Genomic DNA, 121,896 nt, shown 5'->3' with positions numbered 1-121,896 from the left:
TTTTACCTAGATATTATTACTCTCAGAAACCAGTACCCAAGAAACCTACAACACTTAGCTATTTCAGTCTTGTCTTCCTTACTAGACTATAACTTCTCAGAAGCCAGGGAATATTTTTTCTTTCCTTTTTTACTTTTGTATATCCTCATGCTACTTAGTGTGTACTACATTTTATATGTTGGCTGAGCATGGTGGCTCACACCTGTAATCCCAGCACTTTGGGAGTCTGAGGTGGGTGGATCACGAGGTCAGAAGCTCGACACCAGCCTGGCCAATGTGGTGAAACCTTGTCTCTACTAAAAATACAAAAATTAGCCGGGCATGGTGGCAGGCACCTGTAACCCCAGATACTTGGGAGGCTGAGGCAGGAGAATCGCTTGAACCCGGGACACAGAGGTTGCAGTGAGCTGAGATCACACCATTGCACTCTAGCCCGGGTGACAGAGTAAGACTCCGTCTCAAAAAACAAACAAACAAACAAAACCAACTAACTACATGTCAGGAACTGTTTCAAAAGCTTTGTCTACATGATCTAACTTCATCCTCACAATATCTCTGAGATATCAGTATTCTCATTATTCCCATAGGACAGAGGAAGAAACAGAGGAATACAGAGGTTAAGGAAGAGCTGTAAATAGTACAGTTGACATTCAAACATGGGTAATCTGACTCTAACACCTCATACTCCTATAAAAAGTGGTAATAATTAAGAAAATAAGGCCGGAAGTGGTGACTCACGCCTGTAATTCCAACACTTTGGGAGGTCGAGGTGGGTGGATCACCTGAGGTCAGGAGTTCAATATCAGCCTGGCCAACATGGTAAAACCCTGTCTCTACTAAAAATACAAAAATTAGCCAGGCGTGGTGGTGGGCACCTGTAATCCCAGCTACTCAGGAGGCTGAGGCAGGAGAATCGCTTGAACCTGGGAGGCAGAGGTTGCGGTGAGCCAAGATTGTGCCACTGCACCCCAGCCTGGGCAGTAGAGTGAGGCTCTGTCTCAAAAAAATAAAATAACTTAAAGACCGAGATTAGTTTTTCTTCTACTTTGATCTTCTTCGACTCAAAAAATATTATCTCTTCTTTCCTAACCCTTTACAGTCATAATATGAGGAAGTAGGTTTCCCATTTTTCTGAACAAGAGTTTGAGATACCTGCATCACTCTCACAAAATCATATACTACTGGAAATCTCTCTCTCTCTCTCTCTCTCTCTCTGAGACAAGGCCTGGATGAGTCTGTCACCCAGGCTGGAGTGCAATGGCACTATCTCCTCACTGCAACCTCGGCCTCCTGGGCTCAAGCGATCCTCCCACCTCAGCCTCCCAAGTAGCTGGCATGCGTCATCACATTCGGTTAATTTTTGTATTTTTTGTAGAAATGGGGTTTCATCATGTTGCCTAGACTGGTCTCTAACTCCTGGCCTCAAGCAATCCTCTCACCTTGGCCCCACGAAGTGCTGGGATTACAGGCGTGAGCCACCACACCCAGTAGAAAATGCCATCTCTTTAGCATTCTAAAAATCTCTTGGCTGGGGCGTTGTGGCTCACGCCTGTAATCCCAGCACTTTGGGAGGCAGAGGCGGGCAGATCACACGGTCAGGAGATCGGGACCATCCTGGCTAACACGGTGAAACCCCGTCTTTACTAAAAAATACAAAAAACTAGCCGGGCCCGGTGGTGGGCACCTGTAGTCCCAGCTACTCCGAAGGCTGAGGCAGGAGAGTGGCGTGAATCTGGGAGGCAGAGTTTGCAGTGAGCCAAGATAGCGCACTGCACTCCAGCCTGGGCCACGGGCGAGACTCCATCTCAAAAAAAAAAAAAAAAAGTCTCCTAGGCCGGGTGCGCTGACTCACGCCTATAATCCCAGTACTTTGGGAGGCCGAGGTGGGCGGATCACTTGAAGTCAGGAGTTCAAGACCAGCCTGGCCAACATGGTAAAACCCCACCTCTATAAAAATACAAAAATTGGCCAGGCGTGGTAGCACGTGCCTGTAATCCCAGTTACTCGGGAGGCTGAGGCAGGAGAGTTGCTGGAACCTGGGAGGCGGACTTGCCGTGAGCAGACATCGTGCCACTGCACTCCAGCCTGGGCAACACAAGACTCCGTCTCAAAAAATAAAAAAGTCTTCATTCATCTGAAATGTGTCGGTGTTACCAGAGCGGGAACCTGCATTGAGAAAAATCAGGTTTTCTGGGAAAGACTTGGAGGTGGGAACTCAAGAAGGTATTCTCAAAACTGTGAGCTGGGAACCAAGACAGCGTGACTCAATTCAGCACCGTGGACAGAGCTGCCGAAGCCCTCAGGACCCTGGACAGAGAAGCAGGCCGCTCAATCCCGGGTAACCGAATTCGCATCACTTGAGAACCCACCAAGCGAAACTAGAGAGTTCAACTCCCCTTTCCCTCCCTTTTCTTCTCCCAGACCTCAGCCACCTGCTCCTGAGTCTTAGGAACAGAGGTACAGGGAGCGAATATATTTTAAGGGCGTCACTAACAGCGGGAGATAAGACTTTTGGGAGGGGAGGATTATGTAAATAAAAATGGCTCTGGCTGATGTACTAGAAGAACTCTTGAAAATTCTAATTAGAGTCCTCAGTTGGGAGTGGGGCACTGCTAACAATATTTGTTAACAATATGTATTTTTTTAGGCGGAGTAGCAAAGGGCCACACTTGTCCTTTTTATCCCACGAAGTCCCACCTCCCATTCCTCATGCTCAAGTTTTCGTTTCTTGGAGAGCACCTCGTAGGAGATAATTTCCGCAGTCTCTTGCTTTCCTTCCCATCTTCCCCTTCCCTACCCCCACTCATCCGGTCTCTCTGAAATACACATGTGCCCACATCCGCACGTGCACACACACACACACAAACACACACACAGAGCCACAGCGTGAGAAGCCCAAAAGGTTCTGCACACTCGGTGGAGAAGATTGAATTCAGAGCAAGCGGATGCCCCCGAAAGCAGGCTCTGTCCCTTTAAATGGGTTGTAGTGGTGGGGGAAGGGAACTGGCCGGAGCTGGCATTGTCCAGTTTGAACTGAGCACCGGAAGTGAAGGGGCAGGGCCAGGGCCGTGCACGGAGCCCCGGGCCATTGTCCATCTCCGACCAGGGCAGTAGCCACCCCCACTAGCCAGCCCTCTTTATCTCCTAGAAGGGGAGGCTACCTCTTCAAATGAGGAGGCCCCCCAGTCCAGTTCCTCCACTAACCCCACTATGGGGATGGGAGCGCATAAGGAGGGCCTGGGAATCTAAGAGTGTGAGGAGTACAGAGGAAGTACCTCTACCCACCAGCCCACCCAGTCCCTCTCTCAGCAGTGGATGGGGATGGGGTGGGGGTGGGACGAGAAGGCAGCTGGCGGAGAAACAGCTTCAAGACTCTTTGGGTTCCTCCTGCTCTTCAGGGAGCTTACCTGGGGCTAACTTTAGACACACAGGTTTGGAGGGAGGAAAGAGGGAAGAATTATTTACAACGAATCAGTTAAGAGCACTTTCTCTTTTCTAACTGGGGGAGGCCCAGAAAAACTCTGTGTCAGAAACTCTGGGAGGCAGACATTCTGATGTAGTCAGAGGCAGACAGACTTTGGAAGGCAGCGCTTTGGTCAGGACAGACCAGCCCTGTGTGTCCCCAGCCTCTCCCCCCTGCTCCCCCATCCCGGGCTTCCTAGTGTCCAGAACTCCAGGTCTATCTAAGCACACGGGGGTGGGGGGTGAGAGCGGGTCAGCGCCAAGCAGCCGGGTCAGCTCAGAGGCCTGAGGGGGAAGAGAGGGGGAGGGGCGCTCAAGAGCTGGGGGAGGGGGAGGGCCCATTCATTTCTCCCTTGACAGGTGGTTTGTGTTTCTGATTGGCCAGCGCTGCCAGGCTCACACCTCCCTCCCCCAACTCTCTGGAATGTATAATTATCTGCGCGGGGGGTGGGGGTGGTGTGTGTGTTTGTGTGTGTGTGTGTGTGTGTGTGTGTGTGTGTGTGTGTGTGTGGGAGCAGTCACGTGGTTTTAAAACTACCCCCCCCCACCAGGTCCCCCACCTGTATCTGCTTTGGGGACCCCTATTGAGTCCAAAATGCAGGATCCCAAATTCCGGGGTACTCAAGCCTTCTAGAGCAGACAGCCCCATCTCCAGATGTGTGTGTGGGGAGGGGGTGTCAAACCTCAAGGTTCTGAGAAGGGACACCCCAGAGGTGTCAGAGACCAGAGCAGTGGGGGAGGGCCGGAGCTGGAGCTGGAGGGAAAGGGAGGGGAAAGGAGAGGGAGGGGAGGGGAGGGGGCTGCCCGCGGGGGGTTGGGTCATTGTCTTTTAGAATTTGGGAGCCTTTGAAAAGCCGTGGGCCCTCCCACCGCTATTGTGCGGGGGAAGATGTAGCAGCCTCTTCTCCGAACCACCCCTTTGCCTTCGGACTTCTCCGGGGCCAGCAGCCGCCCGACCAGGGGCCCGGGGCCACGGGCTCAGCCGACGACCATGGGCTCCGTGTCCAACCAGCAGTTTGCAGGTTCGAGCTCGGGACTTAGCTGGGACACCTTAGGAGGCAGGGGCGGCCAGGAGCCACGTAGAAGGAAGGTGGAGAACTGACTCCAAGGCTGCCCAAAGGACCCCAAGACGGTGCGGCCTCCTTCTTCATAGGGCCGTCTCTGGAGCAAGGAACCTTGGTGTTCCAGTGGCGTGCGCGCCAGACTACGTGGGTGGATGGAGGGGGAGAGGTTTGTCTCGCCATGAGTCTCCGGGAAACGCATTGTGGGAAGAGGAGCAAACTTTCGGGGCACCACTGTCCCGGTGTACGCTAGGGGAGCGCGGGAGGCGACCGGGATAGGTTTCGTCTGTTCCTTGGTAGCTGCCCCCTCCTGACTGTCCACTTATGGGGTTGGACACTCGGGTCTCCCTGCCTGGAGCCCGAGACCGCCTTCCGATTCCGTGCCCCCCAGCTGAGTGCCTGGCCCTCCCTCTCTCTAGGTGGCTGCGCCAAGGCGGCAGAAGAGGCACCCGAGGAGGCGCCGGAGGACGCGGCCCGGGCGGCGGACGAGCCTCAGCTGCTGCACGGTGCGGGCATCTGTAAGTGGTTCAACGTGCGCATGGGGTTCGGCTTCCTGTCCATGACCGCCCGCGCCGGGGTCGCGCTCGACCCCCCAGTGGACGTCTTTGTGCACCAGGTGAGACTGATTGCGGTAACTTTGTCCAGGGAAGGGCGTCTAGGTGCACGTATCCACGGGTGGGCTCCGGGTTCGCTGTTGAATTGAGGGCCTTCGGGAGCCCTCATTATGCGTCCCTGTCTTTGCTTCGGCACCCCAATTCTGAGTCCCTGTTAACTATCTCGGGGGGAGTAGTTGGAGGCAGCACCAATTATCAGCACCCCCGCCCCCTTCCGGGAACCCCTCCGGCTCACCACGTGTCTATTACCTCTTTCCCCTGGGAAGGGATAGGGGGCAGGGAGGTGACCCCATGTGGCAGAAACTAAGGTTGTATTGTGCTTGCCGGTGGGGGGAGGGCGAGCAGGCCGGCCAGGGAAGCACATGCCGGGCCTGAGCCGGGCGCCCAGCGCCTCCAACGTCTGAATGGAGCTCAGAAGGCGGGAGAGAGTGAGGGCAACTGGCTACTGGACCCAAGGGGCATAAAGCCGAGAAGTCAGCCACATCCCCTTTTTAATGCAGACCTCACCTGGCTGGTCACTAAAAACTGGGTTTGGCCGATCCCTGAAGGATCCACATGGGAGCTTGTAAGCTCAGGACTGGGGTCTTTTCTGTCCACTTCCCGTGAAGAAGGAAAACCCAAGGAGCCCTGGCCTTCCTTACATTCCTGGGCCAGGCTGGGAGGGAAGTGGATAGGTCGCAACCCCAAGTTCTCAGTTAAAGCAGGGCAGCACAGTAGGGGGTGAAATTCAGTGTCGCAGGGCAGGGGGTGGAGGGAGGCTGGCCTCTGGACCTATTCTCCGCTTGGCATTTATGGCCCCAGACAGCCATTGATTGCTGTCTCAACATTCCTGGCCTCAAACAAGAAGCCAGAGACTTCAGGTCTCCCTCCTCCCAGGCTTCCCCTTCCTGAATATCCTAGAGGCATTCTGGTGGTCCTGGGTCACCAGCTACCCATAAAGACCATGGAAAGGAAGTTGCTTGCTGCCTGTGGCCCTTCCATCTTTGGAGGTTTGCGGCTGGATCTGGAAAGAAGAAATTGCTAATCCCAGATCGTGTAGGTTGACACCCAGGCCGGGCAGGGAGGGGTTACTTAAGGGAGGTTGGCTTTAGGAGGTGTGGGGGAGGGGAAAGGAGGATGTGGGGATTAAGGGTTGGAGCCTGAGGGATGGCATTCTTGGGGGGAGGGGTGGGGAAGGGAGATGCTGGATGGACTAGTTGGAGGCAGCAGGGACATCTTTGAGCACAGCCTTCAGTGAGGAACAAACCAGGGGAATAGATGCAGAGAGATGGGGAGCCACTACTTAGTGCTGGGGCCATGGGGTCAGTGGGCTACTTGAACATCTGCCAAGAGGACCTGTAGCAGGATACTGAGCTGACCCCTTGCAGCATCCTGATCCCCCCCAACCCCCCATTAGACAGCTAGTTTCCCACTGGTGGCTTTTCTCCCTTCTCTGTCTCATTTACATATGTGAATGATAACCCACAGGAAGTAATTGTGGGAGAAAGAAGGGAATTGGCCTCTTTAGATCTATTAAATCACTTTATTACAGGAACCAGTTTTGAATGGCCCTCCTCAGCAGGGTAGCAAGCCTCCCCCACTCTGCCATTTATCTGATCACAAAGAGATTAAAATCTTTCCTGGTCTGGGGACTGGACAGCTCCCCCAACTTTGGGAGGCTGGAATAAAAGAGTCAGACCCAACGTTTCCTCATCTCCCATCCAAAGGCTGCCTGATAGGGAAGGGCTGAGGGGAACGTATCCCCTCATCTTTCGGGTTCCTTGGTGATATACATACCCCAAGGAAGGTGGTTTTTTGTTTGGTTTTGTTTTTTGAGCAAATGGGGACTTGGGCCTAGCAGGCTTCACCTCAGGATCTAGAGCAATTGGAAAACTATTGGATGGCATAGAGCATGCATTGAGTCTACACTACTGGGTCAGATGTACTGGCTTGGAAATACTGTGGATTTTAGGCTCTTGGAACATCCAGGAACCCACAGTTGAGTAAGTTGTCAAGAGGGAGCTGAGCTGGAAGAGAACTAAGAATTTGTCTCTCTAATCCCCAGCTCTTCCCATTCTACTCAGAAAGCACAAAGATGGGTGGAGATTCCCTGAACTTTTACCTGGTAGCTCTGATAATGGTAGCATGCCGGCAGGGCTTGGGTCAGGGGTCCTCCAACTCCACCTTAGCGGTAAGTTAGATTAGTGATTCCGGTCTTTGCACTTGTTTTTTGTTTTTTGGTTTTTGGCTTTTTTGAGATGGAGTTTGGCTCTTGTTGCCCAGGCTGGAGTGCAATGGCATGCTCTCTGCTCACAGCAACCTCCACCTCCCAGGTCAAGCGATTCTCCTGCCTCAGCCTCCCGAGTAGCTGGGATTACAGGCATGTGCCACTATGCCCGGCTAATTTTTTGTATTTTTAGTAGAGTCGGGGTTTCTGCATGTTGGTCAGGCTGGTCTTGAACTCCCGACCTCAGGTGATCTGCCCGCCTCGGCCTCCAAAAATGCTGGGATTACAGGCGTGAGCCACCGCGCCTGGCCCTTCTGCACTTGTGGTTAGAAATGACTCTCTGGAAATGTAATGGTAAAGGAATTTAGTAAACACAGGATAAATTGTTTACTGGGGGAGGAAAGTGTTCCCGAAGCAGAGAGTAAGAAATCTTTAACAAAACTTCCCATTCTTTGGCTGCTGGGGTTGGGCACCCTGGGGTTAGGGTGGGCTGGTGGGAAGGTAATTGTCCTAAGATAGCATCTACCAGAGGGAGGGGGTCAGGAAGCCCTTTTGCAAGTAAAGAGGAAGGGGGAAAGGCAATTTAAAAACATTTTCTTTTCCCTTCCAAAGTTGGAGTTATTAGGATCCCAACGCCCTATTAACTAATGTTCTTATGCTCTCTCCCAAATGCTGTAATATCCTCTTCAAGAGTAGATAAGTAGGGGAAAAATCCCACCCCCTAGCCAAAAACTAAACAAAACAACAACAAAACACAAAGCAAAGAGATTTCTATAACAACTCTTCAGGTACACATCTTTAGATTTAGAAATCTGCCTGTCTCTAGAGTTAGGGAAATAGATAGCAAGCCCTTAAATGAGTTTCTCGATCTCAGCACTATTGACATGTTTTGGGCAGGATAATTTGTTCTGGGGAGTCTGTCCTATGCATTACAGGATGTACCGCAGTGTTGCTGGTCTCTACCCGCTAGAGGCCAGTTGCATCTCAGGTGTGACAATCAAAAACATCTCCATACATTTTCAAATGTCCCCTTGGAGTCAAAGTCTCATCCCTGCTTGAGAAACATAGTTATACAGGAAAGCTGGAGCAAGAAGCTAAACTGTCAACTATTTCCCTGGGATTCATCAAGAATTCAAAAATCCTCATTTTGGGCCATTTTAAGAGTTTTGGTGTAACTCATGTTTCCTGTGGTTCAATTTGCAAACTCTCAAGATTTATAAAAATTTGGAAATAAGGAAAACTCCCTGCTTTCCCATAGTTCCTCAGGACCCAGATATGTTTAAATCTCAAATATGTTTAAATTGACTTTCTGGCTAAAATGCTGTATTAGAAGACTAGGAGTCAAAAGAAAAGCCCAGATTTGACCAAGGGACCAAGTTGGTTTAGGAGAAAAAGTTTTTAATACCTAGACGAACTGCTGAAATTGCCCTGAAGCCACGTGGCCTGCTTTTTCTGGAAGCCATGAGTGAGGAGGTGGTAAGAGCAATCTTATTCAGGGTCTAGGTTAGGACTGCTGGGTTTGGTGGCAGGGTTGTGGGGGTGGGTTTGTAACACTGCACCTCTGATTGCTCACCTCGTGTCTAGTTATTGATGTACTGCTCTTATACCCTTCTCTATGTAACCCATAGGCTCTTTGAAGGGAGAAACTTAGCTGCCTGGTTAATTTTCTAGTATGCACTCGGTGGGCTGAGGAATGAATAAGAAAAGGGGCATCTTGAGGACCTTGGTGAATCAGAAGTACACTTAGCAGTCTGGGGTCCATGTCGGCAGAGATCTTTCGCTTTCTGGGCTGGCTACATGGCCTGGGCACAACATAGAATATGGCCTGGGCACAACATAGCACTATGAAAGTTTGTGGGATGAATGTCAGTAGATCACAACTCTGAGCCCAGAGATGTTCCTCTCTTTTTTGTTGATAGAGTGGAAGCCACAGATTTAGTGGCCATCCATGAGTTATTTCTGTCCCAATAGGAAAAGGCAGCTTAAAAATAAATTAACTTGATTTTTCAGAAAGTTGGTAGAGAGGCAGGAAGGTTCCTGAACACATGGTGGAATCTTCTGGGGTCCTCTTCTTTCTGAGACATGCTTCTAGACAATGTCTTTTATTTTTATTTTTATTTTTTGAGATTGAGTCTTGCTCTGTCACCCAGGCTGGAGTGCAGTGGCACGAACTCGGCTCATTGCAACTTCCGACTTTTGGGTTCAAGCAGTTCTCCTGCCTCAGCCTCCCAAGTAGCTGGGATTACAGACGTACACCACCATGCCCAGCTAATTTTAGTATTTTTAGTAGAGATGGGGTTTCACCATGTTGTCCAGGCTGGTCTCAAACTGGAGTGGTCCACCTGCCTGGGACTTGCAAAGTGCTGGGTGGCATGAGCCACCGTGCCCGGTGACAGTGTAAAGTAAAGGCTGTGACACCATCCTGAACAAAGCTTCAAATATGGGAAGTTTCTACCCTGTGGTTGTTGACACTGCTGCCTGCCTTACAAGTGGTTTTCAGTAACATTCACCATGGCCATTTAGTGTCTTTAACATTGCTAATCACATTCTACTGGAATTATTGTTTTTTGGAGTAACTGCCCTAGGTAAAACTACATCTCCTCTCTTCCTGCAGGCATGAGTATCAACCACTGGCCACAGAGTCAGAGGGGGAGGTCAAAGGAGTTGGGGGAGAATACACAGTTGATAGAGACTTACTTAACATGATCTCAGCATGGAGGTTTTTTTGTTGTTGTTTTGTTTTGTTTTGGAGACGGAATCTCTCTGTTACCCAGGGTGGAGTGCAGTGGTGTGGCCCCGGCTCACTGCAACCTCCACCTCCCGGGTTCAAGCGATTCTCCTGCCTCAGCCTCCCAAGTAGCTAGGATTACAAGCACCTGCCACCATGCCCGGCTAATTTTTTGTATTTTTAGTAGAGACGAAGTTTCACCATGTTAGCCAGGTCTCGAACTCCTGACCTCGTGACGATCCGCCCGTCTAGGCCTCCCAAAGTGCTGGGTTTACAGGCATGAGCCACCGCGACTGGCCCAGCGTGGAGTTATTTAATTTAGACGAGACTTGACTTTTCTAAGCAGTATTTTTTTCTAAGCAGTAGACTGTAAGAACTGAGTTTCTGGCCTAAAAGTCTAGGAACCTTTCATTCTTATCCCCGATAGAGCAGGTGGTTGGGTGGGGCCAGGGTGGGACGTGGAGGACGAGATGACTGCCCTAAGGAGCTGTGGAGGATAAATCTACCTGGACACTTGTTCACAGCCCAGACCAGGTAGCTAGCTACTCAGTACCTCCTGGTATAGGCGCCCTCGGGCTTACCTTTGGCCAGACAGGCTGAGCAGCGCCATCTGGTGGAGAACTCCAGGCAGGAACTACACGGCCTGGCTGTGGCTGAGCAGAGGGGATCAGAGGGATTGGTTGCCTGAAGCCTTCGGTTCCAGACACCCCTTTCACCACCCTCCTTGACACACACACACCATCAAATAACTGCTTCTGGGAGAACCGGTTGGTTTCCTAACCCTTACCATATCTTACCTCCAGGAATGAAGCAAGATAGGGATGTTACACCACAGGACTGAGTCACTATAATTACTTTCATCAGATGCTTTTTTAAACGTAGCTGCTAGAAAGTTTTCAATTATATATGTGACTTGCATCATATTGAATTGCATTGGTGAGAGTTAGGCCAGCTGCATTCAGCTCAGCTCTTGCCTCGTACTGCAGCTTTAACGAAGGTGCTTATTAACCCCTCTGACTCCATGTCCTCATGTTGTAACATGAGGGTCTTCATAACACCCCACTGCACCAGTTTAATACAAGGGTTAAGTGAGTTGCAACATGTAAAGTGGTTAGAATGCCACTTAGCCTACAGTAAGCATCAATTAGTAACAGTTATTTTGCATAGTACATAGACATTCGACAAATGATTGTGCAAGCTAGGAACCTAGAACTGAGGTAGAGACTTGCACTATGGAATCTTCGGCTGGAATGGCCTGGAAGAAGAGCTGGAATAGCCTCTTGCAGAAGAGCCAAGAACCCCAGCTTTAATCTGCACAACTGTAGCAAGTACCCTGAAATTCTGTTGCCACTTATGTAGAAAGAGGGACACTTAGGTTCCTGCGTGGTTTTTTTTTCTTTTCTTTTTTTTTTTGTTCATACTTTTTTTTCTTCTATAATGTTTTGTTTTGTTTTTAACTCCACATTTCCTAAGTGACCCCTAAGGCTCATTCTATCTCTAAACTTGTAAAGGCATAAATTGATGCTGAGATGAGGTACTTGGTGTGGGCTGTATAGGGTAAGGCAGGCAATTACTGAGGTATTAAGAAGGGATCAGAAGGCCTAAGTACTTTAACTGGAGAGCTTCCTTCCCTGCCATCAAAAAAAGAAAAAAATGCTTTCTGTTGTCTGATGCCACATTCCCCAACACAGTAGGCCCAGGCAGGCTCCCCACTGTCCTAACTTGAAGAAATTGGGAAAGGATGATGTGAGTCATGCCTCCTCTCCTCCTCCCCTTTAAAACAATTTATCTGAATCAATAATTGAGGATTGGACTGAAGAGACCCAAGGGGAGGTGGTTCTGTTTGGTTCTATCCATGAAGTGGGCAGTGGGCAAGCCAGAGAAGGGAAGATGGCTGCTGATGGTGACTTTGGCAAGACTGCCTGGGGAAGGAAGGATTTTCTACATCTAGTTCTCTTACCGTGACCATAACCCCAACATGGAGAGGAAGGAAGAAACTGTTGAATGTGGGGAGGAGGGAGAGGGGGATACAAGAGGGATCTGTGCCTTGGAACTCCAGGAATCTGACCACCAGAACCAGCCAGTGTCAACTCTTTGTTTCCTGGGGCTGGGCTCTATTGGGGGAGCTCAGGCCATGCCCCTCCCCCCAAGGTCTTTTCTTTTTGGAGGGGGTGGGGAAAGGGGCGGGGCCCTGCTTTGTGTGTGGTTGGGGGTGGAATGGGGGTGGTACAAGAATTTCAGGCGCTTTTCAGATGCAGGCCCTGGGAGGCTGGCTCTGTGGGGCTGCACGCTGATTACCTATCTGATAAGAGAGGAATTCAAACTATGTGTTTTAGAAAGGGGCGGGGGAGGAGGGCAGGGAGCCACCCCTGGAGACCACCGGTTTAAATCTTGGCCAGCCGATTACACTGAGATGCCTGCAGGGGTGGGGGTTCACTCTGTAAAAGGCTTAGACCTCAGATCCTCCAGTGATGCAGTGAGTGACCTGAGAGGACTAGTCAATTTCTTGTTGCATGTCCCCACTTAAAGATCCTCTTAAAATAAGCCTATGAGGTGTCCATAGAGGAAGGTGTTACTCTCCAGTAAACTGGGGCTCAGAGAGGGGATAGTCTTCTGAGTTTCTATAGCTAGTTAGGATAAAACCAGATGCTTGGCACTTAGTTCTCTCTGTTAACCCGCCCCATCCAGTCTGAAGAGGTTGATAATTGCCACTCCCTGAGGATTTATGTGTGGCAGGCGAAGTGCTAACTACTTCTCATGCATAAAACCTCACAGCACTACCATAAAATTAGTATTTACTCCATTTTATAGATGATTAAAGAAAGGAGGGAACAGGCCCTCAGACTCAATCAACCCTTGTTCCTAACCATTTACCTCCTGAATCACAGCTAGAACTAAGAGTGTCCCAGCCTAACACAGGCTGGGCAAGCGAGTGAAGCTAGAATTGCCTGGGTCCAGAAGGCTCTTGGTCTGGCTCCTCTAAGACCTCCCGACTCACCCACTAATTGCATCTCTTGTCCCACCCAGCTCAATAAAAAATAAGTCAAATCTAATTATAATTTTTATTTTTTGAGATGGATTCTTGCTGTTACCCAGGCAGGAGTGCAGTGGTGCGATCTCAGCTCACTGCAACCTCTGCCTCCCGGATTCAAGCGATCCTTCTACCTCAGCCTCCCAAGTAGCTGGTACCATAGGCACATGTCACCATGCTCAGCTAATTTTTGTATTATTTTGTAGAGAACAGGGTTTTGCCATGTTGCCCAGGCTGGTCTCCAATTCCTGAGCCTCAAGCTCAGGATCCACCGGCCTCAGCCATCCAAATTGCTGGGATTACAGTTGTGAGCCACCATGCTCAACCTTACAAATTTAAGTTTAAACTCAGGGTGGTTACTGTGCAACAGCAAGAGAGATATTGCACCCGGCCCGCAATATCATCTTAAAACAAAAATTTGGCCAGGCACAGTGGCTACGCCTGTAATCCCAGCACTTTGGGAAGCAGAGGTGGGCGGATCATGCGGTCAGGAGTTTGAGACCAGCCTCGCCAATAAGGTGAAAGCCCGTCTATACTAGAAATACAAAAATTAGCAGGGTGTGGTGGCGTGTGCCTGTAGTTGTAGCTGCTCCGGAGGCTGAGGCAGAAGAATCGCTTAAACCCAGGAGGTGGAGGTTGCAGTGAGCTGAGATCGCGTCACTGCACTTCAGCCTGGGCTATAGAGCGAGACTGTGTCTCCAAAAAATAAAAAGAAGTGATGAGGAATCTGTGGTTCCCATCTTGATGAAGAGCATGCTTCATCTAAGTTCCAGTTTGGAATACTCCCCCCCAGTCACCAGCATAAAATACTAATGCTACTTACTCATGTTTCCTTGAGCGAGGACTAGGTAGGTGCACAGTGATCCCTTTTGCTTTTTTTCTATGACGACTACTCCTTGTTGACATATTTGACACTGTTGTTTTACTAAAATAAATGAAGCTGTAATGAAGTCTATTCCGGGTAGGGTCTGAGATGCTGTCACCTCCACTAAATGTCAAGTTGGTGGTGCAGTAAGTGGCATGATAGAATGAGCTCTGAGCTTTAAATCAGGAACTCTGGGTCATCTGACTCTGGCTTTGCTACAGAACTAGCTGTATGAATAACTTTTTTTTTTTTCTTGATGGCTGCTGGCTGTTTGCTAACTGCTTTATAAATATCAGTGTCCTTAAATTTTGGTACAAATATGCAGTGTTCTAATGGGATTATTCCATGTATATTGTTCTAAATCTTGCTTTTTGTTTTTTCTTTAACAATACTGTGGTTATCTTTCTCAGCTGAATGATTAAAAATTTGCCTCCTGGTTCATTAATTCATTAAAAAATGTGCTAGGCATTATTTCAGGTACCAAAATGTGGCTGTGAACAAACCAAAGACTTTACGTTGTTTTTAATGGCTGCATGGTATTCATTATTATAGATGTACCATATTTATTCAACCGGTACATTTAACAAGGTAAAAAGCCTATGTGAGGAAAAAACTCAAATTATATTAAAGGAAAAAATGAAAAAACATACCACGATCTTGGATTGGAAGATTCAGTGATTCTAAAGGCTATGGGGAAATATAAATTGCCAAGAATACCAGGTATTACCATTTAAATTGGATATCATCAGCAGCATAGCAACTACAAATAAACCGGTAGGTTATTTCCAATTTTTTTAAACCAACAATGAGATACTGAATATATGTGTCATGCTAAGACTTCCTACTGATATCTACTTATATTATGTTGTGCAATTCTTTTTTCTTAGTGATTCATGGTATATTTTTGTAGTTTTACCAGTCTGATTATCTGTCTTAACTTTTCAGTATTTTTCTTAACAATGAGGTGTTTAAATCCTCTGAAATGTATTTTGCATGTGTATCAAACAATGTGTAGGAATATGGCTTCCTTTCCAAATGGATTATTAATTTTTATAGCAGGATTTATTGGATTATTTTCCTTGCTTATTGATTTCTCCATGTATTCTCAGATCTCTCTGTGATTTTCCATTTTAATCCTCTGATCCATCTGCTTGGGTTATACTGTCTTTTGGTAACATTATTTTGATATAATTTCAAACTTTAAAAAGGCTGCAAGAACAATACCCAACGCTCCCACATAACCTTTACTCAGATTCATCAACTCTTAACATTTTCCCCCTTTGCTTTATCATTCTTTATCTTGATACAGATAGTTTTATTTCATTTTTTAAAACTGTAAATTGGAGACAGTAAGCACCTTTATCTCTAAATATTTCAGTGCGTATTTCCCAAGAATGGGAACAGTGATCTTTTTTTTTTTTTTTTTTTTTGAGACAGGGTCTCACTCTGTCACCCAGCCTGGAGCATCTCTTTTCACTGCAACCTCTGCTTCCCGGGCTCAAGGGATCCTCCCACCTCAGCCTCCCCAGTAGCTGGGACTACAGGCATGCACCACTATGCCTGGCCCATTTTTGTATTATTTTGTAGAGACGGGTTTTTGCCATATTGCCCAAGCTGGTCTCGAATTCCTGGGCTCAAGCAATCCGCCCATCTTGGCCTCCCAATGTGCTGGGGATTACAGGCATCAGCCACTGTGCCTGACTGGGAATATCAGTCTTACATCATTTCAGTACACTAATCATAATCAGGAAATTAAACACTGATACATTTATCTATATACCATATGCAAATTTTGTCGATTGTCCTATTTTTTTTTTCTGTTTCAAGATTCAATCTGGAATCTTGGATTGCATTGAACTGTTCAGTTCTTCAGGCTTTGTCTTTTTATAGCCTTGACATTTTTGAAGTCCTGTTTTATAGGAATGTCCCTCAGTTTGAGTTTGTCTGATGTTCCCTCAAGGTTAGATTCAAAGTCATTAGATTTAAAGTCATAAGTCCTTAGTGCATCATATCAGGAGATATGTGTGTCCTATTGTAGGCAAAGCAAAATGCAAAGAACTTGACTAGGGTATTATTTGCCAGTTTTCTCCACTGTAAACTTGCTGTTTTTCGCTTTGTAGTTGCTACGCTGCTGATGATATCCAATTTATTTATTTATTTATTTATTTATTTATTTTATTTTATTTTTTTTTTTTTGAGACGGAGTCTCGCTCTGTCGCCCAGGCTGGAGTGCAGTGGCCGGATCTCAGCTCACTGCAAGCTCCGCCTCCCGGGTTCACGCCATTCTCCTGCCTCAGCCTCCCGAGTAGCTGGGACTACAGGCACCCGCCACCTCGCCCGGCTAGTTTTTTTTTTTGTATTTTTTATTAGAGACAGGGTTTCACCGTGTTAGCCAGGATGGTCTCGATCTCCTGACCTCGTGATCCGCCCGTCTCGGCCTCCCAAAGTGCTGGGATTACAGGCTTGAGCCACCGCGCCCGGCCTGATATCCAATTTAAATTGTAATAACTGGTATTCTTGGCAATTTATATTTTCCCATAGCCTTTAGAATCACTGAATCTTCCAATCCAAGATCGTGGTATGTTTTTTCATTTTTTTCCTTTAATATAATTTGAGTTTTTTCCTCATATAGGCTTTTTAACCTTGTTAAATGTATTCTGAGGGTTTTGGTGTTTTTGTTTGTTTCTGAGACTCTGTTGCCCAGGCTGGAATGCAGTAGCATAATCTCGGCTCACTACAACCTCCATCCCATGGGCTCAAGCAATGCTCCCACCTCTGCTGGGATTACAGGAGTGAGCCAGACAGTGTCTGGCTCCGTCACCCAGGCTGGAGTGCAGTGGTGCCATCTCTGCAACTTCTGCCTCCCGGGTTCAAATGATTGCCTCAGCTTCTTGAGTAGCTGAGATTACAGGTCTGTGTACCATGCCCAGCTAATTTTTGTATTTTTTGTAGAGATGGCATTTCGCCACTTAGGCCAGGCTGGTGTTGAATTCCTGGATTCATGTGATCTGCTCACCTCTGCCTCCCCCAAGTGCTGGGATTACAGATAGGCATGAGTCACGGTGCCTGGCCTATTCCATTTATTTGTTTGTTTAACATGTTTTGCAGCCATTATTGTGATTTTTTTTTTTTTTTTTTTGAGACGGAGTTTCATTCTTGTTTCCCAGGCTAAAGTGCAATGGCGCAATCTCGGCTCACCACAACCCCCTCCTCCCAGGTTCAAGTGATTCTCCTACCTCAGCCTCCCAAGTAGCTGGGATTACAGGTGCCCACCACCACACCTGGCTAATTTTGTATTTTTAGTAGTAGAGACAGGGTTTCTCCATGTTGGTTAGGCTGGTCTCAAACTCTTGATCTTAGGTGATCCACCTGCCTTGGCCTCCCAAAATGCTGGGATTACCAGGCATGAGCCATCGCGCCCGGCCCATTATTATTATTTCTTAAATCAGTGAGCATCTTGAGGTTTTTTTTCTTTCCTAAATAAGGCATATAATATTGCTTTGAAATAAAAATACCACTTGATTTTGTATTTTTTCCAGTATTCTATTTATTTGGTCTTTTGATGATGGTATAAATACTAAGTGAGGCATTATGTGAAAAATGAATGTTTCAGTACTTTATAGTGTGACACTTTATATTTTATTTATTTATTTTTTTGAGATGGAGTCTTGCTCTGCCAACCAGACTACAGTGGTGTGATCTTGGCTAACTGCAACCTCCACCTCCAGGGTTCAAGCAATTATCCTGCCTCAGCCTCCCGAGTAGCTGGGATTACAGGCGACTGCCACCACACCCGACTAATTTTTGTATTTTTAATAGAGACACAGTTTCACATGTTGGCCAGGCTGGTCTTGAACTCCTGACCTCGTGATCCACCTGCTTCAGCCTCCCAAAGTGCTGGGATTACAGGCGTAAGCCACTGCACGCAGCTGAGCTACCATGCCCAGCTATTTTTATTGTATTTTATTTATTTATCTATTTATTTATTTTTGAGACAAAGTCTTGCTGTGTTGCCCAGGCTGGAGTACAAAGGTGCCATCTCGGCTCACTGCAACCTCTATAGCTTGACACTTTAAATTTTGTAATTTTATATTTGTTGATTTCTTCCAAATGCTTATATTTAGAAATTTTTCTCTTTGTTTGTTTTGTTTTTTGAGACAAAGTCTCACTCTGTTGCCCAGGCTGGAATGCAGTAGCATGATCTTGGCTCACTGCAACCTCCGCTTTCTGGGTTCAAGCAATTCTCCTGCCTCAGCCTCCCAAGTAGCTGGGATTACAGGTGTCTACCACCATGCCTGGCTAATTTTTTTTATTTTTAGTAGAGATGGTGTTTCACCATGTTGGCCAAGCTGGTCTCAAACTCCTGACCTCAGGTGATCCACCCGTCTCGGCCTCGCAAAGTGCTGGGATTATAGGTGTGAGCCACCGTGCCCGGCCCTCTGTTCTATTTTATTAAGAACTTTAAATTCTTAATTTAATAGCTATAAAATATCATGGCATCTGCTTATATAATTATGATTTTTGTTAATGTACTGGTAGACTTTTGTTGTTCGTAATTGTAGTGACTCTAAGTCAGTTTCCTTACCAGTAAAATAGGAGTACCATCACATTTGATTCCTGCCCTACAGGAATAAGTGCTCCTGGTCTTTCGGTGTAATAATGGAAGCTAATGTTATTTCCCTTCACCAGAGTAAACTGCACATGGAGGGGTTCCGGAGCTTGAAGGAGGGTGAGGCAGTGGAGTTCACCTTTAAGAAGTCAGCCAAGGGTCTGGAATCCATCCGTGTCACCGGACCTGGTGGGGTGTTCTGTATTGGGAGTGAGAGGCGGCCAAAAGGGAAGAACATGCAGAAGCGCAGATCAAAAGGAGACAGGTATGGACTGGAAGGCAGCTTTTAGGTTGCTGGAGCATCCCCAGTCTCCCAATCCTGTCAGTTTTGGGTCACACAGCAAAACACGAAGGGAAGCCTGTGGTCCCTGGCAGCATCTGGAAGGCTGAGTGCCTGCAATAGGTGTGGGCAAGGGCAGTAGGTGAGGAGGGCACTGGGGGTGACTTAGTGCTTCTACTTGGGACAAGTAAGTTTGCTCTGTGGGCTCTAGCCTCAATTGTTAAGTGAGGCCAGTGATACTAACATCCTAGGATGGTTTTAGAATTAAAGGAAATCATGGATTTGCAAATGATGGGACAAGATAGTATTATCTGTATCTGTTGTTGCTTTACCAGGTCTGCAAATGGCGGGTTTCCTTAATCTTGTTTGGTCTTTTTTTTTTTTTTTTGAGACGGAGTCTCGCTCTGTCGCCCGGGCTGAAGTGCAGTGGCCGGATCTCAGCTCACTGCAAGCTCCGCCTCCCAGGTTTACGCCATTCTCCTGCCTCAGCCTCCCAAGTAGCTGGGACTACAGGCGCCCGCCACCTCGCCCCGCTAGTTTTTTGTATTTTTTAGTAGAGACGGGGTTTCACCGTGTTAGCCAGCACGGTCTCGATCTCCTGACCTCGTGATCCGCCCGTCTTGGCCTCCCAAAGTGCTGGGATTACAGGCTTGAGCCACCGCGCCCGGCCATCTTGTTTGGTCTTAAAGCCCCTTAGCTCTGAATAGATACTATAATTTGGCTTCTTTAATTTCTCTTATATTAAGGGTATGGAAGAATCTCTCCTATCCTCCAAGTTGCAGTTCCCAGTTGGGGTCAGTAACTTCTATTTCTGGTGTCTTGGTATTTTCAAGTTGACATGAATCTGAAGAGATCACCTAGACAATTAGATGTGGAAAGGACTTAAGAGATCATTTAGTAATAGTCCTCCTTTTGTAAGTGGGAAGTTTGGTCTCTGGGAAGTAAGTGACAAACCTGTACCACAGCCAAGGTGTCCTCATTCATGGGAATCATCTGGCCTCTTCTTGCTCCTTTCTCTTACTTTTACCATCTTGCTTTGTACTAGGTGCTACAACTGTGGAGGTCTAGACCATCATGCCAAGGAATGCAAGCTGCCACCCCAGCCCAAGAAGTGCCACTTCTGCCAGAGCATCAGCCATATGGTAGCCTCATGTCCGCTGAAGGCCCAGCAGGGCCCTAGTGCACAGGGAAAGCCAACCTACTTTCGGGAGGAAGAAGAAGAAATCCACAGCCCTGCCCTGCTCCCAGAGGCGCAGAATTGAGCCACAATGGGTGGGGGCTATTCTTTTGCTATCAGGAAGTTTTGAGGAGCAGGCAGAGTGGAGAAAGTGGGAATAGGGTGCATTGGGGCTAGTTGGCACTGCCATGTATCTCAGGCTGGGATTCACACCATCACCCTTTCTTTCCTCTAGGTGGGGGGAAAGGGTGAGTCAAAGGAACTCCAATCACGCTCTGTCCAAATGCAAGTGAGGGTTCTGGGGGCAACCAGGATGGGGGAATCACCCTGCAACCTGCATACTTTATCTGAGGCTCCATTCCCAGAATTTCCAGCTTTTGAAAGTGGCCTGGATAGGGAAGTTGTTTTCCTTTTAAAGAAGGATATATAATAATTCCCATGCCAGAGTGAAATGATTAAGTATAAGACCAGATTCATGGAGACAAGCCACTACATTCTGTGGAAGGGAATCTCTCAGGAGTAAGCAGTGTTTTTTTTTTTTTTTTCACATCTTGTATCCTCATACCCACTTTTGGGATAGGGTGCTGGCAACTGTCCCAAGCAATGGGTAATGATGATGGCAAAAAGGGTGTTTGGGGGAACAGCTGCAGACCTGCTGCTCCTGTGCTCACTCCTGCCCCATTCTGAGCCAATGTGATTTTATTTATTTGCTCCCTTGGATACTGCACCTTGGATCCCACTTTCTCCAGGATGCCAACTGCACTAGCTGTGTGCGAATGACGTATCTTGTGCATTTTAACCTTTTTTTCCCTTAATATAAATATTCTGGTTTTGTATTTTTGTATATTTTAATCTAAGGCCCTCATTTCCTGCACTGTGTTCTCAGGTACATGAGCAATCTCAGGGATAAGCCGGCAGCAGCTCCAGGTCTGCGCAGCAGGAATACTTTTTGTTGTTTTTGCCACCATGGAGAGCAACTATTTGGAGTGCACAGCCTATTGAACTACCTCATTTTTGCCAATAAGAGCTGGCTTTTCTGCCATAGTGTCCTCTTGAAACCCCCTCTGCCTTGAAAATGTTTTATGGGAGACTAGGTTTTAACTGGGTTGCCCCATGACTTGATTGCCTCCTACTGGAAGATTGGGAATTAGTCTAAACAGGAAATGGTGGTACAGAGGCTAGCAGAGGCTGGGCCAAGTGAAAGGCCCAGAGAGCAAGCCAAGATTAGGTGAGGGTTGTCTAATCCTAGGGCACAGGATGTGTTTTACATCTCCAGATCCATTCTTCACCAGATAAGGCTAGTCCTACCATGCACCACAGGGTGTGTGTGTGTTTGTAAAACTGCAGTTGCCAAGGATAAGTTTTAAGACCAATACCCCTGTACTTAATCCTGTGCTGTCCAAGGATGGATATATGAAGTAAGGTCTAAGATTCTTAACCTGTCAAAATTCTCGGGTTCCAGGGAGACACACAAGTGAGGGCTTTGTGGTGCCTGGGGCCTGTGTCCTGCCCTGCTGCAGTAGTGATTAATAGTGTCATGGTAGCTAAAGGAGAAAAAGGGGGTTTCGTTTACATGCTGTGAGATCACTGCAAACCTACCTCACTGTGTTGAAACGGGACAAATGCAATAGAACGCATTGGGTGGTGTGTGTCTCTTCCTGGGTTCTTGTCTCCCCTAAATGCTGCCCCCTCTCTAGTTATTGTATTTGTCTGGGCTTTATAGGACTTCACTAAGTTGATTGCTAGGTGGCCTAGTTTGTGTAAATATAATGTATTGGTCTTTCTCCGTGTTCTTTGGGGGTTTTGTTTACAAACTTCTTTTTGTATTGAGAGAAAAATAGCCAAAGCATCTTTGACAGAAGGTTCTGCACCAGGCAAAAAGATATGAAACATTAGTTTGGGGGGCCCTCTTCTTAAAGTGGGGATCTTGAACCATCCTTTCTTTTGTATTCCCCTTCCCCTATTACCTATTAGACCAGATCTTCTGTCCTAAAAACTTGTCTTCTACCCTGTCCTCTTTTCTGTTCACTCCCAAAAGAAAACTTACACACCCACACTCATACACATTTAACACTTGGAGTGTCTCCACAACTCTTAAACGATGTATGCAAAAATCCTGAAGCTAGGAAAACCCTCTATCCCTTGTTCCCAACCACCTAAGTCAAGACAATTACCAATTCTTTTTTTTTTTTTAAGATGGAGTCTCACTCTATCGCCCAGGCTGGAGTGGAGTGGCATGATTGGCTCACTGCAGCCTCTGCCTTTTGGGTTCAAGCAATTCTGCCTCAGCCTCCTGAGTAGCTGGGATTACAGGTGCCCACCACACCCAGCTAATTTTCATATTTTTAGTAGAGATAGGGTTTCACTGTGTTGTCCAGGCTGGTCTGGAACTCCTGACCTCAGGTGATCTGCCCACCTCGGCCTTCCAAAGTGATGGGATTACAGGCATGAGCCACCACGCTGGGCCGACTATTTCTTGATATATTCATGCCAAACACTGTAGCCCGGGCACAGTGGCTCACGCCTGTAATCCCAGCATGTTGGGAGGCTGAGGTGGGCGGATCACGAGGTCAGGAGTTCAAAACCATCCTGGCCAACACGGTGAAACGCTGTCTCTACTAAAATACAAAAAAAAAACAGCTGGGTGTGGTGGTGCATACCTGTAGTCCCAGCTGCTCGCAAGGTAGAGGCTGCAGTGAGCCGAGATCGCATCACTGCACTCCAGCCTGGCAAGACTCCATCTCAAAAAAAAAAAAAAAAAGACACTGCTGTATTTTGGATGGATCAAACCTACTTAATTTTTAATCCTAAAGTAGAGAGATGCAACTGGGGCCTTCCATGTAGAAAGTGGGGTCAGGAGGCCAAGAAAGGGAATATGAATGTAAATCCAAGTCACTCAGGAACTTTTATGCAGGTGCTAGAAACTTATGTCAAAGTGGCCACAAGATTGTTTAATAGGAGACGAACGAATGTAACTCCATGTTTACTGCTAGAAACCAAAGCTTTGTGTAAAATCTTGAATTTATGGGAAGGGAGGGTAGGAAAGCCTGTACCTGTCTGTTTTTTTCCTGATCCCTTTCCCTCATTCCTGAACTGCAGGAGACTGAGCCCCTTTGGGCTTTGGTGACCCCATCACTGGGGTGTGTTTATTTGATGGTTGATTTTGCTGTACTGGGTACTTCCTTTCCCATTTTTTAATCACTTTTTAACACATGCTGACTCTTCTCTTCCCTTCTCCTTTCCCTGGGAAAATACAATGAATAAATAAAGACTTATTGGTACTCAAACTGTCATCCCCTTGTCAGATGTTTTTGCCCTTCCCATAACTCCCACTTTCTTGGATTGGGACTCAGAAGTCACAGAAGAACCATTACATTTTTCTGTTCAGCCACTTTGTTAGGAATGAATCTTGAAAGTTCAGTCCTCTTAGCACCTCATTACAGTGGATTTTTGTTTCTAGTTAAGGCCTCTTGTCCTTTCCTTGGAAGCTTCCACATTCAAGAGGGGATTAGGGGCTTGGCATGCATAAGAATGGGGTTGCCTGTGCCACTGGCTGGGATGAAAGGATGGGGCCATGGCTTGGGGCATGAGACCCTAATAATACTTTGTCCCCTACTCCTCAAAGTCCTTTACAAATCTTAATTAATTAACCCCTTGCAGCATCCCAAGGACAGAAATGTGTTGTGGAACTGGGGAAATTGAGGCCAGAGGAGATTCACTGACTAACTATAAATGCAACATTTTCTTTGAGCCAAAGTTTGCTTTTTATGAGCATCGAATTTTTTTTGTATATATCACAAGTCATCAAGCAAGAACACTGATTTTTAAACATCTATTCCCACTAAGGGAAGGATTTTAAAAAGGAAAAAAAAACTTGATTGGAGGCAAACCAAGTATATTAACACAACGTGCAAGGAAACAGGGAAACCAGTTTAAATCCTCAAGCCTGACATTATCAGAGCAAGGGAAAGAAGTTTCATACATCTACTCCAGGGACTTTGTGGCTCCTTAATTGTACCAAAAGTCAAAGCTGACAGTAGAACCTCATAAAGCAGCAAACTACTAGTGGACTTAGTTAAATTGTCTTGCTGCAAAATGAAGTAAGTTGGACTGAAATTTACTCCCCAGGTTGCAAAGCAGGAAGGATAGAAAAGCTCAATACTATTCATTTCTACTCATCTCTAGGGCTTTCTCTGATTATGTTGCTGTGTTAAAATAACCCCTTTCATTAGAAAGAGTGGAAGACATAATCAATTAGAAATTGCCAATAAAAAATCTCTTCCTTGCCTCATTTCTTTAATAATATTGAAAAGTGAAATGCGACAAAAAGGTTCTTTGACAATTGTGAATTTTTATTCCACTCAAGACATAATGCATGATAAAGTTGTATTATGCTTTGCAAGAAATACTGGTTGTGGCCGGGCCAGGTGGCTCAAGCCTGTAATTCCAGCACTTTGAGAGGCCTAGGCAGGCAGATCACCAGGTCAAGAGACCCAAACCATCCTGGCCAAAATGGTGAAACCCTGTCTCTACTAAAAGTACAAAAATTAGCCAGCCGGTGGTGCGCGCCTGTAGTCCCAGCTACTCGGGAGGATGAGGCAGGAGAATCGATTGAACCCGGAAGGCGGAGGTTGCAGTGAGCCGAGATCGCGCCACTGCACTCCAGACTCGGTGACAGAGCCAGACTCCGTCTCGAAATAAATACATAAATAAATAAAAATAATACTGGTTGTATAAGAATCTGTAAAAAATTTTTTCCTCCTTTTTCAATTTTGAGAAGATTGAACTACGTTTTTTTTTTTTTTTTGAGACGGAGTCTCGCTCTGTCGCTCAGGCTGGAGTGCAGTGGCCCAGTCTCGGCTCACTGCAAGCTCCGCCTCCTGGGTTCACGCCATCCTCCTGCCTCAGCCTCCCGAATAGCTGGGACTACATATGCCCGCCACTACGCCCGGCTAATTTTTTGTATTTTTAGTAGAGACGGGGTTTCACTGCGTTAGCCAGGATGGTCTTGATCTCCCGACCTCGTGATCCACCCGCCTCGGCCTCCCAAAGTGCTGGGATTACAGGCGTGAGCCACCGCGCCCGGCCTTAACTACGAATTTCTTTTGTGAGCCTAGAATCCTTGCAACCCTTTTTTTCGTAAAGGTTCAGTACAGAGCTAATGCCCTTAGCTTTTCTACCAGGGTTAATTTGTTATTTTCGTTTATGTGCTGCCAAAGCGAGCACCTGTTATTTTAGAAGTCATTCTTTTTTTTTTTTTTTTTTTGAGACGGAGTTTCGCTCCTGTTGCCCAGGCTGGAGTGCAGTGGCGTGATCTTGGCTCACCGCAACCGCCGCCTCCAGGGTTCAAGCGATTCTCCTGCCTCAGCCTCCCGAGTAACTGGGACTACAGGCGCCCACCACCACGCCCGGCTCATTTTTTGTATTTTTAGTAGAGACGGGGGGGTTTCACGATGTTGGCCAGGCTGGTCTCGAACTCCTAACCTCAGGTGATCCGTTCGCCTCCGCCTCCCAAAGTGCTGGGATTACAGGCGTGGTTCACCGCGTCTGGCCTAGAAGTCATTCTTATGGCAGAGATCCTTCTGGCCTTACCGCTTCTCCTGAGTTCGTTGAGACAGGTCTTGGTAATCCACAAATCCTAAAATATGCGTGCCTTAAATCGGCACAAAATAGATTAATATTCTGCGCGTCTGTAAGATTGGCTGCGGCTAGAAACTTCTTCCCAGACGATTAAATCCACTAAATAAAACACGAAACGTAACGAGATAATTTTTAAGAGTATGTACCAGTGCTCTAATGAAGCCCGGTTCTGCGGCATTCCCAGGTTAGGACGCTGCCTTACCCCATTTCTCAGCAGTCCTAAGCTGCCTTCAAAGGCCGAGAAGCGCCTCGATTCTTCCCCCTGGCTCATTTCACTGGCGCGTTTTCCAGAGGCCTCCCAATCTGTGAGTCTACCGACCCTTCCGCTCCCCACACTGGGCTCAACCCCGTCTTCCCCAGCTGGTCCCCCTGCACGTGGCCTGGAGCCCAGCCTCCCGCCCCGCTGGGTCACGTGAGCCTGGCTCTCACCCTAGCCGGCGTCCACACCCAACAGGACTGAGAACTGCCCTCCCTCTAGCCCGCAGGCGCAGGCGCAGGGCAGGGCCCCCCCAACTTGGGTGACGGAGGGGGCGTGTCGCAGCGCCCAAAGATGACGTGTTCTTCTAGCGCCACGTCGTGAGGAAGTGCCGGCCCACTGAAGCGGTGGGGACGCGCCCAGCGGAGCGAATCAGGTGCCACTGAACTGAAGGGGTGAACTAGAGGAGAAGAGGGTGACTGGGCGGGGAGCAGCTGCGGGAGAAGCAAAGGGACGACTGAGGGGATAATCAGGAGACCACTGAGGCGTGAAGTACCGGCGGTGCGATAACTGAAGGGGTTAGTAACTGGGAGCGCAGAGTGGGAAACAGCTTGAGGGAAGATGGAGAAGGAAGAAACAGGGAATGATCAAGATGTGGGCACCATGATGTGGCAGGAAGCTGACTTAGATGTTCAGAAGAAGTCAGTGCAGATACTGAGGAAATGGGAATGGGAACAAGTCTGCAAAGGCACGAGAACCGAGGAAAGGCTTTTGCCCCCCAGAGGTCTCATTGCCTTATAAAACTGTGGGTGGTAAAAGATTATAGGCTTAGACCAGTGTCTTTGGATTGTAATGCTGGCTGCTCTCCACAGTTCATCTGATTCCCCAGAAGTCAGTTATAGCTCTTTGCAAACCTTGGTGGCTTCTTATTTTCTTTCTTGTTTATCCAAGATTACCTGGCTGGTGTTTGGTTGTTCTGGGGTGATCTTCTGACTGGAAAAGAACTATGTCATGGATCAAGGAAGGAGAGCTGTCACTTTGGGAGCGGTTCTGTGCCAACATCATAAAGGTGAGCAATGGCCCAGAGCACCAGTTGGCCTTCTGGTCAGTTGGATAATCTTGTATCAAAATCTGTTAATAAAGTTGAGCAATTCATGATTTAAATTCGTGGAATTTAGCAAGGAAACCAAAGAGTTTTAGAATGGTAACTTCCAGGTCTACATTTCTGGTAGACTTTTGTCCTAACTCTGACATTTTCAGGAAGCCGAGGCCTCTCAATATCAGTGGGCCGCCTAGACTGCTAAGTATTCCTTATAGAGAACTGAAATTTGTTTCCTTGGAATGTTGATCACTGTTCCTTGTACTGTCCTCTGGATTTAAATAGGTTAATCTTTGATATATTCTTTGATCTGGCAGTAGAGCTTGGGGGCTGGGCCTGGTCCCTCAGGCCTGTAATCCCAGCAATTTGGGAGGCCGAGGTGGGCAGACTGTTTGAGCTCAGGAGTTGAGACCAGCCTGGGCAACATGGCAAAACCCTGATTCTACAAAAAAATGCAAAAATTAGCCGGGCTTGGTGGTGTTCACCTGTAGTCCCAGCTACTCGGAAGGCTGAACTGGGAGAATTTCTTGAGCCCAGGTCAAAGCTGCAGTGAGTCATGATTGTGCCACCGCACTCCAGCCTGGGTGACAGAACGAGACTGTCTCAAAAAAAAAAAAAAAGTTCAGAATGAGACTCTGTCTCAAAAAAAAACAAAAGGGGCCGGGCGCGGTGGCTCAAGCCTGTAATCCCAGCACTTTGGGAGGCCGAGACGGGCAGAACACGAGGTCAGGAGATCGAGACCATCCTGGCTAACACAGTGAAACCCCGTCTCTACTAAAAAATACAAAAAAAATAGCCGGGCGAGGTGGCGGGCGCCTGTAGTCCCAGCTACTTGGGAGGCTGAGGCAGGAGAATGGCGCAAACCCGGGAGGCGGAGCTTGTAGTGAGCTGAGATCCAGCCACTGCACTCCAGCCTGGGCGACAGAGCCAGACTCCGTCTCAAAAAACAAACAAACAAACAAACAAACAAAAAAAAAGGAGTTTGGGCTCTAGAGGCAGACAAACGTGGCTGAAATTCCTGTTCTTTTTTTTGAGACGGAGTCTTGCTCTGTCACCCAGGCTGGAGTGCAATGGCACAGTCTTGGCTCACTGCAGCCTTCGTCTCCCAAGTTCAAGCAATTCTCTTGCCTTAGCCTCCCAAGTAGCTGGGGTTACAGGCATGTACTACCACACATGGCTAATTTTTATATTTTTAATAGAGATGGGATTTTACCATACTGGCCAGGCTGGTCTCAAACTCTTGACCTCAGGTGATCCACCTATCTCAGCCTCTCAAAGTGCTGGGATTATAGGCCTGAGCGACTGCACCTGGTCTGAAAGTCCTGTTCTGTCATTTAGTAATCATGTGACTTTAACAACTATAGAATTGTTATGAGAATTAAATGAGACATTAATATAAAGCAGTTAGCATAATGTCTAGCAGTTCTTAATTATTATTAGGGTTGTCTTTCAGCCATTTGAAGACTATTATCTCCCATCTTCCCCAAATCTTCCCTCAGCTTTTTCTCTAGGAATCACAGCAATATTGTATCTGCCTAAGACAGGTTTGAGATTGGGGCCAGTCAGCTTGGTTTTGTTTTTCAGCCACAGGCTGTCAAGCAGCAGGCAGTAATGAATTCATGAGTCAGTAACCTTTATACAAGCCCCACACATGCTCACAAACAAATGCCAAGGGATCTCAAGCAGTCCAGGGAATGGGAAGTATCTCCTTGGGGAACCACTGCAGTGGTATGTTTGGAAGAACAAGCTGCATAACTTGAATGGATTTTGGGGGATGGAAAGGCTGTATGTGGGAGACAGAAGTAGAAAAAGAAGAAGTGTTGATGAGGAAGCAGTCAGGGAAGAGCCCTCCCAGGTGAGGAAAAGTAGGCTAAGGAGTCCATTTGTGTTATGGGAGATAACTCAAAGCTGCTCCAAGCCAGATAAGGGTTTTGTTTTTTATGGTTTCTTTTTTGAGATAGAGTCTTATTCTGTTGCCCAGACTGGAGTGCACTGGTGCAATCTTGGCTCACTGCAACCTCCGCCTCCTGGGTTCAAGCGATTCTCCCACCTCAGCCTCCCAAAGTAGCTGGGATTATAGGCACCCGCCACCACACCTGGTTATTTTATTTTATTTTTTTGTATTTTTAGTAGAGTTGGGGTTTCACCATGTTGGCCAGGCTGGTCTCGAACTCCTGGCCTCAAGTGATCTGCCCACCTCAGCGTCCTAAAGTGCTGGGATTACAGGCTTGAGCCACCGTGTCTGGCTCCAAGTAAGTTTTGTTTGGCTCAAAAAAAGTCGTTTTGGTTTGCTTTGAAAAACAATTTTTTTTTTTTTTTTTTTGAGACAGAGTCTCACTCTGTCACCCAGGCTGGAGTGCGGTGGCATGATCTCGGCTCACTGCACCCTCTGCCTCCTGGGTTCAAGCAATTCTCCTGCCTCAGCCTCCCAAGTAGCTGGGATTACAGGCACCCGCCACCACACCTGGCTAATTTTTCTTTATTTTTAGTAGAGACTGAGTTTCACCATGTTGGCCAGGCTGGTCTTAAAACTCCTGACCTTGTGATCCACCCGCCTCGGCTGCCCAAAGTTCTGGGATCATAGGCATGAGCCACTGCGCCCGGCCGAAAAGCAAAATTTTTATAAAAATCCTGATGTTTGGTTTTCTTGCAAGATCAACAGATCCAACAATATTGCGCCCCAGTTCCTGTGTGTCAGCAGTTGGCTAGAGGTCAGGAATTAGTGCCCTTTTTTTTTTTTTTTGAGACAGAGTCTCACTCTGTCACCCAGGCTGGAGTGCAGTGGCGCCATCTTGGCTCATTGCAACCTCTGCCTCCCGGGTTCAAGCCATTCTCCAGCTTCAGCCTCCTGAGTAGCGGGGATTACAGGCTCCCACCATACCTGGCTAATTTTTTGTATTTTTTGGTTTTTTTTCCCAAGATGGAGTCTTGTTCTGTTGCCCAGGCTGGAGTGCAGTGGCATGATCTTGGCTCACTGCAACCTCCGCCTCCCAGGTTCAAGCAGTTCTCCTGCCTCAGCCTCCCAAGTAGCTAGGATTACAGGCATCTGCCACCACGCCTGGCTAATTTTTGTATTTTTAGTAGAGACGGGGTTTCACCATATTGGCCAGCCTGGTCTTGAACTCCTGACCTCGTGATCTGCCCTCCTTTGCCTCCCAAAGTGCTGAGATTACAGGCGTGAGCCACTGCACCCAGCCCTAATTTTCGCATTTTTAGTAGAGATGGGGTTTCAACATGTTGGCCAAACTGGTCTTTAACTCCTGACCTCAAGTCATCCACCCATTTTGGCCTCCCAAAGTGCTGGAATTACAGGCGTGAGCCACTGCACCTGGCCATATGAGTTCCTTTTTTCTGTAGAAGGTAACATCTTCGTTTCACTATACCCATCAAAATTTTTCGGCCGGGCGCGGTGGCTCAAGCCTGTAATCCCAGCACTTTGGGAGGCCAAGACGGGCGGATCACGAGGTCAGGAGATGGAGACCATCCTGGCTAACACGGTGAAACCCCATCTCTACTGCAAAAAAACTAGCCAGGTGAGGTGGCGGGCACCTGTAGTCCCCCTACTCGGGAGGCTGAGGCAGGAGAATGGCGTGAACCCGGGAGGCGGAGCTTGCAGTGAGCTGAGATCCGGCCACTGCACTCCAGCCTGGGTGACAGAGCAAGACTCCATCTCAAAAAAAAAAAAAAAATTTTTCCTGGCCAGGCACAATGGCTCAAACCTGTAATCCCAGCACTTTGGGAGGCCAAGTCGAGTGGATCTCTTGATCCCAGGAGTTCGATAGCAGCCTGGCCATTATGGTGAGACCCCCATCTCTACAAAAAATAAAAAAATTAGCTGGGTGTGGTAGTGTACTCCTGTAGTCCCAGCTACTTGGGAAATTGAAGTGGGAGAACCTTTCTCCTCCCAAAAAGTGGAGATTGCAAATGAGCTGAGATAACACCACCACACTCCATCCAGCTTGGGTAACAGAGTAAGACCCTGTTTCTTTTTTTTTTTTTTTTTGAGACGGAGTCTCACTCTGTTGCCCAGGCTGGAGTGCAGTGGTGCCATCTCAGCTCGTTGCAAGCTCCACCTCCCAGGTTCACGCCATTCTCCTGCCTCAGCCTCCCGAGTAGCTGGGACTACAGGCGCCTGCCACCATGCCCGGCTAACTTTTTGTATGTTTAGTAGAGACAGGGTTTCACCATGTTAGCCAGGATGGTCTCGATCTCCTGACCTCGTGATCCGCCCACCTCGGCCTCCCAAAGTGCTGGTGGGATTACAGGTGTGAGCTACCGCGCCTGGCCTGAGTAAGACCTTTTTCAAGGAAAAAAAAATTTTTTTTTTTCCTTTGCTCTCTAGTTGCTCTAAACCAAGCCTGTACTTAAGAGCATATGGTTGAAAGATTAACTTTGGAGGCAGAGGGACATCAGTTTGAATCCCCATTTGTCTCTTCTTAACTGTGTGACTTATGCAAGTCACTAGAAGTCTCTGAGCTTGTTTTTCCATCTGTAAAATGAAGATAATACTATTTACTTTATAGACTTGTATGATAAGATGAAGTATAAGAAGCTTAGCAGGCCGGGCGTGGTGGCTCAAGCCTGTAATCCCAGCACTTTGGGAGGCCAAGATGGGCGGATCACGAGGTCAGGAGATCAAGACCGTCCTGGCTAACCTAGTGAAACCCCGTCTCTACTAAAAAATACAAAAAACTAGCCGGGCAAGGTGGTGGGCGCCTGTAGTCCCAGCTACTCGGGAGGCTGAGGCAGGAGAATGGCGTGAACCTGGGAGGCGGAGTTTGCAGTGAGCTGAGATCTGGCCACTGCGCTCCAGCCTGGGCGACAGAGCGAGACTCCGTCTCAAAAAAAAAAGAAGCTTAGCATAGTATTTGCCATGGAGTAAGTGCTCAGTAAATATGTAAATAAAAATAAGTAGGCCGGGCGCAGTGGCTCAGCCTGTAATCCCAGCACTTTGGGAGTCCAAGGCGGGTGGATCACGAGGTCAGGAGATCGAGACCATCCTGGCTAACACAGTGAAACCCCGTCTCTACTAAAAATACAAAAAAAAATTAGCCAGGCGTGGTGGCAGGCGCCTGTAGTCCCAGCTACTCGGGAGGCTGAGGCAGGAGAATGGCGTGAACCCGGGAGGCGGAGCTTGCAGTGAGCCGAAATCGCACCAGTGCACTCCAGCCCGGGCAACAGAGCGAGACTCCATCTCAAAAAAATAATAAGTAGGCCAGCTATGGTGGCTCATACCTTTTTTAATCCCAGCAGTTTGGGAGGCTGATGAAGGAGGATTGCTTGAGCCCAGGAGTTCGAGACCTGGGCAACATGCGAAAATACCCCACCCATCTCTTTTTTTTGAGACGGTCTCACTGTGTCGCCCAGGCTGGAGTGCAGTGGCATGATCTCGACTCACTGCAACCTCCACCTCCTTGGGTTCAAGCGATTCTCCTGCCTCAGCCTCCAGAGTAGAGTAGCTGGGACTACAGGCACATGCCACCATGCCTGGCTAATTTTTGTATTTTTAGTAGAGACCAAGTTTCACCATGTTGGCCAGGCTGGTCTCGAACGCCTGACCTCAAGTGATCCACCCACCTCAGCCTCCCAAAGTGCTGGGATTATAGGCGTAAGCCACCATGCCTGGCCGACTCCATCTCTTAAAAAAAAAAAAAGAAAAAAAAAAAGGCTAGGTAGGTGTGATGGCATGTGCTGGTAGCCCTGGCTAGTCAGTGAGAGGCAGAGGTGGGAGCATCACTTGAGCCCAGGAGGCCAAAGCTGCAGTCAGCTGTGATCACACCATTGCATTCCAGTCTGGGTGACTGAGTGAGATCCTGCCTCAAAATTAAGTAACTAAGTAAGTAAACTTTAATGTCTTTTTACTGAGTTAAAAGCACAAAGTACCCAATTCCCTTCATTGAGGTTTTCATCACATAACCCAAACTTATCACCTTGGGGTGTAGTGTCTTCCTTTATCCCTGAAGAATATGAAACCTGTTCATGATTTGTCTTCCTATTCCACAGGCAGGCCCAATGCCGAAACACATTGCATTCATAATGGACGGGAACCGTCGCTATGCCAAGAAGTGCCAGGTGGAGCGGCAGGAAGGCCACTCACAGGGCTTCAACAAGCTAGCTGAGGTGGGTTTGTATGGCAGAGCCCAAAGTGAATAGTCTGTGGAGAGGTGGATTATAGCTAGAAAACCAGGCTCTGAGTTTGCTGTGGTTGAAGAGTGTTTTGTGTATCTGTCTCTGTGTTTTACTGTTTGCTTGCTAGCTATAGGTCTCATCTTGACATTGGCCAGATGTGGTTGCTTATGCCTGTAATCCCACACTTTGGGAGGCCGAGGCAGGAGGATTGCTTGAGCCCAGGGGTTCAGGACCAACCTGGGCAACATAGTCAAACCCTGTCTCTACAAAAAAATTTAAAAATTAGCCAGACTTGGTGGTGCACACCTGTGCCTCCAGCTACTCAGGAGGCTGAGGTGGGAGGACTATCTGAGCCCAGGAAGCTTGAGGCGGCAGTGAACAGAGATTGTGCCACTGTACTCTAGCCTGGGTGACAGAGTGACACCATCTCAAGAAAAAAAAAAATGACATTAACAAAGAAGTAATCATCCAGTGAATGACCATAAAATATTGGAAATAGGAACAAAATTGCCTCTTCTTATTTTAATAAATCAACAGTTTATATTCTATGCCTCATCCAATCCTTATTGTATGCTCTACATGACTTAACATTAATAAAATTGCATCTGTAGCTTCGGTAACCTTATTTTTTAACATTTTGGTTTTGTTTGTTTGAGACAGCGTCTCGCTCTGTTGCCCAGGCTGGAGTGCAGTGGCATGATCTCTGCTCACTGCAACCTCCACCTCCCGGGTTCAAGTGATTTTCTTCCTCAGCCTCCTGAGTAGTTGAGATTGAACACCTGTCACCACATCCAACTAATTCTTTTGTATTTTGAGAGAGATGAGGTGTCACCATGTTGGCCAGGCTGTTCTCGAACTTCTGACCTCAAGTGATCCACCCCCATCAGCCTCCCAAAGTGCTGGGGTTACAGTCATGAGCCACTGTGCCCGGCCAACATTTGGGGAAGCATTTTTTAAGGTGTATATATAAGCTTTCTAACTGTATATTTCAATGACTATAGAACATTTTATCAAGAGGATCTGATACAATTTAACTGCTCCACTATTACTTGACATTACAATAAACATTATAAATAGTACTGTTTCACCCTGGGCAACATGGTGAGATCCTGTCTCTACAAAAAAAAAAAAAAAAAAAAAAATTAGCCAAGCATGGTGGTGCATGCCTGTGGTCCCAGCTACTTATGGGACTGAGGTGGAAGGATCACTTGAACCCTGGAGGTTGAGGCTGCAGTGAGCTATGTTCATGTCACCACACTCCAGCCTGGTGACAGAGCAAGACCTTGTCTGAAAAAAAAAAGTACTCTTTTTGGATAAATTCTTAGAAGTGACATTTCTGGATGAACATTGGGTGACTATTCATTCTGCTTTGGCAAGGCTGACAGGTTTCTCAGGACGCAGATCTTTCAGTGCTAAAACTGGTGAAAGTCCCCAGCAAACCAGGACATCACTCTACACAGAGGTCATGAACATTTTGTGGTATAATGCATGTTATAAATTGGAAAACATTAAGTTTAACAAAAGAATGGAATATGACAATCTTGGTGAAACTTTTAAGAAGAATGGAGGGCCGGGAGCAGTGGCTCACGCCTGTAATCCCAGCACTTTGGGAGGCCGAGGCACACGGATCATGAGGTCAGAAGATCAAGACTATCCTGGCTAACACAGTGAAACCCCGTCTCTACTAAAAATACAAAAAACTAGCCAGGCGTGGTGGCAGGCACCTGTAATCCCAGCTACTCAGGAGGCCGAGGCAGGAGAATGGCGTGAACCCGAGAGGCGGAGCTTGCAGTGAGCTGAGATTACATCACTGCACTCCAGCCTAGGCAACAGAGTGAGACTCCGTCTCAAAAAAAAAAAAAAGAATGGAAATATGGTCTGTAGTTCACAGGTCCCAGTATCCTGGCACAAGGGCACAGCGTGATGCCAGGGCTGTGATTTTTTTTCTTGAATGAGTGGCAGTGGGGTTCTCACTAACACTTTGTAGAAGTCTTTACTTTATGGAGTTTGTTGACTCTGGCTTCTGTTTTGTAACTGAGAGGCAGTTTTGCCTAATGCTTAAGAGCTTAAGCTCTGGAGTCCCTCAGAACTCATTGGCACCCCTGCTCTGTCACTGTCTGGCTTTGCGACCTGCAGTGAGTTATGTAGCTTCCTTTTGCCTCAGTTTCTTCATCTATAAAACAGGGTTAGCAATCTCTCTCAGTAGATTATTTGAAGATAAATAAGATGGCACAATGGAAAGCATGTAGCACAGGCCCTGACATAAAGGAAGTGCTCAAAAATCAAACTTGTTATTAGCAATTATATTGACTGATGTCAGTGGTGGGTTCCAACCCAGATGTGCCATCCACAGTGGCTGCCTTGCAAGGTCTTTAGAGCCTGAGGCTGTTCAAGTGTCAGGTTCTCACTGGTAATTTTCCTAAGATAACAATAGATTTGTTTGCTTGTATGTTTGTTAAGGGGTTAGAGAGGTAGCTCTTTAGCTTTGTTTCTTCTGTTCTCCATCTCTTAACATTTCTCCAGCTCTCCATCTCTCAACATTGTTCTTCACCTCTCAGCATTGTTCTCCACCTTTAGTGGTACAGGATTAGAGCAGCCCCAAAGGACTAAGTTTTTTTCTTTTTTTTTTTTTTTTTTGAGATGGAGTCTTGCTCTGTCACCCAGGCTAGGGTGCAGTGGCATGATCTCAGCTCACTACAACCTCCGCCTCCCGGGTTCAAGCGATTCTCCTGCCTCAGCCTGCCGAGTAGCTGGGATTACAGGTGCGTGCCACCACTCCCGGCTAATTTTTGTGTTTTTAATAGAGACGGAGTTTCACCATGTTAGCCAGGCTGGTCACAAACTCCTGACCTCGTGATCTGCCCCCCGTGGCCTAAGTGCTGGGATTACAGGTGTGAGCCACCGCGCCCAGCCAGGACTAAGTTTAAGTGTGAGTTTCATTTTTTCTTTTTTTTGAGACAGAGTCGCTCTCTCTGTCACCTAGGTTGGAGTACAGTGGCGCGATCTTGGCTCACTGCAACCTCTGCCTCCCAGGTTCGAGGGATTTTCCTGCCTCAGCCTCCTGACTAGCTGGGATTTCAGGCCTGCGTCACCACGCCCAGCTAATTTTTGCATTTTTAGTAGAGATGGGGTTTCACCATGTTGGTCAGGCTGGTCTCGAACTCCTGACCTCGTGATCCTCCCACCTCGGCCTCCCAAAGTGCTGGGATTATAGGCATGAGCCACCATGCCTCGCCTGTTTTTTTTGAGTCAAAGTCTCGCTCTGTAGCCCAGGCTGGAGTACAGTGGTAAGATCTCCGCTCACCACAGCCTGTGCCTCCCGGGTTCAAGCAATTCTCCTGCCTCAACCTCCCAAGTAGCTGGGATTACAGGCATGCGCCATTGCACCCAGCTAAGTTTTTGTATTTTTAGTAGAGATGGGGTTTTACCATGTTGGCCAGGCTGGTCTTGAACTCCCGACCTCAGGTAATCCGCTCACCTCGGCCTCCCAAAGTGCTAGGGTTACAGGTGTGACCCACCACACCCAGCCAGTTTCATTTCTTTTTGAATTATAATTTCATATGGTGAAATGCACAGATTTTAGGTTTTGACAATGCATTCATTTAACCCATACCCCTGTTGAGATATGAGACATTTCCTGCTGGGCGCAGTGGCTCATGCCTGTAATCCTACCACTTTGGGAGGCCGAGGCAGGCAGATCACCTGAGGTCAGGAGTTCGAGACCAGCCTGGCCAGCATGGCGAAATCTGTCTCTACTAAAAATACAAAAAGTTAGCCGGGTGTGGTGGCACATGCCTGTAGGCCACCTACTCGGGAGGCTGAGGCAGGAGAATCACTTGAACGTAGGAGGTGGAGGTTGTAGTGAGCCAAGATTGTAGCACTGCACTCCAGCCTGGGTGACAGAGCGAGATTCCACCAAAAAACAAACAAAAAAAAATCAAAAAGATGTAGGACATTTCTATCTCTCCAAAAAGTTCCCTGGTGCCCTTTCTCAATCAACTTCTGTTCCACCTCCTCCTTTTCTTCTCTAGGCAACTACTGTTCTGATTTCTGTAACTATAAATTTGTTTTTCCTGTTCTAGAACTCCATATAATGGAATCAGACAGTTGAGTTAAGGATTTTTGACATATTCTTCAACTCTGAGCCTGTTTTATCATCTGTAAAGTAGGCATGAAAACAGCAGTGTCATTTTAAAGTGGGTGTTCAAAGAATCGAATGAAATTATGTGAAACCCCTTTGCAGGCTATTAAATGTTACACAGCTGTCCAGTTATTGCTTTTTTTCTTTTGACTCATCAGCCTCCCAACCTACCAGAATAATGAAGTTACGCTGTGAGTAATAACACCTTGTGTTTTTATATTGTTCGTTAACCACCTTGTAAGGGATGGATTGTGATTCCTATTACAGGTAAGGAGACTTAAACCTAGAGAGATTAAGTGATTTGATTCTAGTCACATAAGTGCATGATGGAGTCAGGGACTAGAACCTAGGTCTTTACACTCTAAGTGCAGAGTTCTTTCTTGTAATGCACAATGCCATCAGCATTCACTAAGATCACATTTTTCATTTTCTTCAATGGTGGTTTTCTCCTTGTTTGATTCATTAATTCTAACATAAACACTGATGTTATCCTAGCTTCACCCAGCTTTGGGAGGAGAAAAGTCTGCCTCCCATCTCCAGCTCTGAGTCAGGACCAAAAAGTACCTCTTATTTCCCTTCCCACTCTTCCTTGTATCCTAGCTCCTTGCCTTCTCCCCTCTCAGACTCTGCGGTGGTGTTTGAACCTGGGCATCCTAGAGGTGACGGTCTACGCATTCAGCATTGAGAACTTCAAACGCTCCAAGAGTGAGGTAGACGGGCTTATGGATCTGGCTCGGCAGAAGTTCAGCCGCTTGATGGAAGAACAGTAAGATGCTATCAGAGGGGAGAGTATGTTCTTCCACCACCCCCAGCCTTATCCTAACCCTTGAAATTCTGTTATCTGAGGCTTACTTAAGGGACTCCCAACTCTTTTTAATGTTGGTTAGACATCTTGGGTGGCAAATATCAGAAATACAAGATAGTCTTTCATTCTTTATTTCTTCCATTTTTTTTAAATTAAAAAAGGGGCATTTATTTGAGGATATTGAGGTGTGTCACATGATTTAAGAACAAGTACAGCCAACCTCAAGCAAAACTGAAACCAGGAATTAAACCCACTAGGTAGAACCTCTATATTCATTTATTTCCATCTCTCTCTGCAGACCAGTTTTCTCTGCCTCAAAAGAGCAACCCAGAATCAATAAAATCCCTTAATTGGGATCCCTAAATTCTATCAGATTTCTACCCCAGAGCCAATAAACTATGGCCAAGGAAGTGGAGTTAAAGAAAACATTAAGGGGCCGGGCGCGGTGGCTCAAGCCTGTAATCCCAGCACTTTGGGAGGCTGAGACGGGTGGATTATGAGGTCAGGAGATCGAGACTATCCTGGCTAACATGGTGAAACCCCGTCTCTACTAAAAAATACAAAAAACTAGCCGGGCGAGGTGGCGGGCGCCTGTAGTCCCAGCTACTCGGGAGGCTGAGGCAGGAGAATGGCGTGAACCCGGGAGGCGGAGCTTGCAGTGAGCTGAGATCCGGCCACTGCACTCCAGCCTGGGCAACAGAGCGAGACTCCGTCTCAAAAAAAAAAAAAAAAGAAAACATTAAGGAAGTCATTTTCTGCTGCACAGTGAACCCTAAAAAGTTACTGTACTCCCCCTGCATAGTCCTTTGGGAGGGATGGGATGATGCATAAGAGACAATTATGGGGAAGCGTCAGTACCATTCTTAGCTGTCAGTAAGTTTAGGCTTAACTTAGGGAATAAAGCCAGAGAGGGGCAAAGACGAAGTTCAGTGGAGACTGCTTGCTTCAAAGTATGGAGCCCTTACCAGCCAGAATTGCCCAAAAGCCTTAGTTACAACTGTTGTGTGCCCAGCTCCTACCTATACCAGGAAGATGAGAGAACAGTGAGCCTAGAACTCCAGTGAAGGTAAGCCTAGAACAATGGGTGGTAGGGAGGGTAGCCAGGCTTCCTTCTGTCTATATTAGGATAGTGAGATTCTGGGCTACAGACATTGCTCCCTGGTCCCCAGCAGAGCCTGTGTGGCTCAGAGTTTACACCTAAGGAGCCGGGGATGGAGGCATGGGGGGCACATCCCACTAATCTTACCTTTTTAAAGTGCTTACTATATGCCAGGCTTTGAGCCTAAAATATATTCTTACTCATCCTGTAATCACATTATACCATGACAAAGATATTATTGGCCCATTTTTAGAGAGAAGGAAAGTAGAAATCAAAGAAGTTAAGGCATATATCCTGGGTCACACAGCTATCAGGCAGAGCCAAGGTGCACACCTGGGTCTTTCTGACTCCAGAGCTGAGCTATCATCTACACTGTGCTCTGAGAGACAGGCCATCTTACAATTCCTGCAAGATCAAAATGCACGGCAGAAGAGATGCTAATGACATTGCTCTGATCAGTTAATAGTAGAGAAAATGGACTTCGTTTATCATGAAGTCCTGGCGAAAGCAAGAAGAAACCTCAGAGGTGCTTTACCATTAATGTGCCACAGAACCCCAAGGTCTGAGGAGGTGTAGAAAGAACCCAGTGGGAGTAGGGTAGAGGGTGCTGAGTTGCATTTACCTATTTTATGTATTAGGCTTCTGTGTAGAATTTGATTTGAAGAAAGGGTTCTTTGGCTGAAAGAAAGTGGGAAAACCACTGGCCTTATTCTATTTCATCAGTTGGGAAACAAAACCCTGGTAAAGAGAAGAGGTTGAGCAGGGTGGCTCGCACCTGTAATCCCAGCGCTTTGGGAGGCCAAGGAGGGTGGATTGCTTGAGTCCAGGAATTTGCTTGAGTCCAGCCTAGGCAACATGGCAAAACCCCATCTCTACAAGAAAATACAAAAAAAATTAACTGAGGATGGTGGCACATGCCTGTAATCCCAGCTACACGGGAGGCTGAAGAGGGAGGCTCACTTGAGTCTGGGGAGGTTGAGGCTTCAATGAGCTGTCATTGAACCACTATCTTCCATCCTGGGCAACAGAGTGAGATGCTGTCTCAAAAAATTAATTCATTAAAATAAAAATAAGTAAATTAAAAATTTAAAAAACAGAAGACGAGGGCTCACGCCTGGTCACACATCAAGCTAGTGGCAGAACTATACCACAAGCTAGTAGGAAGAGCTGAATCAAGGTCTTCTAGTATACTTCCTTCTATTAAGCTCCCATTTTCCAAACGTGAAGCATTTGGTTTCTTCATAGCATTTCCGGATGAGAGAAACTGGTTGAATTCATTGTCACCATATGCAGAGTTTGGGAGTTATTGTATGGAAGCAATATAATGTCATAATTAAGAAGACAAGCTCTAGAGGCTGACTTCCTATGTACAAATCCTGGTTCTCCATTAATCAACTGTCTGAACAAATTACCTAACGTCCCTGTGCCTCAGTTTCCTCATCTGTAAAAGGGGAATAATAATGGTATATAACTCAGAGGTTGGTGTAAGAATGGAATGTGTTGGTACATGTAAAGCACTTAGACCAATATCTGGAATTTAGTAAACATAGAATGTTAGCTGTCACCATTATCATCATATTTCACTAGAACGTAACAAAAGTAACCAATAATACAGCTCCTTCCCTTGAGGAGTTTACTCACTTCTCAAATGGGACTTCACAGATACATAAAATGCAACTTCCCAAAAAGGACACATGAGGTTGTGTAATGTATAGTAAAGAGTTTGGGTTCTTGCTGGACATGGTGGCTCACACCTGTAATCCTAGCACTGTGGGAGGCTCAGGCAGGAGGATCACTTGAGGCCAGGAGTTTGAGACCACCTTGGGCAACATAGTGAGACCTCATCTTTACAAGAAATACAAAAATTAGCCGGGCATGGTGGTGTACACCTTTAGTCCCAGCTACTTGGGAAGCTGCGGCAGGAGGATCGCTTGAGCTCAGGATTTGGAAGTTATATTGAACCATGAGTATACCGCTGCACTCCAGTCTGGGTGAGGGTAAGACCCTGTCTCCAAAAAAGGAAACAAACAAACAACAACAAAAAAAGAGTTTGGGACTGAGCGCTGTGGCTCATGCCTGTAATCTCAGCTCTTTGGGAGACCGAGGCAGGCAGCTCACTTGAGGTCAAGAGTTCGAGACCAGCCTGGCCAACATAGTGAAACCCCGTCTCTACTAAAAATACAAAAATTAGCCAGGCATGGTGGCGGGTGCCTGTAATCCCAGCTACTTGGGAGGCTGAAGTGGGAAGATCGCTTGAACCTGGGAGGCGGAGGTTGCAGTGAGCTGAGATCACACCACTGCACTCCAGCCTGGGTGACAGAGCAAGAGTCCGTCTCAAGAAAAATAATTTGGGTTCTCAAGTCAGACAGACAGCGTTTCAATCCTAACAGAGCACTTGATGGCTGTATGACCTTGGGCAGTCCCCATCTGACTGTCCTGTCTGAGCCTCGGCACTGAAGTAAGCTTTCAGAGTTGTTGAGGGGATGCAAGCATGTAGAACAGTGTCTGACACACAGGAAAGCCCTCAAAAAACTGGTTGTCAGTTATTACCTGAGCACCTTGCTCTCTCCAGCTCAGCAGGGGCCCTATCCCAATGCTGCCTCTTTTCCCTGATCAGGGAGAAACTGCAGAAGCATGGGGTGTGTATCCGGGTCCTGGGCGATCTGCATTTGTTACCCTTGGATCTCCAGGAGCTGATTGCACAAGCTGTACAGGCCACAAAGAACTACAACAAGTAAGTTCTCAGATTTCCCTGTAGGGAGCTGTTTCAATATTTGATTCCCTGCTGGCTTTAGGGAGATGACCTGGGCTTTTCTTGGTCTAGATTGGTGCAATGGGCAATGAGAGAATAGGTTGAGCAGCTTAGAGACTTTCTCCTGACTGCAGGGCACACCAGACATGATTCTGCAATAACATGTTATATGTGTGTATACTGACACATATGCATAGTTTCCTCCTTTCTGTGCCTACCCCCCACCAAGTAAATGTGTATGTGTGTATATGTATATATGTTTTTACTTGACAGGGGATGGGATCAGAATACAACAGTTCTTATCCCTGTCTTTGAAGACAGATCCTTCAAGAAATTCTTTTTCTGTTCCACTCCTTTAACCTATGGATAGGATGACCTTGGGAGGTCATACAGACCTACGGGGAATAGAATTCAATAATCCAAACTCCGTGATGTTTGAAACATAACATGTATTTTGGCAGTGGACTTGTATTTTTTTTTTTTTTTTTTTTTTTTGAGACGGAGTCTAGTTCTGTCGCCCAGGCTGGAGTGCAGTGGCGCGATCTCGGCTCACTGCAAGCTCCACCTCCCGGGTTCACGCCATTCTCCTGGCTCAGCCTCCCGAGTAGCTGGGACTACAGGCGCCCACCACCGCGCTCAGCTAATTTTGTGTATTTTTGGTAGAGACGGGGTTTCACTGTGATCTCTATCTCCTGACCTCGTGATCTGCCCGCCTCGGCCTCCCAAAGTGCGGGCATGAGCCACCGCGCCCGGCCAGTGGACTTGTTTTACACCAAACCTCCTTCCTATTTTCCTTTGTTTGTGCCAATGTCACAGTGGAATCTTTCTCTGAAAGCCGGTGTACAGTAGAAGAGGAGAGGGTTAGGAGGGCAATAGGAGCTATTTAGTGGCTGGGCACAGTGTCTCACGCCTGTAATCCTAGGCAGGTGAATCACCTGAGGTCAGGAGTTCAAGACCAGCCTGGCCAACATGGTGAAACCCTGTCTCTACTAAAAATACAAAAATTAGCTGGGCGTGATGGTGTGCGCCTGTAATCCCAGCTACTCGGGAGGCTGAGGCAGAAGAATCACTTGAACCCAGGAGGCAGAGGTTGCAGTGAGTCAAGATCACGCCACTGCACTCCAGCCTGGACAACAAGAGCAAAACTCTGTCTCAAAAAAAAAAGGAGCCATTTAGTACTTGTCTTATTATAAAACTAGTTACATGTTTATTCCAAGAAAACTTGGAAACCACAAAAAATTCATAATTTCACCTTTCAGAGGTATCCACGGTTAACATTTGGTGTGTATTTGTTTTTCTAGGGAAAGGCTGGAAGGGCTGCTCTGTAATCAGTGACTTCAGTCATCATTCCCTGTCCCCCTTTGGTAAATTATTCTCTTCTTCCCTCCTCAGGTGTTTCCTGAATGTCTGTTTTGCATACACATCCCGTCATGAGATCAGCAATGCTGTGAGAGAGATGGCGTGGGGGGTGGAGCAAGGCCTGTTGGATCCCAGGTATCCTGAGTTGTTTTGCATGGTAATTACTAAGGAAAACAAGCCTGGGTCAGCATGGCAGCTCATGCCTGTAATCCCAGCACATTAGGAGGCCTAGGTGGGCAGTCCATTTGAGGCAGGCCAGGAATTCAATACCAGCCTGGCCAACATGGCAAAACTCCATCTCTTAAACAACAACAACAAAAAAACTAGGCCTGTACCAAACCATAAAACCCCTCTGTGCCATGTACTTGGCCAGAGGTCTAATTAGGGGAGCATGTGGAAAGATTTTTTTTGTTTTTGAGATGGAGTCTTGCTCGGTCGCCCAGGCTGGAGTGCAGTGGCCGGATCTCAGCTCACTGCAAGCTCCGCCTCCCGGGTTCACGCCATTCTCCTGCCTCAGCCTCCCGAGTAGCTGGGACTACATGCACCTGCCACCTCGCCCGGCTAGTTTTTTGTATTTTTTAGTAGAGATGGGGTTTCACCGTGTTAGCCAGGATGGTCTCGATCTCCTGACCTCGTGATCCACCCATCTCGGCCTCCCAAAGTGCTGGGATTACAGGCTTGAGCCACCGTGCCCGGCCATGTGGAAAGATTTAAGGGGATCTCCCAAATTTAGAGATTAGGATTGGCTTATTACAACCTGCTTCAGAACTAGAGTTCACCACACACCAAGAAACCCCAGAGAAAAAGCAAAGCAGATGACAAAGCCATGTTATTATTCCTTTACAAATTACACCCTCCTGGCCCTTTGGTAGTGTTTTTCCAAGAATGACTTTTCATGAATGCAGTTTGTTGGGGCTAGAGTTCTTTAGGTCTCTCATGTTCTAGTTTCACACAAGATTCAGGTGATTTTCTTTTCTTTTCTTTTCTTCTTTTTTTTTTTTTGGTGAGACAAAGTCTCATTTTGTCGCCCAGGCTGGAGTCCAGTGATGTGATCTTGTGTCACTGCAACCTTCACCTCCCAGGTTCAAGCAATTCTTCTGCCTCAGCTTCCCAAGTAGCTGGGGCTACAGGCGTGCGCCACCATGCACGGCTGATTTTTGTATTTTTAGTCGAGACAGTTTTCACCATATTGGTCAGGCTGGTCTCGAACTCCTGACCTCATGATCCGCCCACCCCCTCCCAAAGTGTTGAGCTTACAGGCGTGAGCCACCACGCCCGGCGAATTCAGGTATTTTTCAAAAAGAAAATTATTAATTGTTGTCAACATAGTGGAATCCTAATTATTAGAGCTGGAGGGACTTTTTAAGCCATTTAAATATTTGGTCCCTCTCACATTATTGTAAATATAACTTTCAATATTTGTAAACTAATAGCAATAATATAATAATAGTAACAAAAAATAACCCAGGAGATATGTTGTGTTCTGTATTTCATTAAGTCATTAACTTTATGTGTGACAGATTCAAGGCTGTTACCCATGTTGTAGATGAGAAAACTGAGTTCAGCATTGAAGTGAATTGCCCAGTTTTACTATACTAGTAAGTGCCAGAGCTGGGACTCATATCTAAAGCTGTTTGATTTTAGGATTCTTATCCTTTACCTCTATTATGTGGGATCTTGGGAACCAGGACTTTTTCTGGTTCCCTTCCCAATTTGATTGACCTAGGAAACTAGATTAAAAATCAAAAAGTTTACTTGGTGAGAATAGAATTAGATAAAAAGGAAAGGAGACAGTTTTTGAGGCTATTTTATGAATGCCTCTCCTTCCTAACAGCTGGGCAACATTTCTCTGTCACATAGTTCATTCATTCAACAAATATTTTATTTTTATTTTTTATTTTTTTGTAGATGGAGTCTCGCTCTGTCTCCAGGCTGGAGTACAATGGCATGATCTTGGCTCACTGCAGCCTCGGCCTCCTGGGTTCCAGCAATTCTTCCACCTCAGCTTCCCAAGTAGCTGGGATTATAGGCGCACACCACCACGCCCAGCTAATTTTTTGTACTTTTTAGTAGAGATGGGGTTTCACCATTTTGGCCAGGCTGGTCTCAAACTCCCGACCTCAAGTGATCTGTCTGCCTCAGCCTCCCAAAGTGCTGGGATTCCAGGCATGAGCCATCACTCCTGGCCTATTTTTATTTTTATTTTGAGACAGGGACTCGCTCTATCACCCAGGTTGGAGTGCAGTGATGTGATCTCAGCCCACTGTAGTCTGTGCCTCCCAGGCTCAAGCAACCCTCCCACTTCAACCTTCCAAGTAGCTGGGACTACAGGTGTGTGCCACCATGCTCAGCTAATTCTTTTTTGGAGACAGAGTCTCTTGCCCAGGCTGGAGTACAATGGTGCAATCTCGGCTCACTGCAACCTTCGCATCCTGGGCTCAAGCGATTCTCCTGCTTCAGCCTTCCGAGTAGCTGGGATTACAGTGGCATGTCACCATGTCCGGCTAATTTTTGTATTTTAGTAGGGACAGGGTTTCACTATGTTGACCAGGCTGGTCTCGAACTCCCGACCTCAGGTAATCCACCCACCTCAGCCTCCCAAAGTACTGGGATTACAGGCACGAACTACCACACCTGGCCAGTCGGCTAATTTTTTTTTTTTTTTTTTTTCTTTGAGACAGAGTCTTGCTCTGTCGCCCAGGCTGGGGTGCAGATCTTGGCTCACTGCAAGCTCCACCTCCCAGGTTCACGCCATTCTCCTGCCTCAGCCTCCTGAGTAGCTGGGACTACAGGCGCCCACCACCACGCCTGGCTAATTTTTTGTATTTTTAGTAGAGATGGGGTTTTACGTGTTAGCCAGGATGGTCTCGATCTCCTGACCTCGTGATCTGCCTGCCTTGGCCTCCCAAAGTGCTGGGATGACAGGCGTGAGCCACCGCACCCGGACCCTACTCGGCTAATTTTTTAATTCAATATTTATTTATTTATTTTTTGAGACTCGCTTTGTTACCCAGGCTGGAATGCAATGGGGTGATCTAAGCACACTGCAACACCCGCCTCCCAGATTCAAGTGATTCTTGTGCCTCAGCCTCCTGAATAGCTAGGATTACAGGCATGCGCCACCTCGCCAAGTTAATTTTTGTATGTTTAGTAGAGATGAGGTTTCACCATGTTGGCCAGGCTAGTCTTGAGCTCCTGACTTCAAGTGATCCACCTGCCTCAGCCTCCCAAAATTCTGAGATTACAGGCATGAGCCACCGTGCCTGGCCTCTTAATTCAAATATTTTTTAAGTGTGCACTATAGGTAGGCACATTGCTGTACATAGGGGATAAAAATACATATTTCCTGCCTCATGGAGCTCTGGTAAAGGAAAAAAACATTAATGAAGATTATGCAAGTTAGCATAAAATTATAATGGTGACAACTGGTATAAAGGCAGTGGTGCATGGTACAACAAGAATTTTTCTTTCTGAATTTTCTTTTTTTGTTTCGTTTTGTTTTGTTTTTGTTTTTTTGTTTTGAGACAATGCCTCTCTCTGTTGCCCAGACTAGAGTGCAGTGGCGTGATCTTGGCTCACTGTAACCTCCATCTCCCAGGTTCAAGTGATTCTCCTACTTCAGCCTCCCAAATAGCTGGGATTACAGGCAGCCACCCCCATGCCCAGCTAATTTTTGTATTTTTTAGTTGAGATGAGGTTTCACCATCTTGGCCAGGCTGGTCTCAAACTCCTGACCTCAAATGATCCACCGACCTAGGCTTCCCATAATGCTAGGATTACAGGCGTGAACCATCTCGCCTGACCCTTTTTTTTTTTTTTAGCTTTTTTACCCGACTTGCAAACTAAACAAGAATTTATAATAAGAAGAATGGACCCAGTAGGGAAGGCTCCCTGAGAAAATGATAAGTGATCTAAGGAGGAGGAATAAGCAATAACCAGGGTAAGAGGCAGGAGAGTGAGGAGTTCCTTGGTTGCTAAAAAGTTATTGGAACAATTTAAGTAGAGAATACCTGGAAGGCAGCTTGGATTATGGTGGTGGTGGTAGAGTGGTGCTGGTAGTGGTGCTGACGTAATAGACTATGCAAAGAGTTATGAAGTAGCAGCCAGGCGTGGTGGTAATCCCAGCACTTCGGGAGGCCAAGGTGGGTCGGTCACCTGAGGTCAGGAGTTCAAGACCAACCTGGCCAACATGGTGAACCCCTGTCTCTACTAAAAATACAAAAAACAGTGTGGTGGCATGCACCTGTAATCTCAGCTACTCAGGAGGCTGAGGCAGGAGAATTGCTTGAACCCAGGAGGCGGAGGTTGCAGAGAGCCAAGATCGCACCATTGCATTCCAGCCTGGATGACAAAGCGAGACTTTGTCTCAAAAAAAAAAAAAAAAAGTTATGAAGTAGCTAAAATCAATAGGATTTAATTGACTGACTCTGGGGAAAGAAGTGTTAAGGGTGTCTCCAGGGTTTTAGACTTATATTACAATGAATAGTGGTGCCCTTCACCGTGCTAGGTAACCCTGAAAGAAAATCCAGGAGTTTGGTTTTGGATATCCCGTACATGTTGAACAGAGATGTCAGTTCAACAGTTCAGAGAGGGGTTGGTATAGTCAGGTCAACAGTTCAGACAGGGTTTATCTCTGTCACCAGTATGGAAGCCATCTGTGTGTAAGGCAACCTGAGCAAAGAGGGGATGACAAAGCTAAGGAGAGTCTGTCTATCTGTCTATTTATCTATTTAGAGATGGTCTCACCCTGTCTCCTAGGCTGGAGTGCAGTGGGGCAATCAAAGCTCACTGCAGCCTGGAACTCCTGGTCTCAAAGGAACCTCTCAAGTACCTACTACTACAGGCGTGCACCACCGTGCCCAGCTAACTTTTTATATTTAGTTTTTGTAAAAACAGGGTCTGATTTTGTTGCCCAGGATGGTCTTGAACTCCTGGCCTCAAGTGGTCTTCCTGCCCTGGCCTCCCAAAATGCTGAGATTACAGGCGTGAGCCACTCTGCCCTGCCTGCAAAGGAGTGAGTGAGAAGAAGAGAGAGCCTAGGATGGTGTTTTTGAGGAACTCTGCCCTTTACTGGCTGGGTAGAGGAGAATAAACTTTATAAGCAAAAAAAAAATAAAACAAAACAAAACAAAATACACACACACAAAAGCAGGAAGAAAACCAGGGCAGCCAGCATTACATAAGCCAAGAAAAGAGGGAGTGTATTGGTGTAGGTTGGGAAGGGGTAGGGCACCCATGGAAACAATGGTGTGAAATGCTGTAGAGAGGTCAATTAAGATGTAGAGTGAAAATTAGCTGTTGGTAAAACAATTAAGAGACTGGTGGAGTTGACGGGTAGCAGGCAAGAGGATGAGACAGAAAAGGGGTATAGGAATAGAAGCATGTTTTTGATAATTTTAAAATTCTTAGTTTGGAGGTAGTTTCATAGTTCATTATATTTTTGTGCTTTATAATGAATATGTTTCAAATGTTCTTGTGTGTATGAAATAAATATTAAGGGATAAGTGTTGACTCTAGAGTGAAAGAAAGCCATTTGACAAGCAGATCTAATATGCATTATGCCTAGGACTCTGATCTTGACTCCTAGTCCAGCATGCTCTACCCTCATACCACATTGCAGTAACCACTGACCTTATCTCCTGCTTCTTGTCCAGCAAGTTTTTCCATATCCTTCTCTGTCCTGCATGGTTTAGTAACTTGCCTCTATGGGGTTAGTTATGCAGACAGGGTATGGGCTGGGCAGTATCACCAGGGTCAGGAGGCCAATATCTCAACCCACCAACTCCTGAAACTTAGTGTGCTCAGACTGGGCTAATCAGGGCCTGAGGCAGTATACTTTATATTATTCAAATTTAGACAAACCTACATTTATAACAAAGTCAGTGCATTAATTACAATTAGGTTCTATGCTTCAAATAGCTGGAATTTTCCTGCTTTCTCACATCACCATCCAACTCCTCATTCTTATTTCTTCCAGGGTGTGTGTGTGTGTGTATGTATATATTTTTGTGTTTTTGTTTCTTTGAGATGGAGTCTTGCTCTGTTGCCCAGGGTGAAATGCAGTGGCGTGCTCTCGGCTCACTGCAACCTCCACCTTATAGGTTCAAGTGATTCTCGTGCCTCAGCCTCCTGAGTAGCTAGGATTACAGGCGCACACCACCACACTTGGATTTTTTTTTTTTTTTTTTTTTTTTGAGACGGAGTTTCGCTCTGTCACTCAGGCTGGAGTGCAGTGGCGCGATCTTGGCTCACTGCAACCTCTGCCTCCTGGGTTCACGCCATTTTCCTGCCTCAGCCTCCTGAGTAGCTGGGAATACAGGGGTCCGCCACCATGCCCGGCTAATTTTTTTGTGTTTTTAGTAGAAATGGGGTTTCACCATGTTAGCCAGGATGGTCTCGATCTCCTGACCTCACGATCTGCCCACCTTGGTCTCCCAAAGTGCTGGGATCACACCCAGCTATTTTTTTAATATTTAGTAGAGATGGGGTTTCACCATGTTGACCAGGCTGATCTCAAACTCCTGACCTCAAGTGATCTGCCCACCTTGGCCTCCAAAAGTCCTGGGATTACAGGTGTGAGCCATAGCACCTGGCCTGTTTTGTTTTGTTTTTGAGACAGGGTTTCACTCTGTTGCTGAGGCTGAAGTGCAGTGGTATGAACATGGCTCACTGCAGCCTAGACCTCCTGGGCTCAAGAGATCCCTTCACCTCAGTTTCCTATTTGGGACCACAGGTGCCTCCTACCACATCTGGCTAATTTTTTGACTTCTTTGTAGAGACAGGGTCTTGCCATGTTGTCCAGGCTGGTCTCAAACTCCTGGGCTCAAGTGATCCTCCTGCCTTGGCCTCCCAAAGTGCTGGGATTACAGGTTTGAACCACTGCACCTGACCCAGGTATATATGTATATTTTTAGCAGTTAAATTTTTTTTTTTTTTTTGAGACGGAGTCTCACTCTATCTCCCAGGCTGGAGTGCAGTGGCGCAGTCTCAGCTCACTGCAAGCTCCGCCTCCCGGGTTCAAGCAATTCTCCCACCCCAGCCTCCTGAGTAGCTGGGACTACAGGCGCCCACCACTGCGCCCGGCTAATTTTTTTGTATTTTTAGTAGAGACGGGGTTTCACCGTGTTAGCCAGGATGGTCTCGATCTCCTGACCTCATGATGTGCCCGCCTCAGCCTCCCAAAGTGCTAGGATTACAGGTGTGAGCCACCATGCCCGGCCAGCAGTTAAATTAATAGATTGTTTTGTAAGTCTGGAAATTATAGAAGAAGGAACTAGATTGAGACCAAAGGATAGTTAATAAATTCTATTCCACCATTACCTTGAATGGGCTACTTGACTCCCTGTAGGCCTCTTTCTTATAAAACAATAGTGTTAATAGTAATTGCTAACACTTACTGAGCATTTACTCTGTTCCAAGCATTAAGTATTCCACATACGTTTATCCTTAGACCCTATAAGGTATATACTGTTTTTATGCCCATTTTAAAGTGAGAATACTGAGACATGGATAACTTGTGCAAGTTCACATAGTTGGCAAACCTTGGGGCCAAGATTTCAACCTAGCTTCAGAGCCTGTGTTCTCATTCACTGGTATATTGACTTCCTCATAGGAAAGTTGAAATGAACAATAAGGCAGTAAAAAAGAAAAAATTAGATGTGCATGGTGGCTTATGCCTATAATCCCAGGACTTTGGAAGGCTGAGGCAGGAAGATCGCTTGAGCCCTGGAGTTTAAGAGCAGCCCTGGCAACACAGCAAGACCCTGTCTCTACAAAAATAAAACAGTTAGCTGGGTGTGCTGGCACACACCTGTAGCTACTTGGGAGGCCGAGTGAGGAGGATTACTTGAGCCCAGCAGGTCGAGGTTGCAATGAGCTGTGGTTGCACCATTGCTCTCTAGCCTGAACAACAGAGTGAAACCCTGTCTCAAACACACACACACACACACACACACACACACACACATTCACTTTTGACATAAGTATTTACAACACATGAAGTCACATAATGAAAAAGTTTACACTTTGACTCATGCTTTTTTCATTCAGTGTTATGAGTACTTTTCCATGACCCATGTTTTTAATAATTCTTCATACCATTATTTATAATGGCTGTAAAATATATCTTGCATTAATTTATTTAACCAGTCTTCTATTTGTTGGGCATATAGGCAGTTTCTAATATTTCATTATTACAAATAATGCCACAATTAAATATTTGACTGAACTTGTCTGCATTTTTTATTGTTTCCTCAGGATCTGAGTTTGAAAGTGCTCATTTCACCTTATTCTTGCCAAGATTTTTAAAATGTAAACTGTTTTGATCAGGTGCAGTGGCTCACACCTGTTATCCAGCACTTTGGGTGGCTGAGGCGGGTTGGATCACTTGGCTCATGACTTCGAGACCAGCCTGGGCAAAATGGTGAACCCCCCGTCTCTAAAAGTACAAAAATTAGCTGGGTGTGGTGGTATGCACCTGTAGTCACAGCTACTTGGGAGGCTGAGATGGAAGGATGACTTGAGCCCAGGAAGCTGAGGTTGCAGTAAGCCAAGATCATATCACTGCACTCCAGCCTGGCTAACAGCCAGATCCTGTCTCAAAAAACAAAACAAACAAAAAAACCTATTCTCATAGATAAAAATGGATATTTTACTGTTATTTAATGTAAATCATTTCTGAAAAGTCTTCACATAGACAACTTTAACTCACCATTCCATTTAGTGATGGATTTTTGTTGGCCAAAGTCTACAGATGTTCCATTTTGATTTTGTCAGTTTCATCTTTCCATCCACCTTAGAGTTACCCCCCCTTTTTTTTTTTTTTTTTTTTTTGGAGTCAGAGTCTGCTGTATCACCCAGGCGGGAATGCACTGGCACAATCTCAGCTTTTTCCATGAGAATTCTGCCCACTGCCTAAAGTAGGTAGAAGAAACTCTTTGCAGATAAATTGTAAACTCAGAGATACTGAGTCTCTGAAGTCACACTGCAAGTTGGTGGGACTGAAAATAATTTATTATTATTATTATTTGTATAGCACTTTATAGTTCCCAAAGTGTGCTCAAATCTATTATTTCATTTGATTTGACCCTCATGATAACCTATAAGGTGGATAGGACAAATGGGCCCTTTTTTTTTTCCTTTTAATTACATTTATTTTAATGCTGAATTTACTCCCCTGCCATAATTTTTGTTTCTTCAGTTTCTTCTGGGATATCTTTTTCTTCTGGGCAACCTCTTCTGGTTTAGGAACAATCTGTTCCTTTTCAGTAAGGATCATCTCAATGTGGCAAGGAGAGCTCATGTATGGGTTAATCCAACCATGAGCTCTGTAGGTCCAGCGGCGCATCTTAGGTGCTTTGTTCACTTGGATATGCTCAGTGACCAGAGAATCTACATCTAAACCCTTAAGTTCAGCATTACTCTGCATTTTTAAGCATGTGCAACAAAAATTCAGCACTCTTTTTGGGCCACCGACCTTGTGTGCAGCCCCACTGCTTGGCCTGGGCACACCTGCCAACTCCACCATTGTAACGTCGGACTGGTACGCACTGTTTTTGTAAAGTGACATCTTTCACATACTTCGTGGCTTTTCGTATATGCATACCCTTGATGGCCTGCAGTTTCACAAGTGTTCTTAATGTGAACACGAAGATTGGAACCTCTTGATTTGCATGATATCATAGGTTTCTCCGGGTTAAGTGAATAGCGAACCATTTTCACAGATTACCTCCGGACGCTTAGGGAAAGAGCAAATGGGTCCATTTTAAAGATAAGAGAATGAGAAATTATATGGATTGTACAGGGTCTTACATAACTTGGAGAATTAAGACCATGCTGCCAAGACAAGACTATCAGATTACCAGAGAAATCTGAACCAGAGCCCTTCTTATTGTTCAATTATAAGTGAATACTGTTTCTTCTGTGATGATGATAAGGAAAATAAAGCTGTCTCTGTGGTTTGCCTTAAGAGGACTGAGAGACCGAGTAACTTGGTCGGGTGCAGTGGCTCACACCTGTAATCCCAGCACTTTGGGAGGCCGAGGCAGGCAGATCACTTGAGGTCAGGAGTTCAAGACCAGCCTGGCCAACATGGTGAAACCCTGTCTTTACTAAAAGTACAAAAATTAGCTGGGCATGGTGGTGGCTGCCTGTAGTCCCAGCCACTTGGGAGGCTGAGGCAAGAGAATCACTTGAACCCAAGAGGTGGAGGTTGCAGTGAGCCGAGATTGTGCCACTGCACTCCAGCCTGGGTGACAGAGCAAGACTCTATCTCCAAAAAAAAAAAAAAGATGAATAACTTGCCTAAAGACATACAACTAGTAAGCGTAGAGTCTGGTTTTGAACACTCAGCCCAGATCTTTCTGCTTTCCTGACCATGCATCCAGAAGCATGTTCCCACCAAGAAATTTTGTCTTCTGGACCCTTTCCAAGATGCAACTCTTAACTACCTGGACATTCTGAATTCTGCTTCTGGGTAGTTGGTAGGACAGGTAAACAGCATTCGTGGAGCCAACAGACACCAGCCATGCCCTCTTTCTGTGGACAGGATACTTTTACTTCAGATAAATGCTTTCAGTCACCAGTTTTCTTCAATTCTGTCTCCTTTCTGACCATCTGTGTGCTTGGGAAAGTAGCTCTTATCAAACACAGGAGAACTGATCATATTGCTGTTTATTTAAAATCCTGAGTAATGTGGAATTTTTGCAATGTTTCGGGGTCCATATGACTTAACTAAGGTTTTAAAAATAAATTAGCTGAGCATGGTGTTGCACACCTGTGGTCCCAGCTACCTGGGAAGCTGAGGTGGGAGGATTGCTTGAGCATGGAAGGTGGAGGTAGCAGTGAGCTGAGATCACACCACTGCACTCCAGTCTGGGCAACAGAGGGAGACCCTGTCTGGAAAAAAAAATGTTTTGTGTTTTTGTGTTTTGAGACAGAGCCTTGCTCTGTCACTCAGACTGGAGTTCAGTGGCATAATCTGGGCTTACTGCAACCTCCACCTCCCGGGTTCCAGTGATTCTCCTGCTTCAGCCTCCCAAGTAGCTGGGACTACAGGCATACGCCACCACACCTGGCTAATTTTTGTACTTTTGGTAGAGATGGGGTTTCACCTTGTTGTCCAGGCTGGTCTTGAACTCCTGATTACAGGTGATCTGCCTGCCTCAGCCTCCCAAAGTACCGGGATTACAGGCATAAGTCACCACGCCTGGCCAAAAAAGGTATTTACACAAATTCAAACAATAACAGAAGTGCATAAAGTAAAAAGAGAGTCTTTTCTTCCTTATCCAATCCACTGTTAATAGTATGATGTGTCTTTTTAGACTTTGTTCTTTGTTTATGTGTACTTATATGCATGTGTGAATGTTTGAATGTGTGTGTATGTGTGGTTTTTTTTTTGTTTTTTTTTTTCTGAGACGGAGTCTCGCTCTGCTGCCCAGGCTGGAGTGCAGTGGCCGGATCTCAGCTCACTGCAAGCTCCGCCTCCTGGGTTCACGCCATTCTCCTGCCTCAGCCTCCCGAGTAGCTGGGACTACAGGCGCCCGCCACCTCGCCCGGCTAGTTTTCTGTATTTTTTAGTAGAGACGGGGTTTCACCGTGTCGGCCAGGATGGTCTCAATCTCCTGACCTCGTGATCCTCCCGTCTCGGCCTCCCAAAGTGCTGGGATTACAGGCTTGAGCCACCGCGCCCGGCCTGTGTGTTTTATACTATATATTTTCTGAAACTTGCCTTTTACATTTAACATTAGATTTTGGACATCTTTCCAAATCAGTGCATTTCGATTATCTTTATTTTTAGAATGCAGTTGCATAGTATTTCATCAAATACTGGGTCACAGGATATATGTATCTTAAAAAACAAGATGTTTTAAGCAAAAGACAACAGATATTCTTGTGGGTGCATCTGGTTTTGGGCCTGAGGCTAAATGACTTTCAGCAAATTATTCATCTTTGAGCCTCAGTTTCCTTATCTATAAAATGAGGATAGAAATACCTTATGTATCTGCTGAGCGTGGTGGCTCACGCCTGTAATCCCAGCACTTTTGGAGGCCGAGGCAGGCAGATCACTAGGTCAGGAGATTGAGACCATCTTGGCTAACACGGTGAAACCTTGTCTCTACTAAAAATACAAAAAAAAAAAAAAAAATTAGCTGGGTGCCTATAGTCCCAGCTACTCGGGAGGCTGAGGCAGGAGAATGGCGTGAACCCAGGAGGCGGTGCTTGCAGTGAGCCAAGATCGTGCGACTGCACTTCAGTCTGGGGAACACTGTGAGACTCTGTCTCAAAAAAAAAAAAAGAAATACCTTATGTATCAGAACAGGTGGAAAAAGGCAGAAAATTAAAAAAGAGAGAGAAAAGAAAGAATTTTACATTGTGTTTTCTTAAAAAAGAAATGAAATACCTTATGTAGTTGTGAAGATTTAAATTCATTCATTAATTTAGCAAACATTTGTTGAGGGCCTTCTGTGTATCACGTAGTATTGGCTAGTGTATTTGATGGTATTGTATAAACTGGGAAGCCTATATATGGAAGTTCACCATGAGAATACTACAGAAAGAGACTACTACAGGATGTGTGCCTCTCTGTGTCTCCTCTTGCTCACCTTAGTGATATCTCTGAGTCTCTGCTTGATAAGTGCCTCTATACCAACCGCTCTCCTCACCCTGACATCTTGATACGGACTTCTGGAGAAGTGCGGCTGAGTGACTTCTTGCTATGGCAGGTTGGTCATTTCCAAGTACTATTATGTTTGTGTCATGGGGAAAACCAACTGTATCCACAGAATGGATTAGAGTGGTCCATCCCCACTCCCAGACAGGCTGGGGCCAGAGTACTTCAGGGGAAAGCTAAAATCTGGAGAAGCATCTCTAGGCTGTGTCTGATAATATTTGATGTCCATTCCTCATCTGTCGCTGGCTTTGCAAATCCAACTGTAGTGAAAACTTCATTGTGCCCCTATTCAAGGAATGGGACTTCTGTCTTGCATCCCTGAGATTAAGCTCTTGCCTTGGTAACCTGCCAGGGACCCTAGCCCCTCTGGGTTAGAAGCTTGCCTTGCAGTTGCTAGTCCCTCCTCTTCAGGATAAAGGGCCATACCTATGCAAACATGGTCCATGAGGGATATAAACAATATGCAAACACTCAAGTTTCCATCCCCTGTTAACTTGGTCCCTGGATAGCACATAACTAGGGGAAGTCCTTGTTCTAGGATAGGTTGGAGGGAGAGACTCTATTTGGAAACAGCTCACATGATAAAGCTCCAGAAATTTTAATGGACCACAATCTTAAAAACGAGCTAACGCGGGGCGTGGTGGCTCACGCCTGTAATCCCAGCACTTTGGGAGGCTGAGGCAGGCGGATCACTTGAGGTCAGGAGTTTGACACCAGTCCAGCCAACATGGTGAACACCGCTGTCTCTACTAAAAATACAAAAATTAGCCCAGCATGGTGGCAGGTGCCTGTAGTCCCAGCTACTTAGGTGGCTGAGGTGGGAGAATCACTTGAATCCAGGAGGCGGAGGTTGCAGTGAGGCGAGATCGTGCCACTGCACTCCAGCCTGGGCAACAGAGTGAGACTCCGTCTGAAAAAAAAAGTACAATGTGCACCTATTGGTTCTGTGGCCCACTGTGCTGCTCAGATCACGTTTGGGAAGTTTACAGATGGGCTGAATTTTAAGAGACTACAGAGTCAGTTACTCAGTGTACAGATTAGTTACATTGAAAAACTTGAGGACTTACTGGAAGAGGCCAAACTGGAAAGCAAGGAATCTCATGTCTTATAAAAAATGAGGAAAGGATAGTGGTCTGGAAAAGGGAAGTAAGTGACAAATGTATTCCCTTGGAAAAAAATGTTGAGTTCCTTCTATATGCTGGAAATATAGCAGTGACCGAGTCAGAAATGATCCCTACTGTCTTGAAACTTATAGTTTGCTAGCAAAGACAAACTCTGAACAAGTCATTACAACTTTGGGAACTGATAACAGGCAGCTCTAATCTAGCCTTGAAACATTTGAAAGAATGTCACTTTGAAGAAGAAACAAACCTTTTCCAGAAAAAATACCTGGGACCTTGGTAGAAGTTGTAGGGAAGGTGACATTGGTTTAGCATAAAAAGCCAAACAGGCTATCTGACAACTAGTAATCCCCCATGATGTACTGAACTCCTCACCACTAGAGATATCAGGCAGTGGCTGTCAAGAGTGTTCCAAAAGGGATTCTTCATCAGTGATTATTATTAAAGTACACCTGGCTCTTTGCTATACATATGTTATCTCATTTAATCTAAACAGTACCCAAAAATTAGGTATTTCTATTATCCAGTTTTACATTTGAGGAATCTCAGGCCCAGGTGAAATTACCCCTGCTCGAATAAATGGTAAATGGTTGGAGCCAAAATTCAAAGCCAGGCAGTCTAGCTCCAGAGCCTATGCTCTCAACCACTGTGCCCTGCTGCTGCTACTTAAAAATAACAGTGGCAGCTACCATTTGTTCCTTGCTGACCTTTATCAGACAGTATGTCTTCCAGATGCCCTCTAAGGGCCAAGAGCCAATAACATAATCCAGATGTTATTTCATAGTCCTAAAATTGGCTCTTAGAAAAATCCTGGTGGAAATGTTGATCTAGTCTCGTTTTAGTTCTGCTTTGCCACAGGCAGGTGATCTGGCTGCCTCAAATGGCTCCTCCCCCTACTAGTGAGTGAATCAGGGCCAGCAGCAGCTGCAGCTACAGCTCAGGATGCCTGTACCATTCTCATCTCAGGGCTTCTCGGTCCTGCTTAGCCTGCTTTTTCCTTGGAGGAATGACCAGGGGTGCAGCCCAGCAATATGTTACTAAATCATACTCTCCTCCCTTCCTTTCCCAGACCTCTCACTCCTGCCTGGTGTTCCAACCTGTTCTGTGGCCAGAGTATACATTTTGGAACCTCTTCGAGGCCATCCTGCAGTTCCAGATGAACCATAGCGTGCTTCAGGTAAGAAAGAGTTCAGGGCTGGCCAGATGGGATGGGATGGAAGAAAAGATTAGTTCGCACTGATTGACAACCACCTTACTATATACCAGGCACTTCCTAATAAGATGATGATAATGATGATAGTAGCTACCACCTACTTAGTATCTACTACTTGTCAGGCACTGCGAACATTTTACATGCTGCGTCTCATTTAATGTTCCCAAGAACCCAATGAGAGAAGTCTTATTAGCCCTATCCCTTATGTAAGTAAGCAAATAGAAATGATTTAGTTAAGGACACATAATCAGTAAGAGGTTGGAATAGGATTTAAGCTACAGGTCTTTTATCTTTTAAAGACTCAGGAGGAAAAGGCTTCTCAGAGAAATTGGCCATTATTCCTTTAAAGTATTACCCTAATAAAAGATTGTAGCAGTAGGGATTAAGAACTAAATAGCATTGTCTTTCCATTGTGTAAAACTATGTTGTGTCAAGACTTGAAGTTTGACTTTCAGTTTTCATCACCAAATCTTGAAACAGGTTTTATTAGCAGGTAGAGTCACCTGTATATGCTTAGGTCTCTTTATAATAATGGTAGTGGTAGCTAACATATTGAGGATCTACAAGGGCACTTAGGTGTAAGTTTTCTTATTTAACCTAACAACCCAGCAAGTTTGGTGTCCTCATTTTTCATATATGGAACCAGAGGGACAGAGAGACTTAAGTAACTGTCCCAAGGAATCTGAATTTTATTTTATCTTATTTATTTATTTTGAGATGGAGTTTTGCTCTTGTTGCCCAGGCTGGAGTATAGTGGCGTGATCTGGGCTCACTGCAACCTCCCCCTCCCAGGTTCAAACGATTCTTCTGTCTCAGCCTCCCAACTAGCTGGGATTACAGGCACGCGCTACCATGCCTGGCTAATTTTTGTATTTTCAGTAGAGACAGTGTTTCACCATGTTGGCCAGGCTGGTCTCAAACTCCTGACTTCAAGGTGATCCGCCCACCTCGGCCTCCCAAAGTGCTGGGATTACAGGCGTGAGCCACCGCGTCCATCCTAAGGAACCTGAATTTTAAAATCAAAGCTGGTGCTGCTTCTTGAGTCTGGAGAGATAATGCCGGAAGGAAATAATGATGTGAGTCAGGGATTCTTAATCTCCTTAGGATTGGGGTCCCTTTGGAGAGTCTAATGAAAGCCACAGACCATCTCCTTAGAAAAATTGCAGATCACTCAAATGTGGAATTTTGTATAGAATTGTAAACTTATCATGGAAACACATAGAATACTTTTTCTTTTTTTTTTTTTTTTTTTTTGAGATGGAGTTTCACTCTTGTGGCCAAGGCTAGAGTGCAGTGGTGCGATCTTGGCTCAACACAACCTCCACCTCCCAGGTTCAAGTGATTCTCCTGCCTCAGCCTCCCGAGTAGCTGGGATTACAGGCATGTGCCACCACTCCCGTATTTTTAGTAGAGATGTATTTTTAGTAGAGATGGGGTTTCTCCATGTTAGTCAGGCTGGTCTCAAACTCCTTACCTCAGGTGCTCCGCCCACCTTGGCTTCCCAAAGTGATGGGATTACAGGCAGGAGCCGCCATGCCTGGCCACACATAGAATACTTTAAAGGGGTTCACATAACTGCTGAAATCTGCCCCTGAATCCCAAGTCCATAACTCCTGGTATAAGTCAATCAAATCACAAAGACTTGATCATGTATTTAATTACTTAGTCTCAGAATATGAGGAAATTGAAAGAAGTTTAGAATTAGTGAAAAGAAAAACAGCAAAAGCACAATTATCTACTGCCAGTGGGGAATGAATATCAGATATTTCCATATGACCAAAGATCCCTCTAAAAACTAAAACTTTCTCCTTTTTTGATGGAAAAATTTCTAAAATGTATCTTGTACATAATTCATTGACATCTACATACCAGGCACTTGCTAATAATGATGATGATTAGGATAATCACATTCTATTTTTTATTTTTTTTTACAAACAGGGTCTCACTCTGTTGCCCAGGCTGGAGTGCAGTTGTGCAACTTTTGCTTACTGCAGCCTGCTGAGTAGCTAGGACTGTGGGCACACACCATCATGCCTGGCTAATTTTTGTATTTTTTGTAGAGATAAGTTCTCACTATGTTGCCCAGGCTGGTCTTGAACACTTAAGCTCAAGTGATCCTCCTGCTTCGGCCTCCCCAAGTGCTAGGATTATAGACATGAGCCACCATGCCTGGCTGTCATATTCTGATTATTATGATAATAATAATTATCTTTAAATACTTCACTGTACAACAATATCCTTGAGGGGTAAGGCTGTTTGCTCTAAGTTAGATGGTCCCAGAATACCTGGGTTTGAGATTTCATGTATATTTTTCTGTGTCCTCCCTCTTTAATTTCCTACTGCTGTCAACAGTTAATTTTGACAGTATCTCTCCTCTTCCATAGTATTTACTGTTTTAAATCGGCTATAGACAAGGAAACCAGTTAGTCAAGCTTGTTGGAATTATGTATATAAAATGAGAGTGAATTGGCTCTGCATGAAGCCCAGAGGAGCTTGGTACATGAGTTTTTGTGTTTTTATCTCTACTTGGGCTGCTCAGATGTCTTTTATAGTAATTTCACATTTCTCAGATACTTTGCACATGGTTGTCAGAGGAGTTGACTCAAGTTTCATTTATTCCGTAAGTATTTATTGAGTAGTATGAATCAGGCACTGTGTTAGGCACAGGAGAGTCAATAGTTAGCCAGACGGACAAGATCTCTACCTTTGTGGAACTTGTATTCTTGAGGAGACAGAAATAAACAAGTAAACAAATATATAAGTTCCAATTGTAATAAGGCAGTGAAGAATACAGAGAGATGTGCTAGAAAGTAATGAAGAGAATGCAAAGAGACTGAGGTTAAAGTTCGGGTCTTAGAAGAACAAAAAGGAGGTCAGTGTGCCAAGGGAGAAGGGCATGAAATGAGAGTAGAGTCAGACCTTGGCTAATACAGAGCCTTGTAGGTCATGGTAACAAAGCTGAAGGACTTTAATCAGGGGATGACAGGATCTGAGTTGCATTTTGTAAAAATCATTCAGAATTTTCAAGGGGCTGGAGTTAAAGCCAAGAGACAGAACTCCTGCAGTAGTCCAGGTGAGAGAGGATGTGCCTCGAGGTAGGGTGGTGGCAGTAAGGACGGGGAGGAGTGAAGATGGGATAAAAACAAACGTTGAAATAGAAACAAGTGAAACTAACTATATCAAGGTGATAACATAACTCTCCAGAGAAAGGAATTAATTCAGCTTACCTAAACACAGTTCTCTGCTATTCATCTTTAGTGGAATTTCTTCTCAGGATAATACAAACTGCAACACAAACTTAAACATTACTTAAGAGGTTTATTGTTAGTGGCAATGTTGATAATGTAATTATGAAACTCTTGTTTCTTTCTTTATTTTAGAAACGGAGTTTCGCTCTTGTTGCCCAGGCTGGAATGCAATGGCGCGATCTCGGCTCACTGCAACCTCCGCCTCCCGGGTTCAAGCGATTCTCCTGCCTCAGCCTCCCGAGTGGCTGGCATTACAGGCATGCGCCACCACACCTGGCTAGTTTTATATTTTTAGTAGAGATGGGGTTTCTCCATGTTGGTCAGGCTGGTCTCAAACCCCCGACCTCAGATGATCTGCCAGCCTCGACCTCCCAAAGTGCTGGGATTACAGGCGTGAACCACCGCACCAAGCCTGAAACTCTTGTTTCTTGTAGGCTAAAACAAATAAGTACAAATAATAATATTTTTAGGAACCAAGACACATAGGTTGTGGCCATAGCAATTGTTCTGCTGTTTCCTGGGATGGGGTGGGAGGTGTTTGAGGTCAACTATTAAGTGTTCCATTTTTACCTATGGATCATATTTGCAAACCTTATTTTTTTTTTTTTTTTTTTGAGACGGAATCTCGCTTTGTTGCTGGAGCACAGTGGCACAATCTTGGCTCACTGCAACCTCTGCCTCCTATGTAGCTGGGACTACAGGCACATGCTGCCACACTCAGACTTAGTAGAAACAGGGTTTCACCATGTTGGCCAGGCTGGTCTCAAAATCCTGACCTCAGGTGATCCACCTGCCTTGGCCTCCAAAAGTACTAGGATTACAGGCATGAGCCACTGCGCCTGTCCTATATTTGCAAACTTTTATTGAGCTCTTACCACATGTCAGGCATCCTTTCAGTAAATTCTATGAACTGCTTTAAGGCAGATACTATGATTATTGCCTCTGTTTTTAGAACAAGGAAACCAGTTATAATAGAGATATTGATTATCTTGAAGCCTTCTCCAGCAGGAGCCCTTGGAGGTCCTGGCTGGCTTTCTCTACCCCAGAGGCTTCAAAGCTCTGTTTCTAGAGATTGTTATCACCTTGGCAGACATACTAAGGGGAGAATCCAGACTAATGGCATCCTCACCAGTTTGTTTTCAGACCAGAAAGGTCTTTCCAGGCTTTTCTCATGTCTCCCTTTTACAGACTCTGTAGTGTGACCAAACTGGACTCTTCCCAGTTACTTGTTCCATGCCCTCCAGTTTCCTACCTGTATGTCTGTGCTCTTGCCCTATCACCCAAATTCCCATTGTCAAAATCTGAGCTGCTCTGTCTCTAGGCCCTGCCCAATGTGTCCCTATTCTCTGCAGGAAGCCAGGGCAAGGGGCTAGGCTCTGGACCTGGAGTAGCTTAATAGGAGGAAGGCAGCTGGTGGATCCTAAGGGAAGCAGGGACTTGGCTACAAGTTGTTGGGAGCCAGACCTTGGTATCTGAATGGACCATGACAGTCTCCAGGTGGTCACCTAGCCAGTCTTTTTTTTTTTTCTTTCTTTCTTTTTTCTTTTTCTTTTTTGAAATGGGGCTGGAGTGCAGTGGCATGATCTCAGCTCACTGCAACCTCCACCTCCCAGGTTCAAGCAATTCTCCTGCCTCAGCCTCCCCAGTAGCTGGGATTACAGGCACATGCCACCACTCCCGGCTAATTTTTATATTTTTAGTAGAGACGGGGTTTTGCCATGTTGGCCAGTCTGGTCTCAAACTCCTGACCTCAGGTGATCTGCCCGCCTCAGCCTCCCAAAGTGCTGGGATTACAGGTGTGAGCCACCACACCCGGCCACCTAACCAGTCTTAAAGGCTGGCAAAGGGAAATCTTGACTATGATGCAGTAGGACTTGTCAGCAAGGAGGCAGGGACAAATAGGGAATCAGGCCAGGGAGGGGGTGTGTGGAGTGCAGAGCAGCTGATCCTCAATCACAAGTTGCATGGATGGTAGGTCCTTGAGAGGTCATTGATGGAGATGAGTAAAAAGTGTTTGTTCACCTCATCTCCAAGGACGATATTAGAAAGGGAAAAGACACATGTTCCCACGAAGCTTCCTGTAGTACATTTGTCATAATTTAAACAGGCTGGACTGAACATTATAGTTCTTGTGCTCTTCAGGTTGTCACTGTCTTAGGATAAAAGCTTGAGTTATGTATGTATGTATGTATGTATATATGCATGTATGTGGAAATGGGGTCTCGCCATGTTGCCCAGCACTTGGGCTCAAGCGAGCCTCCTGCCTTGGCCTAAAAGCTTGAGTTAATGTCTCAGACGTTCATGACTTTGAATATTGGCACTGCCTACATAGCTATGTGACTGTACAGTTACTTAACCCCCTCAGTGCATCATTTTCCTCACCTGTAAAATGAGAGAAGTGGTGTTTACAGTAATACATACCTTGGAGGTTTGTGATAGGGATTCAGTAAGCTAACACATATCAAGTGCTGAGTGCAGTGCCTGGAACAGAGTTCATTTTTCAAGAATAGTGGCCAATATTGTTCCCCACATGTGTGTCTCTGGGCCTTTCCTCAGACTCCTATCTCTGAAAAAGCACCCTGCGCATCCTGTCCCCAGTACAACTCCCCAGGCAAGGAGACTCTGAGGGTGCTTCAGAATATCATGTTTCTGGTAGGAGGTGTCCTTCTCTGCCTGAGGGCAGCCCTCAGAAATGCATTCCTCATGCTGCTAACCTGGGCTAGCTGGTTGCAGCTTGGGGAAGGACTTTTCACTGGCTAATGTTTTGAAGCCAAGGACCTCCAGCCTCTCTCCAGGTGCCCGCAGAGTGGTGGAGGACTTTTAGATTTAAGTACTGGAGGAACTATTACGTCTTGTTCTCTGATTCTACCAAGGAGAGAATAAGAGCACAGAGGGATAATGCCCAGGAGGATTTAGATTCACAGGTTAGAATCATATTTCTCAAAGTGAGCTTCTTGGAGCCCTTGCACCAAGATTGGATAAAGTCTGTACAAAAAGTCTCTAAGGAAAGAATTAATGCCCTCACTTACCCCGATTGGTCATTATACAGAGAGAGTAGACAAATGGTCAGGGAGAGAAAAGTTGACCTCTAGGACTTCTGTTAGCTTGGATTTCCCAAGGGTAAGTACTTGAGAAGAACCGGAAACATCTCTGAGATTGAAAGGGTAGATCCAGACCTTGTGGAAGCTGGATAGACAGGTATCCAGATACAGGTCACCAGCTTTTCCACCCCTAGAAAGTAAAGCTTATACACAGGCACAAGATAGACTTCACACTGTACTCTAAAGAAATTACCTTAGTGGAGAAGCCAAGGGAACTTCAGCCATCTCAGCCTTGCTGTCATTTTCTGTCAAATGACGAGTAGGCACCCTCCCAACTCTGCTATCTGAACAATGAACTGCTGATTCCTCTCAGACAGGAATTAGCTACAGCCCCCTGGGCTACAGCCCCCATTGCTGGCACACACTCTGACGCCATCTGGAAGAAGCTTGCGCCTCATGAAGTGGCTTTAGCTGGCTCTGTATTTCCTCCCTCTGTTGTTGAGTGCCCCCCATCCTTGCTTGCACCTCATGAAGTGGCTTTAGCTAGCTCCGTATTTCCTCCCTCTGTTGCTGAGTGCGCCCCATCCTTTCTGTTCTGCCAGAACTTAGACTACTTAACCCAGTGCACAAATGGTGGTGATAGAACAGCTAACAGTTAATAACCAAGCAGTAGGCTGGAAATTCATTATCTCATTTTTCCTCAGACAACCCAGTGAGGTGGGTACTCTTATCCCAGTTTTACAGAATAAGAAATAGCCTTAGAGAGGTAAGGGAGGCCTTAGACAGGAAATTCTCAAACCCCACTGCTCCAGGTGGACTTACTCTGGCCTGAACAGACTCTTCAGTTCCATGCATCTTTGCTCATTACTCCCACTGCTGGAATATTCTCCCTGCCCCCCATACACCTCACCTCTGTTTGAATCCTCCTCATTGGTTAAAGGGCCAGCTCAAATTCTGTCCATGAAGGTCACTGCTCCGTGATGTTCATCAGCCACACTTGCTTTCTCCTCTGAACTTGCATGAACCTTACCACATCCTATTTTGTATTATGGCACTCTGTGTGCATGGCTGTATAATCAGCCTGTAAGCACCTGGATTGCTGGGATTGTGTCCTGCACATCTCCATATCCTCAAAAATATCCTGTATGTAGCACCCAGGGAGCCTCCTGACCAAGGCCTGCAAGAAGCCCTTCCAGCAAGATGGAGAGCTCTAGCGGCAGCTGTTCAAGCCCGAAGTCTTCATAGCTCCACATGTAATTCATTATAATAGCAGAAGAGAAGTACCCTTGAATGCCTGGAATTATTCAGGAGCCAGGGGGGATAGTCCAGAATTCTCATTTGTCATCCTTATCCATGCAGTAAACCTTTATTGCTGAGAGACAGCAAATCAGTTCCCTGCTCCATGTCTGTCTCCAGCAGAAAGTACCTCCCTCACAGCTCCATTGTGAGGGTCAAGTGAGGCAACAGATGAAGTGGTTGTGCACATGTAAGATATTCTTTGTGAAGACAGAGCAGTCAAGGTGCTTACAGGCTGATTAGGACAAAAACATGTATACAAGTTTACCATAATACAAGGTAGAATGTGGGAAGGGTCATCAGGGTATAGGATACCATAGGAAAATAGAGTTTCTCACACATGGAATATATTTGGCAGGAGGAGCTCTGGTGCAAAGGCTTTGCAGGTCAGTTAGACTGGCAGGAACAGAGAAGATCAGTGAGGCACAGGAAAGCCTTGGTTCTGCTCCAAAGGGATTTTCCACTCTCTTGTATCAGGAGCATCCTCACTGCTCTCCTGGGATCACGTGGTCAGTCAGTTGAGTGTTTCACATGTACAGGGCACCCCAAGTGCTAGAGAGGAAGAAGCCCAGTCTCTGCCCTCTAGTACTTGGGATGATAACTACTGCCAGGGATTATGATCATCACCTGGTGTCAGAGCTGGTTCCAAGAGGCCTGGAGGCTCTCAAACCTCCAAAGGCTTATTTTCTAAGAGAAAGAGTAGACTATGAACACTAACACTTATTCTACTATGCAGAATGCAATAAGTGGCTTAAGAGAGTTGAACCTACTTCTCAGAATGTTCATAGGAGGGTCATTTGCTGGAAGGATCAGGCTGGTCTTCATACAGAAGGCAAGTGTGGAGCTCTGAAAAATAGCCTAGGGAGTTGGGAGGATGGTGCCCTCAGAGGAAAACCTGGGGAGATCAAAGAAAGTGACCCAATGGACATGTCCCCAACAAGAATAGGACCTTTCTTGCAGCAGAGAATAGGCAATAACAACTTGTAAAAATGCTGTTTCTGTCTAACAGCCTGCTAATATCCTAGAGAGGATTTTGCATATATTATCTCTAATCCTTAAAACCACTCTTCAAGGTAGGCACAACCCCCACTTTACAGATGAAGAAATGAGGTTAGGACAGGATTTGCCCAAAGCCACAAAGCCAGTTGATGGGGAAATCAGAAGTCAGACCCACATTTGCTTGGTTCCCTTCCAAGTGCATGAGAAAAACTTAAAGAGGTACAGATGCTTCCACACAAAACAAACCAAGATGGACCCAGAACTACCACTGCCCTGCCTGTACAACATGAGCACCACCCACTGCATACCTACTCCCAAGCCTTTTCAAATCTGGTACCTACTTTCCACTGTTCCACTTCACTTGGCCCACCCTGTGCCCCACCCCTACCTCCTCCATCCCAGTTTCACCCACTCCTAAAAATGATCTCCCCACCCCAATCCCCACTTTTCTCTAGCAGAAGGCCCGAGACATGTATGCAGAGGAGCGGAAGAGGCAGCAGCTGGAGAGGGACCAGGCTACAGTGACAGAGCAGCTGCTGCGAGAGGGGCTCCAAGCCAGTGGGGACGCCCAGCTCCGAAGGACACGCTTGCACAAGCTCTCGGCCAGACGGGAAGAGCGAGTCCAAGGCTTCCTGCAGGCCTTGGAACTCAAGCGAGCTGACTGGCTGGCCCGTCTGGGCACTGCATCAGCCTGAGTGGGGCTGGTCACCTGCCACTTTGCCCTGCCCTCTGCCTCCAGGGCCCCACTCCCCTTCCTTTTCTTGGTGAAAGGCATCTCCTTTCCTGATAATGAATTGTGTTCCCTTTGCTTGGCTGGGGAGCGCCCCCCCCCAGGCCAGGTCTGCTGGCCATAGATACCTTTGGGATGCCTGGGACAGGCTCCTGGGGAGGATTGAGGGTGAAAGTCTCCCACGAGTACACTAAACCCAGGTCTGGTCACCAATAGGGTTTGGAGACAAAGGGCCCCAACTTATCAGCTGCCTGTCTCTTAGATGCACTTTGTTTTTCCACCAGCACATCCTTCAACACAGAATTTCAGGGAAGAGTTCTCCCCAAAACCCTAGCTCTTTACCCATCCATTTTAGCCTTCCACCCAGCTTCCACAAAAGATTTGGCTCTACCTTGGATCTGCTAGTAAATAACTAATAGGCAGCCAGTTATTTGGGTAAGGAAAAAAAGGGGCGGGAGAGACAGAAAATTTGCCCATCTGCTGCTCCTCCCCCTTGGCTCTCCACCTGGGATTTGCTATTGAATCTCTACCCCTCTCCCACCACGCAGTACTGATTGCTCACTGAAAGACTCAGCACCCCCAATGGTGTGCGGAAGCCAGGCGGGCGATTACAATCCAATTACCTATTGTCGACTCAGCCCACACAAGCTTTTCTCCTCCTCTTGCAGGGCATGGGGCCAGGCTCCACTCCCAAGTGAGACTGGCCCCTTCCATGGTATAGGGTAAGAGAAGGGCCTGTAGGCCCTGGTGAATCGAATCCAGCACAGGCCTTCTCCCCTGTAAGACAACAGGACTGAGCAGAACCAAACACTTCTCTCAACTGACTCTGCTCCCTGCCCTCACCATCTCAAACTCTGATTCCCACTCCACTCTTCGAGGTTTCTCTCAGCTTTTTGATCTGGCTCCCGATTTATTCTTGGCATGGCAAAGCTTGTTCTAGGTCCTCTGCTTGTGAGGGTCAAAGCTGTGTCCTTTTCCTTACCTCCCTCTGCCGGGACTTGCTGCAGAGCTGCTGAGAGGATTAGTGCCTTTGAAGAGCTGTCTGCCTGAGCAACTCCATTTCAGGTGCCCCACACCGGCAAGTACCAGCCAGTAACACCAACCAAATGCTACTCTCTTTAGTAAAGTCCATTTTACTTTTACTTTTTGAGACAGAGCCTCACCCTATCCGGGCTGGTCTCAAACTCATGACCTCAGGTGATCCGCTGGCCTCACCCTCCCAAAGTGCTGGAATTACAGGCATGAGCCACTGTGCCAGACTTCCCATTTTACTTTCTGCAAGCTGTGTTTCCCTAGCAGCTCCCTCTAGGGGAGAGGTGAGATCTTGCAAGCAGTAGCAAGAGCACACAGGAAACTCCTAACTTTCCTATACCCCAACCCTCTCTTCCCCTTTCTGTCCCCGAATACCTGGCGGCAAGAGACCTCTTGGCTATTGTCCTTGCTCCCAGAATCAAGCATAAATGCCAGACAAGGCGATTGAGAAGCCAATCAATGCACCCTTTGGCAAGCCCCCATCCACACCTGGCACTCCCCTCTACCAATCCCTGGCACAGGGTTCCTGGAGAGCAGGTGCTGTACATTTTCCAGCTTTACAATGGGGCTGTTGACAGCCATAATTAGGAAGGCATGAATTATGCGGCTGTAGTGCAGAGCCCTACAATTAAGGCGGGAATGAGGGGCTGGAGGCAGCAAATGGAATCTGCCCTATGAGTGTGGCTGTTGAATCCTGTCTCCTGGGTCTGACTTTCCGTAATATGATTGGGGTACAGTAGAGGTGATTAATGGGGCTGGCATCGCTCTTTGGCCTGAGGTTCTCTATTCTGGGAAAGGTACACAGGGTGGAGTAGGGAGAAGCCGCCCCAGTAGGCGGTGTAGGGGTGGAAAGAAGAGGCAGAGAGGTCGTCGTCGTCGCCCAGCAGCAAGGGCTGCAAAACAGTTGAACTCCTGGTTGCTTTGGACATGTATGATTTGTACAAGCCAGGTTCAACCGTTGCCTCAAGAAATCAGATGGGACCAATTTAGTGTCCTTCCACCTGTAAGCGAAGCCCCCATTTGAGGACATATATCGTATTGTGTTCTGGGTTTCAAATAGAATTTTTAAAGATTCTTAGATGTAAAACTTGTTTGCTAACTGCAACGGAAGAACACCTTGTTTTGCTGCTGCAATTGCCTACCCTCCCTCAGGTGCACTTGGCTAGCTCCAAGACCCTGGCTTTGGACTAGGAGGCACGGGAAGAGCCCTTTTGCCATGACACCACCTGTTCCTCTACTTGTTTCCTAATTCCCAGGCGCTTTCCTCCACCCTCCTTTTCCTCGCGCAAGTGAAAGGCAGCCAGCTTGACAGTGTGGAAGGAGGGATTTCGCCAGCTGCGGCTGCAGTGCCCAGGCTTGGTGGCCGCGTCGGGTGGGGGCAGCTGGGCTAGATGTCTCCGAGGGGGGTAGAGTTGTAGGGGGAGGGGAGTGCTGGTAGACCTCGGCGGCAGCTCTCCACCATACTGTGACAGGGTCTGGAGGTTTGGGAATATAGGGACCTTAAGGGAGCCACCCGACAGGCGTTGGGGGTGGGGGCTTCGATAGTATTTGGGGAGGCGGCTGCGCAACGGGTGCTGAAAGGACAGCTCCTACCTGCCCCACGGCACCCAAAAGGCACCTCTGCATGGAAAGTCTCCCCCTGAAACCCCTAGCCCACCTCGAGTGGGACCGTCTTTCAGGTGAGGTGCACGAAAGGCTTTCCCGAAGTGGCAGCTCGGAAGGATGCACGTCCGGCTGCGCCAAGCTGGCTTCCCCGCCTTTTTCCCACTTCGGCGTCAGCCTGGGCCCTGGGAACTGCAGCCTGTGCCTCCAGCCGCGCGCTTCCTTCTGCCTCCAGTGGAGCAGGGCAGTGCAGCCAGGCCTCGCAAACCCCTCTTCTGGGGCCCCCAGCGGGAGCAGGAAGGAAAGCCGCTGAGATGAGCCCTGAGTGTCGCATGGCTTGGAGAAGTGGGTTGCTGGGTTGCATAAGGTGGAAGGAACTTGCTAGTTTGCAAAAGACAGCTCTTGGCGGGAGCCGGAACCCCGAGCCTGCCGACTCGCGCACCCCTCCTCATTTACTGCCTTAGACGCGCGCCTCCCCGACTGCGCCCCCACCCCCTCGGCGCGCCGCCGTCTCGCGCGCACTACCCCCCCCCACACCCCCCTCCTCACTCCCTCCAGAGGAGGTGAGTTTAAACCCCGCCCACGTGACCCCAGCTGGGCCAATGAACGGCGGCGGGAGGTGAAATCCGGTTCTAACCGGTCCGGGGCTCCCAGCGCTATAAAAACTTTATAAACCCCCCGGAGCCCGAGCAGTGTGAAGAGGAAGAGGCGAGAACGACCCCCGGACCGACCAAAGCCCGCGCGCGCTGCATCCCGCGTCCAGCACCTACGTCCCGCCGCCGTCGCCACCATGCCCAAGAGAAAGGTACGTGGCGCGAGGGCCGCAGGCGCTGGGCCGCCACTGCCGCCGCCGCCGCCGCCGCCTCCCTGGTGCAGGGCGCGAGAATCGGCGCCGGGCAGGAGCTAGCGCGGCCTCCCCGCGCGGGGGCTCGAGGCGGTTTCGGGCGTCTCGGGGCTAACCCTGAGTGGCTTGGCTGCCCGCGGGCGCCAGAGGCCATATTGGAGGAGCGGCGGCCGCGGCGGGAGGAGCCATGTTGGCGGCTGTTTATCCCGCTCTCCTCGGGCTCGCCGCCCCCGCCTCGTGCCCCCTCCCCCATCGCCAGGGCCCCTTCCCTCCCCTCCCTGCGGGCGGGCAATTCAAACCCGAAAGGGCGGGAAGGCGGCGCTCGGGGTTGGCGGGCGGGGGAACGCGCTGCCGCCAAAAAACCGCCGCCGTGAGGGGGCGGGGCTTGTGTGGTATGGCCCCGCCCCCTCGCCCACGTTCCCCGCGCACGAGACGCGCGCTGCCGCCGCCCACGAGTTCCCCGGGCTGCGCGCGCCTCCCTCTCCCGCCCTCGACGGCTGCCATGGCAACGGCGCTGGGCTCCGCCTCCGGAGGGGGTTTGTTTGCGCCATCTGCAGCTGTTGCTCCTGCCTGGCGCGGTGGTGCGGGCTCGGCTGCCCTCCCCGGCTGCGCTCCGGCTTCAGCCCTGGCTTCTCGGGGTCGGCGAGCTGGGGCTCCTGCGCGCGCTTCGTTCTTATACGAACGTCGGGCTCACTCATTTGTTTATGTCCTAAAAAAGTTGTGTGGACGACTGCTTTAGTTTTCTTTGTTAGCACTCTAAAGTTTAGGAAAGAACTAAGAACCACGTCAGAAGCTGCAGTGTTTTGTTCTTGTTTCTTATAGGCTGAAGGGGATGCTAAAGGAGATAAAGCCAAGGTGAAGGACGAAGTAAGTCATTCTCTCTTCAAGGGTCAAAGCCTTGGACTAGCAGAGGCCACTGGACTCGGTGATTAACCTGTGTCCTGAATTTACACTCCTATAATCTAGAGCCAGTTGATACCAAACTTTTCAAAGCGACTTACCTGTTCTAACTTTCTCGTTGTCTTTAATAGCCACAGAGAAGATCCGCGAGGTTGTCTGCTGTAAGTGTATGCTTTTGAATTTTCGTATTTGTCCCTGAACCAAAAAACATCAAAAAACAATTCCCTTTGCTTCCCATGAGTTATGGTTAGTGCCTGGTTTTGAATGATTGCCTCTACTTCGGACTCTTGCCCCTTTGGGTTTTGCTGGTTCTGAAATTTTGATGCCTGTAGCCAAAGTGGGACATTTGAGTGGGCTTCTGGAGATCCAACATTCTAGAAGAAAGCCAGCCACAAAAACTTTGAGGAGGAGAAACTTCTCTGCCTTTGGTACTTTTGGTTGGTTGGTTGGTTGGTCGGTCGTGGGTGGTTTTCTTCAGTCCATTGTACTGATGTTCAATTTTTCCTCTCTTCCTGCCAAAAAAAAGAAACCTGCTCCTCCAAAGCCAGAGCCCAAGCCTAAAAAGGCCCCTGCAAAGGTAAGTGCTAACATTGGAACTGATCATTTTCACAGAATGAGGACTGTCCTTAGTGCCTTAACTTAATTAGCATAATGGTGCCTCCATTAATGGAGGTTATAAACTGGATAGTTTGCCTCATCCCTGTCATTCATACCGTTGGTTTCATGATCAAGAATTGTTTCGTTAGTTTGTAGGAAAATATGTATTTAAATATTAAATACCCCAGGGTTTAAACTGATTTATTTTTCTGTTACTTAGATAGGAAATTTTAAGTAGTAAAGATTATAGCAAATTACATATAATTTAGCCTAGTTTTGATCAGTTGTTCTTGTCAACTGATCAAGGGTTTGTGTTTTATCTTCAGTAAACAATCCTACCTTGTGCAGAACTTTGCAGACCATACCTTGGGAATATGAAATGGGGAGAAATAGTTCTATTTTTTCCCCTTTTTCAGAAGGGAGAGAAGGTACCCAAAGGGAAAAAGGGAAAAGCTGATGCTGGCAAGGAGGGGAATAACCCTGCAGAAAACGGAGATGCCAAAACAGACCAGGTATAACTGCTGTTTCACCCTTCGTTAGATTTGCTCATTCGGTTAGTTGCTGATCTCAAAAACTTAATTGCCTTTTTTTAATATCACTCCAAATGTACCATTTGGTCCAGAATCTGCTTGTGGCTTTCCTGTTAACTTTTAAGTCCTAGATTCTTGAAATCTCTACTGTCAGCTGAAGGGCATTGTGTTTTATACTACATAAAGTTTTCAAGCTAGAAGTAACTTCAGGTCTCTAATTCTGGTGTTCCTCCTACCTCAGTTTTACAATAAGGCCCAGAGGAGAGGTGACTTAGCATAGTTACCTAGTAAGTCATTCTCAGAAGAAATACTGAGTCTCAGAACCTGAAACCTGAACTTTGGCCTGGGAGCAAAATGATGCTGTAGGTGGAATGTGAACAAAGATAGTTTTGAAATCTACACATTCATTAATTTGTCTGTTTTCTTTTAGGCACAGAAAGCTGAAGGTGCTGGAGATGCCAAGTGAAGTGTGTGCATTTTTGATAACTGTGTACTTCTGGTGACTGTACAGTTTGAAATACTATTTTTTATCAAGTTTTATAAAAATGCAGAATTTTGTTTTACTTTTTTTTTTTTTTTTTAAAGCTATGTTGTTAGCACACAGAACACTTCATTGTTGTTTTTGGGGGAAGGGGCATATGTCACTAATAGAATGTCTCCAAAGCTGGATTAATGTGGGGAAAACACCTTTCCCTTCTAGTTTTGAGAGACTTCCTCTTGGTTCCCAGGAGGAGGGAGTCCCTGACTTTGACACACATGGCCACCTTGGCACAAAAGCCTTGTGGTATGGAAAAACAAATTTGTTTTTATGTCCTCTTCTCCCTTTCCATCTTTCAGCATAGACTTAACTCCCTTAAGCCCAGACATCTGTTGGGACCTGACCCGTAGTCATTGGTTACCAGTGTGTCAGGCAATCTGGACTTTCCAGTGATGCCACTGAGATGGCACCTGTCAAAACAGCATTGGTTCCATTTCTAGATTGTGGATCTTCAGATAAATTCTGCCATTTTCATTTCACTTCCTGAAAGTCAGGGTCGGCTTGTGAAAAGTTGTTAAACAACATGCTAAATGTGAAATGTCAACCCTCACTCTAAACTTTCCCTGTTCAGAGCATCAGATGAAGACTTCATTGGGTTTTATAGTGGCTTTCTGATTTTTGGTAGTCCATTGAAGAAGGGAGTTTGAAAGTTGTTGTATACTGTTAACGATTGTCTGCCCATGTCCTGCCTGAAATACCATGATTGTTTATGGAAAGTATCTTTAATAAAGCTGGATACAGTTTGGCTTGGAATGCTGCCTCTGATCTTTTCCCACAAGTGGGGTAACCTGGTTTATCCAAGTCTCTTGGAACAGGGTGCATTCTGCTTTGAGGTATTCTGTGTACAGTCTAATGATGATCTTTCACTGATTAATAGTCAGTTTCCAAAACACACAGTGCTAGGTGGAGTTAGGAAGGATTCCAGGAGTAGATTTAGCTAGTGGTGAAAGGCTGGGAGTATGGAGTGATTTCTGTACTTGGTTATGCAGCATTCCCTGCAGTGTTTGTTTTTTGCATGACTCCGAATACATGAAGTGTATTAAATGCAGATTTTTGGTAGATCTGAGGTTTTGCCTTGGTAGCTGACAGGAGCCTCTCTACTTCCATCTGCATTTGCAACCTCTATAAAATTAGTAAATTAATAGACTCATGTCAGAGAGGGCCTGTGCCCCTGTGAATGTGTGCACAATTGTCTATTTGTAAGGTAGATGACACTTTGCTCTAAGTAGACCTGCAGGCAAAGACAGAATGGGGTCTTTCCTGATTCTTTAGTTTGGAGATGCAGAGAACCCCACGTTTCTCTAAGTGAAATGGCAAAAAGTTACTTGTTAGAATATGGAACTTGTAACAAATTGATGTTTGCACCTTAAATTTGCTTTCACAGACCTCCTGGCTGTATTGGACAGGAATAAAGAAAGTTGGAGACTACAATTGCCTTGTCCATTCCCTTGGTCAAAAAAGTATCAGTTAAGCTCATGAGGTTTTTTGTGTATTATCTCTCAAGTGTTGAGACGTTTGTGTAATGTAAGTACCACACTCATGGATGAGGAAGCAGGCACAGATGAAGAAACTTGTTGAAGGTTATGTGTACATCTCATGAGCAGCAGAGTCAGGATTCAGACCCTCAACTAGAAAAAAGTCATCTCTGACAGACATTCAGGATAAAATACCATCTGTCCATGTAGCCAATTACTAGCCATTTTCATTATTGCTGAAGTCATTCTAGGTTGTAGATGGGTAATTTTCTTTCTAAAAGTGGTGTCCTCTTCCATAGGAAACAGAGATGTCAGAGTGGTCAGGGGTAGTAGGCTGCTATTTGAGCAGAGGTTGCAGAATTTGAGAAAGCTATAGCTGGGGTTCTTTGTCGGTGGCAAGTCTGCTGAGCCCTGAGCTATGCTAGCATCTCTGCCTCATGCGCTTTAATCTTTGAGTCAGTCCTGTGAGATACAGGTGTAGCCCCATTTTGTAGTTGAGAGTGAGGCTCAGATGTGAAGCAACTGGCTGAGGTTAAACTTGATAGTCTGTTTTTACTTATTTTCTGGCCCTCTTCTTGTTGCCAAATAATTACGATGAGTAGGGTGAGCTTGAACTTTTTGGAGTTTTTTTTTCCCTTCCTGGAAAATACTGATTTGACTGGCTCTGGACCATGAAAGTAGCTGGGCCTAAAACCAAACCAGACATCAAAACGTGGTAAGGACCATTCACTAAGACAGCCATAGTAGCATGCTCAGTGCCAGCACTGTCTCCAGGCCCATTCTTACGATCTCAGGAAAAGTCACCAGATGCTTGGGCTCTAAGTAAAAAAAAAAAAAAAAAAAAAAAAAAAGTAAAATAAATGGCACTAACTAGAGGATTCATCTGATACAGGTCCCGAGGTTGGGCAGTTGTGAGGACCCAGGTGGGCTTCCCATCTTTCTGCTCTGCTGCCCTCAACATGTTCTCCAGCCACCTCACCTTCAAGGCAGTTGTTCCAGGCATTGTAACTTGCCATACCAATGGCAAGAGGCTGGAGGACTGCTGCTTTTTTCCCTGTATTTAAGAATAATGAAATATGGCCGGGCGCGGTGGCTCAAGCCTGTAATCCCAGCACTTTGGGAGGCCGAGACCATCCTGGCTAACACGGTGAAACCCTGTCTCTACTAAAAAAAATACAAAAAACTAGCTGGGCAAGGTGGCAGGTGCCTGTAGTCCCAGCTACTCGGGAGGCTGAGGCAGGAGAATGGCGTAAACCCGGGAGGCGGAGCTTGCAGTGAGCTGAGATCCGGCCACTGCACTCCAGCCTGGGCGACAGAGCGAGACTCCGTCTCAAAAAAAAAAAAAAAAAAAAAGAATAATGAAATATTTCGTTCAAGTACCATAGCAGCCTGTGTTTCATTGGGCAGATCTGGATTACCTCTCCATTCCTAAACCAATCGTAGCAAGAGGAGTGAAACCACAGAATCTGCTTAGACCAGTCAGGATTGTTGGAATTCAATAGAGGAGGGATCATGATAGAGGAAAATGGCTGTTGTGTGGATAGCCTGCTGCATGGTCTCTTCAGGCCTGGCCTGATTGATTGCAGCAGTTAACACTGCTGAGAATTACTCTTCCCCTTCTTTAAATTGAGAAATAATCATATGCCATTAAACGTCACCACTTTATTATTATTTTAAGAGATGGAGTCTTGATGTGTTGCCCAGGCTGGTATTCAACTCCTGGGCACAAAGCAGTCTTCCCACCCTGGCCTCCCAAAGTGCTGGCCACCACACCCAGCCAAAATTCACCATTTTAAAGCATATACTACAGTGGTATTAGTACATTCACAACATTGTGCAACTATTGCCACTATCTAATTCTGGAATATATATGTGTATGTATGTGTGTATAACTATTGCCACTAATTCTGGAATATATACGTGTGTGTGTGTATATATATACGTGTGTATATACACATTTTATATACATATATTTTATATGTATATACATATATTTTATATATATATATTTCTTTATGAGATGGAGTGGTCTCACTGTGTCACCCAGGCTGGATTGCAGTGGTATGATCTCAGCTCATTGCTCACTGTAGCATCTGTCTCCCAGGCTCAAGCTCCCACCTCAGCCTCCCAAATAGCTAGGACCACAGGCACAAACCACGGCTGGCTACTTTTTTCTGGTTTTGGTAGAGACAGGGTTTCACCATGTTGCCCAGACAAGTCTTGAACTCCTGACCTCAAGTGATCTGCCTGCCTTCGCCTCCGAAAGTGCTGGGATTATAGGCATGAGCCACCCTGCCCAGCCTCTGAATGTTTTCATCACCCTAAAACTCCATGCCCATTAGCAGTTAACTCCCCATTTCTTCCTCCCCCCATCCCTAGACAATCACTAATTTCTGTCTCTAGACTTTTTCTGGATATTTCATCTAAATGGAATCAGTCTGTGGTTTTTCTCGACTGATTTCTTTCACTTAGCATGTTTTCAAGGTTCTTCCATGTCGTATGTATTTAATAACTTGTACTTCCAAATAACATTCCATTGTGGGAGACTCCGTCTCAAAAAAATAAATAAAAATAAAAATTTCATAGAGACAAGGTCCCACTATGTTGCCCAGGCTGGTCTAAAACTCCTGAGCTCAAGTGATCCTCCTGCCTCCGCCTCCCAAAGAGCTGGGATTATAGGCATGAGCCACCATGCCCAGCCACATAAACAGTTTTTGTTTGTTTTTTGTTTTTCTGAGACGGAGTCTCTGTCGCCCAGGCTGGAGTACAGTAGTGCGATCTCGGCTCACTGCAACCTCTGCTGCCGGGTTCAAGCAATTCTCCTGCCTCACCCTCCCAAGTAGCCAAGATTACAGATGTGTGCCGTCATGCCCAGCTAATTTTTTTTTTTTTTTTTTTGAGACGGAGTCTAGCTCTGTTGCCCAGGCTGGAGTGCAATGGCCAGATCTCAGCTCACTGCAAGCCCCGCCTCCCGGGTTCACGCCATTCTCCTGCCTCAGCCTCCCGAGTAGCTGGGAGTACAGGCGTCCGCCACCTCGCCCGGCTAATTTTTTTTTTTTTTTTTTTGTATTTTAGTAGAGACGGGGTTTCACCGTGTTAGCCAGGATGGTCTCGATCTCCTGAACTCGTGATCCGCCGGTCTCGGCCTCCCAAAGTGCTGGGATTACAGGCTTGAGCCACCGCGCCCGGCCACCCAGCTAATTTTTGTATTTTTAGTAGAGATGGGGTTTCACCATGTTGGCCAGGCTGGTCTCGAACTGGTTGGGCTCAAACTCCTGACCTCGTGATCCACCTGCCTCAGCCTCCAAAGTGCTAGGATTACAGGCGTGAGCCACCGTGCCTGGCCCTAAACAGTTTTTAAAGCCATGGTCCTAGGCCGCATCTCCAAGGATTCTGACTCTGTGGGTCTGAAGCAGGGCCCAAAAACTGCGTTGCTAAGTTCACAGGTGTGCTGATGCACTAGTCCCCAAGAGAATGGTGGCGTGGACTAGGTTGTGTCTCATCCTGGTGTTAACCTTGGCCGTTGGGAAAGAGGTGACTGAGGAAAGGATTAAAATGCCAATACTAGACTTGGAAACGTGGGAGGGTGGTGAGGGATGAGAAATTACCTGATGGAGGCTGGGCGTGGTGGCTCATGCCTGTAATCCCAGCACTTTGGGAGGCCAAGGTGGGCGGATCACCTGAAGTCAGCAGTTTGAGACCAGCCTGACCAACATGGAGAAATCCCATCTCCACTAAAATTAAAAAATTAGCCAGGCGTGGTGGTGCATGCCTCTAATCCCAGCTACTCGGGAGGCTGAGGCAGGAGAATTGCTTGAACCTGCGAGGCAGAGGTTGCAGGGAGCCGAGATTACGCCTGGGCACTCTAGCCTGGGCAACAGGAGTGAAACTCCATCTCGGGGGGGAGAAAAAAAAAAGAGAAATTACCTGATGGATACAGTGCATACATGCACACTTTTCAGGTGATGGTTGCACTAAAAGCCCAGACTTCAACACTAACCAAAGTATCCACATAATGCAACTTCATGTATGCCCCCTAAAAATATATTTAAACAATTTAAAAGCTGACACTTTATTTGGGAGGTGCAAGAATGATCCAATAGAAGTAATGGATAAGGCAAGTGAGGAGGTACCTGTGGGCTTAGTCTTAGAGGAGCAGAGGGATAGGTCCTGATCACAAGTTGAAAGTTTGGCTTTAGAGATTTCCCGCATCATAGGAAGGGACCCAAAGGGCGTGTGCACTGTGCTGCAGGTAGGTAGTAGAGGAGATGGTGGGAAGACAAGGTAGCTCTCTTCTCACCACATCTTCTATCACCATGAAGTATGAAGGGAAATTGCTGATGAGGGTGAAGAAAGCAGGAGGTTGGAGATGGGAATGAGGTGAAGGTGTGAAATAGTCTATCCAAGACAGGAAAGGTGCCTATATTAGGGAAGTGTAATTAGAGAGTTTTGCAGTATTGAGGGCCCATTTGAAATCTGCGGTTGTAACTATGAGGTGCGTCTAGTTAGCACGATGGTGTAGTACTCTTATGCAATGTCCAGCTGTTTGGGTACAGGTGCCAGCTAAGTACTGGGTTAAGTGTGATAGAGAAGGGCGTTCAGTGTCTAACTCCCTTCGTGCTGGACCATAGAATCTAAGCTGACAAAGAAGGTATGTGAAGACAGGAGGTGACTGGTGGAGAAAAGGTGAGAGTTAGGTTAATCGGCTGGGTGTGGTGGCTCATGCCTGTAATCCTTGGACTTCAGGAGGCCAAGGCAAGAGGATGACTGAGGCCAGGAGTTCAAGACCAGCCTGGCCAACATAGGCAAGAGGATCAACAAAGGCCAGGGGGTCACCGAGGCCAGAAGTTCGAGACCAGTTTGGCCAACATAGTGAGACCCTGTCTCTATTAAAAAAAAAAAAAATGTGTCAATGGATTAGAAGTCTCAGGCTGGAAAAGACTAAGATTATTACATATTTATATTAATAATCCTATTATTAAACTTTCCTAAATAACAAAAACTTTCCTAAAAACATAAACATTCCTAAATAACAAAAAAACATAATTTTAAAAAGTAAGAAAAAGACTGCATATGAAGAACTATAGGCCAGGCGTGGTGGCTCACACTTATAATTCCAGCACTTTGGAAGCTGAGGCAGAATTGATTGTTTAAGCACAGAAGTGAGAGACCAGGCTGGGCAAGATAGTGAGACCCCGTCTCTACTTACTTATTTATTTGAGACAGAGTGTCACTCTGTCACCCAGGCTGGAGTGCAGTGGCACGATCTCAGCTCACTGCAACCTCTGCCTCCTGGGTTCAAGTGATTCTCCTGCCTCAGACTCCCGAGTAGCTGGGACTACAGGCACACAGCACCACTCCTGGCGAATTTTTGTATTTTCAGTAGAGATGAGGTTTTGCCATGTTGGCCAGGCTGGTCTTGAACTCCTGACCTCATGTGATCTGCCCTGCAAGCCACCACACCCAGCCCTGTCTCTATTTTTTTTTTTAAAAAGAAAAGAACTATATTTTAAGTGGGCTGAACACGAAGGCTCATGCTTGTAATCCAAGCACTTTGGGAGGCCGAGGCCAGTGGATCGTATGAGCCCAGAAGTTCAACACCAGCTTGGACAACATGGCGAAAACCCATCTCTACCAAAAATTGTTTTAAAAATTAACAGGGCATGGCTGGGCGCGGTGGCTCACGCCTGTAATCCCAGCACTTTAGGAGGCCAAGGCAGGTGGATCACGAGGTCAGGAGATCGAGACCATCCTGGCTAACATGGTGAAACCCCGTCTCTACTAAAAATATAAAAAATTAGCCGGGCGTGGTGGCGTGCGCCTGTAGTCCCAGCTACTTGGGAGACTGAGGCAGAAGAATGGCATGAACCCAGGAGGGGGAGCTTGCAGTGAGCTGAGATGGCGCCACTGCACTCCAACCTGGGCAATAGAGCGAAACTCGATCTCAAAAAAAAAAAAAAATTTAGCTGGGCATGGTGGTGTGTGCCTGTAGTCCCAGCTACTCGAGAGGCTGAGGTGGGAGGATCGCTTGAACCTGGGAGGCAGAGGTTGAAGTGAGCCAAGATTGTGCCACTGCAATTCAGACTAGGTGACTGAGAGAGACCTTGTCTCAAAAAATAAGTAAACAAATAAAACTTTTTTTTTTTTTGAGATGGAGTCTTGCTCTGTTTCCCAGGCTGGAGTGCAATGGTACAATCTTGGCTCACTGCAACCTCTGCCTCCCGGGTTCAAGCAATTCTCCTGCCTCAGCCTCCTGAGTAGCTGGAATTACAGGCATGCGCCACTACACCCAGCTAATTTTGTATTTTTAGTAGAGATGGGGTTTCTCCAGATTGGTCAGGCTGGTCTTGAACTCTCAGCCTCAGGTGATCTGCCCACCTCAGCTTCCCAAAGTGCTAGGATTACAGGCGTGAGCCACTGTGCCAGCCTGCCTTTTGTTATTCTAATACTCTTGTGTAATATGGGATAAAAGAACTGAGTAATTATGATACTCTTAATTTTATAATTCAGGGTATCACTGAAAATGGATTCTCAGTGTTGACAAAAGGTATACAGATGTGAGATAAATTCTTAAGTCTTGATTTGAATTGGAAATATCTGTAGAGCAAAAGATGTATTTTATCTTAAAACATGTGCCTTGGCCAGGCACGTTGGCTCATGCCTGTAATTCCAGCACTTTGGGAGGCTGAGGCGGGTGGATCATGAGGTCAGGAGATCGAGACCATGGTGAAACCCCGTCTCTACTAAAAATACAAAAAATTACCCAGGCACAGTGGCAGGCACCTGTAGTCCCAGCTACTCGGGAGGCTGAGGCAGGAGAATCGCTCGAACCTGGGAGGCAGAGCTGGCAGTGAGCCGAGATCACACCACTGCACTCCAGCCTGGGTGACAGAGTGAGACTCCATCTCAGAAAAAAAAAAAGGGCTTTGGCGGGGCACGATAGCTCATGCCTGTAATCTCAGCACTTTGGGAAGCTGAGGTAGGCAGGTCATCCAAGGTCAGGAGTTCGAGACCAGCCTGACCAACATGAAGAAACCCTGTCTCTTCTAAAAATACAAAATTAGCCAGGCATGGTGGCGCATGCCTATAATCCCAGCCAGGAGGCTGAGGCAGGAGAATCGCTTAAACCTGGGAGGCGGAGGTTGCAGTGAGCTGAGATCGCGCCTGGGCACTCAAGCCTGGGCAACAAGAATGAAACTCGGTCTCAAAAAAGCAAAACAAAAAAACAAAACATGTGCCTTATGCTCTGTCCCCCCAAACACAGTGGCAACAAGGCATTCTAGAAGTTAGATTTTGGTCTTGTAATGCCAATCACCACTAAAAGGAACCAGGGTTTGTTTGTTCCTAGAAATAGCTGATTCCAGGTTTGGAGCAAGAAATATACAAGATAAGTCTGGAACTTCTATCATGTTAGATAGCAAGGAAGTTGTCAAATACTACTAAGGTTGTATCAAAAGGTCTCAGGAGCCAACTTACACAGATCCCACTGGCCAAAAATAAGGACAATTTGAGCATCAGTAAGTTGAATAATTGCAGTGAACTGAAACACATGAAATATATTCAATTTAGTGATCATGATACTAAAAATACTAAGCAACTTACTAGTCACCTAAGGAGGATACTAGTAAACCAACTCTTATTTTGGAAATGGCAGAAAGAGAATATCTGGATATTTATTTTCTTTTTCCAACGTGAACTTTAACTCTGGGTAACCAAACAACAGATGAGTGAACATTTATAAGTATTTCAGGTACCATATAAATAAGGAATAATTAGAACATCACCATTTTACAACCCTTGATGAATTAATGAAGGCAGGTGTTTTTAATGGCTGTAACATACAAAAAGAAAGCCAACCAGACATCATGACAACACACTTTTTGTGAGGTTTTCTTGCCACAAAATCTGAATCCAATCACACCTCCAGATACATCCCTAATTAACAGGATATACAAACAATAGAGAAAATGGTTAGAAATTACATATAGAGATATAATCAGTAAAGCTCAGAGTGGGAGAAACAGGGATGGAGACAGAATCTACAGGCTCAAAGAGATGTAGGAGATATGCCAACCAAATGCAATGTATGGACCCGGATTGGACTTTCTTGTTTGTTTTTTCTTTTTTGAGACGGAGTCTCTCTTTGTCACCCAGGCTGGATTGCAATGGCGTGTTCTGGCTCACTGCAACCTCCACCTCCTGGGTCCAAGCAATTCTCTGCCTCAATCTCCCAGGTAGCTGGGACTCCAGGCGGGCACTACCACGCCCAGAGCATTTTTGTAGTTTTAGTAGAGATGGTTTCACCATATTGGCCAGGCTGGTCTCAAACTCCTGACCTCAAATGATCCTCCCACCTTGGCCTCCAGAAGTGCTGGGATTATAGCTGTGAGCTACTGTGCCCAGCCAAGGACCTGGATTGGATTCTAATTCAAACAAGTGCATTCTTATTTTATTTATTTATTTATTTATTTTTTGAGACAGAGTCTCGCTCTGTCACCCAGGCTGGAGTGCAGTGGCACGATCTCAACTCACTGTAAGCTCCGCCTCCCGGGTTCACGCCATTCTCCTGCCTCAGCCTCCTGAGTAGCTGGGACTACAGGCCACCACGCCCGGCTAATTTTTTTTTGTATTTTTAGTAGAGATGGGGTTTCACCATGTTAGCCAAGCTGGTCTCGAACTCCTGAACTTGTCCTTGTGATCCACCTGCCTCGGCCTCCCAAAGTGCTGGGATTACAGGCATGAGCCACCGCACCCGGCAAACAAATGCATTTTCAAAAGAAGATACTTGGACAGTTAGAAATTTTAAAATTTGGGTATTTCATAATATTAAGAAATTAATGTGGACAATGGTATAAACAAGAACCGCAAGAAGTTAATAAGTGTTGAAGTTGTGTGGTGGGAGCATGAGGCTCATTGTATTATCTTACTTTTGCACACATTTGAAATTCTCCAGGACAAAAAAAAAGATGTTTTTTCAAAGTCAAGTCACCATGACTGAACACACTCACTAGAAATATGTGATGATGGGGAGTGAGAGATGAATCTGGGATAACTTTCAGGTTTCTAGCTTGAGGGGTGGAATGGGTGGTGGTGCTTTTATTATGGGCATGTGAACCAGAGCAATCCCATCTTAAATAGGAACTAGGTAAAATGAGGCTGAGTCCTGCTGGACTTCATTCCCAGATGGTTAAGGCATTCTAAGTCACAGGATGAGATAACAGGACAGCACAAGATACAGGTCATAAAGACCTTGCTGATAAAACAGGTTGCAGTAAAGAAGCCGGCTAAATCCCACTCAAACCAAGATGGCAATGAGAGTGACCTCTGGTCATCCTCACAACCAGTGCCATAACAGTTTACAAATGCCATGGCAACGTCAGGAAGTTACCCTATAAGGTCTAAAAAGGGGAGGCATGAATAATCCACCCCTTGTTTAGCATATCATCAAAAAATAACCAAAAAAATGGGCAACCAGCAGACCTTAGGGCTGCTCTGTCTATGGAACAGCCATTCTTTTATTCCTTTCTTTTCTTTTATTTTTTGTTTATTTTATTTTATTTTATTTTATCTTATTTTATCTATTTTATTTTATTTTATATTTTATTTTATTTTATTTTATTTTATTTTATTTTATTTTATTTTATTTTATTTTATTTTCGAGACAGAGGCTGGCTGTCGCCCAGGCTGGAGTGCAGTGGCGCGATCTTGGCTCACTGCGAGCTCTACCTCCCAGGTTCACGCCATTCTTCTGCCTCAGCCTCCCAAGTAGCTGGGACTACAGGCGCCTGCCACCAGGCCCAGCTAATTTTTTTTGTATTTTTAGTAGAGACAGGGTTTCACCATGTTAGCTAGGATGGTCTCCATCTCCTGACCTTGTGATCCACCCGCCTTGGCCTCACAAAGTGCTGGGATTACAGGCGTGAGCCACTGCGCCCGGCCCTTTCTTTTATTTTTAATGTTTTTTTATTTTTTGAGATGGAGTCTTGCTCTGTTGCCCAGGCTGGAGTGCAGTGGAGCAATCTCGGCTCACTGCAACCTCTGCCACCTGGGTTCAAGCAATTCTCTTGTCTCAGCCCCCCGAGTAGCTGGGACTACAGGCACCCGCCACCACGCCTAGCTAATTTTTTTGGTATTTTTTAGTAGAGATGGGGTTTCACCATAGTGGTCAGGATGGTCTCAAACTCCTGATCTCAGGTGATCCACCCGCCTCAACCTCCCAAAGAGTTGGGATTATGGGTGTGAGTCACTGCACCCAGCCTCCTTTACTTTCTTAATAAACTTGCTTTTGCTTTGCACTGTGGATTTGCCTTGAATTCTTTCTTGCTCGCCATCCAAGAACCCTCTCTTGGGGTCTGCATCAAGATCTCTTTCCTGTAATACTTCTAAAAGATTGAGGGGAAGTAGAGGAGGTGGGCTTGTGAAGAGCAAGGAGAGTTGAATTTTGGTCATGTTGAGTTTGGGGTGCCTGTGGTACATCTGGATGGGACTACACAGGAGTTTGACGGAAATACTGACCTCAAGAGAGATTGGAAGGGATGCAAATGTGAGTCACTAGATGACATCATGAGGAAAAACTGAAGAGGAGGGGATTGCAAAGGGGCTGGAGGAATGGTATCTCGGAAACTAGAAGTTCTAGCCCAGAAAGAGGTCTAGAAAAGTTTTTAGGCCAGGCGCAGTGGCTCACACCTGTAATCCCAGCACTTTGGGAGGCCGAGGCGGGCGGATCACGAGGTCAGGAGATCGAGACCACAGTGAAACCCCGTCTCTACTAAAAATACAAAAAAAAAAAAAAAAAATTAGCCGGGCGCGGTGGCAGGCGCCTGTAGTCCCAGCTACTTGGGAGGCTGAGGCAGGAGAATGGTGTGAACCTGGGAGGTGGAGCTTGCAGTGAGCCAAGATCACACCACTGCACTCCAGCCTGGGCAACAGAGCTAGACTCCATCTCAAAAAAAAAAAAAAAAAAAGAAAAGTTTTTAAAAGGAGGAAATGCTTGGATTCCTACCTCACACACTATACAAAAATTAACTCAAAATAGATCAAAGATCCAAAGTGAAGAGCTAAAACTATTTAAAACTCTTGGAGAACATGCGTGTAAATCTTCATGACTGTGGACTAGGCAATGGTTTCTCAGATATAACGCTAAAAGCACAGGTAACCAGAAATAAGTAAACCGGACTTCATCACAATTAAAAACTTAGTTTGTCAAAGGACGGTATTAAGAAAGTGAAGAAGGGCCGGGCACAGTGGCTACTCCTGTAATCCCAATGCTCGAGAAGGCTGAGGCAGGAGGATTCCTTGAGTTCAAGACCAGCCTAGGCAACATGGTTAGACTCCGTCTCTACAAAAAAATTTAAAAATTAGCTGGGCATCATGAGACGTCTGTAGTCCCAGTTATTCAGGAGGCTGACGGGGGAGTATCACCTGAGCTCAGAGACTGAAGCTGCAGTGAGCAGTGTTCATGCCACTGCACTCCAGGCTGGGTGACAGAGCAGGACTCTATCTCAAAAACAAAACACACACACACACACACACACACACAGAATGAGGGGATTACAGATCTTATAAGTATCTAATATGGAAAATATATAAAGAACTCAGGCTCGGTGTGGTGGCTCATGCCAGTAATCCCCAGCACTTTGGGAGGCTGAGGTGGGCAGATCACTTGAGGCCAGGAGTTTGAGATCAGCCTGGCCAACATGGCGAAACCCGTCTCTACTAAAAATACAAATATTAGGCCAGGGTTGGTGGCTCATGCCTGTAATCCCAGCGCTTTGGGAGGCCAAGGTGGGCAGATCACCTGAAGTCACGAGTTCAAGACCAGCCTGGTCAACATGGCAAAACCCCGTCTCTACTAAAAAATACAAAAATTAACTGGGTGTGGTGGCAGACACCTGTAATCCCAGCTGCTTGGGAGGCTGAGGCAGGATAATTGCTTGAACCCAGGAGGTGGAGGTTGTGGTGAGCTGAGATCACACCACTGCACTCCAGCCTGGGTGACACAGGGGAGACCAAAAAAAAAAAGGCATGGCTAGGTGGTTCAAGCCTGTAATCCCAGCACTTTGGGAGGCGGCGGGCAGATCACCTAAGGTCAGGAGTTCAAGACCAGCCTGGCCAACATGGTGAAACCCCTGTCTCTACTGAAAGTAGAAAAATTAGCCGGGCATGGTAGCGGGCGCCTGTAATCCCAGCTACTCGGAAGGCTGAGACAGGAGAATCGCTTGAACCCGGGAGGCAGAGGTTGCAGTGAGCCAAGATCCCACCACTACACTCCAGCCTGGTGACAGAGCAAGACTCAATCTAAAAAAAAGATTATAGGCCGGGCGCGGTGGCTCACGCCTGTAATCCCAGCACTTTGGGAGGCCGAGGCGGGCGGATCACAAGGTCAGGAGATCGAGACCACGGTGAAACCCCGTCTCTACTAAAAATACAAAAAATTAGCCGGGCGCGGTTGTGGGCGCCTGTAGTCCCAGCTACTCGGGAGGCTGAGGCAGGAGAATGGCGTGAACCCGGGAGGCGGAGCTTGCAGTGAGCCGAGATCGCGCCACTGCACTCCAGCCTGGGCGACAGAGCGAGACTCCGTCTCAAAAAAAAAAATAATAAAATAAAATAAAAATAAAAAAAAGATTATCTGGGCATGGTGGCACATGCCTGTAATCCCAACTGCTCAGGAGACTGAGGCATAAGAATCGCTTGAACCCAGGAGGCGGAGTTTGCAGTGAACCAAGATTGTACCACTGCACTCCAGCCTGGGTGACAGAGTTGAGATTCTGCCTCAAAAACTCCCGCCAAAACAAAAAACTAGCAGGACACGGTGCTGTGTGCCTGCAGTCCTGGCTACAAGGGGGGACTGTTTGAGCCTAGATCAACACTGCAGTGAGCTGTGTTTGCACAACTGCACTCCAGCCTGGGAGACACGGTAAGACCCTGTCTCAAACATAAAAAACTCTCTCTCTCTATATATATATATACACACACACACATATATACATATATAGAAAGAACTCTGAGGCCAGGCACAGGGGCTCACGCCTGTAATCCCAGTACTTTGGGAGGCTGAGGTGGTTGGATCATCTGAGGTCAGGGGTTCGAGATCAGCCTGGCCAACATTGCAAAACCCTGTCTCTACTAAAAATACAAGAATTAGCCAGGCGAGGTGGTGCATGCCTGTAATCCCAGCTACTTGGGACGCTGAGGCACAAGAATCTCTTGAGCCTGGGAGGCGGAGGTTGCAGTGAGCCGAGATTGCGCCATTGCACTCTAGCTTGGGGGACATAGCAAGACCATCTCAAAATAAAATGAAAGAAAAGAAAAGGTGGCTCACGCCTGTAATTCCAGCATTTTGGGAGGCCGAGGCAGGCAGATCACCTGAGGTCAGGAGTTTGAGACCAGCCTGGCCAACATGGCGAATCCCCGTCTCTATTAAAATTCCAAAAAAATTAGCCGGGCACAGTGGCGGTCATCTGTAGTCCCAGCTACTCTGGAGACTGAGGCAGGGAGAATTGCTTAAACCCAGGAGGCAGAGGTTGCAGTGAGCCGAGATCGTGCCACTGCACTCCAGCCTGGGTGACAGAGCAAGACTCCATCTCAAAAAAAAAAAAAAGAAAAGAAAAGAAAAGAAAAGAAAAAAAGAAAAGAAAAGAAAGAGAACTCTTATACTTCAACAATAAAAACAACCCAGAAAAAATACTTTCCTGAGGAGCATGTTAAACCCACACACACACTCCCTAATTAGAAGCTGGCAAAGGATGTGAATACACCCTTCTTTAACAAAAGATATACAGGCCGGGCACGGTGGCTCACACCTGTAATCCCAGCACTTTGGGAGACTGAGGTGGGCAGATCACCTGAGGTCAGGATTTCGAGACCAGCCTGGTGGCCAACATGGTGAAACCCCTCTCTATAAAAATACAAAAATTAGCTGGGCATGATGTCGGGTGCATGTAATCCCAGCTACTCAGGAGGCTGAGGCAGGAGAATCGCTTGAACCCGGGAGCTGGGGGTTGCAGTGAACTGAGATCGTGCCATTGCACTCTAGCCTGGGTGAGAGAGCAAGACTCTGTCTCAAAAAAAAAAAAAAAAAAAAAAGACCGGCACGGTGGCTCCTGCTCATACCTGTAGTCCCAGCACTTTGGGAGGCCGAGGCAGGCAGACCACAAGGACAAAGTCAGGAGTTCAAGACCAGCCCGGCCAATATGGAGAAACCCCGTCTCTACTAAAAATATAAAAATTAGCCGGGTGTGGTGGCAGGCGCCTGTGGTCCCAGCTACTAGGGAGGCTGAGGCAGGAGAATTGCTTGAATCCAGGAGGTGGAGGTTGCAGTGAGCAGAGAACGTGCCACTGCACTCCAGCCTGGGAGACAGAGTAAGACTCTCTCAAAACATAAAAAATAAATAAATGAGGCCGGGCATGGTGGCTCATACTTGTAATCCCAGCACTTTGGGAGGCCAAGGTCGGCAGATCACCTGAAGTCAGTAATTTGAAGCCAGTCTGGCCAACATGATGAAACCCCGTCTGTACTAAAAATACAAAAAATTAGCTGGGCGTGGTGGTGGGCACATGTAATCCCAGCTACTCGGGAGGCTGAGGCAGCAGAATTTCCCAGGATGGGGAGGTTGCAGTGAGCTGAGATCACGCCACTGTACTACAGCCTGGGTGACAAAAGCAAAACTCTGTCTTAAAAAAAAAAAGAGGCCGGGTGCGGTGGCTCAAGCCTGTAATCCCAGCACTTTGGGAGGCCGAGACGGGCGGATCACGAGGTCAGGAGATCGAGACCATCCTGGCTAACCCGGTGAAACCCCGTCTCTACTAAAAAATACAAAAAACTAGCCGGGCGAGGTGGCGGGCGCCTGTAGTCCCAGCTACTCAGGAGGCTGAGGCAGGAGAATGGCGTAAACCCGGGAGGCGGAGCTTGCAGTGAGCTGAGATCCGGCCACTGTACTCCAGCTTGGGCGACAGAGCGAGACTCCGTCTCAAAAAAAAAAGAAAGAAAAGAAAAGAAAAGTCTGGGCGTGGTGGCTCACGCCTATAATCCCAGCTCACTGCAAGCTCCGCCTCCTGGGTTCACACCATTCTCCTGCCTCAGCCTCCCGAGTAGCTGGACTACAGGCACCCACCACCACACCCAGCTAATTTTTTGTATTTTTAGTAGAGACGGGGTTTCACCATGTTAGCCTGGATGGTCTCGATCTCCTGACCTTGTGATCCACCCACCTCGGCTTCCCAAAGTGCTGGGTTTACAGGTGTGAGCCACCGTGCCCAGCCCAAAATTTTTAATAATTAGCTGGCTGTGGTGGCATGCACCTGTAATCCCAGGTACTTGGGAGACTTAGGTGAGTGGACTGATTGAGCCCAGGAGGTGGAGGCTGCAGTAAACCATGATCACACCACTGCACTCCAGCCTGGGCAACAGTGAGACCCTATCTCAAAAACAAAACAAAAACAAAAACAAACAAACAAAAGAAAACTGTTTAGGTGATTGTTGTGCCCGCCCGAAGTTTGAGAAAGATTTTCTTGAGGGGAAAAAGAGTTTCTAGAAGAGAAGGATTTATTGCTCCTTCCCTCCTTGCTTCCTCCTTGAGATATTTATGCGGATCTGAAGCTTGGAGCTGCAACAACCACCTTATGACCCTAAGGTCAAATGCCAATACACTGACGATAGCAGAGCAGAGGAAAGCCTGGGACAGCACTGAGCTGTCAAGCCAATTTGAGAGCTCCCACCTTCCAGATACGCAGTGAAGTAAAATGCCTTTCTTTTTGTCAGGTACAGTAGTCCCCCCTTAATCCTCTGTTTGACTTTTCGTGGTTTCAGTTGCCCAAGGTCTGAAAATTTTAATTGGAAATTTCCAGAAATAATAATTTTAAATTATGTGCCATTCTGAGTAGCATGATGAAATCTTGCGCCATCTCTCTCCCTCTTGCCTAAGACATGAATCATTCCTTTGTCCAGCATGTCCATACTGTCTGTGCTCCCTGCCCGTTGGTCACTTCAGAGCCCTCTCGGTTATCAGATCGCTGGTCGGGTACTGCAGTGCTTGTGTTCAAGTAGCCCTTATTTTAATAATGGCCTCAGGCCAGGCGCAGTGGCTCACGCCTGTAATCCCAACACTTTGGGGGGCCGAGGCGGGCGGATCAAAAGGTCTAGAGACCATCCTGGCTAACACGGTGAAACCCCGTCTCTACTAAAAATACAAAACATTAGTCGAGCGTGGTGGCGGGTGCCTGTACTCCCAGCTACTTGGAAGGCTGAGGCAGGAGAATGGCGTGAACCCGGGAGACGGAGATTGCAGTGAGCCGAGATCGCACCACTGCACTCCAGCCTGGGTGACAGAGCGAGACTCTGTCTCAAAAAAAAAAAAAAAAAAAAAAAAAAAAAAAAGCCCTCAAAGCACAGGAGGAGTGATACTCATAATGTGGATATGCCGAAGAGAAGCCACAAAGTGCTTTCTTTCTTTAAGTGAAAAGGTGAAAGTTCTCTACTTCAGGGAAAAAAAAAAAAAAAAAAAAAAAAATCAGGCCCGGAACGATGGCTTAAGCCTGTAATTCCAGCACTTTGGGAGGCCAAGGAGGGCGGGTCACGAGATCAGGAGATCAAGACCAGCCTGGCCAACATGGTGAAACCCTGTAGCTACTAAAAAGAATATAAAAATTAGCCGGGCATGGGGGCGCGTGCTTGTAATCTCAGCTACTCGGGAGGCTGAGGCAGGAGAATGGCTTGAATCCGGGAGGCGGAGCTTGCAGGGAGCGGAGATCGCTCCATTACACTCTAGCCTGGGTGACAGAGCGAGACTCCGTCTAAAAAAAAAAAAAAATTATACACTGAGGTTGCTAAGATTACAGTAAGAATGAATCTTTTTTTTTTTTTTTTTGAGAGGGAGTTTCGCTTTTGTTGCCCAGGCTGGAGTGCAGTGGCGTGATCTCGGCTCACTGCGAGCTCCGCCTCCCGGGTTCACGCCATTCTCCTGCCTCAGCCTCCTGAGTAGCTGGGACTACAGGCGCCCACCACCACACCCAGCTAATTTTTTGTATTTTTAGTACAGACAGGGTTTCACCATGTTAGCCAGGATGGTCTCGATCTCCTGACCTTGTGATCCACCCACCTCGGCCTCCCAAAGTGTTGGGATTACAGGTGTGAGCCACTGCGCCTGGCCAATTTCCCATTTCTTTTTAGTTTCACATGGCTACTAGAAATCTGAAGACTGCATGTGTGCTTGCATTATATTTCTGTTTGACAGCGCTGCTTTATGTGCATTGCTACTCCACACACTTGTAACATTTATTGAATAGCTTATCTGTGCCAGTCACTAGGCTAGGCATGGGGGATGCAGCAGTGAACAAAATCCTTGCCCTTATAGAGCTTCCATTTTAAGTCATTTAATTTTTTAGCAACAACCTTACCAGGTAAAAACTATTGTTATCTCATTTAATTTAATTTAATTAATTTTTTTTGAGACAGGGCCTTACTCTGTCACCCAGGCTGGAGTGCAATGGTGGGATCACAGCTCACTGCAAGTTGACCTCCTGGGGTCCAGCAATCCCCCGACCTCTGCCTCCTGACTACAGATGAGCACCATCGCATCCAGCTAATTTTTAAGTTTTTTTGTGTGTAGAGGTGGGGTCTTCCTATGTTGCTCAGGCTGGTCTCAAACTCCTGGGCTCAAGCAATCCTCCAACTTCGGTCTCACAAAGTGCTAGGATTACAGGTGTGAGTCACCATGCCCAACCCCATTTTATTTTATGTTTATGTTTTAATTATTTTCTTGAGACAGAGTCTTGGCTGGGCATGGTGGTTCACACCTGTAATCCTAGCACTTTGGGAGGACTAAGGCAGGAGGATCACTTGAGCCCAGGAATTCAAGACCAGCCTGGCCAAGATGACAAGATGATGAGACCCCATCTCTAAAAAAAATAAATAAATAAAAATAAAAATTTTAAAAAGGCCGGGCACGGTGGCTCACGCCTGTAATCCCAGCACTTTGGGAGGCCGAGACAGGAGGATCACGAGGTCAGGAGATTGAGACCATCCTGGCTAACACGGTGAAACCCCGTCTCTACTAAAATACAAAAAAAAATTAGCCGGGCCTGGTGGTGGGCGCCTGTAGTCCCAGCTACTCAGAGTCTGTGCAGGAGAATGGCATGACCCCAGGAGGTGGAGCTTGCAGTGAGCTGAGATCGCGCCACTGCACTCCAGCCTGGGAGACAGAGTGAGACTCCGCCTCAAAATAAAAAAATAAAAATAAAAAAATTTTTTAAAATACTCTCTTTAATTAAAAAAAAAAAGTTTGAAGAGACAGAGCCTTGCTGTGTCACCCAGGCTGGATCATAGCTCACTGCAGCCTCCAACTCCTAGACTCAAGTGATCCTCAATCTCAGCCTCCCAAGTAGCTAGGACCACAGGCATGCACCACTATGCCTGGCTAGTTTTATTATTTCTTGTAGAGACTGGGTCACAATATGTTGCCCAGGCTATTTGTTATTCCCTTTTATAAATGAGCAAACTGAAATGCAGAAAAGGTAAATAATTTTCCCAAAGTCACAGAGCCAATGAGTGGTCGAGCTGGGACTTGAATTCGGGCATTTTGAGTTCATCAATTAAGTTATTAACTGCTGTGTGCCGTGGATACCCATAATATGCAGTGTTATAATTTGTCAAACCAGGCCTTGACTGTTGGATGGTATACAGCAACCAAATAATGTTATGAGACCAAGTCATCTGTGGTTGAGGGCAAACACAAGAGGTTGAAAAGAGACAAGCTTCAAGTCGGAGGTCATAAGCAAGGCCACAGGTGGGACAATGAGGGATATAAGCTGGGGGTGAGGCTTGGCTGGAAAGCATTGAAGAGACCATAAATAGGGGAAAGGGGAGGGCTGGTTTGTCATAGCAGCATCGCCTGGTCGGGGTGGCCCAACAGGCTGAAGGACCTTGTGGGATAGGACTGAGGCTTGGAGAGGTGACTGCATTAAAGGGGCAGCACACAGTAGGGCCAGGCACCAAGGAGAAGCACAGCAGGAACCCCCGAGAGCCAAGCCCTGTGCTAACAAACCTCTAACATGCATTTGATCAACCAGCCAGTCACTCAATAAATATGGACTGGGTGTCTATGGGGCACCAAACTCAAGTCAACAACCTCAGAAGAGCTCTAAGAAGAGGGGTTTTCCCCAACCATTTTACAACTGAATAACATGGGGCTCAGGGCGGTGAAGTGACTTAGCCAAGGTAAATTAGTAAGGTAGTGGAGAGCTGAATGCAAACCTGAAACCACCTGGTTCCAGGACCCTTACCATCCCGGGCCTGCCTTTGTGCCCCAACTCCCCCTCTCTGGCCATCCCAAGTCCACTGGAGATTGGGGTGGAGGTTGGGGTCTATAACTAGCTCCTAAGCCACAGTTGCAGGCGGGCTCTGACCCAGCACAGGAGATGGGAGGAAAGGGGGTGACCCTCATTCCTGGATTTCTGGGTTTTTTGTTTGTTTGTTTGTTTTGAGACAGAGTCTCGTTCTGTTGCCCAGGCTGGAGTGCAGTGGCATGATCTCAGCTTACTGCAACCTCTGCCTCCCAGGTTCAAACAATTCTCTTGCCTCAGCTTCCCAAGTAGCTGGGATTACAAGTGCCCGCCACCATGCTCGGTTAATTTTTATACTTTTAGTAGAGATAGGGTTTTGCCACATTAGCCAGGCTGGTCTCAAACTCCTCACCTCAGGTGATCCACCCGCCTCGGCTTCCCAGTGTTGAGATTACAGGCATGAGCCACCACGCCCATCTGTTTGTTTTGAGACAGAATCTCTTTCTGTCACCCAGGCTGGAGTGCCGTGTCGTGATCTTGGCCCACTGCAACCTCCACCTCCCTGGTTCAAGCGATTCTCCTGCCTCAGCCTCTCCAGTAGCTGGGATTAGGGGCATGCGCCATCATGCCCAGCTAATTGTTGTATTTTTAGTAGAGATGGGGTTTCACCATGTTGGCCAGGCTAGTCTCAAACTCCTGACCTCAAATGATCTGCCCACCTCAGTCTCCCAAAGTTCTGGGATTACAGGCATGAGCTGCCAGGCCCAGCTTCATTCTTGGGTTTCTAAGGGAGTTGTGTGCGTATCTTAGATCTGGAAGAAGAGCATTGTGAATCTCCTGGTGAAGGAAATGTTCCCAACCTCCCACAGAGGGGTCAAAAGCATGCTGGGAGGCACAGAGGGAAGACCCTAGGCTCAGGGTCTGAGTAGGCTCGGGTTCTAATCCTGGCTCTGTCCCTGACTGTGTGACCTTGGGCAAGTGACCTCTCCTCTCTGAGGCCTGGCTTCCTCATCTATTGAAAGAAGATCATAAGAAATTATATTTCTTCTTGTCTTCAGTCCCAGGCCAGACCAAAGAAGCACCTCTACTCCCTTGTGCCCACCAATGACCAGAGAAACAGTGGACCCAGACTGAGCAGAGAGGCTTCAGGAAGGGAAGGAATAGCACTCATACAGTGGTCTCCACGTGCTCATTTAATCCCCACAATGACCCTCTCTCGGAGCTTCTGCTCCTCTTGTGCCCGGACTGTGCCTCTCCCTCCCGGCTATGACCATGCCTCCTCTGTGGTCTCCCCTCAGCCTCTTCCCTGTCCTACCAGTTTTGCAAGATGACACTTTAGTTCATTCAACAACTATTTATTGAGCCCTCTTCTGTGTGCCAGGTCCAGTCCTAGGTGCTGTGGACACAATGACAAGCAAAACAGGCAGGTTCCTTCGCGCATGAAGCCTATGTTCTATGGGGGAGTCTGACATTCAACATAGAACCCCACCAGTGGCTGCACAACTGCAGACTGAGGTAAGAGTTCTGCAGAAGACCGGGCACGGTGGCTCACGCCTGCAATTCCAGCACTTTGGGAGGCTGAGGCGGGTGGATCACCATAGGTCAGGAGTTCGAGACCAGCCTGACCAACATGGAGAAACCCCATCTCTACTAAAAATACAAAATAATCTGGGCGTGGTGGCACATGCCTGTAATCCCAGCTACTGGGGAGGCTGAGGCAGGAGAATCGCTTGAACCCGGGAGACTGAGGTTGCCATGAGCTGAGATCGCGACATTGCACTCTAGCCTGGGCAACAAGAACAAAACTCCGTCTCAAAAAAAAAAAAGAGCTCTGCAGAAAAAGAACAGGTGTAAGAATTTGACTGAGGCCTCCTGAGGCCAGGACGGACGACGGTCTTGTGGAGTGGCCAGGTTGAACGAGTGGGGCTAGGGAAAGGGAATGTTAGGCAGAGGGAAGTGCTTGAGTGAGGAGGCCAGAGTGGGGGGTGTGGTGGGAGACAGGCCAGAAAGTGGAGGGGCCCAATGACACAGGTAAGGCTCTCACCTGGTCATTCCCCTGCTTCCACACTACCTGTGGCTCCCTTTGGCTACACACTCATAGCCCTCAGAGGACCTGAAGGTCATCCTGGACTCCTCTCTCTTCCTCACCTACCATGTCCATTCCACAGCATTTTCTACAATGTCTGTGGTGGCCAGGGACCGTGTTAGGCTCTGGGTATGTAAACATCAGTGAATAAAATGGACATGGTGCCTGTCCTCCTGGAGGTCACAGTCTCTCTGAATCCTAAACGGCTCCTTCTAGCTTTATAGCCATGACCTTTCCAATCGACCCCATCCCTCACCTTGATCTCAGTGGCTTCCTCGCTGTCTCCCACACTCCCTGCTTGTTCCTGAACAATCTCTTCTCTGCACAGCAGCAAGACACATATTTTATCTTTTTTTTTTTTTTTTTTTGAGACAGGGTCTGGCTCTGTCGCCCAGACGGGAGTGCAGTAAGACACATATTTAAAGACACAAATCTGCATTTTTCAAGTCTGAGTCATCCTGCCTGTTTTCATCTTGTCCCCTGTTTGTTTCCTTTGTAGCTCTCACAATCTGTAATTATTAATCTATGTATTGGTTTAGGCGGGAATAGAGGCTCTGCAAATTATGGTAGATTGAACATACACATCCAATTTCACTCCCTCCCATAACCTCACTGAAATTACAGTAAAGAGATTCTGTTTAAGGCATAAACCCACCAAGATGGGGAGAATGAGGGAGGAGACAAGTGCACAGCATTTGGAAGCTGGGAAGCAGATGGTCAGGTGGTCACTACACAGCAAACCCATGAAAACTGTACCCCTAAACTGGATGTGGGGAAAGAGAAGAACCCACCCAGTCCAGATCACAGACTCCCCCAAAGGCTGAGGCACCTGTTTATGGGGGTGAGGAGGAATCAAATAAAGAGGAGTTGGACCCTGCTGTTTAAGGATGAAAATTATTAGGTCCCTGGGTGGCTTCCCTAATCCTGGCCGAACACTGGAGGTTTATTCTCTGAGAGGAGAAAACAGGATCACTGGAAAGAGAGATCACAGGCATGGTTGAGGGCGGGGAGATTCTCCCCATATCAGGAGATGAAGTGAACACACACACTGTGAATGCTGAGATCCCATGCCAACCCCGTTTCCCAAACTGGCTCCCAGAAAGCTGGCCGCCATGGCTTTGCTCCCTAGGTAAGAGAGCAGGAAAAGTTTTGTCTAAAGGAAATCTGACCAAGCCAAGAAGAAAGACCTACCTTTAACATCTTCAGAGAGAGAAGAGAAGATATTACATCTGTGATGCAAGAAGAGGGTGTTATTTTATTTATTTACTTTTTTGGGAGACAGAATCTTGCTCTGTCACGCAGGCTGGAGTATAGTGGCGCGATCTTGGCTCACTGCAACGTCCGCCTCGTGGGTTCAAGCAATTTTCCTGTCCCAGCCTCCCAAGTAGCTGGGATTACAGGTGCGCACCACAATGCCCGGCTAATTTTTGTATTTTTTTAATACAAAAATACAAAAATACACCACGCCCAGCCGAAGAGGATGTTATTTTAAAAGAAACAGTCAAGGCCGGGCACGGTGGCTCACGTCTGTAATCCCAGTACTTTGGGAGGCCGAGGCAGGCAGATCACAAGGTCAGGAGTTTGAGACCAGCCTGGCCAAGATGGTGAAACCCCATCTCTGCTAAAAATACAAAAATTAGCCAGGCATGGTGGCGCACACTTGTAATCCCAGCTACTCGGGAGGCTGAGACAGAAGAATCACTTGAACCGGGGATGCGAAGGTTGCAGTGAGCCACGATTGCCCCACTGCACTCCAGCCTGGGCGACAGAGCAAGACTCCATCTCAAAAACAAACAAACAAAAGAAACAGTGAAACATCACCACCAACAAAAAGTCCTTGGGATTTAAAAATTCAATGAAAGGGTTGGAAGATAAATTTGGAGAAATCTTCCAGATAGTAGAACAAAAAGAAAAAGGGATGAAAAAGGGGAAAGAAAAAGATAATTAGGGGCCTGGTCCAGGACACCCAACATTTGAATTAAAGAAATTACAAAAAGAGAAAGCATAGAAAAGAGAGGGGACCAGGGCCGGGCGCAGTGGCTCACACCTGTAATCCCAGCACTTTAGGAGGCTGAGGCTGTCGGACTGTTTGAACCCAGGAGTCCAAGAGGAGCTTGGGCAACATGGTGAAACCTCATCTCTAGAAAAAATACAAAAATTAGCTGGTGGCTCCAGCCTGTAGTCCCACCTACTCAAGAGGCTGAGGTGGGAGGATGGCTTGATCCTCCTGGAGGCAGAGGCTGCAACAAGGAGACAGAGCCATGGCACTCCAGCCTGAGAAAGAAAGAAAACAGAGGGGAGGAATCAATTAAAAACTGAAAGGCCAGGCTCAGTGGCTCATGACTGTAATACCAGCACTTTGGGAGGCCGAGGCAGGCAGACGGATCACTTGAGCTCAGGAGTTCGAAACCAGCCTGAGCAACATGGTGAAACCTTGTCTCTACAAAAAATACAAAAATTGCCGGGCATAGTGGCTCACACCTGTAATCCCAGCACTTTGGAAAGCTGAGGCAGGCAGATCACAAGGTCAGGAAATCGAGACCATCCTGGCTAACACAGTGAAACCCCGTCTCTACTAAAAATACAAAAAATTAGCCAGGTGTGGTGGCAGGCACCTGTCTGTAGTCCCAGCAACTCTGGAGGCTCAGGCAGGAGAATTGTTTGAACTCGGGAGGTAGAGGTTGCAGTGAGCCGAGATCATGCCACTGCACTCCAGCCTGGGCGACAGAGTGAGACTCTGTCTCACAAAAAGAAAAAATACAAAAATTAGCCCAGCACTACGGCATGCACCTTTATCTCAGCTACTCAGAAGGCTGAGGAGAGCAGATCAATTGAGCCCAGGAGGTCCAGGTTTCAGCGAGCAGAGATGGCACCACTGCACTCTGGCCTGGGAGACAGAGCCAGACTCTGTCTCAATAAAAATAAATAAATAAATAACAAGCCGGGCGCAGTGGCTCACGCCTGTAATCCCAGCACTTCGGGAGGCCGAGGCGGGAGGATCACCTGAGGTATGGAGTTCAAGACCAGCCTGACCAACATGATGAAACCCCACCTCTACTAAAAATACAAAATTAGCTGGGCGTGGTGCCGCATGCCTGTAATCCCAGCTACTCGGGAGGCTGAGGCAGGAGAATCACTTGAACCTGGAAGGTGGACGTTGTAGTGAGCCGAGATTGCATTGCACTCCAGCCTGGGAAACAAGAGTGAAACTCTGTCTCAAAAAATAATAATAATAATAATAATAATAATAATAATAATTTTTAAAAATTGAAGAAAATTTCCAGAACTGAAGGACATGCATTTCCATGTTGAAAGGTATCTGCTGCCAGGCGCGGTGGCTCACGCCTGTAATCCCAGCACTTTGGGAGGCCGAGGTGGGTGGATGACGAGGTCAGGAGATCGAGACCATGCTGGCTAACACTGTGAAACCCCGTCTCTACTAAAAATGCAAAAAATTAGCCAGGTGTGGTGGTGCGCGCCTGTAGTCCTAGCTACTCGGAGGCTGAGGCAGGAGAATGGCGTGAACCCGGGAAGCAGAGCTTGCAGTGAGCCGAGATTGCGCCACTGCACTCCAGCCTGGGCGACAAAGCAAGACTCCATCTCAAAAAAAAAAAAAAAAGAAAAAAAAAAAAGAGAGGTATCTGCAAGTGCTCAGTGTGATAGATGAATATAGATCCATAGCAGGGTCACCATCATGACCAGGGTGTACCCTGGGGACAAAGAGAGCATCCTCCAGCTTTGAAAGTAAAAAAGAAATTCTGTGCTAAGCACCAGGAGGCAGAATGCCTTTGGTTTATCTATAATAACACTAAAGGAAAATACTCTCCAGCCAGAACTTTTCATTGTACTTCCTATGTGCCAGGCACCATTCTAAGGTTTTTTCATATATTCTGTACCTAGCCAAATTATTAAGCATGAGGGTAGAATGAAGAAGTCTGCAGATACTCGAGGTCTCAAAACTGTCACCTCCCATACCATCTTTCCAAGAAACTACTAGAGTAGGTACTCCACCAACAATGGAGCAAAATGAAGAAAGAGGAAAAGACGTCCAATAAGAATAGAGGTGAGGGGAACCCTGGGATGATGGTGAAGGAGATCCCAGGGTCAGAGGTGGACTCACTGCGAAGCCCCAGAAGCCTCAGTGTCAGGTTCCTGCACTTCCACAGGCCCCTGTGAGTGCATGAGTGTTGGGGCTGTAGAGGGTCCTACAGCCTGAGACCTCAGAAGAGAGGTCCTGAGCTGCCAAGGGACCTGAAGAACCAGGAATATACTGATTTATTTTATCAAAATAAATAAATTATACCTTTTTTTTTTTTTTTAAGGACCAGGCACAGTGGCTCACACTTGTAATCCCCGCCCTTTGGGAGGCCGAGGCGGGAGGATGCTTCAGCTCAGGAGTTTGAAGCCAGCCTGGCTAACATGGTGAAACCCCATCTTTACTAAAAATGCAAAAAACTAACTGGGCATGGTGACGTGCACCTGCGGTCCCAGCTACTACTCAGGAGGCTGAGGTGGGAGGATTGCTTGAGCTCAGGAGTTTGAGGCTGCAGTGAGCAGAGATGGTACCACTGAGACTCGGGAGGCTGAGGCAGGATAATCGCTTGAACCCTGGAGGCAGAGGTTGCAGTGAGCAGAGATCGCGCCACTGCACTCCAGCCTGGGTGACAGACCGAGACTCTGTCTCAAAAAACAAAAACAAAAACAAAAACAAAAAAAACGCCGGCAGTGGCTCATGCCTGTAATCCCAGCACTTTAGGAGGCTGAAGCAGGTGGATCACCTGAGGCCTGGAGTTAGAGACCAGCCTGGCCAACATGGTGAAACCCTGTCTCTACTAAAAATACAAAAGAATTAGCCAGGCTTGGTGGCACACACCTGTAATCCCGGCTACCCCGGAGGCTAAGGCACAAGAATCGTTTGAACCCCGAAGGTGGAGGTTGCAGTGAGCCGAGATGGCGCCACTGCACTCCAGGCTGGATGACAGAGCCAGACTGTCTCAAAATAAATAAATAAATAAATATATAAGCCTTTTTTTTTTTTTTTTTTTTTTTTTTTGAGTCAAGGCCTCACTCCTTCGCTCAGGCTGGAGTACAGTGGCGCAAACATGCCTCAGTGCAGCCTTGACCTCCTGGGCTCAAGCAATCCTCCTGCCTCAACTTCCACCACACCCAGGTAATTTTGGATTGAATGACTGATGGTAGAAAGTGGGGCTTGTTATGTTGCCCAGGCTGGTCTTGAACTCCTGGCCTAGATTCTCTTACTTTGGCTTCTCAAAGTTCTGAGCCACCACACCATGCCTGCATAAGTTTTAGACCTTAAACAATCTGGATCTTTCCCTGCCCAGAGTGACACCTGCTCACCAGGTATAAAGGGCAAACACTCCAGACTGGAGCAGAACACAGGACTCCAAGAAAACTTCAAGAACATGAAAGTGATAGAAGATTGATGTGGTAGTCATGGAGATGAGCCTCCCAGCACCCCCCCACCCTTCAAGGAAGGGCCTGCTGCCCAGATGTCAGCTCCAGGGCTGGCCTCAGATGCAGATAGCTCCCTCGCTCAAGATCACATCCTTCCACATCCTTCCCCAGGGCAGCCCCATCAGGTGACTGAGCCAGGCGGTGGTATAAAGGCCTGGCTATTCCAGCCAGGTTTGGCACACTCTGATGATCAAAACTCGCTCCAGAGATCCTTGCCAGGTTGGCCTAGGCTTTGCCAGGCCTGCACTGTAGTTTGACTTCTGCCCAATCCTGCTTCCTCCCACTTCCTTTCATAGGTGTCAACCCCTAACAAACCTCTCCTCCGTAACTTCCAGAGAGACCAACCTGAGACACCTGATTTGTCTGAACATCTTGAGAAGAGATTTAGATACCTGGTGGGGAGTGGAATACGCTAAACAAGTGGCAAAACAGGACAATTGAGAGCTGCAGGGAAAACAGAAAGTTGCAGAGGAAAGGAATCATAGTGCCATAGAATAATGTAAACAATGAGAATTGAACAAAACGAAATTATGATGGCAGTTTAGAAAGATGGGAATTATGTGTATGGCTGGTGATGGGAAGTGTTAAAGCTATCTTCCTCCAGCCTGGGCAACAAAAGTGAGACCCCATCTCTACAAAAAACAGAAAAAGTATTAGCCTGGCATGGTGGTGCACGCCTATTGTCCCAGTTACTCAAGAGACTGAGCTGAGGATCGCTTGAACCAGGGAGGTCGAGGCTGCAGTGAGCCACGGATGGCACCGCTGCACTCCAGCCTGGCTGAGAGTGAGACCCTGTCTCAAAAAACCCCCCAAAATAAAACTTTTTTCCATGGTAGAAAAACAAGAGATAGTGCCTATAACTGAAACATCAAGGAGCAAAACAAGCACATTTATTTCGAGATATGGAGATAAATATGAAATATAGTCAGTTAAAGAAGTTGAAAATGGTTTCCTCTGGTTCAGTGGAATGGGGGATGTCTTTTTGTTTTCTTAGTAGAGATGGAGGTCTCACTCTGTTGCCCAGGCTGGTCTTGAACTCCTGGGCTCAAGCAATCCTCCCACCTTGGCCTCCCAAAGTGCTGGGATTACAGGTGTGAAAATCATGCCCAGCCTGCTTTCTGCTTTTATAAAAACTTATCTGTTTAAACTTTGTGCATATATAACTTTGATTAGGAAAAGAGTATAAGCTTCCCAGTGACAGAGGCTGCAAGAGTCTGGTTACTATAAAATCCCCAGCATTCTACATGTAGTAGGTGCTCAAGAAGTATTTGTTGTTCACCTCATTGAATAAAAGTCATCCCCCAGCTTGGAACTCTGAATGGCTTCTGATAGCATAGTATTAAGATCACAGTCTAAGACTGGGCAACACAGGGAAACCCTGGCTCTACAAAAAAATACAAAAATCAGCCAGGCATAGTGACGCACACCTGTAGTCCCAGCTGCTAGGGAGGCTGAGGTGGAAGGATTGCTTGAGCCTAGGAGGTCGACGCTACAGTGAGCCATGGATGGCAAAACTGCACTCCAGCCTGGGTGACAGAGCGAGACTGTCTCAGAAAACAAAAAAAAAGATCACAGTCTGTGATGCACCAGGCACTCAAGAGTCTGGCCTCTGCAGACTCCTCCAGTTTCTTCTTCACGCCTCTTTCAGGTGGTCACACGCACAAGGTTTCCTCCTGTCTCAGGAACTGCTTACACGCTGTTCCTTCTCCCTAGAAAGCGCAGCATCACCTGGTTCTCGAACATAAATTGGTGAGATTTCTGCTCAAATGTCACTTCCTCCAGGAAGCCCTCCCTGTTTCTTGGTTCTCCTGTCTCATTCTCTCATTCACCAGGCCAGTGGAGCCATGGTGGACCTATCCCAAGATCCCAAAGGGCCTTGCAGGCCATGTTAAGACATTTGCTCTTTGTCTGGAAGAGAACTGGGAGTCACCGAAGTGTTGACAGCAGGGAAGATTAAGATCAGATATGCTGATAGATCTGGGGCTCAGAAAGAATTATGAAAAGCAGCAAGCCTCCTTACTTGATACACAGACAAGCTTGCTCAACCAACAGTGGCTTCATCCTACCTCCCCAGGGTACTTAGTGTTTTCCAGAATGGGACATGACTACACCTGGGGGCCTTAGAATTTTTTTTTTTTTTTTGAGACAGCATTGATTTGTTGCCCAGACTGGAGTGCAGTGGCGTGATCTGGACTCACTGCAACCTCTGCCTCCTGGGTTCAAGCAATTCTCCTGCCTCAGCCTCCCGAGTAACTGGGACTACAGGCATGCACCACCACGCCTAGCTAATTGTTGTATTTTTAGTAGAGATGGGGTTTCACCATGTTGGCCAGGCTGGTCTTGAACTCCTGACCTCGTGATCTACCTGCCTCGGCCTCGCCTTGGCAAAACTCCGTCTCTACTAAAAATACAAAACTTAGCCAGGCGTGGTGGCTCGTGCCTGTAAGTCCCAGCTACTTGGGAGGCTGAGGCAGGAGAACTGCTTGAACTTTGGAGAGAGAGGTTGCAGTGAGCCAAGATCATACTGCTGAACTCCAGCAAAAAAAAAAAAAAAAAGGAAGCTGGGGCTGGGCGCCGGCGCTCACGCCTGTAACCCCAGCACCTTGGGAGGCCAAGATGGGAGGATCGCTTGAGGCCAGGAGTTTGAGACCAGCCTGGTCAACAGAGTGAAACCCTAAACAAAAAAAGCTGGTTGGTTGTTGGGAGGCCTGGTTGCTTTTTGGGAAGGATAATCCTCGTCCACACCAGGTGATTCAGTGAGCAGGGTGGACACAGATGCTGGGTGTCCACGCCCCGGCCCCACAGCAGCCAGAGGAAGATACCAGCCCGCGCACCCGTCGCCATGGCAACCTCAACCCCACTCCTGGACCCTAGCTCGTAAGGGGGCAGGGTCTCGAAAGCCGTTCGCCCAGAGGCTCCTCGGTGCTCCGTGCGGGTCCCCGCCGTCAGCCCCAAGGACCCTCTTGGCACCAAGCAGCGCTGTCTCCCTTCGGCCACACGGTGGCGGCGCAGAGCCGAGCTCTGCGCCCCACCTGGGAGGCGGCGCCCGCGGGATGGGGCTCCTCCGCCCAGCTCCCAGACCTCGACCAGGACCGGGCCCGACATCCAGGCCGAGCGCGTCGCTGGGGCTTAACCGCCGTTCCCCAGGGCGCCCCTCCACTCCTCCAGCGGGCTCCCGCATCCCCCATTATGGGGTCCGGCGGACCCCAACCCCTGCTCACGTGACTCGCCCGCCACCCTCGAAGAACTCTCGAGCGGCCTTCCCGCCCTGCTGCAGGTCACACGCTGCGCACCTGGAGGGCGTCAGGCCAGCCCCCAGCTACAGCTTTCCCCTGCTCAGGCTCGGCTCAACCCGGGCCCGCCCCTGCTCCGAGCCCAGGAAGAGCGTCCTGTCCAGCTCCCAAGTGTGCCGGCCCGTGGGGAACGAGGCGGGAGTGGGCTCCAGCGGTGCGACCCTCGCTTCTCCGACTCGGGGCCCTCCCACCTCGGGGGAAAAAAGAGGCCTCTGCCTCCGCCTCCTTCCCTGAGCTCTGCCACCCTCACCCCAGCTCTCCGACCGCGGATCCCGGGTATTGCGCTTAGGGGTCGCCTTGCAGGCCCAGAGAAGCGGGCAGAGCACGCGCACGCACGTGCCGGGGCGGGGCGTCACCGGGGGCGGGCCCTGGAGGGGCGGGGTCTGCGGGCTCCGGTTCCCGCGGGGCGCGCGCGGGGTGACGGGAGCCAGGACTACGCGGAAATGGGGGTGGGGGGCGCGGCACGTGGAGGGGCGTCCCCAGCATCCGCGAGTGGCTTGAGGGAGCACAAGGCCAGCTGGGTCTGGGCGCTGGATGGGCGGCCGTGGCATTGGGTCCTGATTTGGGTCCCAAGTACTGTGCACAACCGGCCCGAGGGGAGAGGGGAGGAGACAGGAACCCCGCCCATTTTCCGGACCAGGTTCTTGGAACCAGCCCGGAAATCCTGGGACTCAATCTGGGGGCCAGATCTGTAGGCGATAGTTTTTTCTAGAGACGGGTTTATGCAGCCCCAATACGCCGTCGCACTCATTTCCCACATTCCAGGAACGGTCCAGGTCTGTCCTTCAAGGGTTTGGGGACTCCGTGACTCCCTCTCTCCACAACTGCAGGGTGGGCCCCACTCTGAAAACCCGGCAAAGCGATGGCGGTCCCTCAGAGCCCCTCCTTCATATTCAGTTTCAACAGGATTGGGCATTGGGGAAACCTTGGGACCGCAAGCCACATGGAGAAAGAGCTCCCCGCTGGTTCCTTTCTCGTGCAGTCTTTGCAAAAGAGGACCAGGTGGTGACCAGAAGGGCACTTTGAGGGCTGAAGAGCTCAAACTGCACAGGGATAGGACCAAGGTGCAGAGTCCTGGGGGCCCTTTTTTTTTTGTCATGTCTGTTTTTCCATTCGGCCTGGAAATACCCGGAAATTCTTCCTACCTGTTTTTCCCTCAGAAAAGTTTTTTTCTGTAAAAGTGGCCAGGCACGACTGTAATCCCAGCACTTTGGAGGCCGAGGTGGGCGGATTGCTTGAGGCCAGGAGTTCGAGACCAGCCTGGGTAACATAGCAAGACCCCCGTCTCTGCCAAAAATACAACAAGTTAGCCAGGCGTGGAGACGCGCGCCTGTAATCCTAACTGCTGGGGAGGCTGAGGCAGGAGACTCGCTTGAACCTGGGAGGCAGAGGTTACGGTGAGCCACCAAGATTGAGATCGTGCCACTGCACTCCAGCCTGGGCCACAGAAGTGAGACTCTGTCTCAAAACAAGGAAAAAAAAAGAAAAGTAAAGAAAGGACATCTCGGCCGGGCTCTGTGTGTGGCTTATGTCTGTAATATCAACACTTTGGGAGCCTGAGGCAGAGGGATTGCTTGAGGCCAGGAGTTTGAGTCCAGTCTGGGCAACATTGAGAGACCCTGTGTCTACAAAATATAAACAAAATTCATGCGCCTGTAGTCCCAGCTACTCTGGAGGCTGGGGTGGGAGGATCACTTGAGGCCAGGAGGTCGAGGCTGCAGTGAGCAGCCGCTCTATCCTGGGTGACAGAGACCCTGTCTCTCAGAAATGAATGAATGAATGGACATCTTGCTGTGAGATGTGCTGTGTAAACCCTTTGCAATGTCCTCCAGAGAACTTTGGTAAGGGCTTTTGCTTTTTTTCGGTGCTTTTTGGAGTTGGATTGGGGGGTGTGTGTGTGTGCGCAAGTAGGGAGAAAGGGACTGGTTTTATACATTTTGTATATTTTTCCTTTTATGAGAATAGAATAGCCTCCCTGGCTATTCTGGTAGAATAGCTCATTCTGTGCCCTCTACCCCGAATGCCCTGCCTTTCCTCCTCCCCATCCTGTAAGGGCCACCTTTCTCCACCTCATTCTGCTCCTTCTGTTGCCACCAGCTCTTTTCCAGTCCCTCATTATAGTCAAATAAGAACAGGTGAGTGGCCTTTCTACTGGTGAATCAGTAGGCCATAATGAGTGGGAATTTTGCTACCACCAGAATACTTTTTTTTTTTTTTTTTTTTTTTTTTGAGACGGAGTTTCACTCTTGTTGCCCAGGCTGGAGTGCTCAGGCACGATCTTGGCTCGCCCCAACCTCCGCCTGGGTTCAAGCGATTCTCCTGCCTCAACCTCCTGAGTAGCTGGGACTACAGGCGCCCGCCACCACGCCCAGCTAATTTTTGTATTTGTAGTAGAGACAGGGTTTCACCATGTTGGCCAGGCTGGTCTCCAACTCCTGACCTCAGGTGATGTGCCCGCCTCAGCCTTCCCAAAGTGCTGAGATTACAGGCGTGAACCACCACACCAGGCCCCAGAATCCTTATGATTACAAGAAACTGCTGGTTTGTTGGTTTTATAAACCTCTTGGTTAACATAATTCTTGTTTCCCTCTTTGTTTTGGATGGTAAGAAGCTCAGAACTTTTCTGTATCTTTATTATTTTTTGTTCTAATTTCCTTCCTTCCTTCCTTCCTCCCTCCCCCCCTTTCTTTCTCTCTCTCTCTTTCTCTCATTGTCTCTTTCTCTCCTTCCTTCCTTCTCTCCCTCCTTCCCTTCCTTTCCCTTCCCTCCCCTCCCCTCCCCTTCTTTTCTTTCTTTCTCTTGCACTGTCACCCAGGCTGGAGTGCAGTGGTGCAATCTGGGCTCACTGCAACCTCCACCTCCCAGGTTCAAGCAAATCTCCAGCCTCAGCCTTCCGAGTCGCTGGGATTACAGGTGCATGCTGCCATGCTTAGCTTAATTTTATATTTTTAGTAGAAACAGTGTTTCACCATGTTGGCCAGGCTGGTCTCAAACTCCTGACCTCAAGTGATCCATCAGCCTTGGCCTCCCAAAATGTTGGGATTACAGGCGTGAGCCACCATGCCCATCCCCAATTCTCTTATTTACTTTTTTTTTTTTTAAACAGAGGAGGTCTTGCTACGTTGCCCAGGCTAGACTCGGACTCCTGGGCTCAAGCAGTACTCCCAACTCAACCTCCCAAGTAGCTGAGACTATAGATACCCACCTGGCTTGGTATAATAAAAATATTTTTTAAGGCTAAAAGTAAAGAATAAGTTCAGTGCAGTGGTGCATGCCAGGAGTCCAATTATAGCCTAGGAAACACAGCAAGATACTGTCTCTCAAAAAATAAAAAAATAAAAACTTTTTATTTTGGAAATTTTCAAGCATACATAAAAGTAGAGAGAATATAATAAATTATCATGGCCAGGCACGGTGGCTCACGCCTGTAATCCCAGGACTTTGGGAGGCCAAGGTGGGCAGATCATGAAGTCAGGAGTTCAAGACCAGCCTGGCCAAAATAGTGAAACCCTGTCTCTACTAAAAATACAAGAATTAGCCGGGCATGGTTGCATGTGCCTGTAGTCCCAGCTACTTGGGAAGCTGAAGCAGTAGAATCGCTTGAACCCAGGAGCTGGAGGTTGCAGTGAGCCGAGATCTCGCCACTGCACTCCAGCTTGGGCGACAGAGTGAGACTTCGTCTCAAAAAATAATAATAATAAATTATTATGTACCTACCACACACCTTCAATAATTATCAACATTTTACCAATCTTGTTTCATCCACCCCCCCACTTTTTCCACTCTCTGAAGTATTATAAAGCAAATTCCAGACATGATATCAATTCACCTGAATTATTTCATTATCAATCTCAAATAAGATTTTTTCATGGGAGGCTGAGGCAGGAGAATGGCGTGAACCCGTGAGGCAGAGGTTGCAGTGAGCAGAGATCTTGCCACTACACTCCAGCCTGGGCGACAGAGCGAGACTCCATCTCAAAAAAAAAAAAGAAAAAAAAAATTTTTTTTTTTTTTTTGAGACAGTCTCGCTCTGTCGCCCAGGCTGGAGTGCAGGGGCGTGATCTCTGCTCACTGCAACCTCCGCCTACCGGGTTCACGCCATTCTCCTGCCTCAGCCTCCTGAGTAGCTGGGATTACAGGTGTGCGCCACCACGCCCAGCTAATTTTTGTATTTTTAGTAGATACGGGGTTTCACCATGGTGGTCAGGCTGGTCTCGAACCCCTGACCTCGTGATCCACCCGCCTTGGCCTCCCAAAGTGCTGGGATTACAAGCGTGAGCCACCGCGCCCAGCCCAAAAAAATTTTTTTCAAACATAACTCTAATGCTACTGTCACACCTAATTGACAAAATTTATGCAAATTCCCTAACATTATTTAATACCTAGTCCATGTTCAAATTTCGTTTTTTTGAGACAGAGACTCACTCTGTCACCCAGGCTGGAGTGCAGTGGTACAATCTCGGCTCACTGCAACCTCCGCCTCCTGGGTTTGAGCAATTCTCCTGCCTCAGCCTCCCTAGTAGCTGGGATTACAGGTACCTGCCACCACACCAGGCTAAGTTTTTGCATTTTTAGTAGAGACGGGGTTTCACTGTGTTGGCCAGGCTGGTCTCGAACTCCTGACCTCGTGATCTGCCCGCCTAGGCCTCCCAAAGTGCTGGCATTCCAGGTGTGAGTCACCGTGCCCGGCCTCGAGTTTCTTTAACAATTGGTTTGTTCCAATCAGGATTCAACAAGATCCACACACTTCACTTGGTTGATGTGTCTCTTAAGTAACTTTTGATCAGTTCCACTTTTCTTTCCATTTTCTAATGCTATTGAGTTGTAGAAGAAACCAAAATATTTGTCCTGTAAAAGTTCCTACATTCCAGATTTGGCTGATTGCTTTCCAGTAGTGTATTTTTTTCTTTTTTGAGACGGAGTCTTGCTCTTGTCGACCAGGCTGGAGTGCAATGGCACGATCTTGGCTCACCGCAACCTCCACCTCCAGGTTCAAGCAATTCTCCTGCCTCAGCCTGCTGAGTAGCTGGGATTACAGCCACCTGCCACTACGCCTGAGTAATTTTAGTAGAGATGTGGTTTCACCATGTTGGCCAGGCTAGTCTCAAACTCCTGACCTCAGGTGATCTACCTGCCTTGGCCTTCCAAAGTACTAGGATTACAGGCGTGAGCCACCGCACCCAGACTCGGTAGTGTATTTTACCTTGTTTTTCTGCCCTTTGTATTTCCAGTAAACTGAAAATTAGATCCAGAGGCTTAATTAGATTCAATAATGCCTGAATGTTTCTTTTTCTTTCTTTTTTTTTTTATTTGTGACAGGGTCTCGCTCTGTCGTCCAGGCTGGAGTGCAGTGGCACAATCATGGCTCACTACAGCCTTGACCTCTTGCCTCAGCCTCCCAAGTAGCTGGGACTACAGGCAGGCCATCACACCTGGCTACTTTGTTTTTGAGATGGGGTCTCACTCTGTCACCCAGGCTGCAGTGCAGTGGCGTGATCTTGGCTCATTGCAACCTCCGCCTCCCAGGCTGAAGCGATTCTTCTGCCTTAGCCTCCCGAGTAGCTGGGACTACAGGCGCCCGCCACCATGCCTGGCTAATTTTTGTATTTTTAGTAGAGATGGGGTTTTACCATATTGGCCAGGCTGGTCTCGAAGGCCTGACTTCGTGATCCACCTGCCTCGGCCTCCCAAAGTGCTGGGATTACAGGCGTGAGCCACCGTGCCCGGCCATACCTGGCTACTTTTTAATATTTTTGTAGAAATGAGGTCTTACTATGTGGCCCAGGCTGGTCTTGAACTCCTGAGCTTGAGTGATCCTCCCACCTCGGCCTCCCAAAGTACTGGTATTACAGGTGTGAGCCACTGCACCTGGCCCCCTGAGCGTTTCAAGAATACCTTATTGGTAACAGTGCTGTGTACTTATTATATCACATCTGGAGACACATATGTCTAGTTGACATTTTTACTGATTGATCAGTGGGTTTGCCCTCTTCAGTATAAAATTTCCCATCAACCTTTCACCTACTGGTTTTAGTATCCACTAATGATTCAATTGTATTAGCTATTGCAAAATAATTTTCTAATTCATTCTTTTTGAATTCATTAGCTCAGTGTAAAGAACTTTTTTTTTTTTTTTTGAGACGGAGTCTTGCTCTGTTTCTCAGGCTGGAGTGCAGTGGCGTGATCTCCGCTCACTACAAGCTCCGTCGCCTCCCGGGTTCACGCCATTCTCCTGCCTCAGCTTCCCGAGAAGCTGGGACTACAGGCGCCTGCCACCACGCCCGGCTAATTTTTTTTTTGTATTTTTTAGTAGAGACGGGGTTTCACCGTGTTCTCCAGGATGGTCTCGATCTCCTGACCTCGTGATCCGCCCGCCTCGGCCTCCCAAAGTGCTGGGATTACAGGCTTGAGCCACTGCGCCTGGCCAGTGTAAAGAACTTTTTCTCATTCATTATTTGATTCTTTTGAAATAAAATTTATACAAGACAGACAAAATAAATGCTTAATTTCTCTTATGTATTTTTATGACTTGCCTGAACTCCTTTGTGGAACGGTGTGTTAAAAACAAAAAGGCAGGCCTAGCCGTGGAATTGAGAGAGTACACACCTCGGAGTCATACTTACTAGCTGTCTGACCTTGGGCAATCCTTGTGAGCCTGTTTGCTTAACTGCAAAATGGAGTTACTGACCCCAGCATCTCCATACCTTCCATAGAATCATATCCAGGCCTAGATCTAACAATTCCTTGTGCAGGATGTAGAAAGCATTAATTGTGGAAAATTTGGAAAATGCAGATAGAACAAAGAAGATGATATAAGTCTTGTGAAAAAAGTCTAGCACATGCCTAGCATATAGGAAATAATTTTTACAATCCTCGCTCCGCTTTCATGCTGCCCTACCTCAGCATCCTCCTGGAAGAGGGGAAATTTAGCCACGAATTTCTTGGGATGACTCAAGCTTCATCCCTAGACAATCCAAGCAGGAGTGAGAGGGGGTGTCCCGGGAAGGGAGCAGGTGGTGGATTCCTCTAGTCTTATGTTAAGAGCTAGTGATTTGAGCTTAGACCTGCCACAAACTTGCTGTGAGATCCTGGGAAAGTCACATAACTCCCTGAACCAGAGTTACTCACCTGAGAGATAGAGGTTGTCCATGCTGATCTGTCGAGGTTGTTGGAAGACCACATGGGATGTGAACGTGTATGTGCCCACCACAGTGCTAGCTATTGGGAGGTGCTCAGAAAATAGCAGTTAGCTCAGTTCTGAGTTGGGGACCTCCCTTCACATTCAAGTTCACTCATAATAGTCTATGAGGGGCTGCGCATGGTGGCTCACGCCTATAATCCCAGCACTTTAAGAGGCTGAAGTGGGCAGATCACTTGAGGCCAAGAGTTTGAGACCAGCCTGGCCAACATGGTGAAACCCCATCTCTACTAAAACTACAAAAATTAGCTGGATATGGTGGCATGTGCCTGTAATCTCAGTTACTTGGGAGGCTGAGGCTCCCAAGCCTGGGCGACAGACTCCATCTCAAAAAAAAAAAAAAAAAGTCGGCCAGGCACAAAGTCTATGAGGGCTGTATGAGGTGAGGTTTGGAACTCAGCTTCTCACAAAGCTGCTGTGTGAATTGGGAAACCTCCCCTTTTCTGGGGCATGGATCCCTCCATTTGTGAAACGGTGAAATTAGAGGTCCAAATTTAAATGCCCATAGGAGCAGCTGGGTAACATAAGGAAGTTAAATGAGTGAGGAGTTCAGACAATGGGGACTATAGCAGTTTGACAAACTAACCTCATGCAAAAGAGGTGGCTACTCTATTCCTGCTGGTGGTTACAAAGCAGGAATAGCAGGAATGTGGGCCTGGGTGGCCATGTTTTTTTTTTTTTTTTTTTTTTTTGTTTTGTTTTTGAGACAGTGTCTCACTCTGTCGCCCAGGCTGGAGTGCAGTGGCGTCATCTCAGCTCACTGCAAGCTCCTCCTTCCGGGTTAGGCCATTCTCCTGCCTCAGCCTCCTGAGTAACTGGGACTACAGGCGCCTGCCACCACGCCTGGCTATTTTTTTGTATTTTTAGTAGAGACGGGGTTTCACCGTGTTAGCCAGGATGGTCTCGATCTCCTGACCTCGTGATCCGCCCGCCTCGGCCTCCCAAAGTGCTGGGATTACAGGCACTTTGGGAGGCTGAGGTGGGCGGATCACGAGGTCAGGAGATCGAGACCATGGTGAAACCCCATCTCTACTAAAAATAGAAAAAAATTAGCTGGGCGCAGTGGCGGGCGCCTGTAGTCCCAGCTACTCGGGAGGCTGAGGCAGGAGAATGGCGTGAACCCGGGAGGCGGAGCTTGCAGTGAGCCGAGATTGCGCCACTGCACTCCAGCCTGGGCGACAGAGCAAGACTCTGTCTCAAAAAAAAAAAAAAAAAAAAAAGAAGCTGGAAAGTTGTATTTTTAAAATCTTATTTATTTTGTTGTTAATTTAATTTTAAATTGGAATGATGGCAAGTAATTTGAGATATTTAACAACCTGTGCACAGCAAACAAGACGAGTGCAGACATACCTCATTTTATTGCACTTTACTTGTGCTTCATCAAATTTTTTTTTTTTTTTTTTAGGTAGGGTCTTGCCCTGTCACCCAGGCTAGAGTGCAGTGGCACGATCACTGCTCACTGTAGCCCCAACTGCCCGGGCTCAAGTGATCCTCTCACCTCAGCCTCGGTAGCTAGGATCACAGGTGCGAGGCACCAGGTCTAGCTGATCTTATTTTTTATTTAATTTAATTAATTTATTATTATTATTATTTTATTTTATTTTATTTACTTTTTTTTTTGAGACGGAGTCTCACGCTGTTGCCCAGGCTGGAGTGCAGTGGCGCCATCTCGGCTCACTGCAAGCTCCGCCTCCCGGGTTCCCACCATTCTCCTGCCTCAGCCTCCCGAGTAGCTGGGACTACAGGCGCCTGCCATCGCGCCCGGCTAATTTTTTGTATTTTTAGTAGAGACGGGGTTTCACTGTGGTCTCGATCTGCTGACCTTGTGATCCGCCCGCCTCGGCCTCCCAAAGTGCTGGGATTACAGGCTTGAGCCACCGCGCCCGGCCTATTATTATTTTTTGAGATGGAGGTTTGCTCTTATTGCCCAGGCTGGAGTGCAATGGCACAACCTTGCCTCACCGCACCGTCCACCTCCCAGGTTCAAGTGATTCTCCTGCCTCAGCCTCTGGAGTAGCTGGGATTACAGGCATGTGCCACCACGCCTGGCTAGTTTTGTATTTTTAGGAGAGACGGGGTTTCTCCATTTTATCAGGCTCGTCTCGAACTCCTGACCTCAGGTGATCCACCTGCTTCAGCCTCCCAAAGTGTTAGGATTACAGGCATGAGCCACTGCACCCGGCGTATTTTTTATTTTTTGTGTAGAGATGAGGTCTCCCTATGTTGCCCAGGCTGGTCTTGAACTCCTGTGCTCAAGCAATGCTTCCATCTTGGCTTCCCAAAGTGCTAGGATTCCAGGTCCAAACCACCACACCCAATCGATTTTTTTTTTTTTTTTTTTTTTTTTTTTTTGAGACGGAGTCTCGCTGTGTCTCCCAGGCTGGAGTGCAGTGGCGTGATCTCGGCTCACTGCAAGCTCCGCCTCCCGGGTTCACGCCATTCTCCAGCCTGATATTTTTTTTTTTGAGACAGAGTCTTGCTCTGTCGCCCAGGCTGGAGTGCAGTGGCTTGATTTCAGCTCACTGCAAGCTCCGCCTCCCGGGTTCACGCCATTCTCCTGCTTCAGCCTCCCCAGTAGCTGGGACTACAGGCGTCCGCCACCATGCCCAGCTAATTTTTTTTTTATATTTTTAGTAGAGACGGGGTTTCACCATGTTAGCCAGGATGATCTCGATCTCCTGACCTCGTGATCCACCCGTCTCGGCCTCCCAAAGTGCTGGGATTACAGGCGTGAGCCACCGCGCCTGGCCCCGATATTTTGTTTTTAACAAATTGGAGGTTTGTGGCAACCCCATGTCGAGCAACTACAGGCACCATTTTTCCTACAGCATGTGTTCATTTCGTGCCTGTGTCATATTTTGGTAATTCTCACAATATTTCAGATTGTTTCATTATTATGGTATCTGTGATGGTGATCTGTGACCAGTGAGCTTTGATTTTACTATTGTGATTGTTTTGGGGTGCCACAAACTGTGTCCGTATAAGATGGCAAACTTAGGCTGGGTGCGGTGGCTCACACCTGTAATCCCAGCACTTCGGGTGGCCCAGGCGGGTGGATCACGAAGTGTAGGAGTCCGAGACCAGCCTGGCCAATATGGTGACACACCCTATCTCTACTAAAAATACAAAAATTAGCTGGGTGTGGTGGCTCGCACCTATAGTCCCAGCTACTTGGGAGGCTGAGGCAGAAGAATTGCTTGAACCCAGGAGGCAGAGATTGCAGTGAGCCAAGACTGCACCACTGTACTACAGCCTGAGTGGCAGAGTGAGACTCTGTCTCAAAAAAAAAAAAAAAAAAAAAAGATGGCAAACTTAATAAGTGGTGTGTGTTTTCTCACTGTTCCACCCACCAGTGCCCTTCCCTCATCTCTTTCCCTCCCCTCTGGCCTCTCTATTCCCTGAGATAAAACGATATTGAAATTAGGCCAATAAGCCGGGCGTGGTGGCTCAAGCCTGTAATCCCAGCACTTTGGGAGGCCGAGATGGGCGGATCACGAGGTCAGGAGATCGAGACCATCCTGGCTAACACGGTGAAACCCCGTCTCTACTAAAAGTACAAAAAACTAGCCGGGCGAAGTGGCGGGCGCCTGTAGTCCCAGCTACTCGGGAGGCTGAGGCAGGAGAATGGCTTAAACCCGGGAGGCGGAGCTTGCAGTGAGCTGAGATCCGGCCACTGCACTCCAGCCTGCGCCACAGAGCGAGACTCCGTCTCAAAAAAAAAAAAAAAAAGAAAGAAATTAGGCCAATAAAAACCCTACAGTGCCCCAGAACTTAAAGTATAATTAAAAATAATAATAATAATAAAATCCTGCAGTGGCCTCTAAGTGTTCAAGTGAAAGGAAGACTCGAATGTCTCTCATTTTTAATCAAAAGCTAGAATAAATTAAACTTGGTGAGGAAGGCCAAAAGCTAGGCCTCTTGTGTAAGTTAGCCAAGTTGTGAATGCAAAATAAAAGTTCTTACAGGAAATTAAAAGTGCTACTCCAGTGAACACATGAACGATAAGAATGTGGAACAGGCTGGGCACTGTGGCTCACGCCTGTAATCCCAGTTCTTTGGGCGGCCAAGGCAGGCGGATCACTTGAGTCCAGGAGTTAGAGGTCAGCTTGGGCAACATAGTGAGACCCTATCTCTACAAAAATAAAAAGTGAGCCAGGGCTGAGTGCAGTGGCTCACACCTGTAATCCCAGAACTTTGGGAGGCAGAGGCAGGCAGATCACTTGAGGTTGGGAGTTTGAGACCAGACTGACCGACATGGTGAAACCCTGTGTCTACTAAAATACAAAAAAAAAATTAGCCGAGTGTGGTGGTGCATGCTTGTAATCCCAGCTACTTGGGAGGCTGAGGCAGGAGAATTGTTTGAATCCGCGATGCGGAGGTTGCAGTGAGCAGAGATCGTGCCATTGCACTCCAGCCTGGGCGGCAGAGTGAAAATTCGTCTAAAAAAAAAAAAAAAAAAAAAAAGTGCAAGGTGAAGCAGCAAGTGCTAATGGAGAAGCTTTAGCAAATAATCCAGAGAATCTTTTTTTTTTTTTTTTTTTTTTTGGAGACAGAGTCTTCTTCTGTCACCCAGGCTAGAGTGCAGTGGCACAATCTTGCACTGCAACCTCCGCCTCCTGAGTTCAAATTATTCTCCTGCCTCAGCCTCCCACGTTGCTGGGAATACAGGTGCCCACCACCACGCCTGGCTAATTTTTTTTTTTTTTTTTTAGATGGAGTTTTGCTTTTGTTACCCAGGCTGGAGTGCAATGGCTTGATCTTGGCTCACTGCAACCTCTGCCTCCCGGGTTCAAGCAATTCTCCTGCCTCAGCCTCGCGAGTAGCTGGGATTACAGGCGTGTGCCACCACACCAGGCTAGTTTTGTATTTTTAGTAGAGATGGGGTTTCACCATGTTCACCAGGCTGGTTTTGAACTCCTGACCTCAGGTGATCCACCCGCCTCGGCCTCCCAAAGTGTTGGGATTACAGGCGTGAGCCACCGTGCCCAGCCTAATTTTTGTATATTTAATAGAGACGAGGTTTCACCATGTTGGCAAGGCTGGTCTCAAACTCCTGACCTCAAGTGATCCACTCGCCTCAGCCTCTCAAAGTGCTAGGATTACAAGAGTGAGCCACCATGCCCACCCAACATATTTTCAGTGTAGATGAAGCAGACTCCAGTCCAAGCACGGTGGTTCATGCCTGTAATCCCAGCTGGGTGTGGTGGCAGGCACCGGTAATCCCAGCTACTCAGGAGGGTGAGGCAGGAGAATTACTTGAACCCAGGAGGCAGAGGTTGGAGCTGAGCCTCGGAAGGAGCCGAGATTGCACCATTGCGCTCCAGCCTTCGTAACAAGAACAAAACTCTGACACACACACACATGCACACACACACGAGCCTTCTATAGGAAGAAGATGCCATCTAGAACTTTCATAGCTAGAGAGAAGTCAGTGTGTGGCTTCAGTGCTTCAAAGGACAGGCTGACTCTCTTGTTACGGGCTAATGCAGCTGGTAACCTGAATTTGAAGCCAGTACTCACTGACCATTCTGGGGAAAATCTCAAGGACTTTAAAACTTACGCTGAATCTACTCTTGCTGCCCTCCATAAATCTGGCAACACAGCCTGGATGACAACACATCTGTTTACAGCATGGTTTATGGAATAGTTTAGGCCCACTGTTGAGACCTACTTCTTAGGAAAAAGATTTCTTTTAAAATATTACTGCTCATTGACAATGCACCTGATCACCACCCAAGAGCTCTGATGGAGATGTACAAGATTAATATGATTTTTGTGCCTGCTAACACAACATCCATTCTGCAGCCCATGCATCAGGGAGTAATTTTAACTTTCAAGTCTTACTATTTTAAGAAATACATTCGGCTGGGCGTGGTGGTTCACGCCTGTAATCCCAGCACTTTGGGAGGCCGAGACGGGCGGATCACGAGGTCAGGAGATCGAGACCATCCCGGCTAACACGGTGACACCCCGTCTTTACTAAAAATACAAAAAAATTAGCCGGGTATGGTGGCAGGCACCTGTAGTCCCAGCTACTTGGGAGGCTGAGTCAGGAGAATGGCATGAACCCAGGAGGCGGAGCTTGCAGTGAGCCGAGATCGCGCCACTGCACTCCAGCCTGGCCAACAGAGCCAGACTCCGTCTCAAATAAATAAATAAATAAATAAATAAATAAATAAGAAATACATTTTAGGCCGGTGCAGTGGCTCATGCCTATAATCCAAACACTTTGGGAGGCTGAGGCAGGCAGATCACCTGAGGTCAGGAGTTCAAGACCAGCCTGGCCAACATGGAGAAACCCCATCTCCACTAAAAATACAAAAATAGCCGGCCGGGCGCGGTGGCTCAAGCCTGTAATCCCAGCACTTTGGGAGGCCGAGACGGGCGGATCATGAGGTCAGGAGTTCGAGACCATCCTGGCTAACACGGTGAAACCCCGTCTCTACTAAAAAATACAAAAAACTAGCCGAGCGAGGTGGTGGGCGCCTGTAGTCCCGGCTACTCGGGAGGCTGAGGCAGGAGAATGGCGTAAAAACCCGGGAGGCGGAGCTTGCAGTGAGCTGAGATCCTGAGTGAGCCACTGCACTCCACCCTGGGCGACAAAGCAAGACTCCGTCTCAAAAAAAAAAAAAAACAAAAATAGCCAGGCGTGGTGGCACGTGCCTGTAATCCCAGCTACTCGGGAGGCTGAGGCAGGAGAATTGCTTGAACCTGGGAGGTGGAGGTTATGGTGAGCCGAGATCATGCCATTGCACTCCAGCCTGGGCAACAACAGCGAAACTCCGTCTCAAAAAAAAAGAAAGAAAAGAAAGAGGAGAGGGGAGGGGAGGGGAGAGGGGGAGAGAGGAGGGGTGGGGCAAGGCAAACATTTTAATGCTGGGCGCCGTGGCTCCCACCTGTAATCCCAGCATTTTGGGAGGCCGAGGCAGGTGGATTACCTGAGGTCAGGAGTTTGAGACCAGCCTGACCAATATGATGAAACCCCGGCTCAAAGCAAAACAAAAAACAAAGTGTATGTCCTTGACCAAATCACCTAGCCTCTCTGTGGCTCACTTTACTTTTTTTGAGACAGTCTCGCTCTATCGCCCAGGCTGGAGTGCAGTGGCCTGATCTCAGCTCACTGCAACCTCCACCTCCCGGGTTAAAGCAATTCTACCTCAGCCTCCCAAGTAGCTGCGACTACAGATGCCCGCCACCACGCCTGGCAAATTTTTAAAAAACTTTTAGTAGAGACGGGGTTTCACCGTGTTAGCCAGGATGGTCTTGATCTACTGACCTTGTGATCCGCCCACCTCGACCTCCCAAAGTGCTAGTATTACAGATGTAAGCCACCGTTCCTGGCCTGTGCCTCACTTTTCTTATCTGTAACATTGGGTAATTATAGCACTTACTTTACAGGATTGTTGCAAGGGTTAAATGAGCAAGGTCAGGACTAGGGGGAGGTTAATGAGGTACTCCTCTTAAAGCACAAAATTTAAGGAGACACCAAAAATCTCAATAATCAAGACAATAACTGGGTTTTTTTTTTTCTTTTTTTCATTTTTTTAAGAAGGAGGCTAGGCATGGTGGCTCACGCTTACCTGAGCACTTTAGGAGGCTGAGGAGGGCAGACAACTTGAGCCCAGGAGTTTGAGCCCAGCCTGGGCAACATGCCAAACTCCGCCTCTACAAAAAATACAAAAATTAGCCAGACATGGTGGTGCATACCTGTAGTCCCAGCTACTAGGGAGGCTAAGGTGGGTGGATTGCCTGAGCCGGGGAAGTCGAGGCTCCAGTGAGCCACGAGTGTGCCACTGCATTCTAGCATGGGAGACAGAGTAAGACCGTGTCTCAAAAAAATAAAATAAAGGCCAGGCATGGTGGCATATGCCTGTAATCCCAGCACTTTGGAAGGCCAAAGTGGGTGGATCACCTGAGGTCAGGAGTTCAAGACCAGCCTGGCCAACACGGTGAAACCCCATCTCTACTTAAAATTATAAAAATTAGCTGGGTGTGGTGGTGTACACCTGTAATCTCAGCTACTCGGGAGGCTAAGATAGGAGAGTCACTTGAGCCTGGAAAGTGGAGGTTACAGTGAACCAAAATTGCTCCACTGCACTCTAGCTCAGGAGACAGAGTGAGACTTCATCTCAAAATAAATAAATAAATAAATAAATACATAAATACATAAAATCAAATAAAAAAGAGACGGGGTCTCAATATGTTACTCAGGCTGGTCTCAAAATCCTGGGATCAAGTGATGCTCCCCCTCAGCCTCTCAAAGTGCTGGGATTACAGGCATTAGCTACCATGCCTAGCCAATAATCAAGGCATATATTTTAATATAATTTTGTTTTTCTTTGTTTTGAGATGGAGTCTCTCTCTGTTGCCCAGCCTGGAGTGCAGTGGTGTAGTCTCAGCTCACTGCAACCTCCACCCCCTGGGTTCAAATGATTCTCCTGCCTCAGCCTCCCGAGTAGCTGGGATTACAGGCACATGCCACCATGCCCGGATAATTTTTGTAATTTTAGTAGACACAAGATTTCAACATGTTGGCCAGGCTGGTCTTGAACTCCTGGCCTCAAGTGATCTACCCACCTCAGCCTCCCAAAGTGCTGAGATTACAGGCATGGGCCCCTATGCCCAGCCTTAATGTAATTTTTAAAACTCAAAAATATTGCAAAAAACTCCATGATGAACAAAACATCAACATTTTAAATAATGACTGAATTTGACACTTGCATGGGCACTTGCATGACTGGGGTTTACTGGTCTCACCCTAATCTCAGTCCTGTGGGATCCTGTCTGTATTGAAATTTTTAAATGAGATGCTACATATCAAACCTTAGAACAGTGTCTGGCACCATGCGAGTGCTCAGTAAAATAATAATGATGAGGCCAGGTGCAGTGAATCACTCCTGTAATCCCAGTACTTCGGGAAGCCAAGGCAGGAGGATCACTTGAGCCCAGGGGTTTGAAACCAGCCTGGGCAACATAGCAAGACCCTGTCTCTACAAAAATAAAAATTAAGGCCAGGCACGGTGGCTTACAAGTGTAATCCTAGCACTTTGGGAGGCGAAGGTGGGTGGATCACAAGGTCTAGCAACTTGAGACCAGCCCGGCCAACATGGCAAAACCCTGTCTCTACTAAAAATACAAAAAATTAGCTGGGTGTGGTGGCACACACCTGTAGTCCCAGCTACTCAGGAGGCTGAGGTAGGAGAATTGCTTGAACCTAGGAGGCAGAGATTGCAGTGAGCAGAGATCACACCATTGCACTCCAGCCTGGGTGACAGCTCAAGACTCCATCGCAAAAAAAAAAAAAAAAGTAGTCAGGTGTGGTGGTTAATGCCTGTAGTACTAGCTCCTTGGTAGGCTGAGATGAAAGAATCACTTGAGCCCAGGAGTTTGAGGCTACAGTGAGCTCCACCACATTTCAGCCTGGGTGACAGGGCAAGACCTGTGTCCAAAATAGATAAATAAATAAAATGATGATTA

The 121,896-nt window shown here is 47.2% G+C and overlaps 3 protein-coding genes across 6 annotated transcripts; all 3 read left to right on the top strand.

Moving 5' to 3' along the window:
- The first annotated feature begins 4,453 nt into the window (after positions 1 to 4,453).
- On the top strand, positions 4,454 to 21,078 carry LOC105495203 (lin-28 homolog A). The gene is made up of 4 exons (XM_011764494.3): positions 4,454 to 4,484; positions 4,943 to 5,139; positions 18,657 to 18,841; positions 19,902 to 21,078. Exons 1-4 carry the CDS (start codon positions 4,454 to 4,456, stop codon positions 20,116 to 20,118), a joined length of 630 nt encoding a protein of 209 aa, XP_011762796.2. The 3' UTR covers positions 20,119 to 21,078.
- Positions 21,079 to 26,189: 5,111 nt separating this feature from the next.
- On the top strand, positions 26,190 to 69,677 carry LOC105494509 (dehydrodolichyl diphosphate synthase subunit). Of its 4 annotated transcripts, none has more exons than XM_071097978.1 (9): positions 26,190 to 26,305; positions 26,821 to 26,938; positions 32,972 to 33,088; positions 37,862 to 38,004; positions 41,760 to 41,876; positions 43,287 to 43,388; positions 55,861 to 55,975; positions 58,114 to 58,221; positions 67,300 to 69,677. In XM_071097978.1, exons 2-9 carry the CDS (start codon positions 26,876 to 26,878, stop codon positions 67,534 to 67,536), a joined length of 1,002 nt encoding a protein of 333 aa, XP_070954079.1. In that variant the 5' UTR covers positions 26,190 to 26,305; positions 26,821 to 26,875; the 3' UTR covers positions 67,537 to 69,677. The 4 variants fall into 4 exon arrangements, with proteins under 4 accessions (XP_070954079.1, XP_070954069.1, XP_070954078.1 ...); XM_071097968.1 differs by having other exon boundaries at positions 67,297 to 69,677; XM_071097977.1 differs by lacking the exon at positions 26,190 to 26,305 and adding an exon at positions 26,312 to 26,447.
- Positions 69,678 to 70,802: 1,125 nt separating this feature from the next.
- LOC105494507 (high mobility group nucleosomal binding domain 2) lies at positions 70,803 to 74,360 on the top strand. The gene is made up of 6 exons (XM_071097992.1): positions 70,803 to 71,010; positions 71,872 to 71,916; positions 72,081 to 72,110; positions 72,476 to 72,526; positions 72,963 to 73,058; positions 73,507 to 74,360. The coding sequence occupies exons 1-6, from the start codon at positions 70,996 to 70,998 to the stop codon at positions 73,540 to 73,542; spliced, it is 273 nt and encodes a 90-aa protein (XP_070954093.1). The 5' UTR covers positions 70,803 to 70,995; the 3' UTR covers positions 73,543 to 74,360.
- Positions 74,361 to 121,896: the final 47,536 nt, after the last annotated feature.

This window comes from Macaca nemestrina, chromosome 1 (assembly GCF_043159975.1).
Source record: "Macaca nemestrina isolate mMacNem1 chromosome 1, mMacNem.hap1, whole genome shotgun sequence".
In the NCBI taxonomy this organism is placed as follows: domain Eukaryota; kingdom Metazoa; phylum Chordata; class Mammalia; order Primates; family Cercopithecidae; genus Macaca; species Macaca nemestrina.
Note: the sequence above shows the minus strand (reverse complement) of the source record. Positions and strands in the feature narration are given on the sequence as shown.

Excerpts from the sequence above, each read along its gene's own strand:
- LOC105495203 (XM_011764494.3), top strand. The coding sequence starts at position 4,454 with ATGGGCTCCGTGTCCAACCAGCAGTTTGCAG. Across the intron at positions 4,485-4,942 it reads GTCCAACCAGCAGTTTGCAG|GTGGCTGCGCCAAGGCGGCA; the intron begins GTTCGAGCTCGG and ends CCCTCTCTCTAG. Across the intron at positions 18,842-19,901 it reads CGCAGATCAAAAGGAGACAG|GTGCTACAACTGTGGAGGTC; the intron begins GTATGGACTGGA and ends GCTTTGTACTAG.
- LOC105494509 (XM_071097968.1), top strand. The coding sequence starts at position 26,876 with ATGTCATGGATCAAGGAAGGAGAGCTGTCACTTTGGGAGCGGTTCTGT. Across the intron at positions 33,089-37,861 it reads GCTTCAACAAGCTAGCTGAG|ACTCTGCGGTGGTGTTTGAA; the intron begins GTGGGTTTGTAT and ends CTCCCCTCTCAG. Across the intron at positions 43,389-55,860 it reads CAAGGCCTGTTGGATCCCAG|TGATATCTCTGAGTCTCTGC; the intron begins GTATCCTGAGTT and ends TGCTCACCTTAG.
- LOC105494507 (XM_071097992.1), top strand. Across the intron at positions 72,527-72,962 it reads CTAAAAAGGCCCCTGCAAAG|AAGGGAGAGAAGGTACCCAA; the intron begins GTAAGTGCTAAC and ends CCCCTTTTTCAG. Across the intron at positions 73,059-73,506 it reads GAGATGCCAAAACAGACCAG|GCACAGAAAGCTGAAGGTGC; the intron begins GTATAACTGCTG and ends GTTTTCTTTTAG.